Source organism: Stenella coeruleoalba (genome assembly GCF_951394435.1).
Source record: "Stenella coeruleoalba genome assembly, chromosome: 4".
Taxonomy (NCBI): domain Eukaryota; kingdom Metazoa; phylum Chordata; class Mammalia; order Artiodactyla; family Delphinidae; genus Stenella; species Stenella coeruleoalba.
Window position 1 is genome coordinate 63,236,977 of NC_137149.1, and position 144,179 is coordinate 63,381,155.

Here is a 144,179-nt window from a genome sequence, read left to right on the forward strand (position 1 = left end):
AGAGGGAGTGGGGAGTCTCTTCCAGGTGGCTCTGATAAAAAATGTATCCTGAGCTTTGCGGTTGGAGCCCTCAGTGGTAGATTTTGTGAAGTATCTCTTCCTGATTTTAACAGTTTAAAATCAGGTCATCCACTTTGAACTAGCATATCAATGCTTCATTGTTTTACATTATGTTGCTTTTTCTAACCACTTCCCCAAGAGGGAGTGTACAAAATAGATCCCTAAATAGATCTCCCAGGCACCCCAGGCTGTTGTCAAAATTTGGCTATGCTGTTTTGCTGATGACTTGACCCATCAGTCTTCTGGACCATTTGCTTCAATTGGGTTTTCATTATGGACACGTACTGAACACCTCCTTAGTAAGTCATTTTGGGACGACTGACCACATGCAGCCCTCACCGATAGGATAGATAGAGATGGCTCAGAGTACACTGACTGCAAATAATGAACATATGCATTACATTGAGATCAAAAAGCAGGTGGACATTTCCTTTACACATCAGTCTGAGACAAACTAAGGAAACCCCTTCCCTCCCTTATCCACCGTGAGCTCTGTGGGGGAGGGACCTTAACTGTTTTGCTTAAGACTGATTGAGTTAACACATATAAAGCGCTTTAGATTTGTGTTTGCCATATAGGCGCTGAATAAACTAGTCACTGACATTCTCAGCATCTATCATATATATACATTAACATACTAGAGAAATAAAGAATATAGCTCGCTAGAGAAATAAATAAGGAACCAACTTTTGCGGAATTCTTATTAACCCACCATTGGAAACCAATGATTATGGCCACAGAGTTGAGGATAATAATTGCTATGTCACAATACCCACAAACCCACTACCTGGAGCACAATAATTATCCGAGTGTTGCAAGGGGAAGGGTTGCAGGGGCTGGAGAAGAGAGGCAACTCTTGGTGAGTTCCCCCAAAGCTCTAGGACAATACAGTCCTGTTCTCCAAGGAATCAAAAAAACACAGGCCAGCTCTCTGATCGGCTTCCAGCCCTGCAGACGGACGTCTTCCTAAACTTCCACCCCCAGGAATTCCCCCTCATCCCAGTTTCAAGGGGCGGGGAACAACCGGAATCTTTGTCAGGTCCTCCGCGCCCCGCCCCCTCCCCCCAGAGCCCCACCCAGCCTGACGTTCTCCTCCCCCACAAGCTCCCCTCCCCGCAGCCTGCGGCCTTGCCTCCCCTCTACTCCCCGCCCCTCCCCCTTCTCCTCTCCCTCCCCGGGCCCAGGCCGTCGGCGGGCACCACTCCCGGGGCAAGGGAAACCGCCAACCGGGTGGCGGCGGCGTCTCCCGGGGCAGGCGGGCTGGCGAGGAGGGGCGGAGCCTGGCTGAAGGGGGCGGAGCCAGGCTGGAGGGGGCGGGGCGGGCAGCCGCTGGCGCCGCACCCGGACTGACTGGCGAGCCGACCCCCGACCCCCACCCGCCGGCTCGCTCGCCCCCCCTTCGGGGCTGCCAGACTAATTTCTCTCCCCACTGGCCTGGTGCGGCCTGACGGAGGTGGAGTGGCTGGCTCCGGGCCGGCCGGCGCCGGGGGTGAGGCTGCCGGGAAGGGGCTGGGGGCGCCCGAGGGGCCGAGCATCCCTCTCCTCGGCCCGCCGGCCCCCGTTCCCCGCTTTCCCTCCTTCTCCCGCCTGGCCGCCCCGCCCCGCCGTGACCACCGGGCGCCTCCAGAGCCCGACGCGGTAAGTGCGACTTTCTCCTCGGCGTCGGGGATGGGGCCGCAGAGGGCCGGCCGCGCGCCGAGGCCCGCTCCCCTCTCCGCGCGAGCTTCCCGCCCGGCCGCGGCTGCCCGACTCCGGACGGGCCCTCGGGGAGGCGGCCCCGGGGCGTCTCGGTCTGGAGGGGTGGGCTAGGCGGGGACTTCCCCGAGCCGCGCCCGGGGCTCGAACCCCGGCCGGGTCTCCCGCCGCGCAGCCGAGAGTCCTGAGCGGCGTCTGGGCTGCCCTCGAGTTGTACAAAGTTCTGGACGCGGCGTTTGTGGCAGGCCTGCTGCGGCGTGGGCTGCTGTCCAGAATCAGTGCTTCCTCCCCGTCCTCTTCTACCAGTAAAACAAAGTGGAAACCATATCGAATTTTTTTTTAATTGTTACCCGCAGGCGATCATAATCTAAGTTTTTAAGTATATAATTGCCTCAGACCCGGAGTGAGGAGAATCAGAAAGAGACTTTATTTCAATAAAAACCGGCGTGTCTGGTTGAAACTTTTTCATTTAGGCGTTTCAGTGCATACGCAGGGATCAAAAGCTGACGAAGAAAGTTTATTGAATCAAAGAGTAAAGCACTTCTGCCGTCTTTATTATCATTCCGTTTTTTAAAAAAATTTTTTGAGTAATAGATTCCTAAAATTCAAACGGTACAAAAGAGATACACAAAGTCTCTCGCCCCACCCACCAATATTACCAGTTTCTTGTGCATCTTTCCAGGGATCACGTATAATGCCAATGTCCTTCTTTAAAACAAATAATAAAGTGAAACTGTTGTGTGTTAAGTGCCTAGCAGTTACTGGTACCCAATAAATGGTAGTTGTCCTTACGTTTCCAAAAGAGTTTAATAAGTCTTTTTGGTATTAGACTGCTGAAAAACCAGTGGTAACTTTTCTTCTGGTTTAAGCGTTGCAAGTTTGATTATATTGTGAATGTGTATGTTCTATTGGCTTGTCATAACTCTGTGGATACTTTTACACAAAGGTGACACTGATATTTTGGGGTAATGGGACAGGTAGGGAGATATCAATATGAAATTGTAAGAAAATAGGACTTAATATATACAATAGATTCAAAAATGATTTGAAGCAACTTAGTGTCCATATAGTATTGTAGGGTAAAACAAAACGAAATGAGAAAAATTGAGGCAGAGCAGGGAAGATATGACTACAAAGTCAAGGGTAAGATAATACCAAGTGCATAAGATCCTGTACTAGAGGTGAGTGACAGTTTTGGCTCTGGGCTTCCCTGGCAGCCAGGCGGAAAAAAGAGAGAGTGGAATAAAATAAGTTTCAGTGTGTTTCTAATTCCAAGATAAAAACAAACCAGTTCTCCTGCATAAGCACGACATTTTCTAGTAATGAGGCCTGAGAGGAACATTTTCTCATGGGCCCTAATAAAAAGGAAGATTGTTGTGATACAGTTGACAACAGCTTTAAAATATCCCTACAGAAACTGATGAATTTTGGTTAACAGTGTTCTTCAGTATAGGACAATGGTAAGACTCTAAAGGTGAGTTCTCTGAAGGCTTAACTTTATCCATTCATAATGTTTAGAATTACCTAGAACAGTATTTCCCGAACTGTGTTCTTAGGCCTCAGAAATTAGTAGTTTATTTCTTAAAATAAGATTCTGAGCTCAAATAAGTTTGAGATAACTGGGTTAGACAAATTTCAATAGTTTTTTTTCTCAATTTCTTGGCTAATGTTCAAGTTTACTGTCTTAAAGGGGGATGTATTGTGTGACCTTTTCCAAAATTATTTGACTATGGAACACAAATTGAGAACCACTGAACCTGTAGAAATGGGTGGATTGCCTATCCTTCAGGTGATTCTTTTTTTTAAAATTTATTTATTTTTGGCTGCGTTGGGTCTTCGTTGCTGCGCCCGGCATTCTCCAGTTGCGGCGAGCGGGGGCTACTCGTTGTGGTGCGCGGGCTTCTCATTGTGGTGGCTTCTCGTTGCGGAACACTGGCTTTAGGTGCGTGAGCTTCAGTTGTTATGGCACATGGGCTCAGTAGTTGTGGCTCGTGAGCTCTAGAGTGCAGGCTCAGTAGTTGTGGCGCACGGGCTTAGTTGCTCCACTGCATGTGGGATCTTCCCGGACCAGGGCTCGAAGCCCTGTCACCTGCGTTGGCAGGCAGATTCTTAACCACTACGCCCCCAGGGAAGCCCCCTTCAGGTGATTCTTTGTGAATATTTCTTACAGCTGAGGTTTGATAAGAATTAGAGCGCAAAGGGTTTGAGGTTAGCCAGTTTATTAAGAGCCAAACTGAAGATAATCTAAAAGTCAGAATTTTTTTTTTTTGGCTGTGCTGCATATGGGATCTTAGTTCCCTGACCAGGGATCAAACCCTCGACCCCTGTGTTGGACGTGCAGAGTCTTGACCACTGGACCTCCAGGGAAGTCCCTAAAAGTCAGAATTTTAAAATACTATATATCAAAGGAAAAGGCTGCTTTTTCCTGGAGTTCTTTTTATAGTTCCTCGTTGTTCTGCAAATTGCCAAATGATCTCGAGAACTTTTTCCTGTTCTGTGCTTCAGGGTACTCAGGGTCTTGAATTAAACTAGGTTTAGGCAAGTAGAACTCCTTAAAGGTTGACTTTTATTATTCTTGGATGTAAATATGTCATTAACATTTACTTTTTATCCTAAACACTGTTGGTACTATTACTATCAAATCCTAGAATTCTGTAGCTGTAAGAGATCTTGGAAAGCATGGTACGTAATGGAAAGGGGTTTGGAGCCAGAAAATCTGGGATTGTGTCACTAATGTGCAGGGTTGTTTCCAGTAAGTTTATGAACCTCTCTGAATCTGTTTCCTTATTTGTAAGATTAGAATGATGACAGCACACAATTCATTCAATAGATGTTGAGAGTCTAGTAGATACTGGGCAGTAGAAAAACAGCTTTAAGGGCACAAATGAAATAATGTATCAGGAATCCTTTACTGTCCAATTTTTTTCTGTTCTTGAGTGTAGATGGCAAGAGTTTGAACAGCAAGGAATATCATCCTATTCCAATATATTTGGTCTCTGAGTTTCAGATAGCAAGTAGTGAGGGGTTGAGAGAATGAGGGATTAGTCCAAAAATTTATTTGACTCCATCCAGTTGTGTTTGGATTTTGAGAGTTTGGATAATGAGTGATACTTCTATAAGAAAGTATTCTATAAATGATGCAGTGCTGTACAAAATGTTACCATTCTGAAGACAATGAGAGGGGTTTGCAGAGTATATCAGGTAGGATAAATAATGATGTGGTAACAAAAGCCCTCACATCTTAGTGGTTTAAAACAACAAAGGTTTGTTGCTCAGTCAGGCTCAGTTAGGGTCAGCAGGAGAGCTCTGTTGCAATAATCATTTAGAGCTCCAGGTTGTCAGAGGCTCCATTTCAACCCCTGCTTCCACATTTGTTAGGGAGGGGAGAAGATGTGATAAATTGCACATTGGCTCTTAAGGCTCTGCATGAAAGTGACACAGTAACTTCTACTGCCATTTCATTGGCCAAACAAGTCATATGACTGCAACCCGACTTCAAGGAGGTGGAGAACTGCAATTCTATCTCGTGCCCAGAAGGAGGAGAACGGGAATAGTCTTAAGAACAACCTAAGCAGACTTTATAGTACCACAAGTTAATACAAAATCTGAATAAATCAGATCCAGATTGTGTTTTTCAGTATTCTATTTAGAGAATAGAAAACAGCATTCCTTTGTGTATATATATATATAATCGTAGAATTATGCTAATGAGAATTTAAAGAACGTATTTTATTAATTGGAACTGAAATGCTTTTGAAAACTCCCAATTAGACAAACTGGCCAAGTGGATTTCATTATTTTTTAATTATATGTCCATTCAATAAACATTTGTTAAATGTGGTGTGTATGAGGCAGGATGTTAGATACCATGAGGATAAAAAGATGAATGGAAAGTTTATACCCCAACAGAAAATAACTGTAATTGAGTTCTCTCTCTTTCCCTTTCTCTTTAAAACAACATTAAAAAAAAAATTAACAGAATCTTTCAATATGATAAAACCTGATTATGTATATATACATTGTTACACTTTGCCTCTAACCATCTTTTTTGGTCTTAGGGATTATTTGGTGACAAGTTATAGAAAATTAGTTAAACTAATTTAAGCAAAAAGAATGTTTTGTTAGAAAAGGGATATAGCTTTATGTCAAAGAATCCAAGGGCAAGAAGTGCAGCTGAGTCTCAGAGGCAACTGGCATCAATAACAGAAAGTTAGGAGCTGGGCTGCTTGCCCCTCTCCAGGTCTATATGATTTCTTGCCAGTGTCTCTCTCTGCATGGATACTTAATTCCTCTTTTTCTCTGTTGACTGGTTTTCTCTATTCTGCTGTTAAATGGGTGTGTTTAACCTAAGAGTTCACACACTTAAAGGAAACTAACTAGAGCCTTTAGCAATTCCAAAAGAACTACTTTTTTTCTAAGTGCCACATCTTGGTTAGTTCTTAAGTTAACCACTATCAGAATTTGAAAATAATAGAGTTGGCCCTAAAATATCAATATAACAAGTTAGGGTAATTGACAACTTTGTAATAAAGGAGGCAGTTCTAATAGCTTAGGATGAAAGAAACCTGTGATGCTGGTGAAAGTTCTACATAATTAACATCAGCTTGCAGATATCCTGGGACAGGCTGATTAGAATAATCAGGATAAGAGGGTAGAACTAGAGCTGACTTGTGGCAACAATATCCCCTCCCCGAACACTGGCAAATGCCATCTCCATTGTAATCCTTTTAGCCATCCCTTCTCCCTCTCCCAAGGTACAGACTACTGAATTGTCTAATTCTTATAAGTCACCTACTTTTGATGCTAATGCAGGGCTCCCTGGTTTCTTCCCATGGTTAATAATGCAGAAGGGAGCACTTAATAGACTGCTTTACGCTGTTCTTTTCTATCCTCCAAATTGGTCTAGACACTCTACTTGGCATTTTACCCTTTAACATGATCGCCATATTTCCCCACCAACTTAACCTATTTTTATTCTTGATAAATTTCCATTCTTTTTCTGTAAACTGTGTACTTAGCTTCTCTAGAAAAGTTCCCTTGGCATTCTTTACCTATGCAATATCTCCTTTAGTTTTGGAAAAACGTCCGTAGCTTCACCTTAGCAGATGGCTAAAGGGATGGACTGTGGAGAGGTAGTATATGTTACCTGGAAGAGGGGATCCCCAGGAACAAATAACAACAGAGGAAGGCGAGTAAAAGCTGTGTAAGAGATCAGGTGGGATTTGACAGGGATACATGTTAGGCTAAAAAAAGAAAGAGGAAGGGGTTGGGTTCAGATTGTAGAACATCTGGAACGTCATTCTAAGACATTCTTATAGTCTTGTTGCTGTGCAAATGAATGGGTCTTCTTGGGTTCAGACTTGTAAAACTACCACAGGCTTGTTTACTCAGAAGGCTATCAGACAGGAACCACAGCTTGCCAGCAAGGCAGCATCACATATTACTCATCAGTGGTTGTAATCCTCACAGCAGGCCACGTAAGCCGTTCATGTAGCCACCTGGGAGACATCTCTCCCCGTGAAAGCTTAGGTGCAAGGAGACAAAGCTCACAACAGGAAGATGCAGGAGCTGAGTTGGCTTAAAATCCTCGTGTCCCACAGGCGACAGTTCTCTCTTACAGGATTCCATAGACTTAGCTTCCAGGGTCCCCACAGGGAATGTGCCAATTACAAGAGCCACCACACTTAGGAAAGTCAAAGCTATGGCTTAAGAGGTATTTATAGTTCATTTATCATTCCTCTGAATCCAGATGCAAATTTACTAATGGGGGATCATTTTTATCATAAGCAATGTTGCCAGGTAACATAGTCGGCATACATACTTCCATCAGATTGCCAGGGGAATAGAGCCAAGAGAGTTAGTTGAAAGTTAGTAGTAGAAGGGAAAAATATTTTTTTTTTTTTTTTTTTGGCGGTACGCGGCCTCTCACTGTTGTGGCCTCTCCCGTTGCGGAGCACAGGCTCCGGACGCGCAGGCTCAGCGGCCATGGCTCACAGGCCTAGCTGCTCTGCGGCATGTGGGATCTTCCCGGACCGGGGCACGAACCTGTGTCCCCTGCATTGGCAGGCGGACTCTCAACCACTGCGCCACCAGGGAAGCCCGGGAAAAAGATTTTACCCACACTTGTCATTATGCACAGTGTCTTCCATAGTCCTTTTCATTTGGGAAGTACTCAATAATATTCATTTTGCTTATGTTAATGTAGTGTGTTTTAACTCTTCGTGACAGAAAGTGTGAAATAGAGAGCTTGAGAGAAAGGGAAGACTGGAAAGGTAGGCAAGGACTACTAGGTTGTCAAAAACACTGAATTCCATACTAAAGACCTTGGCTTTTATTTATCTTGTAGGTGATCAGGGAAAAAAAAAGTTTTAAGTAAGAGTGATGTCAAGAATTACACTTTGGAAGGTTAACTTTGGCTATAGTGTGAAGAGCAAATTAGAAGAGATTTAAATTTGAGGCTGTTTGGTTCATTTCTAGTAAATATTTGCCTTTCTTTGGGGAGATATTTCTCTTATAAGCAGAAAGAGGGAATATTCAATTCTGTGCTCTGCAGTTTAGAATTGCTGGACAGCTTCAACATGGTCCACTGGATGGAACCAGTTCATCTTTTAAAATTTATTTGCCATCCCCCCCAACCCCCAACTTGAAGACTGAGAGTTTGGGAGGACTGCTGTGGACTGCCTGAGAACATTAGATTAACACTAAGAAATAATCCTCGCCTCCACTGGTCTCCACTGATCGCCATTTTACTCACTAGCATGCCTTAGTTTGCTTTCTGCCAGAGTTAAATTATAGAACAGTCTTTTGGTGGCTTTTTCACTTCTTTTCTTTCTTTCTTTCTTCTCCCCTTTTTTTTGGTTTGGTTTGGGTTTTTTAGGCCTGGTTGTAGGGCAAGCCAGGGAGTTTCTTTAATAGCTAACTGGTTTAACATTTGTAGTGATTAACCATTTCTAATTATGAGCAGTTGAGAAACCTAGTGCTTCATGTTTTTCTCCTCTCTATTGCTTACATTGCCCTTTTTACCCTTTCCTTACCCAGCTTACACTGTTCTATCTAATATAAAATACAGTTCATAAAATCTGATTGATCCTACAGCAGAGTCAAGTTGATCTGTGATGGGCTCATTATGTTCCAAGAACTCAGGCAATTTTGCTTGATTATATTTGTGTCTAGAGAGTACTGATTGATTACTTTTTTCCATCACCATAAAGCTACAAAGAAGACAAACACTTACTGGATTTGGTTCAGGTCAGTAAAAGACAAAATTATGGTTATACAGATTATTACTTTTTATGGTACATAAGACAGCTATGTGCACATGCCAAACATAAAGTATCCAGCAGGAATTTAGCAGTGGTTTGCCATCAGATTTATGGTATGATTTTCATCCTTGTGCCGCAGCAAATACATACTTAAATTCACAAAATCTAAGGAGGTGGTGCTAAGGAAGTCTTTCGTTTTGACCTGTCATCAAGTCAAAGGGCTGTTTTCTTTTTGTTTGTTTGTTTTTTGTTTTTTTTTTGCGGTACGCGGGCCTCTCACTGTTGCGGCCTCTCCCGTTGCGGAGCACAGGCTCCGGACGCGCAGGCTCAGCGGCCATGGCTCACGGGCCTAGCCGCTCCGTGGCATGTGGGATCCCCCCAGACCGAGGCACAAACCTGTGTCCCCTGCATCAGCAGGCGGACTCTCAACCACTGTGCCACCAGGGAAGCCCCAAAGGGCTGTTTTTTAAAGTCAATATTTTGTTATAATCATGCTATGGTCTTCAAAGTATCAATTGTGATAACTTTTATAGATGAGTTGGGGATTAAAAGGCCATATAATATTAGTTTAGCCGATTTTTAAAATGTAACTTGTTCTACTACAAGCTGTTAGTACCAATGGACAATTGAGGGATGAAAAGGTACTTTTGATGTTAATGTGGGTCAGCACTTCACACTATAAGAAATAGTGACAGAAGTTGGGAGGGAGCCAAGTGGGGCAAAATCTGTGAGGCATTTGTACTTGGTGAATAAATGCCATATTGGCACTTAATTGCAATAATGATGAACTTAGTATTTTGTTATATTAGGAGTGATATGGTAAGTACTCTTTTTTTCTTGCTTATTGTCTTTTTGCTTTTAGTTTGGTCAGTCTTACTGATAAAGCATTTAAGTCTGCTCTATGGCTCTCTTCTAGATAGCTAACCTTGATAACCTAGACTTAGCTACACTCTGAGTCTGCTTCCCAATTTGGACAATGAGGGTAAATACCTACTCTACCTTCTAACAAGGTAGCTGTGGGTTGCAAATGAGAATACTTTAAAAGCAAGAAGCAGTGTGATGTACTTGACAGTGTATGGTCTTTAGAGCCAGTCTTGGATTCAAATTGAACCCTGCTACTCACCAGACAGATACATGTAGCCTCACTTCACTTCAAGGTCCTCACGTGTAAGGGGAAAGCGGAATGACCCCTGTTTGCCCAAGTGCCTGTGACAACTGAATGCCCAATTCAATGTAAAGTATTCCGTGTTACCCTGCACATTTGCACACTGAGGAAGTGGTAGCTGGTTTTACAAATTCACGTTCTTACTCAGTTCTTCCACATGCTACTTACTTAGTCCATTTATCTTAAGAGAAAACTGAAGATCGAGGAGGTAAAGTGATTTGTCCAAATTATACAGCTAGCTGGTGAGTAGCTCAATTATTGACTCAAGTTCTTTCTGCTCTACCACTTAGGCTACCACTAATAAGTGACCATGTGGGAAAATGACAGCAACTATCTGTGAACTGACTCATGGTTTTAACCTAACACACTCTTTTCCCTCTGTAAAATGTACTTACTGATCCCAGGGGCCAAGTGATCACTCATGGCTGAGTAGGCTACTCCGCGGCAGACCTGCATGACTCTGTGCCTACCTGTTGAGTTGGGTACTTACCAGAAGTTGGTTATTTTTATTCACAAACCTATTTTTAACAGTTATGCTTGTTATGGTAACTATAAAACGTTGGTAAACATGTAAATTCATGGGAGTGTAAGAAAAAGAGAATTCATTCTTTGAAAATTAAGTTGACTGCTTTGGGACGTCATCTCAATATAAATGAATTATTAACAAATTTGCTATCAAATTTGATGAAGCCTGGATAACTGTAAAAGACTAGGGGGAACATCATCAAAGCCTAAACCAGAGGCTGTTAAAAGTGTTCAAGTCCATGGTCCAGCTAACTGGTCATTAGACTATTAGTGGTTCTCAAGGAAATAAGGAGCCCACACCAGAATGTAAATTAACTACATCATTAAGCACACTGTTTGGTTCAGCTGAGAGTTTTTTTTTGTGGTAAAACTTTCTCCTTGAAGGAAGCAGTGCATTAATTTACATTCTGGCGCAAGTTTTTTATCTCGTGGTGGATAGACCATTGGACTAATGGATTCTGTATTCATATTCTTTCAGAAGTGCTTTTAAGTTCTCTCTCCATTTATAGAAGCAATAAGTGGAAATAGTAGATGATGGGTCATTGTGAGCATGGCTTATGCAAGAAAGAGGACCCAAACTCAGTAGGAGGCCCACGTCAAATATGTGGCATTAACCCTATATGAAAAGATTTATGAATGAATGTGCATTTATGTTTAAATTGAAATAAAACCTTTAAGAATATGTAAATATAATTTTTATGCTTACTAACTTTTTCATTTAGTGGACCAGCTATGGGTTTCATCCAACAAGGGGGCTTTTATTATACTTAGAATTCCAGCTTAACTGGAAATATATCTTTGACCTCTGCAGCTATCTTAGCATCCTGTGCTTGCCCCTGTATATTTTTACCATGCTGTATTGCAGTTTTAAGATTGAATGTCAGCTCATGTATTGTAAGTGCTTCAAAAGCCGTAGTCCTTTCTGTAATCTTCATAGAGTTTCCAGTCTAGGGAAGAAGGCAGACATTAAGTAAATAATTTCAGTGAGATTATTGAATTATCTGAGCAAGTAGTTTGGAATGCTATGTGACCATATAGCAAGGAGACATAATTTAAAGGTTAAAATTTAGCCCACTCATTTTTTTTCACCTTGATCTCATATAAGTATATATCACAATACTTTTAGGGTACACAAAGAAATAAAATCCTTGTATTAGATGGCTATTACCATGAAATTAGTCTTCAGTTTTCAGTGTATAGGAGAGTTCTCAACTGCTGTTTTCAATCTACCGTATAACTTACAAAGCTAAACTAAATCTCTTAGCTTGTTACAGCTGAATTTAAATTCAATACTTATTTTTAATTTTCATTTACTGTTTAATCAGAAATATTTCCCAAATATTTTTAACAGAGTGAAAGATTTAACATTGTGCTAGAAATTTAATTTTGGATTTCAGAGTGTGTTTCTAAGCTTGTTTTTATTACAAAAGAGATTTTGATGCCATGTGTTTGTAGTAAAAAGTGGAAAGAATGCAAAGATAACCAATGTTAACAGCCCAGGATTCATCTATCCACGCTTTAAGTTTCTGATTTCTTAAATAGATTGTAGATTGATTTTTAACTATAAGCTAAATATGGCTCTAGACTCCATATTCGTAGCTATTTTGTTGCTAAGTAAATAATTAAAGCTAAGTTTGTCTAAAGCTACACTCCATCCCCCTGAAACTGTATCCTTCTTACTTCCTTATTTATGTTAATATTACCATTCTTGCAGCCACCCACATTTGAAAATGCTGTCGTCTTTGACTTCTTCCTGTCCATTTGCCACAGACATTTTATCAGGCCTGTTTTTGTAGTATCTTTAACACCCACCCCCTTTTCAGATCTCATTGCTTCCTGCCACCTCAAAGAGTTTTCTGATTTTCCTACCAATGGCATCTGCCCTCACAAATCCATTCTTCACTTAGCAAGTTAATTTTTTTGAGGTATACCTCAAAATTCTTAACTCAAGAACCTCATCCTCTCTCAAATAAAGGACATACCTACCTCTTGATAATTAGTAAGGGTTTCATTCAAAACCCTCTTCTGCTATATTTTAAGATCTTTCAAGGTCTGTGCCGTTAATTTATTCATTTATTCTTTGGTTTAAATTCAGTAAAAGTTTGAATGTCGTGCACTATACAAGTTGTTACAGATATAGTGGCCCCTGACCTGATGGATTTTACTGTCTATTTTCTCATCTTTGAGTTCTTTCTGCTTATAGCAAAATTTGTTGAGTTTATATAAATACAGGATTTTTTTTTCCATTTATAATGTTTGCTTTTAATGAGTTTGGGGAAGAGGTACAGAATATCTGTTTCTGGAATTAAAGTTAAAATTAAATCTCAAATCTTTCCTAACCTGGGTAAATACTTGACTGACATTTTCTGCTGTCATACATTTTTTTGTTTTGCGGTACGCGGGCCTGTCACTGTTGTGGCCTCTCCCATTGTGGAGCACAAGCTCCGGGCACGCAGGCTCAGCAGCCGTGGCTCACGGGCCCAGCCGCTCCGTGGCACGTGGGAACTTCCGGACCGGGGCACGAACCTGTGTCCCCTGCATCAGCAGGCGGACTTTCAACCACTGCGCCACCAGGGAAGCCCTGCTGCCATACATTTTTAAATGTTAGTGGAATTATATCAGTCTTCAAATTTTTAAAATAAGCCAAGTTCTCATAAAAGACCTAATTTGACAGAGCTTTAAAAGTGTCCTGGAATTATCAAACTTTAAAGGGTTCTTTGAAATCATGTGTTGTAACTTATTCTTTTTATAGTTGAGGGGAAAATTGGGGAGGTGAAGTGCTGCTAAGTTAGTACAGTAAAATTAATTCTTGATGTGTTTTATGCAATATGTAGTACACACTTAAAACTATAGGAATAGATTCATTAAAATTGATTACTCATAAAACAAATACTGTTTTCTTAAAAACACTATGTGATGAGAGGTTTGTATAATAATGATTACACATATAAACCAGTTACTAAATGGTTGTAATTTAAATTGTTGAGTGAAGCCATAGCTTTAAAAGCCATACTGTTGAAGTGAGCTCATCTGCAGTGTATCTTAATGACATCTCAGTGTTGCTATTGTCATATTGAGTAATGTCATCTTTTAAATTCACAAACTAACATATGAGAAGTTTTGAAGCAGAAATTGCATGTGGATTCCTTAATTACTTTTAAAATAATGTATTCATAATTGACACTTACCTATTTTAAATACTGTGTGAGCTTTTGTATCTCAAATTTAAGTAAAGCAAAGTTATTAAAACAAGAAAGAGGTACAGAATATAATTTGATAATCAGTTTGAAGAAAGAAATGTCAGTCTGAAAAGATATCTGCTGTTTAGCCAGTAGATTTCAAAGTGATACAAATTTTATGCCTAAAGAATGAAATAGAAAAGAGAAATTCTTTGAGTAATATATTGTGATTTTTTTCTTAAGTTGAAAAAATACTAAAAAGGTTTTGTCACCAGAGGTAAATGTTTTCTAATATTCTTTTAACATTTGGTTCTTAAGTTTATTTTTATTTATTTATTTTTTTTGCAGTACATGGGCCTCTCATTGTTGTGGCCTCTCCTGTTGCGGAGCACAGGCTCCAGACACGCAGGCTCAGCGGCCATGGCTCACGGGCCTAGCCGCTCCGTGGCATGTGGGATCTTCCCGGACCGGGGCACGAACCCATGTCCCCTGCATCAGCAGGCAGACTCTCAACCACTGCGCCCCCAGGGAAGCCCCTTAAGTTTATTTTATAATTTCAAAAATGTACATAATAAGTATATATCTTTTATTATTGCTCTTATAGTTATTGGATTCATTCATTAGAGAAATATTTATTCAGCACCTGTCTTTCAGGTACTGTTTTAAGTGCTAGGGCTACAGCAGTGAGTCAAACAAAGCTGTACTGCAGCTAACTTTGTGGTGAGGGTAAAGATAATAATAAGGGAATAGCATCTAATATGCTAGGGGATGATAAGTGCTGTGAAAAAAATCAGGAGGGTCAAGGGGATAGAGAATGATGAGGGATCTAATTTATATAGAGTAGCCTGTGCAAACCATTTTGATAATTTAACAATGTAATGCCTTTTAGTATGTATTGCTCTTTCATAAATAATTACCCTAGGAAGGACTTCTCATCAGAAATGCATAAATTTTTGAGTGAAACAATATTATATTGTATAGTAAAAGTTGATGGGACAGAAGAAAAAGTGTTATTTAAATAAATGCTGAATTCCATGCCATGAAAACCTTAATGTTTAAGTTTACTACATATTTTTCATAAAGTATTTGGCCCAAGAATTCAGTTAAAGCTGGGAAATATTTCTGTAAACCCCTTTCTATCAGTGGGTTATAACAAGCTACTTTATGAATAGATCATTTTTTAATGTATTTTGTTAGAGTAAAGATTTTCCCCCAAAATACCCATGCTTAGACAGGCTTAAGCTTAGGTGAAAATTGTTAGAGACCTAGCTATAAAGGATTTTGAGCAAATTCTGTCTTTGAGGAGTATTTTCCAACTTTGCTTACCTAAATTCTCTCCATTTGTCATCATTTCCATTATTCAATATGACATTTAAAATTTTTGTTGCAATAGTGATCTTTTATTTTTTAAGTCTTTTATTTAAATATTCTATTTTAATGGTCATGTTATCCTCATTCTAAGTTCTAATTTGTTTTTTCTTTGATTGAACTTGCTAGGAGGTAAGAGAAGATACCAGCAAATTTTTTGTGTGTGTGGCGTGTGAGCTCTAGAGCACACGGGCTCAGTGGTCAAGGTGTGCGGGCTTAGTTGCCCCACAGTATGTGGGATCTTAGCTCCCCGACCAGGGATCAAACCCATATCCCCGGCATTAGAAGGTGGATTCTTTTTTTTTTTTTTTATACAGCGGTTTCTCATTAGTTATCCATTTTATACATATTAGTGTATATATGTCAATCCCAATCTCCCCATTCATCAGTACCAGCACATTTTTAAAGAGATAGATCTCTAATTCTGTCATTTCATTTCTTAATTCTTTAGTTTCTCCTCTAATCTTTATTATTTCATGACTCCTTTTAGAGGACTTATTTGGTTTTCAACTTGAATAGACTGACTAGTGCATGTCTTTTCTTTCCTTTTTAAATAATCAATGCATTTAGAAACTCATAAATCTTACAGTAGAGGAAATATCCCACCTACAATGATTATCCAAGCCATCCACTGTGCTTAGGTGCCATTCCTTTTTCTTTTATCAAAGTCTTCACTTTTTTTGCTCCAGTGCTTTCGCCTGCAATCATCAATCTCACCTTCCTGTTGGATCATTCTCATCATTCTAATGTTCTGTGTTTTTTAAAATCAACAAATAAACAAGCAGGCAAAACAAATCCATTGCCTTGATTCCTCAACTCTTCCAGCTGTAATCTCATTCCACAGCCTCACTATTGAGCAGAATTTTCTGAAGGCGTTGTCTGTACATGCTCTCTCTTATTTCCCATCTTCTGTTACTCTCAACCCACCGCAGTCTGGCTTTGGTCCCCAACCCTTTACTGAAACTGCTCCTATCTGATTTGGCAAAATTTTTATATTGCCAATTCCAGTGGACATTTTTCTTTTCACGTGGTACCTGACCTCTCATTTGACATTGTGACCATGGCTTTTGCGTTGAAACACCTTTATCCCTTGACTTGCCTAACACCATACACTGCTGATTTTCCTCTACTTCATTGGTTGTTCCTTCTTAGTGTCCTTTGCCTTCATCTGTTAGAGTTCCTTGGAGCTTGGATCTGAGCTCCAGGAACATTTATCCAGCTACCTGACATCTCCACCTAGATGTCTCAAAGTTGCCTCTAACTTATCAAGAAATGAACACTAATTTTAAAAATATCAAAGCTAATGAGAAAGTATGATAAAAGGACTGGATATAAGATAAATGTACTTAATACTTTTATTATAATGGCAATAACCATGTGGAAATGCTAGAAAAAATTTATTGCATTTACAACAGTGAAAAAAGAGAAAATAAAAGAACATGATAAAAATTTTAATAAGAAAGGCACAGGACGTATAGTTAAAAGATTTAAAAATCTTATTAATGAGCATAAGATCTGAACAAACTAAAAAACATGCTTGGATGTGAAGCCTTGATATCATAAAATGCCAACCATCTTAAAATTAATACACAAATTTAATGCAATTCCAATTAGAATCTCAATAGGGTTGGATTTTTTAAAAAATATTTATTTATTTGGCTGTGCCAGTCGTGTGCAGGATCTTTTAGTTGCAGCATGTGGGATCAAACCTGGGCCCCCTGCACTGGGAGCATGGAGTTTTAGCCACTGGACCACCAGGGAAGTCCCTAGGGTTGGAGATTTTTGTTGAGAGGATTGGGTAATATTATTTTAAAGTATATATAGAAGAGTACATATTCAAAATTAGTTTAAAATTTATTGTAAAAGACTATATGTGTAGATAGGAACTTGCTTTAACAAATAATAAACATATTGTAACTGTACTGTAATTAAAACACTAATATTGGCATAAAAATAGACAAATGGTGCAACAGAATTAGCATCCTGAACTGTTAAAATTCATAACAAAAATAATACCTCAATTCAGTGGGAAAAGGGTGGTTTATATCAAAATGATGTTGATAATAGAGGGCTCATATTAGAAATATAAAGAATTATAATACTTATTGTTGACTGGTGGGCCTGTGAAAATGAATGAGGATACACTCACTTTACTTTTGAAAATATAAATTTCAGGAAAGTAAACTATCTTTTCAAATTTAAGATGCACATACTTGCAACCCAGCAGTTCCACTCTTGTGAATAAATTCCAGAGACACAAAAGCCTCACAAGGATGTTTATTTCAACATTATCTTAATAGCATAAAACAAAAAAAAACTGAAATCAATTTGCATGCCCACTAGCAAGGAAGTAGTTTAATAAATTGTGTTTTACAATTATGGAATATTATGCAACTATTAAAAAGATCATTATTAGTTTATATTTCCATGTATATAATTTTGGTGGGAAAAGCAAAATGCCAAAAATATGTATACAGTATGATCTCTTTTATAAAACAATAACAAAAACTCCTATATATGTGTATATAAGTTTGGATATGAATTTTATAAACAAAGAGAAAGGTGTGAAAGGCTGTACACCAAGCTGTCAACATTGATTACCAGGAAGAAGGAGGAAGATTGACAAAATAAGTGTCTCAGTGAAAAAAGCATGCAGTATGAGTCCACCAATACAAAAGTTTGGGGTGGTGGTGAGCTTTTGTATATACATGCGTATGTATGTATGTATGCATGTAACCAAACCCATGACTATTACAGCAGTGGTTAAAGGCTGCTACTTGGCCTTTGTCAACCCAAGATCCTAGTATCCCTTTAAAATCAGAAAGCCTATTTCAGTGGCTAATCTCCCATATGCATCTCTAGTCTACTCAGAAGAGCTACTACATTAAAGAGGTATTTATTTAATGTATATCTCACTACCTTGGTGAAGAGGGTCTTTGGCCCCTCTTGGGAGTGGAGGCATGGTTCAACATTTTAACGTTCACATCTTTGGATTTCTTCTCTATATCAGGAAATGTCTTGCATATCAGTGGTCTTTTTTAATAAATTTTTTAAACTTTATTTATTTTTGGCTGCATTGGGTCTTCATTGCTGCACGTGGGCTTTCTCTAGTTGGGGCAAGCAGGGGCTACTCGTCGTTGTGGTACACGGGCTTCTCACTGCAGTGGCTTCTCTTGTTGCGGAGCACAAGCTCTAGGCATGCGGGCTTCAGTAGTTGTGGCACGCAGGCTGTAGAGCGCAGGCTCAGTAGTTGTGGCGCATGGGCTTAGTTGCTCCGCAGCATGTGGGATCTTCCTGGACCAGGGCTCGAACCTGTGTCCCCTGCATTGGCAGGAGGATTCTTACGTACTGCGGTACCAGGGAAGCCCATCTCAGTGGTCTTTAATGAAGTCCACTCTTGTGTTCAGGCTCCAACCAATCAACCAAACAGCAAAACAATTAAAATTAGCTTTTGGAGCTGGCACAGTGTAAATGGACTCTCTGGTAATTGTTCTCATGTTGACAGATTGAATTTGAAATTAGAAATTATATTTATATAAAATTATATATATCAAAATGTATTCTTTATTTGTAATGTTCGTTTAATTATCCTTTTCTCTACCAGAGTATAGCCCTCTTTAAAGAAAGATCTTTGTTATTTATTTTTCTACCTCTTGTGGTGCCTTAAACGTGTAAATGCTTCGTAAATTCTTATTTGCATGAAGACAGTGATGGCAAGATCATTATGAACTACTACAGTGGCATTTCTTCATTGTGTGGGTCTATACCATGCACTGCAAGATGTTTACCATCTCTGGCCCCTGCCCATTCAATGCCCATAGCCCTCTCTTGTCATTCCAACAACTAAAAATCCATGCCCCCTTCTTCCAGAAGCCTTTCTGGGGTGTGGGAGCAGAGAGCTGTTGCTGCCTTTGTTGAGAACCACAAGGCTAGAGTAATTGGAGAAGCCTTTCTAAGGGCAGCAGTATCTGTGCTAAACCTTGAGGGATGAGTGGGATTTCAAAACCAGAGAAATTGGGACACAAACAGCATGTAAAACAGGAAGCACAGTAGACTTTGTCTTAACTGATGAAGCAGTGTGTCCATTTGGAAAATAGTTAGAAACAAAGTTGGATAGGTAGAGTGGAGTTAGAAGGGTGTTGATAAAAGGAGTCTGACAGAGGTGAGAGGAGAGGGAATGGTGTCATTTCATTCTCTAATGCATCCTGCATACTACTGCCAAATTAATTTTCTAAAACATTGCCCCGTTCAACAGTCCACTTAACATTGCCTGCTAGCCTTTACACCTTTGATGTGTGTTCAGGGCATTTTATGTCATCTTATGCATCCAAATTTATCTCTTATTACTCCTTAATATTAATTAGGTATTTCTGGTTGGCTGATCAAACTGATATTCCCCCCTCTTTCTTTGTCAGTGTGCTCACTTCATGCTTTGTTAATATCTTTCTTCCTTTATAAAATCTTTCATCATTCTGGCTGTAAAACTTCTTACTATTCTTAGAAGCCTTCTCCCTAATGAAACTGGCCCATAGCACTCCACACCATCCTGATATCTCCTTTCTCTTTCTTAGTATTTATGGTTTGTCCTACAGTATTTGGCACAAAATTATATATGGCTTTTCATGCCTATTAGTCTTATTTCTCTGAATAATTTTTATTCTCCTAAAGAGCTGTGTGAGGTTAAGATATACCTCACAATATTTTTGTAAGCCTCCAAAGCAGCTTTTTTTGTCATTTATTTTGTCATTTTGATATAGCACTAGATATTGAGCACCCTGAAAACTCAAACTCTGTTTTTGTAGATGACAAAATGTTAATACTGCAGCATTATAATATTTCTTATACTTAAGTTATCAATTTTGTTGTTTCAGTAACTCGATTTAATTATTTTTGAGGGTAGGAACCAAGATGTATGTATCTGTTCCCCCATAATGCCTATAGAGTGTCTTGCTCACAATAATCATTCAATATTTTAAAATTTGATTGCATTTGATAGATTTTTATTTGCTTTATCAATTCTCCTTAGCTGTAACCATGTTCAGACCATTGCTTTGTTTTGCCAACAACAGAGGGCACCATCGGGGTACTTATACATCCAAGAAATAATCCTATCCCAGTCCTAGGTAGCTTTCTTGAGCCACACTTTCCTTTTCCTAAGTAGTGTCATAGAAATTTGGCTATTGTAGTAATTCAGAGTGGCTCAATCCTAATTATAGAGCAATATGGACTTCAGGTCATTTATTTGAGAAAGAATAAGTACTGTCGTATTTTGATCCTTTGTAGTTTTCAGACTTTTTCTTTCTTTTTAGTCTTCTCAATATTCTTTGCTCAGATGAAGTCTTACCCAGATCTTACTATATTAATGAAACACACTCCTTTCCTGAAGGGAGAAGATAGAAGTGGAGAGCAGTGAATGGGAACCCCACCTTTGTACTCCTCCTTCTTCCTGACCCCGCATCCAAAGAGCCAGCTTGAAAATCACTATAACTCATCTAATTTAAAAAAACTTTAAAACAACCTGTTGTTTTGTGATATCTCATTTAGGAACTTAGTATAAAAATAGAAACATTTTAGTTTTACAGTGATTTTTAAGTACAAAGGAAAATGCTGTGGCATACATTTCTTGTTTCAGCAATAAAAGAGTTAATATACTAAGCAGCAGAGACCGAGACACTGCGACTACGGGATAGTGCTTTCTGTCACTGTCATTTGTGGTTTAAGAAAAGGGGGTGGTGTTCTGCGTTTAAAAGGACTTTAATGAATGCTGTCAGTGTTTGTGAGAGCTAATGGTCAGTAAGGGAAAGGAGAGTAGGGGACAGTGGTCTAGCTGTTTCAGGATAGGTGGATGAGAGTTTGCTCTGATTGAATGGAATGTTCCACCGTGTTTCATCTTTTTTTCATTGTCCTTTGTTCTCTATAATCTGATATATTGGTATAAAAGTAAATGTAGATATATATGTGAATGTGATTTATTTTCCTTTCAATTTGTTTATTGTGTACAACAGGGCATATACTTCTCTTGTCTTGGTTGGATGCACAAATTGTGCAGTGCTTTTTGCCCGTTGCCTAGACGATCACTTGGTTTCTCTGAGGATGTCTGGTTCTCGTAAAGAGTTTGATGTGAAGCAGATTTTGAAAATCAGATGGAGGTGGTTTAGCCATCAAGGATCATCTCCGAATTCTACAGTTGACAGCCAGCAGGGAGAATTTTGGAATCGAGGACAGACTGGAGCAAACGGTGGGAGAAAGTTTTTAGATCCGTGTAGCCTACAATTGCCTTTGGCTTCAATTGGTTACCGAAGGTCCAGCCAACTGGATTTTCAGAATTCACCTTCTTGGCCAATGGCATCCACCTCTGAAGTCCCTGCGTTTGAGTTTACAGCAGAAGATTGTGGCGGTGCACACTGGCTGGATAGACCAGAAGTGGATGATGGCACTAGTGAAGAAGAAAATGAATCTGATTCCAGTTCATGCAGGTTGATTATTTTCTTACTGATAGAAATGGGGTGTGGGGGTATATTCTATATACTGTTTAAAATAATTTAGTATTATTACTTAAAATCTATGATTTTATATATATATATATATACACATACCTCTACATATATACACATATGTAATATCTTGGTATGTATATGTGATACTTTTGCTGGAATTTTTTTAAATGTTCTAATATTGATTTTAATTCTGTAAAATTATAAAGACAACAAATAGCTTTCATTTTGAAATATCTTGTGTTCCCTATATAGATCTGGCTCTGCCCTGAAAATAATATATGGTAGCAATTTTATGCATCCTTGCCTTGCATTTTGCTTCATTCGTTTATCTTCTATAGTCATAGCAAAACTATAGAAGACATTTCTATAGTATAAAAATTTTTATGACATTTTAGTTTGCAACAGATTATAGAGTCATTTTTAAATTTTTATGAAAATGAAAGGTTTTATGAGGAGAGGTATATTGTAGTTGCCAATAATTTTTGCACCATTGTAGTTATCAATAATATTTTTCTTATGGTTATTTCTCTTTGTCCTATGTTGCAGCCCTCCAGACTAATTCAGAGAATACAGTAACATGTCTCTTTCTAAGATGACAGCTCTAGTAATTCCTGTTGCCTTCACTTCTCTGAAAATTGTGCTATTTAGGGAAATGAAGGACATTCCTTCAGTAGAGTGTAAGGGAACATAGAGGAGCTAGATGTGGTCAGCTGGTGAAAAGGGGGCAAAAAGAGGAGGAAATGAGTTTGAGGAGAGAAAATTAAAAATTGGTAATTTCATAATGACTTTATCCACCTTCACCCGTGGAACCAGGCTTTACCTCTGAAATGAATTTTCTTCTTTATCAGTTTAAACTATCAATACTATAGCATATTATGTAACAAGTTAGGGCCTGAAAGTCATCTTTCTGATTCACCTTCATTCAAAAATATTTAAAGGCTTATTATTTTTCTAGATTAATTACTGGATCCTTTTTCTTTTAAAATTTCTTTACAGGTTTTGATAACACTTGTAATTTGTATGTTGGTTATTATTAATATAGGCATCATAAGAGATGGAGACAAAATGAGTTCGTATATTCAGATATCTTTTACTTGGGGATATTTACCGCCTTCTCTTCTAATCTTCAGAATATGGAATTCTGAACTGTGATGCTGGAATAATAACAAATATAGAACAGTCCTCTGTAATCATTTGTTTAATGGAGAGAAGGGAATATCTCTACATAGGTAACTAGTGTATTTAATTTTTTTAAATTTAATTAGTTTATGATTTAGCATTATTTTAAGGGAATAGGAACCACGAATAATTTTGATTGGAGATTATTTGAATTAATATGGTTTCATTGTTTTGTATTTTCTTTGGATACTTGTTGCCATAAAAAGAATAAAGTATATATTAAAAGGTTCAGGGTTTATCATTTTGGGGATAAAACCATTCCCATTTGGAGGGAAACCAAAGAGTAATCATCTTTTTATTTGAAACCAATACAATGTATCAAGAATATTCTAACAAAATTAGAAAAAAACCAAAACATTCATTCGTTTACCAGCATTAGTTATGAAAATCTTAACATGTATCTACTACCTGGAGAGAGTATGCATATGTGAGTATAAAATTTATATACATGTATAACCTTAGAAAGGTTGTACACACATAGGTCACTATAATTTACTTCCTTCAACAGAAGTAGTTTGCATAGCTAATGATTACTGAAATTAAGTTAATCTATTCTTTAGTATCCATATTAAAGTGTCATCTTGATGGGATATTCATTATGACAGAAAAAGACTTTTTTTTTTTACTGAGGTAGCTATGTGCATACTTCAAGAAAATACAATTGTTATTTTTAGTTGTAGGAGTTATAAAAATAAGAAAATTATATGTTTTAAAATTTAAAATAAATTTAGTTGTTTTCAAATGCTAATCAAGAAGATTGAGAGAGTAAATAATAAGATGGGAGTAAACAGTTCACATCTGCAGTGACCAAACTATTTCTAAAATATTATTTCAAAAATAAAATGTACTTAGAGAACATGTCTTTGATTTTTAGATATAAGAGGGGAAATCTGTCAAAGAAATTTAATATTCCTGGTGGGTTAAAATTTCTATCCCAACATCTTATTGCAAAAAAGTATTCTAGATTTTAGAAACGTCATTTGCGTGTATACTTTTACTTTTCCATTTTTTCCCTAGATTTAAATACATCTAATTGTCACATCCTCCTTCAGTCCTCCAGCTCTGAGTCTTTGATCTTCGTTATGAGGATAAATTTATTTGCCCCCAGCTTTTTGATTAAGTAAGCAGTCTCTCTAGGTGTTTGCCCTTCTACTGTAAACAAATCAAAAACTATCACTGTTAATGTCAAAAGAAGCTGCACTGACATTCATCAGATTTTGTATATAACTTGGAAATAGTTATTTTCATTATATAATATTTGCAAATAATAAAATATATAGTAAACATTTTATTTGAGTATACTATAGATTGATATCACATGGTGGGGAAATACAATATACGAAGAATTTCTCATTTAAGCGGTCGTAATACTTGCATAGACCTCAGAACTCAGATTGAAATTTTGAGTTATTAGAAAAAAGGGAAGACAACTTAATGGTTTTACATACACAGAATCATAACCCCTACAGTGGGTCCAGACAAGTTAAAGCAGAAGTTAAGAGGCAGCATATGTTGCTAATATGTTTGATCAGTTGTATTCTAAGTAGGAGAAATGTCTGCCTGAGCCTTCGGCTTATGGTAATTTCTGCTGTCACACATCTAAGTGATTTCTTATCTTTTAACTTCGATCTTGGGTCTATAGCCTAGCCACTCTCTGTCTGTGGAATCAACTCTAAGTCATTACTTTGTTTTTAAAATAAAGTAAAAAACTTTGGTTTCTATACCATGAGGAATTTTAAACCCTAAGTAACTGTTGTGACCTATGTGAGCAGTAGGTTCCAATGACTTTAACTCAGGATGAATTTTCACCAGGGCCAGCCAGGTTTACATAGTGGCTCACCATGTGACCATAGCTTAAACACGGTTTACACTTTACTGGATTTGCCAATTTTGAAATTATGTAATATTGACATATTGGAGAAATTTTCATTATTTATATTTTCATTATAATTTCATTATAAACAACCTTTGTTTATAAAGTTAGGGTTTAATATTTTATATATCAGACTACTTTTAGTCAATATGTATAAAATACTTCTATACAAATATCCAAAAATTATAATAGCTAATATTGATTGGGGGCTTGCTATCTGTGAGACACTGTTCTAAGCATTTTAGTACTATATTACCTCATTTAGTCTTCACAAATTTCTGAGTTAGATTGCTATTATTATCATTCTAATTGTAGAGATGGGGCCAATGAGGCACAGAAAGGGTAAGTAACTTGCTCAAGATTAGTAAGTAAAATGAAACCGCGTTTAAAAAACTAAAGTTTATATTTTTACAATAGTTTTAGATTTACAGGAAAATTTCAAAGATAGTATGGTGAGTTCCTTATATCCCACACCCAGTTTTCCCTATTACTAATATATTAATATGGTGTATCTGTTACTGTTAAACCAGTATGATACATTATTATTAACTAAAGCCCATACTTTATTCAGATTTCCTTAATTTCCTTTTTTCTGTTACAGAAAACGTCCTAACGTCCTTTTATCTGTTACAGTCCATGATACCAGTTACATTTAATCATATCTCCTTAGGCTCCTCTGGGCTGTTACAGTTTCTCAAACTTTCCTTGTTTTTGATGACCTTAGCAGTTTGGGGAGTAGTGGTCAGGTGTTTTGTAGAATGTCTTACTCAGTTGGGATTTGTCTGATATTTTTCTCATGCTTAGGTGGGGGTTAATGAGTTTTAAGGAGGAAGACCACAAAGGTAAAGTACCATTTTCAGCACATCATATCAAAGATACATATCATCAATCTAACTTATCACTGTTGATATTGACCTTGATCACTTGGAAATAGCTGCATTTTGAACCCAAACGATTAACATGTAGATTTCATGCACACATACCAGTAAGCAGTTCTCTGTGACTATTCATTTAATCACTGAGTTCAACTTGGATCAACATAACAGTTAATGATTCAGTCTATCCAGTTTCACTTTCTCTCCTCAACTAATTTTCTCAGCCTGGTTCTTGAAAAAGCCAACCCTGGCTGGCATACAGGTATAATCTTTCGACCCACAACCCTTTACCCACAGTCATCCGATCTGTCTTATCCATTGTTTGCTACTCTGTGTTTCAACTGCACATACCCTTGAACTCTTCTATACTTTGTCAGTTGATTTGCTATTCTTTGACTCATCTTGAAGGCATTTAGGTCCTTCTCCTCTCCCAACAAGGGGTTATCTTCATAATATACCGTTTCTCAAGTGCTATCTCCTTTTTCTTGACCCTCTTTAGGTTGTCTTTATATCTCCTTGTTTGAACCATTCTATTAATTCTGGTTTACTTTAAAATTAAAATCTTATATGTTTCCACATGAAAAAAATTTTGCTTCCAGAGATGGCAAAGAAGTTCAACTATATTGTACTTGTATCTGGGAAGGATGTATTGCATTGTCCTCCCTCACATGTGTATGCCCAAGTCATATCATGGATTCCCTTGACATAAGCCATGGAAACTCTCCCCAGAAAACCGTCTGTATGTGTGTGTGCACATACATGTGCGTATGTGCACATGTGTGTGTTAAATATTTCATATGGGGCTCATATGGGGTTCAAGGAATTCGTGAGCCCTCTAAAGCCTGTCTGTACACTGTATCAATCAGTGTTCTTAGTTTTAAGCAACTGAAATTGGCTGGTTTAAACAGAATAGGAATTTATTGGAATCATGTTAGTTCCTAGAAAGAATCAGCTTAGGAAAAATGTTGAGCATTACAGTTGCACAACTGGTATTTATAAGTCCAGATTTTTAAGGCAAAAGAATCTTTTATGACACTTATTGCTTATATTTTATTTTCATCTAGTTGGAACTGGATAGTGAAGTTTTACATTTTTAGAATTAGATATATTAGGCATGAAAACAATGATACACATGCACACACATACACATACCACATAATCACTCATGCACAGAGCCATATAATTTGGCCATTTAACTTTAGGGAATATATTAGTAGAGAATAGGCTAAGATAATATAACAAAGAGATTCAGAAATATAGTGGCTCAAATAAAATAGAAGTTTATTTCTCTGTCACCTAACAAATGGGGAAGTGACCCAGGGCAGACAGGTAGCTCTGCTACACAGGTTCCCTCAGAGACCCAGATTCCTTCTATATTGTTTCTCCATCCTGTAGGGTGTTATTATTTCTTTATGGTCAAAGCTTCCTCAGCTCCCCTCTGCATTCTAGCCTATGGGAAGGACCAAAGAAAGAAAAGGGAGGACATTAAGCAAATAACACAAGTTGCATATATCATTTCTGCTCACGTGCCATTGTTGAAAACCTAATCACATGGCCACGACTAGTAGCAAAGGAGGAGGCGCAGCTGTGGTCTCTGCCTGGGTAGCCATGTGTCCAGCTAAAACTCATTACTGTGGTAGATGTGAAGAATGGTTTGGAGGTTAAAATCAACAGGGTGCAAGAGGTGAGGACAGCTGGATAGAACTCTTCGGAATCTTTGGATCTAATTATTTAATGAGTTTTTTCCCATATTATTTACTATTTTTACCACTGAGATGTGAGCAAATAGAGATAAGCAAAAATGGAAAAACAAAAATTACAAATTACCCTGCCACCCCAAAATAATAACCATTAACAATTTGAGGAAGTATCCTTCCAGTATATTTTAGGTAAGTATGGAATAAAAATATATTTTTAGAATAAAAATCTGAATCTTATTGTACATACTATTTTGTAACCTTTTTTGCCCTAATGTAAATATAAAATTAAGACTCCTTTGGTCAAAAAAGGCAGAAGCCCCAACTCCAACTGACAAGCAAAAACTAGAACCTTTTTTTTTTTTTTTTCTGTACGTGGGCCTCTCACTGTTGTGGCCTCTCCCGTTGCGGAGCACAGGCTCCGGACGCGCAGGTTCAGCGGCCACGGCTCACGGGCCCAGCCGCTCTGCGGCATGTGGGATCTTCCCGGACCGGGGCATGAACCCGTGTCCCCTGCATCGGCAGGCGGACTCTCAACCCCTGCGCCACCAGGGAAGCCCAAAAAACTAGAACATTTTGATTCACATAAGTAAATAAAAACTCAAACAACTTTAGACATGATGAATCCAGATACTCAAATAACACCAGAAATCCTTTTTTTCCCCCTCTTTAGAATCTGTTTTCCTTTGTGATGGCATTTCCTTAGGCAGGCTTTCTTTGTGGTAGCAAAAAGCCACTAGTAGCTCCAAGTTTACTTTTTATCAGCTTAACCTCCTCAATGGAAAGAGAGGGACTCTTTTCCAAGAGTACCAACAAACATCTTGAAATGGACTCTCATTGGTTTTCTTTGGATCTTATGTCCACCCAAATCAATCATTATAACCAGAAGATATGATACTCTTGTTGGCCAGGCCTCAGCTGCTTGCTCACCTCTGCCCAGGGGGAAGACTCAACTCTGCCCAAGCCCTGTGAACTGAGGTAGGGTATGTGTGGTTTCCCAAAAGGTCGAGATGGGTCTGTTACCATAGAAAGAATCCTGGATAGGCAAAAGCAGTGTCCAGTAAAACAGCTTGCTATGTCATTAAATGTTCTCCTGTATCTTTTTGAATGGCTGCATCATTCTCCCTTGCACAGACATACCTTTTGGTTATTTAACCAATATTCGAATTTTTTTGGAATTTAGATTGTTTCCAGTATTTTCTTGTTAGAAACAACCTGTGATAACCCCGTCCCCATAGTTAGATCTCTACATACAGATGACCATTTCCTCTGGATAAAGTCCCAAGGGTGTGCACGTTTTTAGGGTTTTTGATCTGTATTCTCAAAGTTATTTCAGGAACATTACTCCTCTTTTAATTCTCAGCAGCATTGTATGAGAGGGCCCACTGGCCCTTCTCCTTCACACTGGTTATTGTTTAAGAAAATCTGATTCTTATATAAACAACATTTGACTCTTTTCACCACAGATATTCTGACTGCAGGACCAGCAGAGAACTCCTTAAATTCCAAAATGAAAAAGTATTTCTCTTGAGAAGGGAAGAGGTGAATGTATTCTTTTTCTTTGCCTCTTGCCATTTCTCTTTATGCACCTGCCTTGTCCTCTCCTTAAAAGAGAAAACCCCAACTTCTCTTCCTCCTTGCTCATCTAAACCTTAAGATGTATTTCAGATCTCACCTGCTGCTTGTTGCCTTTCCGATCACCAGCCCATACTGATCTTTCCTTTCTGTAAATTCTGATCACAGTTACGTTCCAATTGGGGATGTACAAGATGATCTGTTGGAGAAATGGTAATTATATGTATATATACTAGAATGTTTATTTACATTTTATTTTTTAAATCTATTCTTTTTCTATTTTATAATGTAAATAATAATTGTACAATGACATATGTATATCTTTTATAAACTCATAAATATCCATATATTGGGGCACATGCTTAAAAGTATACTGAAAAGGATATGCATAAAAATATTTTTAGAGACTGCTAGCCTACACTAAGCAATTTACATTCTTATTTTACATTTGTGACTTTGAATATGTGTAAAAGATGTCAAAAGATTCATGATATAGTAATCTGCACTTTGGCAAAAGCATGAATTCTGAATGCCAGAAGCTATGAGGCAGCTTATCACTTACCTGGGGAGTGAGCCAACAGACCACTTAAGAGTTTCAATGCAGCTTTGTTTTCTACGCAAAATCATATACAGTATAATTCTTGTGAAGTGATTTTTAAAACTTCTTTTTGAAAAATTACTCCATTAAGAAAGCCTAATGCAAGTTCTGGTGATGATAGTGAGGAAATCTAAATAGTTTCTAATAAAAAGATAGTATTGGCCATGGTGCATATTGTGTGCGCACAGATGTGTGAAATCTGAAGAATTGTCAGTATTAGTGTTGCTGTTTACTTTTTTCCACTTTATAAAACTTAAGTCTTCAAATTCTAAGTCCCTTCACTAAAAGAAAAAAATCATACCTTCTTTGCATCCCCAGTTTCTAACAACTGGTGCAATAATGCATCTCAGGAGTTACTCTATAAATAGTTGGTGACTTGATTTGTTTGATACTTGCCTCTTTTCTATGTTTAGGCATTTTCTGACTTACAAATTCATAGCCTACTGCAGAGGGACAATAAGCTAAAAATTAAATGTTTCCCGGTAGCCTGGAAATATCCAGCAATGTAGAGTTCATTACAGTGAACGTCTGTTACAAAAGATTTGAATGATCTCATGATGCAATTCTTTGAAATATGACTTACCATCTTAGTAACATCAAAGATATAAAACTAAGCAGAAATGTTAGATATATTTCCTCTGTCACCATGTAAAGATCTAGTAGGAATCACAGAGAAATATGTTTTAAATGCTCCATAAATGGCCTATTCCCAGATGTTTATATTGTGGGTTAGGATGTCTACTGGGTTTGTTAAAGGCCATTTTAATTAGGAATCAGGAAATTTAGTTATAAAAATTGATAATGTTGGCGATCGTTTTTTAGGAAGACAACCAAACAAACAACATTGTATAAGACAAAAGACTGAGATTACAGGCCTTCCCATTGGCCTTTGAAAAGCAAGGATCTACTAATAGGAGTTTATTTACCTTGATTGTGTACTTTTTCTGTGCTAGGGTTATGCATTCATTTAATAATCCTCCCATGAAGTATCCTCTAAAAGAAAATACTATGTATTACTTATTCCTGTATTGCTATTGGAGGTAAGACTTAGAGAAGTTAAATAACTCGTCCAGATACATAGTAACAGAGTTGAATCAGCACTATGCAATAGAACTTTATGCAATGATGGAAATGTTCTATCTCTGCACCATCCAATCTGGCAGCCACTAGCCCCATGGGGCTACTTGAGCATTTGAAACATGACTAGTTCAACTAAAGAACTTTTTAATTTTATTTTCTTAATTAAAATAGCCACATGGGGGGCTTCCCTGTTGGCGCAGTGGTTGAGAGTCTGCCTGCCGATGCAGGGGACATGGGTTCGTGCCCTGGTCCGGGAAGATCCCACATGCCGCGGAGCGGCTGGGCCCATGAGCCATGGCCGCTGAGCCTGCGCGTCCGGAGCCTGTGCTCCGCAACGGGAGAGGCCACAACAGTGAGAGGCCCGCGTACAGAAAAAAAAAAAAAAAAAGCCACATGGGGGCTAGTAGCTAACTATATTGGACAGCACAGTTCTAGAACCTTCCTAAAATGCTCTTAATCACTACCCCATACCTCTCCAATTCAAGCTTCCAAACCAAAACACATAATAGGAAAAGAAATAGTAAGAAAGTAATGACATTATAAATTACACAGAGCCAGAGTATTAAAAACCTTTGATTAGCCAGAGATAGAGATGTTATCTCTGCCCCATGGAAAACTAAGAGACTCTTGCTGTCTTAACCCTAGCTAAGGGGCAGTAACAGAGCAGTAGACTTTTGTCTAAGATCCTGAATTCTCATGTCTTTTGTTGTTGTTGTTATTGTTAAATTATCCTCATTCATATTGTACTATCATTCTCCCTTCATACCCTTGGTCCTTGCACTCACTAATGCCTTAAGGTAAAGGTAAGCAAAAATTTCCATTCCTTTGTGAGTGATTTGACCAACATTCTGAATGCCTCCTGATCCCTGGTTTTGTATCCAGCTACCTATATGTCCTTGGTTGATCACTTTGAGCCATTTGGGGCCTCAAAATTTTCTCATCTGCAAAATAAGGGGGTTGAATTAAATGACTACATAGGTTCCTTCTAGATGTAAAAATTCTGTGTATAATGGTTCTGATACCTAGGTTCTACAGTTGTCTGGATATGCAGCAAATTCTTTTTTTAAGTAAATTCTTCCATTATTAAAATTGTATGTGCAAGGTCCCAAATTTCTTAAAATAGAACAAGAGACACTAGAAAGCTGTGCAGCTCTTTAAGCCTGAGTAGCTTTGTTCCTACCTCTTTCATGTTCCTTTTGTGAATGGACAGCTTTGCTTTTCCACAGACTACAAATCAGAAGCCTGCACTTCTTTTGATCCTTCATTTGGAGCAGTGGGAGTGATTGCTATACCCAAAAATCTCTGAATTAATTGTCACATTGAAATAACATGTTTATTTAACATGTGATAGCAACTGAAGCCTTGAAAGCAAATCAAGAAGTTCGAAATGTTCAGCAGAGAGTGTAAATAGGAGTAGAAAATTTGAATTCCTAGGAGCCAGAGAGCTAATACAAATCAGCAAAGAGGGTAAGGTTGGTGGTCAAGAGGACAGCTGGTCCCTGGTAAGATATTAGATATTTATATGAAGAAAATTCTCTTAAGATATAGTGAGGCTTAATTCAACAAAGCATTTATCAGAATCATTATATCCTTAAAAGTAGATCTGATGAGAAATGATAACTAAGTTACGGCATAGTCGGTAGTTTTGTAGTTAATTGTATAACCAAGGGATGTTGATTACTTGATTCAAGTGATCTTGGAGAAGGGATCTAGGGGAGAGGGATGGGTTTAGGATTTCATTCTTAGTCCCAATCTTTTCACTTTTTCACCATTTCCATCAATGAATCATAATGAAAATATAGAACAAATACTCTTCAAATTATAATTTGGAAATTTCAAATAATTTTTTTTTTTTTCAAATAATTTTTAGATACCTGGGTTAGGCCATCAAATTCTCTTAAGCTATAATCTAAGTTATAGGTTACCTGGGCTATTGAAGACTAGTCAGAGAATCAAATGATTTATAATGATTTATTTATAATGATCTATTAATAATTATTTATAATTTATAATTATTTATAATTCATTTATAATTTTATAATATATTTTGTATTCTAAACAGTTATAAATGAACTGTGAACATAACCCATTTTTAAATAAAGGATGGCTTGGGTTTATATCTCCAAAAGAGTTTAATTCCCTTTCTGCCTTCAAAAAATGATCTCTTGGGCTTCCCTGGTGGCACAGTGGTTGAGAGTCCACCTGCCGATGCAGGGGATACGGGTTCATGCCCCGGTCCGGGAAGATCCCACATGCCGCGGAGCGGCTAGGCCCGTGAGCCATGGCCGCTGAGCCTGCGGTTCCGGAGCCTGTGCTGCGCAACGGGAGAGGCCACAACAGTGAGAGTCCTGCGTACCGCAAAAAAAAAAAAAAAAAAAAAAAAAAGATCTCTTATGCCCTTAAATATAATGTTGGAGCTATGACTATCAATATGAATATAGTTTGGCTCTTTTTCAGCAGAGACGTCGTATTGACAAGAGAAGAGACCTCAGGAACAGGCAAAGAATATATGTAGCTATTAACTAGAAGGTATCACATTCACAGTGTTTGCAAGACACACATATGATTTGAGCCATCATTTGATTTTCAAAGGCAAAAATGATGAATGATTGTTCATTAATATAGACTGATAGCGTTGCTTCTATTACATTTGAAGGATTTAAAAGGACTTAATAGGAAAGATATTTTTAATGTGTTAACGACTTTTCAAAATGTGTGTTTTCTTTCTTTTCAGGACTTCCAATAGCAGTCAGACAGTATCATCCTGCCATACTATGGAGCCATGTTCATCAGATGAATTCTTCCAAGCCCTTAATCATGCTGAACAAACATTCAAAAAGATGGAAAACTATTTGAGACACAAACAGTTATGCGATGTAATTCTAGTTGCTGGTGATCGCAGAATTCCAGCTCACAGGTCATTGTTTTCTAAATTTCTATATGTGTGAAATATTTCCTTGATCATTTAATTATGTATATTGAGGTAACTTGTTCTAATTGATTATGCAATGGACTCTTTTGGTAAAGTGGTATATTTCATGGAGTTTCTGCAAAGAAGACAGTGCATATGAAATTATTACACATTAAATGACCCCAGAAGGATCACTTTCCCTCTGTAGAAGCATAAAAACAAAACATACCAGCCTGAAATCAGTATTGTTTGGTATAGATTTCAGCTACTATGAGCAGCATTCCACCTAATTCTACCTATTAAATAACTTTCAGTAAGCTCAGTAGAAATTAGAGCTTTGAGTATTTAGAAACAAAAAGGCTGGTGGAATGGAGTGGCAAAACTGTTGAGTTTTTAAATAGCCACATCTATTCCAACTTCTGTTTGCCTGCCTCCAAGAAATATGAAAAGCAGTGGTGCTAGGGAATAAAAGCCTTTAACAGAAATGAAGTATTACTTCTTGATGTAAGAAAAGGAAATGGAAGCTGTTAAATAAATAACGATTCATTATTTTTCTCCTAATAATTACATATTTAATTGTTCAGTGTTAATCACCATTATGATCCCAAAGGTTTTTTTTTATAATACCTTTCAAAACTAATTAATACTGTGTCCCAAAAGTTTTGTTAAACCCTCAAAAGCGAAAGTAAAATTAGAAAAAATGGTCTTGGTCTTCAAGTTTTCAGTTACTCAGTTCAGCATATATTTATTGAGATGCTACTATATATTGTGACAGAAAGTCCATGTTGTGACTTTTTATTTTATTGGGTTTATTAGAAAGATATTCCAACCTGAATTTCATACAGGCATCTCAAATTCCCTGTTTACAAAACAAAACTCATTACCTTACCTGCAATGCTTGTGAAAGCCATCACCATCTCACCTGGATTACCAGTGCAAGAAACTCCTAACTAGTCTCCCTGTTTGCACTTTTCCCCCTTACATTCCATTTTCTACACAGCTCCCTGAGTGATCCTTTAAAATGGAACTTAGATCTGGTTGCTTCTGTGATCAGACTTTCCAGTGCCTCCTCATGTCACAGTGTGAAAGCCCATTTCCTCACAGTGGCTTATGTGATCCAGCCTGCCATTACCTCTTTACCATTCTGCCCTCCTTTCTCACTCTGCTTGAACCATACTGACCCCCTTGTGGTCTGTTGCATGTGGCAGGCATGCCGCTTCTGCCTTTGGATTTTTGCACTGGCTGCTACTCTGCCTGAATGCTGTTCCCAAATACCTGTGTGACTAATTCCTGCACCTCCTTCAAGTCTTTTCTGAAGTGTCACCTTCCCATGAGACCACCTATTTAAACCCACTCCCCATTTGCCCTTACCCTGCTTTTTTCCCCATGGCACTTATCACTTTTTGATGTACTATAGAATTTACTTCTGCTGGGTATTTGTCTCCCTGTAGAATATAAGACTCCATAAGAGAAGGTATTAATACATCTCAAGTATTTAGAACAGTGCCCAGTGTTTATTAGGTGTGCATTATTATTTGTTCAGTGAATAACTGAATGAATGGGCAGTTCTCAGAAGAAGAAACCTGAATGGCCAAAAAACATTTGAAAACACCTTCAACCTCACTAACAATCAGGTGAATGAAAATTAAAACAACAATGAGATACCATTTAACACCTTGCAGGTGGCCAAAATTTTGACATCGACAATATTGTGGGGAAAGGTTAACTCTTATGCAGTGCTGGTGCTAGACTAAACTGGCACAGCTCTTTGGAGAGCAGTTTGGCAAACCGTAGGATTCAGCAGTGCCCTCCTGGGGAGAGAGGTGAAGGGAATTAGAGAGGAGCATAGAGAGAGCTTCAACTATTATCTGTATCATAATTTCTACTTCTTTAACAAATGAATAAAGTAAATCTGTGTAAGTGTGCTGATATGGAAAATATCTTCAAGACATATTATCAAATGAAAAATGCACGTTTCAAATACATATATTTATAACCTATTTTGCTTAATATGTGACTATCAATAATTTGGACAGAGACATACCTAATATATAATAATGTATTATAACAAAATACAAAGTATAGTTTTGTATTGCGATAATGATATAATTTTATAACAAAATACAAGCATTATAATATACTATCATAATTTAAAAATCATGAAGTTTAAAAATAACCTGCTAGGGACTTCCCTGGTGGTCCAGTGGCTAAGACTCGTGCTCCCAATGCAGGGGGCCCAGGTTTGATCCCTGGTCAGGAAACTAGATCCCACATGCTGCAACTAAGAGTTTGCATGCCAACAACTAAAAGATCCCACATGCCGCTACGAAGATTCCACACATGGCAATGAAGACCTGGCGCAGCCAAATACATAAATAAATATTTTTTTAAATAACCTAAAACCAGTCTCAAATGTCTTCCATGTATTGACTACCTCTACAATTAAAACAAAACTTAGATTATTTTCAAAAGTGATAAAAAGAAGAACCTTTGCATTCTTCCCCCCATTTTTTTAACCATCAGTTTAATGCTGTGAGCTTGTAGCTTTTTTTTCAGGATGTTAAAAAGGGATATTTAAGTAGTGAATGAGTAAATCATTTATGTCAGCAGAAAATTTTCAGTAATGGTAATTTGTTACTCAAAGGAAGGAGCTAGAGCATAAAGCAATTGGTCAAACTTAAAATGCATTTCTCAGTACCAAACACTCTCTATGGGTAACAAAATTTTTTTAAAAAAGGAAAAGAAAAATAAGGAAAAAGAAAGCAGCAGCATTTACTAATGAACATCAGCTTTGACGTTGTCACTGATTTGTTGCTTTTCTTCTAATATGTTCATAGATTGGTGCTCTCTTCTGTCTCAGATTATTTTGCTGCCATGTTTACTAATGATGTCAGGGAAGCAAGGCAAGAAGAAATAAAAATGGAAGGTGTAGAACCGAATTCACTATGGTCCTTGATTCAGTATGCATATACAGGTAATAAATCTGAAAATATGAATTTAAAACTTCTTAAATGTAAGTTGTATTATTAGATTTCAGATTTCTGCTTTTAATAAAGCCTGCCTTAGCTAACAGTTAATTCTGCTGTTATGATCACCACCCCTGGTGGTATGTATATAGGTTAAAATCTCTATATTAGAACCTTTAAAATGGTTATCATAATTAAGCTATTGAATGATATTTTAAAATATTAATGTAATAATTTGATGAGTTATGTTTTTTAATTATTGTATTTAAAATTTTAGTTATATGTAATAGATATATTACTAATTAAATCATTCTTTAAAAATTCTGGAAACAAACTATTAATTTTTAAATTTTAGTAGAAGTCACAAAGTGCTAATAGTTTTTTTTCATGTTTAGTACTTTTTTTTCTTTTTGGAATGTCTTAAATCATCTATGTCTGGAATGCATGTAATGAGCTCTTGCTTAGAATTATTACTGTTAACACCAATTACCTTATAAACTAAAGTTAATATAATTCCATAGTTAATGGAATTTCTTTTTATCATTAAGGCCGCCTTGAATTAAAAGAAGATAATATTGAGTGCCTGTTATCTACAGCTTGCCTTCTTCAGCTTTCACAGGTTGTGGAAGCATGCTGTAAGTTTTTAATGAAACAGCTTCACCCATCCAACTGTCTTGGAATCCGTTCTTTTGCTGATGCTCAAGGTTGTACAGATTTGCATAAAGTGGCTCACAATTATACTATGGTATGTATTTTTTGAAAAGCAAGAAGGTATATGCTCTTTGCTTTATTCCTTATTGTTGCAGGCTTATCTACATGTTGCTGTCTTCCCATGGCTCTGCCATATGTCTTGAGGTTCAGGCTCACTGTGTAGTTTGTCATATTTTCATTGAGTTATGAGGAAAAAACATCAAGTAATATTTCTCCTGGATTTATGTGTCAAGCCTTAAGTTATTATAGCCATTAAGAAGCATGGCGGTATTAAGAAGCAGAGCGGTAGCCTAGGACTGTTCCATTCAAGATTTTCAGATCTGCTGCTTTTTAAAGCAGGATTTCCCCCAGACAGTTTATTTTGTAGCACATGGATGAATTTCAGAATTGTCCACATACTGTTGGAAGTTGGTGATGGTGATTGTAGTGTATTGGTGCAGTATTAGTACAGAAGATAGGAGGATGAAAGGGAGACTTTTTATTAAGGATAAATCTGACTATATGTTAGAAGTGTCTTTAGCTACATAGAAAAATGTTCTTATTAATTGTAGCAAATTATGTGCTCAAAGTAAAACACAGGGGGTTCTGATTCAGAAGCCTGGAGGATAATGGATATAGATTGATCTAGGACAGCAAGAAAATAAGGGCATGTTGAGGGCATACTGTTGGGACCAGCCTCCACCATCTTAATAGTAGAAGGATTTGGGGAACAGAGGTGTGTGGATTTTTAAGGAACGACCATCTTGCTACACGTGGGTCTTCACACCTGGGCAGTGATTGAAATTTTTGCTTTAAATGCTTCATTTAGGGCAATACGGCTTCTGAGAGAAGAAAGAATGTGAACATTCACATACACGTATATCATTATCCATGTTACTGATTTAGTCAACATTTAGGAGATATTTTTTTGTCTACCCTCTCTTCCATCCCCCTTCCTTCCATTGAATTGGTTTGTAGGTGAAGGGATTGAACAGTACTTTAGGAATCTTCTACTAGAGAAATAGAGATTTGGAAAAAATTATAAGAATAGATATTTGTAACTATGAGGAAGATTAATTCTGCTTACTTCATGGGCTTAATGTGAGGATTAAATGAGTTAATAGAAGTTTAGCACTTAAAACAGTGATTGATACATAGTATACCCAGTCAATAAATGATGTCATCATCATCATTATTTAGATTTACTCTGTTCAACAGAGTGATCTAAGTGAGTGAGCAAAAGCACTCAGGCAAAAGCAGAACCTTTATTCTCCCCGTGCTGTAATCGCTTCTTAGAAATGTTTCTTATTTATGATGTCAAAGTGTTTCAAGTGAAAAAATAGAGATTGTGTAGACAGGGCAGTACTGTACAGACCTAGCATCATATTAGCTTAACATCTTTTAAGTCCTTTGAAATATTCCCCACCGCCAAGCCTTTTTTTTTTTTTTTTTAAGGAGACTGGTACCCTCTTTAAATTTTTGTTTGTTTGTTTGTTGTTTTTTGAATTTTATTTTTTATACAGCAGGTTCTTATTACTTATCTATTTTATACATATTAGTGTATATATGTCAATCGCAATCGCCTAATTCATCCTACCACCACCCGCTTTCCCTCCCTGGTGTCCATATTTTTCTTCTCTACATCTCTGTCTCTATTTCTGCCTTACAAACCAGTTCATCTGTACCATTTTTCTAGATTCCACATATATATGTTACTATATGATATTTGTTTTTCTCTTTCTGACTTCACTCTGTATGACAGTCTCCAGGTCCATCCACATCTCCACAAATGACCCAATTTCATTCCTTTTTATGGCTGAGTAATATTCCATTGTATATATGTACTATTTCTTCTTTATCCATTTGTCTGTCGATGGGCATGTAGGTTGCTTCCATGACCTGGCTATTGTAAATAGTGCTGCAATGAACGTTAGGGTGCATATGTCTTTTTTTTTTTGGCGGTATGTGAGAGGTATGGGCCTCTCACTGTTGTGGCCTCTCCCGTTGTGGAGCACAGGCTCCGGACGCACAGGCTCAGCAGCCACAGCTCACGGGCCTAGCCGCTCCATGGCATGTGGGGTCTTCCCAGACCGGGGCGCAAACCCATGTCCCCTGCATCAGCAGGCAGACTCTCAACCACTGCGCCACCAGGGAAGCCCACATGTGTCTTTTTGAATTATGGTTTTCTCAGGATGTATGCCTGGTAGTGGGATAGCTTGGTCATATGGTAATTCTTTTTTTAGTTTTTTAAGGAACCTCCATACTGTTCTCCATAGTGTCTGTATCAATTTACATTCCCACCAAAATTTCAAGTGCAAGAGGGTTCCCTTTTCTCCACACCCTCTCCAGCATTTGTTGTTTGTAGATTTTCTGATGACTCCCATTCTAACCTGTGTGAGGTGATACCTCATTGTAGTTTTGATTTGCATTTCTCTAATAATTAGTGATGTTGAGCATCTTTTCATGTGCCTCTCAGCCATCTGTATGTCTTCTTTGGAGGAATGTCTGTTTAGGTCTTCTGCCCATTTTTGGATTGGGTTGTTTGTTTTTTTAATATTGAGATGCATGAGCTGTTTATATATTTTGGAGATTAATCCATTGTCCGTTGATTCGTTTGCAAATATTTTCTCCCATTCTGAGGGTTGTCTTTTCGTCTTGTTTATAGTTTCCTTTGCTGTGCAAAAGCTTTTAAGTTTCATTAGGTCCATTTGTTTATTTTTGTTTTTATTTCCATTTCTCTAGGAGGTGGGTCAAAAAAGATCTTGCTGTGAATTATGTCAAAGAGTGTTCTTCCTATGTTTTTCTCTAAGAATTTTATAGTTCCCAGTCTTACATTTAGGTCTTTAATCCATTTTGAGTTTATTTTTGTGTATGGTGTTAGGGAGTGTTCTAATTTCATTCTTATTTCCCAGCACCACTTATTGAAGAGACTGTCTTTTCTCCATTGTATATCCTTGCCTTCTTTGTCACAGATTAGTTGACTATAGGTGCATGGGTTTATCTCTGGGCTTTCTATCCTGTTCCATTGATCTATATTTCTGTTTTTGTGCCAGTACCATATTGTCTTGATTACTATAGCTTTGTAGTATAGTCTGAAGTCAGGGAGTCTGATTCCTCCAGCTCTTTTTTTCCCTCAAGATTGCTTTGGCTATTTGGGGTCTTTTGTGTCTCCATACAGATTTAAAAATTTTTTTGTTCTAGTTCTGTAAAAAATTCCATTGGTAATTTGATAGGGATTGCATTGAATCTGTAGATTGCTTTGGGTAGTAGAGTCATTTTCACAATATTGATTCTTCCAATCCAAGAACATGGTATATCTCTCCATCTGTCTGTGTCATCTTTGATTTCTTTCATCAGTGTCTTGTAATTTTCTGAGTGCAGGTTTTTACTTCCTTAGATAGGTTAATTCCTAGGTATTTTATTCTTTTTTTGCAATAGTGAATGAGATTGTTTCCTTAATTTCTCTTTCTGATCTTTCATTGTTAGTGTATAGGAATGCAAGAGATTTCTGTGCATTAGTTTCATATCCTGCAACTTTACCAAATTCATTGATTAGCTCTAGTAGTTTTCTGGTGGCATCTTTAGGATCATCTATGTATAGTATCATGTCATGTGCAGTGACAGTTTTACTTCGTTTCCAATTGGGATTCCTTTTATTTCTTTTTCTTCTCTGATTGCCGTGGCTAAAACTACGAAAAGTATGTTGAATAACAGTGGTGAGAGTGGGCAACCTTTTCTTGTTCCTGATCTTAGAAGAAATGTTTCAGTTTTTCACCACTGAGAATGATGTTGACTGTGGGTTTGTCATATACGGCCTTTATTATGTTGAGGTAGGTTCCCTTTGTGCCCACTTTCTGAAGAGTTTTTATCATAAATCGGTGTTGAATTTTGTCAGAAGCTTTTTCTGCATCTATTGAGATGATCATATGGTTTTTCTCCTTCAACTTGTTAATATGGTGTATCACACTGGTTGATTTGCATATATTGAAGAATGCTTGCATCCCTGGGATAAATCCCACTTGATCGTGGTGTATGATCCTTTTAATGTTTTGTTGGATACTGTTTGCTAGTATTTTGTTGAGGATTTTTCATCTATATTCATCAGTGATATTTGTAATTTTCTTTTTTTGTAGTATCTTTTCCTGGTTTGGTATCAGGGTGATGGTGGCCTCATAGAATGAGTTTGGGAGTGTTCCTTCCTCTGCAATTTTTTGGAAGAGTTTGAGAAGGATAGGTGTTAGCTCTTCTCTGAATGTTTGATAGAATTCACCTGTGAAGCCATCTGGTCCTGGACTTTTGTTTGTTGGAAGATTTTTAATCACAGTTTCAATTTCATTACTTGTGATTGGCCTGTTCACATTTTCTATTTCTTCCTCGTTCAGTCTTGGAAGTTTGTACCTTTCTAAGAATTTGTCCATTTCTTCCAGGTTTTCCATTTTATTGGCATAGAGTTGCATGTAGTAATCTCTTAGGATGCTTTGTATTTCTGTGGTGTCCATTGTAACCTCTCCTTTTTCACTTCTAATTTTGTTGATTTGAGTCCCCTCTCTCTTTTTCTTGATGAGTCTGGCTAAAGGTTTATCAATTTTGTTTATCTTAAAGAACGAGCTTTTAGTTTTATTGATCTTTGCTGTTGTTTCTTTGTTTCTATTTCATTTATTTCTGCTCTGATCTTTATGATTTCTTTCCTTCTACTAACTTTGGGTTTGTTTGTTCTTCTTTCTCTAGTTCCTTTAGGTGTAAGGTTAGATTGTTTATTTGAGATTCTTGTTTTTTTGAGGTAGGATTGTGTTGCTGTAAACTTCCGTCTTAGAACTGCTTTTGCTGCATCCCATAGGCTTGGGGTTGTCATGTTTTCTTTGTCATTTGTCTCTAGGTATTTTTTGATTTTGTCTTTCATTTCTTCAATGATCTCTTGGTTATTTAGTAACGTATTGTTTAGCTTCCATGTGTTTGTGCTTTTTACGTTTTTTTCCTGGTGATTTGTTTTTAATCTTCTAGCGTTCTGGTTGGAAAAGATGCTTGATATGATTTCCGTTTTTTTAAATTTACCGAGGCTTGTTTTGTGACCCAAGATGTGATCTGTCCTGGAGAATGTTTCGTGTGCACTTGAGAAGAAAGTATAATCTGCTGTTTTTGGATGGAATGTCCTACAAGTACCTTATCTATCTGGTCTGTTGTGTCATTTAAAGCTTTTGTTTCCTTATTAGTTTTCTGTCTGGATGATCTGTCCATTGGTGTAAGTGAGGTGTTAAAGTCCCCCAGTATTATTGTGTTACTGTCTGTTTCCTCTTTTATAGCTGTTAGCAGTTGTGTTATGTATTGAGGTGCTCCTATGTTGGGTGCATATATATTTATAATTGTTATATCTTCTTCTTGAATTGATCCCTTGATCATTATGTAGTGTCCTTCCTTGTCTCTTGTAACATTCTTTATTTTAAAGTCTATTTTATCAGATATGAGTATTGCTACTCCAGCTTTCTTTTGATTTCCATTTGCATAGAATATCTTTTTCCATCCCCTCACTTCACTTTCAGTCTGTATGTGTCTGAAGTGGGTCTCTTGTAGACAGCGTATATATGGGTCTCTTTTTATATCCAATCAGCAAGCCTGTGTCTTTTGGTTGGAGCATTTAATCCATTCACATTTAAGGTAGTTATCTATATGTATGTTCCTATGACCATTTTCTTAATTGTTTCGGGTTTGTTTTTGTAGGTCCTTTTCTTCTCTTGTGTTTCCCACTTAGAGAAGTTCCTTTAGCATTTGTTGTAGAGCTGGTTTGGTGGTGCTGAATTCTCTTAGCTTTTTTTCTTTTTTTTTTTTTTGTGGTACATGGGCCTCTCACTGTTGTGGTCTCTCCTGTTGAGGAGCACAGGCTCCGGACATGCATGCTCCATGGCCATGGCTCACGGGCCCAGCTGCTCCATGGCATGTGGGATCTTCCTGGACCAGGGCATGAACCCATGTCCCCTGCATCAGCAGGCAGACTCTTCAACCACTGCACCACCAGGGAAGCCCTCTCTTAGCTTTTGCTTGTCTGTAAAGGCTTTTGATTTCTCTGTCGAATGAGATACTTGCTGCGTAGAGTAATCTTGGTTGTAGGTTCTTCCCTTTCATCACTTAAAGTATATCATGCCACTCCCTTCTGGCTTATAGAGTTTCTGCTGAGAAATCAGCTGTTACCCTTATGGGAGTTCCCTTGTATGTTATTTGTTGTTTTTCCCTTGCTGCTTTCAATAATTGTTCTTTGTCTTTAATTTCCGTCAATTTGGTTACTATGTGTCTCGGCATGTTTCTTCTTGGGTTTATCCTGCCTGGGACTCGCTGCACTTCCTGGACTTGGGTGGCTATTTCCTTTCCCATGTTAGGGAAGTTTTCGACTATCATCTCTTCAAATATTTTCTTGGGTCCTTTCTCTCTCTCTTCTCCTTCTGGAACCCCTATAATGCAAATGTTGGTGTATTTAATGTTGTCCCAGAGGTCTCTTAGGCTGTCTTCATTTCTTTTCATTCTTTTCTCTTTATTCTGTTCTGCAGCAGTGAATTCCACCATTCTGTGTTCCAGGTCACTTATCCGTTCTTCTGCCTCAGTTATTCTGCTATTGATTCCTTCTAGTGTATTTTTCATGTCAGTTATTGTATTGTTCATCTCTGTTTGTTTGTTCTTTAATTCTTCTAGGTGTTTGTTCTTTAATTCTTCTAGGTCTTTGTTAAACATTTCTTGCATCTTTTCAATCTTTGCCTCCATTCTTTTTCCGAGGTCCTGGATCATCTTCACTATCATTATTCTGAATTCTTTTTCTGGAAGGTTGCCTATCTTCACTTCTTTTAGTTGTTTTTCTGGGGTTTTTTCTTGTTCCTTCATCTGGTACATAGTCCTCTGCCTTTTCATTTTGTCTGTTTTTCTGTGAATGTTGTTTTCATTCCACAGGCTGCAAGATTGTAGTTCTTCTTGCTTCTGCTCTCTGCCCTCTGGTGGTTGAAGTTATCTTCCCCCCCAGTCTTTATTCTTCCCTGTAGATTTCTTAGTTTAACTTTTACAGCTCAGGTTCAAATATTTTTTCGAATAAGATAAATATAAATAAAATAAAGGTGGATTTTTTTCCTTTGTAATCATTACATAATTTACGTAATATCTCTTACCTACCTAAGAAGGAGTTTTATTCACATGCAAACATTTGTATGCATTTAGGTCATTGCTGTTCTTTACAGTAGAGGCACAGTTGCTCCTTTAAGGCTTAGATATAAATTAAATTTAAATTAGCTCGATGTTTATAAAGCTATTTTCATAGCCAGTTAGTTGTGGTAGTTTTTTTCTCCCCAAGGCCATTATTTGACATTATTCAGTTTCAACAGAGACGTGAAATTGAATTCTAATAACAATAAGTAATTTAGAGGCAGGTTGTGTGATTTGAGTTGTTGCTGTGGGAACGGAATCAAAATGTATAGCAAAATTCAGTCTTCAATTTAAATAAATCCCTCAGTAATTTCATGTGCTTGAAAACTATTCTAAAGGAGGAAAGAGCATAATGCTAGCAAGTGTTTGGTAGCATGATAGCTGTTTGTATCGTAAAATGGATTTAAAATATGAAGTAAGCACAATGCCACAGAGTGAAATCAACTGTCACAATTAGCAAATAGTGCACATACTTGGGATGTTCACTCATCCTGCACGAATACAAATAGAAAAGGATGAAAAGTTCCTTCTTGTAATCCTGAAATCTGGAAACTTTTGTTCTTGTTCTGACTGCCACTGAACGTGACCTGGAAGACATCATGTAACCTCTACAAAAAAAAATCTTAAGACTGGTTATGTCATTACAAATATTGAGTGTTATTGTGGATTGATAAAATAAATACAAACATTTGATTTTACAATTTTAAGTTTTGTTTCTTGTTCTAGAAAACCTGTAAAAAACATTGAATTTTGCTAAAATACTTGCTTCAAAACCAAATTAATACTTTTGAAAAGCACTTTGTGTTTAACCTTGAGTTCAGTAGTATTTCTATAAGGTATTGAAAAACCCCATTTTCACTTAATACAAATTATACCAGAGTGGAATGGGCATTGTTCTGAAATAGATATATCAACAAATAAACTATTAATTAAATGAATATTTATATAATCTTTTTCTCATTGATAAAATGCAATTAATTCCATTTGAAAGTATGGCAGTAGTTACTTCAGTGTTGTATAACTGTTGACTGTGCTATACACTATACTTTTGAACAATTAGAAATGTATATTATTTTGATTTCTTCAGAATCTCATCTAACATTATATAATAAATATCTTTCCATTTATCTATGTGGTCTTTGTCCCTAAAATTGTTAATGCCCGAATAATAGTCAATTGAGTTACGACCCCCTAGAGCTGGACATTTAGGCTATTTCCCATTTTTTTACTATTATAAATAATAATACAAAGAAGCACCATTAGAGAAGCATCAGCTTTTTCTTCCCCTTCTTGTGAATTATTTACTAAGGATTAAACTACTTGTGGTATAACTACGAGTTGAGAGCTTCAGCATTTTTATAGCTCTTGCTGTGTGTTACCAAATCATTTTATAATGTCGGTATACAATTGAGTAGTACAATTTGCTTGAAGCCATTCCAGCCCTTAGGTTTTATTAAAATATATTTCTGAAAAATGATAATCAGTCATATTAAAACAGATTCATTTGGGCATCTTTAACAAATCGTGATGAATTGAGGCAATTGAATGTAGTTAATTATTCATGTATGGTTTTCCTCTTAAGAATTTCTTGGAAAGGAGTGAAATGTCAACCCAAGATATATCTTAGATCAGTACCTAACTTGGGTTACTGGATGCTATGTGGAAAATACAATTTTCATCTTAATATAGAAGATAATTGTTGATAGTCCTTATCTCTAGCTCTAATTTAAATATCTTGAGCTATTTTTAAATAGCTCTGATTTAAACAGCCTTAGCTTTTTTTATTAAAACTGTATGCTGAGACAGCCATAGTACGTTAAGAAGCATAAGAAAAACATTAAGGGACAATACTTGTAGCATTTGCGTTTGTATTATAACTGTGTAAGCAGCCCATGCATTAAGACTTGTAACCTTTTACAACAGAAGACTATTTCTCTTCTCTTTAGATTGTTTAGCATAATAGCCTAGTAAAAGTTATCTAAGGGCATTTTTATCTTCCATTTCAAATTATAAAGAGGCTGATTCTAGAATGTAGCCAGAACTGAGTCATCTTCAGTCTAAGGCTCTGGAGTCCCAGTGTACTGTAGGTCAACATTTTTGTTTTGGCTGTTTTTCCTATGAGACCAAAAGAACTTTGTACATAAATCATGTAAGAAGAGATTAAAGTTTTCAAATCAGACCTAAAATCCTTGGTGGTCTTATAAATAATATTAAAATACTTTTAAAGGCCAGTTTGGCTCATGGATAGCTCTAAGGACACATTCTCTTCCCAGGCAGTCTGAGAAGAGTTCCGTGGTTCAGAATGGTCTTGGGAAATTTAGCCACCCTAGAGGCCATTTCTGGGTAAGAGAAATAACTTCATTCTCACCCAGGTATTTTGCTCCCCTCTTGGCCAAAATCTTCTGCACCACAAATCTAAACTCACTTTTGATGTTAATCATACAAAGTGTCTATGTCATTTTTTCTATCTTCCTTTGAAAGACTTGCCAAAACTATTCCCTAACTTGAGCAAAGCAATGCCTAAAAGTCCCAAATTTATTTTTTAATTGTAATAAATGATACAAAGCTTTAATTCTACTTACATAGAAATAAGAATTTTAACAACATAATTACAGTTTAAATATTATTTTCTGCTGTGTTTTTTCCCTTGCAGGCAATAATACATTGTAAGGAAGGGCTGAAGTATAAACTGTGTTTTGGCATCTAATTAAAAAATGTTTAGTTTCTTTTAAACTGTGATGGACACAAGAAACAATATCAATTATATGCTCTTTTTCCCTCTAGGAACATTTCATGGAAGTAATTCGAAACCAGGAATTTGTGTTATTACCAGCCAGTGAAATTGCAAAGCTCTTGGCCAGTGATGACATGAACATTCCTAGTGAGGAGACGATATTGAATGCACTTCTTACTTGGGTCCGTCATGATTTGGAAGAGAGACGGAAAGATCTCAGTAAACTTTTGGCTTATATTAGGCTACCTCTCCTTGCGCCACAGGTAAACTATTTTTGATTATTTAAAATCGAGGTCATAATTTCAACAACAGTAATTGCTGAAACTTTGAGTAGTCAGCCTTCCACATCTGTGGGCTCCGCATCTTAATTTCAGTGAAGTGTAGATTGAAAATATTTTTTAAAAAATTCCAGAAAATTCCAAAATGCAAAACTTGAAGCTATCCTGTACCAGCAACTATTACATAACATTTACGTTGCATTTACAACTATTTACATAGCATTTGCATTGTATTTGGTATTGTAGGTAATCCAGAGATGATTTAAAGTATACAGGAGACTGTGTAGATGTTATCTGCAAATACTACATATTTGAGGTGAAATGTTGTATCCACACAAATCCTGGAACCAACCCTGTGTCCCCAGAATACTGAGGGACTACTGTATTCACTTTATGCTAATTACATTAATATGAGCTTATCTATTAATTACATTAATATGAGCTTATTTATTCTATTCAATATGGTTATTTTATATATATTCCTATGAAATGTTAAGGTGACAAGTAGCAAAAATAAAATTCTGTTTGTTTTCAACCCAGAAGGTCTGACTATCTAAATTGCATCCATTAAGTAACATTGTTGCTTTGAGGTTAGTAATTTTATTTGACTCAGCTGCAGACCTATCCTAGCAACTGCAGACCTATCCTAGCAACTGAAGAATTAATAAAGCTGCTAATGAAAGAAACACTGGACTCTAGGAACCAGAAAATTTAGATTAATTCATTTGCCACACATTTATTAAGTATCCACTAAATGCTGGATTCTGATGGTATATAAATTAAAAACATGTTAATAGTTCTGGCTCTGACATCCTAAAACTCGGTGACTTGGCAAATTCACTTACCTCGGTTTCTTCATCTGTCAAGTGGAGATAACATCGTTTCTATCTCACAGGATTTTTATGAGGATCAGAAAAGTGCTCTGTGAAATAAAATGTGTTATAAATAATATTAGTATAATTATTACCATTATTTTAGAATTGAGATATCTAGTTGGTATATTCAAAGCAATCAGTAACATATTTACATGCATAGTTTCCCCTTTTTACAGTTTCAGCTGGAATATACAAAAATTTCCTCTGCATATTTTGCTACTTATTTTGAGGCCTTAAATAGAGTCCTTGAAAGTAAAGAAAGAATGAGTTGTTACTGCTTGAGATCAGATTTTTTGTTGTTGTTGTTTAAAGTGCTATGAGTTTAATTTTATTTGTATTTATCTTGAGCATTATATATTATTTTCATCTGTTGTGAGCAAAAGTTACTGTTTGTTCTCTACCTTATAGAAACAAAAATCAGTGCTGATGCTTTATAAGAAAGACCTCTCTTCACAGACAGAATATTGTTTGAATTCATAGGAGTGAAACTACACGAACTGGTGACAATTCAGGAACAATAACATCATAAAACATTTCTCTTAAAATCAGATTTAAAGATGAGAGGACTATTTTTGCTGATATACAACAGAATTTTTTTCTTATCCTTTTCTAAATGAAAGAAAATAAAATCTGAAAAATCCTAGTGGACTTTGAAAAGAATCTGTGCAATTAAGTAAACTGACAATTTACTTCAGTCCTGTAGCTTCAAATATTTATGATACTATATTTGCATGACTCTAAGAGATCTTTAAAATTTCTTTTATCCAGGATACTGCTGATAATCATAGCCATAAGATCTTAGAGTTGAAAGGCACTTTGGAGAACATTTAGTCTAACACCTGTTGTACAAATGAAGTAACAGACCAAAAAAGTAAAACCATATACACAAAATCGCAAAGTGATTGCATGAATCCCTTCTGCGTTGTAGTTTTCTTTGGCTTTGTTACTTGGCTAACATCATATATTAGAGTTATGAGACAGAGGTAGGACTTGAACCCAAATAAAGTTCTATGCCTTTTCCACTGAACTATTCTGCCTTTTGAATGTACTTAGTGTAAATTTGCGAGGTGGGGGGAGGGACATCAGGTGGAGGAAGAAATAGATTAAAAAATAAATCGGGGCTTCTCTGGTGGCGCAGTGGTTGAGAGTCCGCCTGCTGTTGCAGGGGACACGGGTTCGTGCCCCGGTCTGGGAAGATCCCACATGCCGTGGAGCGGCTGGGCCCGTGAGCCATGGCCGCTGAGCCTGCATGTCCAGAGCCTGTGCTCCACAATGGGAGAGGCCACAACAGTGAGAGGCCCACGTACCACAAACACAAAAAAATAAAAAATAAATAAAAAATAAATCAGTAATTACAATATAATGAGATGAAGGCTGTGATCTATACATAAACACGGTATTATGAAAATAATTGGAGTGGCCCACCCAGACCGATGGTGGGGAAGCTAGGAGAACCTCTGAAGTGTCAGTCAGTTTGCAGGCTGAGTTCGCCACCCAAAAGAATGGACATAATAGCCCAAGGAAGAAGGGGTTCTAGTTATAGAGCCATGAGCAAATTCGTGTTCTGGAATTTGAAGATAGCTTGCATGGCTAGAGTACAGAAATAAAAGGGCAATGTTGAGAGATGAGTCTGGAGAGGTAAACAGACCGGATCGTGAAGGAACTCAGTCATGCTAAGGTGTTTGGATTTTATCCTAAAAGCAGTGAGGAAGCACTAAAGGGTTTTAATTAGGGAATGGCATAATTATCCTTTTAGTTTAGAAAGATCCTATAACTGCATTGCAGAGAATGGATTGGAGGAGTCAAAGTAGAAATACACTAGGAAGGCTATTGGATTCAGACCAGTGAATTAATCACTTTCTGGAAGTGGAGGTAGAGAAATTAATTACCAGAATCAAGAGCTATTTAGAAGGTAGAATTGATGCAACTTAATGACCAACTGAATGGTGTGGGGTAAAAAAGAAAAAAAAAGAAGGGTCCAGAATAATTCTGATTTGTGCAACTAGGTTGATGAAGGTGCTGTTGATTAAGACAGAATACAGGATGAAGAGCTGATTTTGAAGGTGGGGAAGAAAGTAGAAGAACCATGTTCCCAGAGCTTCTCGACACCTTGAATCCTCTTAGAGTCTAAGAAGTTTTGAAAACTACTTATTTATGTTGTTGAAGCCAAGGGGAAGAGAGTGACACTGATCAAAGAGAACATGAGGGTACTAGGGGTGGAACCCTAAGAATTACTAATATTTAGTGGTAGTCCCAAAGCTGCCTAAATACCTGTAGTACCATTAAAAAGAGATTGCAAGTTCTAGAAGGAGGAAATTTTTTTTGCAGGGGAGCTGCATTGGGTCTCCTTTGCCACGTGGGCTTTCTTTAGTTGCGGCGAGAGGGGGCTACTTTTCGTTGCAGCGCATGGGCTTCTCATTGCGGTGGCTTCTGTTGTTGCAGAGCACGGGCTCTAGGCCCGCAGGCTTCAGTAGTTGTGGCTCGTGGGCTCTAGAGTGCAGGCTCAGTAGTTGTGGTGCACGGGCTTAGTTGCTCCGTGGCATGTGGGATTTTCCCAGACCAGGGATCGAACCCGTGTCCCCTGCATTGACAGGCGGATTCTTAACCACTGCACCACCAGGGAAGGAGGAAATTTTAACATCATCAGATACTACAGAGAAGACAGATAAGGATGGAAAAACCACTGGATTAGCCCAATGGTTCTCAAAGTGTGATCCCCAACTATAGGATCAGCACCACATGGGTAATTGTTTAAAATGAAAATTATTAGGCCACCAGTCTACACCTACTGAATCTGAAACTCTGGGGGTTGTTATTAAAACACAAGCCAGCTGTATTTTAATAAGCCCTCAGGTGCATCTGATGCCCACTCAAGTTTGAGAACCACTGTCTTAGCTTGATGAGTAGCTGTGATGGAAGCCACATTGCTCTGTATAATTTAAACAAGTTAATAACACCTCTTGGAGCACTGTTTTTCTTTTCTGCAGTGGTAATACTCTGTTGCACCATCATGGCATTTAGAGATACTAGCAGGTTTTTTTTTTCTCCCTTGCTAAAAGTAAAGGGCAAGTTTGCAGACTTAGAGTTGTCAAGTGATGAAGTATTGAAGTAGACTCTGAAATCATCAAGAAAATGTTGGATTGTATTCTGAATGTTTTATTTTAAAAGATAGGAAAAGGATGAAGTTGCTAAGATCTTAAAAGTTCTCATCACACACCAAAAAATTGTAACTCTGTGGGGGTGGATGTTAACTAGACTTATTGTGGTGATCATTTTCATATATATATATATATATATATATATATATATATATATATATATATATATATCTCAAATCATTATGTTGTACACCTGAAACTAATATGTTCTCTGTCAATTATATTTCAATAAAAAACAAAAGTGAAAAATGAAAACAAAAGAAGTCTAGTGCCTATCAAATAAATGACTAATTTTTTTTAATTGACATTAGATCCAGTTACCTAATGAGTTTACTTTTGTGAAATAATTCCTTTTTCAATGAGGTTTTACCCTACTCCATTGATAAGAAACATTCCTATTTACCCTAACTAGAAAGAGTTCAACTGACATATAGTAATTTTATTGTAGTGTCTCCTTAAAATGATATAGGAAATCATATATATCATTGTAATCCTCATCCAAATGATCATTTTAGTGTGGCTTTTTTTTTTTTAAACTCTGAATAATCCAGAAGACAAGTGTGTGTGTAGTTTTATTTTACCTTCGAAAGCATTTCAGACTTTTCTGTTTGATCCCATTTTAAATAATGTTCATAGAAATACAGTTGGCCCTCGAACAGCATGGGGATTAATCTGTGTATAACGTATAACCTCCATATCTGAGGTTCCTCTATATCTGTGGATTCAACCAGTGGACTGTGTAATACCGTGGTATTTACTACTGAAAAATATCTGTGTATAAGTGGACCTGTGTGTTTTGTATCCATGTTGTTCAAGGGTCAACTGCATTAGGACATTATTTTAAAGATTTTGGCACCTAAATTCTTAATGTTCCCAATGGTTACCCTGTATTACAAGTGTCTTGGTCTCCACTATTCTGTTCTCAATTCTCATTATTGTTTTTTACTAAAATTCAGAAATATAAAACGAGTCAGTATTTATATTTAGTATTTTATTTTACAAGTTTTGTAAAAATTTTTTTTGCAAGTTTGTAAAAAAAACTTCTTTTAAAGGCTGTAGAGTTCATAAATCATTCACATTCTGTTTTTCACTCTTAGTAGTAGTTGAAGGGACAGTTTTAGTGAAATAGTCATATAGTGAACAAGTATGTGAGTGAAGATAAAAATTTACAAATGGAAAATGTTTCTTCTATTTTCTAAATGTTTCCATTTTAATAATTTGCCATTCTTTTATGGCAGAGAAGGTACATAGTATTCACCTAAAATGAAGAGTATATGAGAGTCTGTATTTTGTAGTGCTTTATCAGTACCTTCTGAATGATTTTCCAAATGATATCTGGTACCTTCTATTTGATTAATCTGATACTTAGATTAATGGATGCATATTTCCTTCCATTATTTCATCTCTCTACTTAAATATAATTAATTCCATTTGTTCAAAAATTATAGATAATGTCAGCATGCTAAGAAATATATTTTGCTTCATATTGCAGTAACTATTGAGTCTCACAAGACTTTACTTTCTATAATTTTTTCACATTTATTTTTTTTCAAAGGACTAAAGCAATTATATATAACCGAAGTAATATAAACACTAAGATTAATCTAAGTGAACCAACTCAATGCATATTCATTAATGGCTTCTCTAGCAAGTATAACTATATTTTGTGTGCACAGAATAATATAGAATAATTAATACCAGAATTTATACTCTGGCTTAGGTCCTGAGACTTAGGTCTTAATTTGGCTTTTTTGCCTTTAGCGTGCTGTTCTCAGTTTCCAAATGCCACAAACTATTTTACAGTGACTTTTGTTAGAGACTCTTCCTTCTCTTCCATTATCAAAATATGAACATACTCTCAACATTATTAGCCATTAAGGCAATGCAAAGTAAAACTGCATTTCCCACCCACTCAAGTGGCTAAAAAGAGAAGACAGTAATAATTGTTGGTGAGAATGTGGAGAAACAGGAACCCTCATAGATTGCTGGTGTGAATATAAATAGTGCAGCCACCTTAGAAAACAGTTTGACACTTTCTTAAAAAGTTAGCATAAGTTTATGACATGACCCAGCAATTCTACTCCTAGGTATATACCCAAGAGAAGTGAAAACATATATCCACATAAAGACTTGCACACAAATATGCTTAGCAGCTTTATTCCTAATAGCCCAAAACTGGAAACAATATAAGTGTCCATCAACTGGTGAATGGGTAGACAAAATGTGATGTATCCATACAATGAATTATTATTCAACAGTAAAAAGAAATGAAGTAGTGATACATGCTACACATTGATTAACCTCAAAAACATGCTAAATGAAAAAAGCAAGATACAAGAGACCGCATATTGTATGATTCTCTTTATACGAAACATCTAAGGGCAAATCTACAGAGACAGATTAGTGCTTGGAAGAGGAGATAGGAACAGAGATTAACAGTAAACAGACATGCGGGATCTAATCAGGGTAATGAAAATGTTCCAAAACTGTTTTATGATAATGGTTGCGCAACTTGGTAAATTTACTGAAAATCATTGAATTGTATACTTGAAATGGTGAATTATAAAATATATAAAGTATACCTTATATTATCAAATACAATCCTACAGTGTATCAAAAGGATAACACACTATGACCAGGAAGGTCTTTTTCTAGGAATACAAGAATGGTTGAGTATTAGGAAATCTGTCAAGGTAATTATATCAGTAACTTCAAGGAGAAAAAGCCATATAATCATATTAATAGATGTATAAAAGATACTGGAAAAAATTAGCAACCATTCTTAATTTTAAAACTCTAAAGTAAAATAGGGAGAGAAGAAAACAACCTATCTATAATAAAGATGGATTACTAAATGCTATAGTAACTATTATCTGAAATAGTGAAACACTAAAAACATATCAATTTAAACCAGAAAAATGGATACTCTATATCACCGTAATTATTTAACATTGCTTTGAAGGTTTTAGCAACTACAATAATAAAATAAAAATGAAATCATTGGCATACATATTAGAAAAAGATGTAACTATCCCTGTTTGGTGATTATTATGATTATATGCCTAATAGCTAGAGTTTGATAAGGGAATGTGGTAAAGTTGTAGGTTATGATACAAGTATACAATGACAAAAGATATGTAAAGTGGAAATTCAAAAATCTATTTCCAATAGCAATAAAAATAATTTTTAAAATATATTTAATATATTATTTAATACATTTAATATAAAATGAACATATTTAATTTAAAAAGGCATAATAATACCTATATAAAGAAAGCTATAAACAGTGGAAAGGCATCTTGAACAAAAAGACTTAGCATCATAAAAATGTAAACTCTCCCAAAATTAATAAATTGAATGCAGTTCATATTAGAATGCCAACAGGATCAAGATGGCAAAGGGGAATTAGATAAATCTGTCTTAAGTTTATATGGAAAGTAAAGACTCAAAAATAGTCAAGGGCTTCCCTGGTGGCGCAGTGGTTGAGAGTCCGCCTGCCGATGCAGGGGACACGGGTTCGTACCCCGGTCCGGGAAGATCCCACATGCCGCGGAGCAGCTGAGCCTGTGAGCCATGGCCGCTGAACCTGCGCGTCTGGAACCTGTGCTCTGCAACGGGAGAGGCCACAACAGTGAGAGGCCTGCGTACTGCAAAAAAAAAAATAGCCAAGAAAACTGTGAAAATGAATAGTGAGGGTAGATTTATATCATATAAGCAGGAAATGCCATAAAGTTGCTGTAATAAAATATAGTATTAGAAAAGGAATAGACAGATTAGAGGATTAAAGAGCAGATCTCATATATCCTGAGACTATTTATGACCAAGGTTCAATTCAGTTGGAAATGGAGGGAATTATTTAGTAAGTGGTGCCAGTACAGAACTAGCTATTCATTTGGAAGAAAAAATATTTCTCAACTCATCTTCTGTTTAAAAATTAATTTCATATGGCTCAATATCCTAAATGAAAGAAATAAGGCAATAAAGGGGCAGGGAGGGGGATGGAGAACCAAGTACAAAAAGAAAAAAAATAATTTTTTAAAAGGCAGGGAATGACCATATTTATGCATTTACATAAAATTACATAGGTAAAAAAATAGGATTCAGTGAAGTACAAGGAATTTTAATTCATTTAGAATAAATCACCATTTGGAGTTCTTTGCTGCTCAAAAAAATTGGCAAGTTTTGTTTTTGCTGTTGGTTGCTGGTTGAACATTCTTTAGAGAGGTCAGATAAATGCAGTCTAATTAGTCAACTCCTACTTATTATTCTTCAGTTAAAACTATTTCTAACTTAAAGAGTAAAATGATTTATTTCAGACAATCTGGAAAATATAGAAACATACAAAGAAAGATTATTTAAAACACCAGTTTCCCCACTACCCAGAGATAAGCACTATTAAGATTTTAAAGCATACCACTTCTCCTCAGTTTCTGTTTTTCAATGAAATGTAAATTTTGTAAATGTTGAATATTTTAGTTAAAAATAGATGTCCAGACTTGGATTTTTTTTAACTTTTCACTTTATCTTATTTTTTAATTTTTTAAATTAATTTATTTTAATTTTTTTGGCTGTATTGGGTCTTAGTTGCGGCACACAGGATCTTCATTGAGGCATGCAGGATCTTTCCTTGTGGTGCACAGGCTTCTCTCTAGTTGTGTCGCGTGGGCTCCAGGGTACGTGGGCTCTGTAGTTTGCGGCATGCAGGCTCTCTAGTTGAGGCTCACGCAAGCTCAGTAGTTGTGGCACGTGGGCTTAGTTGCCCCACGGCATATGGGATCTTAGTTCCCTGACCAGGAATTGAACCGACGTTCCCTACATTGGAAGGAAGATTCTTTACCACTGGACCACCAGGAAAGTCCCTTGGATTTTTTTTTTTAATGAGATCATTTCCATTTGTGAACTAGTTTATTCTTTCAACCCTACTATTTTCTTGGTCATTCAATACACATACTATTTTTCTAGTTCCTAGCAGACATGGAAAATAATGCACTTTTTCGAGATGATATACAATGTCAGAAACTAATTATGGAAGCAATGAAGTATCACCTACTACCAGAGAGACGGCCCATGTTACAGAGTCCTCGGACAAAACCTAGGAAGTCAACTGTTGGTACATTATTTGCAGTTGGAGGAATGGATTCAACAAAAGGTATTAAATAATCTTTTATTGGAAGGAATGGAAAAATGAATATTTTAAAAATTTTTATTGAAGTATAGTTGATTTACAGTGTTATGTTAGTTTCAGGTATACAGCAGAGCGATTCATCTATACATATACATATATCCACTCTTTTTATAGATTCTTTTCCCATATAGAGAAAAGAGTATTACTCATTACAGAGTATTGAGTAGAGTTCCCTGTGCTATACAGTAGGTCCTTACTAGTTATCTATTTTATATATAGTAGTGTGTATATATCAATCCCAATCTCCCAATTTATCCCTCTCCCCTTTTCACCCTGTTAACCATAAGATTGTTTTCTACATCTGTAACTCTATTTCTGTTTTGTAAGTAAGTTCATTTGTACCATTTTTGAAGATTCCACATATAAGTGGTGTCATACAATATTTGTCTTTCTCTGTCTGACTTACTTTACTCAGTATGACAATCTCTAGGTCCATCCATGTTGCTGCAGATGGCATTATTTCGTTCTTTTTTATGGCTGAGTAGTATTCCGTTGTATATATGTACCACATCATCTTTTTTTTTTTTTTTTTTTTTTTGCGGTACATGGGCCTCTCACTGTTGTGGCCTATCCCGTTGCGGAGCACAGGCTCTGGAAGCATAGGCTCAGCGGCCACGGCTCACGGGCCCAGCCACTCCACAGCATGTGGGATCTTCCTAGACCGGGGCACGAACCCGTGTCCCCCACATCAGCAGGTGGACTCTCAACCACTGTGCCACCAGGGAAGCCTGCGGTGGCTTCTCTTGTTGCGGAGCACGGGCTCTAGGCACACAGGCTTCAGTAGTTGCAGTACACAGGCTCAGTAGTTGTGTCTCATGGGCTCTAGAGTGCAGGCTCTGTAATTGTGGCACACGGACTTAGTTGCTCCACGGCATGTGGGATCTTCCCAGACCAGGGCTCGAACCCATGTCCCCTGCATTGGCAGGCGGATTCTTAACGACTGCGCCACCACGGAAGTCCTCAAAAATGTTTTTGAACAGCTACTGTATACAGTGGAGTCTATTATATGCCACTGAGAATGCAAAGATGGAAAGAGACTTGGTATTTATTACAAATAACTTAAAATTTTTGTAAAGTAAATAAAAAATAATAAAACTCAAATATATAAGAAAAATATTTTATATATATGCATATATTTACACACACACATATATATATAAACCTTCAAAGGTTTCTTGCCATATATGTATATGGCAAAACTATAAATTTTAGGAGATATCAATAGCGTCTGTGCTCTGGTGACCTAATTGTAGCAAATACTTTAGAATAAATGTTTGTCTTGATTGTAATTTTGTAAGAATAGCACTGATAGCATGTTGTATTAGAAGCTTAGAAGACAGAAGTAAAGTAGATACTAATGGAACTCTTCATACCTGGGGGTTGGGTGTTTGTTTGTTTTAGAGGAGTGGGTCTTTTTTTTTCTTAATTCCACTATTCTTACCTCATAAAGAGAACAGAAGAGTTCCTCGGCTCTTCTAATTCTTGAAAAAAATGTAGACACTGTCCAGCAGTTATTCCCTAAACTTTCCACTCTCACAGCTCCCAAAGCACTTGATGTACACTTATGCTCTTGTCTTTCCTGGTTGCAGTGGAGTGTGTATCCTCTCCCTCCTCCTATCAAAGCCCCTCCCCTGTGCCCTGATACTGCCCTTTCCTGCCTCTTCAGGAACCTCCCACCATTAATGAGGATCCCTTCATCTCCTGTATTTTCAGCTTCCTTCCCCACAACTCGATCCTTCCCATTGGCTCAAGTTTTTCTACTTTTAAAAGCAAAACAAAACGAAACCTCCCTCCACTGAGTAATTCTTATCTCTCTCTTCCTTTTTGTAGCCAGACTTCTTAGAGGAATCGTCTATGCTCACTGTCTCCATTTCCTCACCTCTCAATCATGTCTCAACTGCTCAAACAAGGGACCCTGCCTAAAGTCATCAGTGACCTCCATGCAGCTAAATCCAGTCATACTTTTTAGTCTTCATCTTACTTGATACTCTCAGCAGCTATACACTTTTTTACTTTGGTTTCCACGGTGCTAAACTACCCTGCTTTCCTCCCACTTCTGGCTGTTGCTACTCAGCCCCCTTTTACAGATAATCCTTTCTCATTTGACCTCTTAGTACCAGAGCCAGGTGTACTCTGGTACTAGAGAATAGTAGGAGATGAGGACAGAGATACAAGCAAGGATGAGCTCATGCAGGGGCTTATTGTAATTTATTAAATGTATTACTGTCACTGCTAATAATATACTTTTATATGTCTAATTTCATAAAACACTCAAGCACGGTGAGCTTTTTATTTGCCTAACTTCTATCTATCACTATTAAGGAGCAACAAGCATTGAAAAATATGATCTCCGTACAAATATGTGGACTCCTGTAGCCAATATGAATGGGAGGAGGCTGCAGTTCGGCGTTGCGGTGTTAGATGACAAACTGTATGTGGTTGGAGGAAGAGATGGACTGAAGACTTTGAATACTGTAGAATGCTACAACCCCAAAACAAAAACTTGGAGTGTGATGCCTCCTATGTCTACACATAGGCATGGCCTTGGTAAGCATAACTGCAGATTCATTCATAAGGCCATACCCTAGGCTTGCATGGCATTTTCACATTCTTTACCAGGCAGAAGAGCAGTGTGGCAGCTGCTGGGCCAACAGCAGTCACCAAGCATTCCTGCACATGCTCCCTGTCATCTGAGAAGCAGAAGCAGAGAAAACAAGCCTGTACATAAATGTATATTGTGCAACCAGCATAAGTGAAAACATGAATATTTAAGAATTGTGGTGTACCACGATGGAGTGACAAGCCACCTTTTGACATGTGGGTTCTATGTTGACAATTAGTGTTATCTAACCTAATTGAAATGCATACTTATTTAAAAACCTTTAGCATTATTGGTTTTCATCTATATCCCTTAGTTTTTAAGCAGAAATGAGTACGACGCAGAAAAATTTTGAGGTGACACAGAGAATGTAATGATAGAGGCTTTTTTTCTTTAATTCAATAATCCACTGAGCAGATATTGATTAGTGTGTGCTATATGCCATGCTCTGTGTTCTGTAGGTATACAAAAATGAGAAAGATGAGGCTTGCAATGTATGTGTATCGTCCAGATTTTGCTGCACAACAAGCCACTTCAAAATGTGGAGGCTTAAACCAAGAACCATTTATTTAGCTCATGGATCTGTGTATCAGCTGGGCAGTTCTTCTGGTCTGGACTGTCTTAGAAGATTTCTGCTGGGTTTTCTCACGAATCTAGGTTGGGCAGGCAGGCTGGTTGGCTGGTTGATCTAGAATGGCCTCACTCACGTGGGTACTGGTAGACAGGCTGTCAGCCTGGGCAGCAGAGGCAACTGGGCCATATGATGCTAATCATTCAGGCTAGACCAGGCTTCTGCAAATGGTGGCAGTCACAGGGTTTCAAAAGCAGGAAGAGAAGGCATGCTCCAATGCACAAACACTTTTCAAGCTTCTGCTTGCCTCATGTTTGCTAACATCCCATTGGCCAAAACAAGTCACATGGCCAAGCCCAGATTCAAAGGATAGAGAAATAGACTCCTCCTCTTGATGGGAGGACCTACAAGAATCACATTGAAAATAAGCATGTATTCTGGGAAAGGAAGAATATGTGACCTTATCGTCAATTTATCACAATTTGGAAAATGTTTAAAATAGTTGCAATAAAGAATTTGATAGGTTATCATAAAAGATGAGTTAAAAGATGAATGAGTAGCAGTGAAAGGATAGTTGAGTTTGGATAGCATAGGTTTCTACTATACTCAATTTATTAATACTGAGCACCACAGTAGAGGTTGCCCAAAAGGCCAATGAAAAATATCTAGGCATGGTAGTGCCTAGATTGGTATGGTAGTGGATACAGCAAAAAATCAAAGAGACAAGGGTTTCTACTAGTTGCATTTAGGTTTCAATGAAAGATGATCTTAAATTCCAAGTTAGGTAAGTGAGTAAAACCAGACAGTTGGGGCTAAGGTACTGAGAGAAGAGCTTAAAATTAACTATATGAAATTTAACAAAGAAAACCATAACACATTACTCTTGAGTCCATAAAATCAACTATTACGTAGGCACAGAACAGGAAGATATATCTTAAAAGCAACATGAACAGGACTTACAAATTTGTGTTGACCATAAAATCCAGGGTCAAAAGTGTGATTCAATTGCAAACTTTCCCCTACTATGGGGAAAAGAAAATCAATTCTAACTTAAGATAAATCTTATAGATACAGTATTACATAGAATGAGAATGCCCATGATCCAGCTATGTCTTGTGCAGATGTGATTGTGCATGGAATACTATCATTAGTTCTAGGTACCATACAAAAGACTTTATTGAACTGCAGCAAGTTCAGAGGAGAATGATCATATCACGCAAAGTGTCTTCTTTAAACCTTTATTTCCATTTTTGTTTCATTCAAAACAGCTTTGTTGTAACTATTTACCTTGTAATATTATTTACCTTATAATAAATAATGTTTTAAATTGAACTTATAAAAGAAATCTTTAAGTAAATTTTAAATTAATTATACTCACACACATATATATAATTGAATATGTATTATATATAATTGGAGATAGATTAGATAGATAGATAGATAGATCTCCTATAGCCAGTACTGGCAGAACACAAATGAGTGGAATGATACGTTGGTTTTGATCATACATGAGTGGTGACTATGTCATCTGGCCATGATTTCACAAAAGTAAATGTCTTCGTATCACAATATTTGTGTTTTGGCCTTCAGGTGATACACATTTATATCTCACCTGACTATGGTCATATCATACCTCTTCTCAAAACCCTCTGCTGGCTTTCCATCTCATTTAGAATAAAATCCAAAATCCTTAGAGTAGTCCCGACCGCCATGTGATTTGACTCCACCCTTCCTCTCATCTCCTACGCTGTCCCCCTTACTCACCCTCCACAGCCAACTGGGCTCCTTGCTGTATGTACCACAGACGCACTAAGCATGCCTCAGGACTTTTGTACATACTGTTCTCTTTATCTCACCTTCTTCTCCCCCAGATACATTCATGTCTGGTTTCCTAACTTCATTCACATTTTTGTTCAAATGTCACTTTATCTGAGAGGTCTCCCTTGATCCTCTCTACTCTTTTACTTTGCTCCTTTTTTTTTTTTTTTTTTTTTGCGGTACGCAGGCCTCTCACTGCTGTGGCCTCTCCCACTGCGGAGCACAGGCTCCGGACGCGCAGGCTTAGCGGCCATGGCTCACGGGCCCAGCCGCATCGCGGCATGTGGGATCCTCCCGGACTGGGGCACGAACCCGCATCCCCTGCATCGGCAGGCGGACTCTAAAACACTGCACCACCAGGGAAGCCCTAAATTTTTTTTTAAGATATATTTATTTATTTATTTTTGTCTGTTGGGTCTTTGTTGCTGCACGAGGGCTTTCTCTAGTCGTGGCAAGCGGAGGCTACTCTTCGTTGCGGTGAGCGGGCTTCCCATTACGGTGGCTTCTCCTGTTGCGGAGCACGGGCTCTAGGCGCTCGGACTTCGGTTGTTGCTGCACACGGGCTCAGTAGTTGTGGCACGCGGGCTCTAGAGCGCAGGCTCAGTAGTTGTGGCTCACGGGCTTAATTGCTCCTTGGCATGTGGGATCTTCCCAGACCAGGAATCGAACCCGTGACCCCTGCATTCGCAGGCAGATTCTTATCCACTGTGCCACCAGGTAAGTCCCACTACTTTTTTTTCTCGTTAGCACTTATCAATGCCTGAAATATACTTTGTATCTGTTTCCTAACTAAAATGTTAGGTCGAGGCTTCCCTGGTGGCGCAGTGGTTAAGAATCTGCCTGCCAATGTAGGGGATACGGGTTCAAGCCCTGGCCCAGGAAGAACCCACATGCCACGGAACAACTAGGCCTGTGTGCCACAACTGCTGAGCCTGTGCTCTGCAGCAAGAGAGGCCACCACAGTGAGAGGCCCGCGCACTGCAATGAGGAGTGGCCCCCGCTGTCCGCAACTAGAGAAAGCCTGCATGCAGCAACGAAGACCCAAAGCAGCCAAAAATAAATAAATAAATGATTAAAATAAAATAAAATATTAGGTCCATCAGGGCAGAGGCCTTATCTATTACGTTCTACTAAGTGCCTGACACTTAGTAGAAACTCAATAGCTATTTGTTGAATAAATGAAATTTGGCTTGGTTCCCTCGCGATGAAACACGCCAATAGATTGTGGTATCTAATCTACAGCAAAATCTTATGAATTTGAATTAAAGGGAGAAAAGAATAAAATTGCTGTTTTCTAATATATTATAAATCCAAATTATTGAAAAACGTTTTAAGTATGGCAATGTGTGCATCTTGTATTTTTTTAAAATACCTTTCCCCTGTTGGACCTCAAAATACTGCCTCTTAAACTTTTTTTTTTTTTTTTTTTCGCGGTACGCGGGCCTCTCGCTGCAGTGGCCTCTCCCGTTGCGGAGCACAGGCTCCGGACGCGCAGGCTCAGCGGCGTGGCTCATGGACCCAGCCGCTCCGCGGCATGTGGGATCTTCCCGGACCAGGGCACAAACCCGTGTCCCCTAAATCGGCAGTCAGACTCTCAACCACTGCGCCACCAGGGAAGGCCTGCCTCTAAAACTTTTAAGAGCTACAGTGCTATTGCTTCCCCTCACCCACCCACCTATCTACCAAGAAGAGCTATGAGGAAGCCAGATATCTTTATCATCAATTTTTGCCTAGTTAAATTTGCATGTTAAAGGTTCATTGTACTTACATTTCAGTTAAAAGATTTTTAAGTCATTGCTTCTTTCCTGTCTCTTTGTAGGTGTGGCTGTATTGGAAGGCCCTATGTATGCAGTAGGAGGGCATGATGGTTGGAGCTATCTGAATACAGTGGAAAGATGGGACCCTCAGGCTCGCCAGTGGAATTTTGTTGCCACTATGTCCACTCCCAGAAGCACAGTAGGTGTGGCAGTACTAAGCGGAAAGTAAGGAAATATTTAAGGTTCCACTTAAAACACAATAAATTAAATGTATTAAGCTATATCTTGTCCAACTTAAAGATATATAGAAATCATGAGAGAAATAACTCTGAGTGATGTAAACAACCTTTTTAAATAGTCTCTTTTTATAATAGCTCTAAATATAAATAGCTCAACATTGTTAGTCTTTTATTCTAATGTGCAGATACTATAAATTTCTAGTTATCATTTTGAGTGAATAAATTTTATATGAATATTCAATGTCGTCAAAATCTGGTGGTTCATATAGCTTTAAAAGTATATGGTCTTTTAAAAGTTGTATGGTCTCTCTCATGTTTCCCTAAATAATTCTTTCCATTTCTTCTACTGATTTTTCCTTACTTTTACTTCCTTCTTATCTTGGTAAACTGCTGAAAACTAGAATGCATTTAGAAAGAGGTGCTTTCTTGCTTCGTATCTGCTCTAAATAGAGTAAACAAATTTGGATAGAGCCACCACTCAAATACTAAATACATAGTATCTTTTTCAGGCCTTTCTTCCATAAAATGAAGCCCTTATGGTTATTAAATAAAAGTTGTTTGTTGCATACCTTTACTCACTTAAAATGTTTTATCATCATTTCCAGGAAGAGGAAAGAACCAAGGTTAAAACATAGAGACTTAAAATTATTTGTTGGATTGTTACTGATTATCAAAAAAATGAGAAAATGTTAGTAATATTTTTATATTTTATGACCTAAGGTCTTGTTTCCTCAGGACCTGTTAGTTGCATCCTTTTTTTTGTTAATTTTTAGCACGATTACAAGTAATAAGATATAGAAATAGAAACCCATTTTTTAAATATATCTGATCTCAATACACCTCCCCTCATTTGTTTTAGCTAAAGAAATGGCTTCAAATTTTATCACTACATTTCTCTCCTAGTTCTTTGGTAGAAGAGTCAGCCACCAAAGAGTATAGAAAGTGATAAAAAAAGAAATTACTAGTTCTGGCTAGAAATATTTATTTCTAATAGAAGACATAAGAATAACTGCCTTCTCTAAAACCTGATTTCCAAACCTACAGTATCCTGGACTTCTAGGCATAGAGTTATCTTACTTTCTTACCTTTTCTTGCTCTCTAATGAGAAATAAATATTTCTGTATTTAACCTACCTGAAGCACAATTTGTTGAGTATAATTCTGAGAGTACCTAATAATATCAGAAGCTAAGGACTTCTTATCTACTAAGTAGTAAGACAGTTGATTTTGAAAGTATCGTATATCTACGTTGTGATTTTAACTGGTCTATTGGGGTAGACTGGTCACTTTGTCCCTAACCTTAACTCTCTTCCTTTCATTCTTCATTTTAGAGACTCACCTAATGTTCTGCCTAAAACACAAATAGGACCATGTCACTTTCCTACTTAAAACCTTTCAGTAGCTTATCTGACCAAGCCTCCTTTTTGATCTTGCCTCTGTCCACCTCTCTAGCCTCTTCTCTCTCCTCTACTCATGCATAATACACTCCAGCAAAACTAATCCATTTGTGAAAAATACATTTTGTTTCACATTCCTATTGTCTGTTAACCGAGACCATCTTTCTTAGAATATTGTTTCCCCCACTTTCCTTCCTGGCAAACTCAGCATCCTTGAAACTTGCTTAAAAATCACCTCCAGGAAACCTCCAATCCCCACTCTCATCTCTTCATTCCCCCTGCACTGATTGTCCATTCCATCCTCAGCAATTTTACTGTATATAACTTGTATATAATTGTATTGCAGCATGTACCACTCTATTATTGTAGTTATTGACTGGTCCATCTCCTATAGCAGATCATGGTCTTGAATGACCTGATCTGACTTCTTGTTTCTTACACCTAGCACAGTATCCAGCACATAAAGCTGAAGTGTGCAACCTTAGTGAAGAATATCCTGGTACCAGTTATATGCAGGAGTGCTTTAATCACCCCAAGAAGAGGATGTGTTAATCCATCAACCACCATTTTTCTAAGCTTGCACTAAAATAAAGTAGCAATGTTTTAAAATATTTTGTTAGTTTCCATTTTGGGGTACAAATCCAGAACCTGGAAAAAATAGAAATTATGTTGTTAATATTTTAAATATGCAGTTGATTGAAAAAATTAATTATGTATCTTCTCTCTACCAGTCCTTTGTGATTTAAAACAAATCATTTCTCTGTGCCTCAATTTTTTTAATTTATAAAATGAAAAGCCCAGTTAAATACTGTTTTTGTTATTTTAAATTATTTTACAATGCTTCCTGATGCAAAATATAGTTCGTTTCTTTAGGGAAGAACTGTTTTAATGTCTTATGAGTTACCCTCTGTATCTTAAAATTTTGAAAGTGTTAAAATTTTTATTTCTGCCATGTTTGACAGAAAGAAACTTTGTCTAAACTTCCAGTTGCTCAGGCTACTTTTAAGCCATTGGCTGGCAAATACTTTTGGCAATAGAATCTTTCTTTCAAGTGAAATCTTACAAAAACCTCGATACTTAAGGCAAATGGAGGTTCAAGTTTATAATAAGCTTATTTTAAATTTATTATAAGTTTGAGTTTATAATACTTACTGTAAAAATCAATGTAGAAGCATAAGTCTGTTTTAAAGAACACAGATTATTTCTGTTTTGTTTTGGTTGTCCAGTATGAAGAAAATCCTGATTCGCAGATAAGAAGCTGAAATTGGTAATAGTTATTTTAACTACTAGAGCAATTTAATTGGAATCACAGGAAATTCTTCAGTTAAATTGCTCAAGTAGTTTGAAAGTAGTAGACACTTTTTTCTCAGCTGAATCTCAAACAATATCTACCAACCACTTGTATTCTTGATCATAATTTTAGAAGTCAGGTGAGACCTAAATCTTATTTTTAAATATGTAGTACAATACTATTGCAATTTGACATAATATTTCTCTTTTTATTGTAATAGATATTGTCATGGGGAAGAAAGATGAGTTCTGAATTTTGCATGACGTTTAATTGAGCCAGGTGATATTTTTGAAAATTAAAACTACTTTTTAATCTTTAATTTTAAATGAACCATTTTGGGGGTCCCCTAACATCCTCCACAGAGTCCTGGTCTTAGAATACAGTTTGAAAACCATTGCGTGAGATATGATTCTTCAGAAAGTGTTACAATACATTTTAGCCCTTAATATTATCTCAGTATGAATGTTGTTTGTACATTTAACATCTCCTAAAATACCGTTTTCTAAAAGAATGCAAATAGAGACAGAATTTACTTTTCCCCTTTAACACATACCATGTTTACCATGTGCCAGGCAATATTCAAAGTACTTTAAATTTGATCACCAATAGTCCTGTGAGGCAGGGCTTCTAGATTTTATGGATGATGAAGTTCAGGCAGACGGAGATTAAATAACTTGTCCACAGTCACAGCTAGTAAGTGATAAGTGGAAGAACCAGGATTCAAACCCAGAGAGTCTGGCTCCAGAGTACATGCTCTAAATCACTGTACTACACCACTTTTCACAAGAAGACCCATGAGTTCACTGTGAAGAGGGTAGGGTGCTGGAAGCCTATGATACTATATGTGTGTGTGTACATATATTTTTACTTATTGACATTTTCTAGTTGATTCCTTCTAATATTCTATGATCCATATTTAGGTAATTATTCTTCCAAGTATTAGTTAAAGATGAGGACAGCTTAATATTAAGAACAGTAGCACAAAAAATAGTTTTTAACATAAAATTTTTAACAGATTAAAGTTTCAAATAAATTTCAAATTCCATACTATTAATATATTTTAAGTTTAGAACAAGACACTGCTACAAACATGCTTTGCTGTTTAAAATATGGTTGTCTTATTATTTAAGAACCAGTTTGAGTGGCATAGGTACTTTAAATTATGAATTAAAATTATGAAATCTGTCTTTAAAATATGTATATTTATCCAAATATAAATACTTAGAGTTTTAATGGGCAGAAATTTGATATAGTTCAAATATTATTTCTCAAGAATTAAAAATAGCTAAATATTAACTAAGGCATCCATAAATTCAAAATGTGTGGGCTTTTGAACAGCAGTGAACTGAATTTATTATTTTTTTAAATGATAGAAAAAATATCTACAAAGAGCTTCCTATGTGAATAGTAAGTGTAAGAAGATTTTGTGCTTAATAAAGAATATTCAAATGTTTAAATATTTAAAATATTTTATATATATTTTAAGTTCAGAGTAAAAAGACTTTTAAATTAATGCAGTATATTGATTGATAATAAATTGGTTTACTAGGCAATGTTTAGGACGTTAACATACCAATAAATATAAATATGGTATGTTAACGTCCTAAACGTTGCCTAGTAAATCAATATATTTGAATCTGTAGTTTTATTCTCATATTTCACTATTACAAGTACATACCAGATGACTCTTGACTGTCCAACTGCTCATTAATATAACTATTGTCCTGGTTCTGCTTCTTCCTGGGTGACTATGTACAAGTCTCTTAATCTCCATGAACCCCAGTTTCTTCACCTGTGCAACAGGGATACAAATGGTTTGTCATAGCATCATTATAATGATTAAATTAATACATGTAAAGTGCCTCGCCTGTGGTAGGTGCTCAGAGGTTAGTTTCTTTCATTTATCACCAAGTCCTATCTTAGCTATTTAAGAAATGTCATGGTATATTTATACACAATATTTTATCTATTTTAAGACATACTTTAACATCCCTAAAATTGTGACGCATTTTACACTCAATGATAACTTGTCAAACAGATGGCAGCTGTGAAAATGTTGTCATTGTTTTCATGTGAGTTTGTTTTCTTTTTTATATATATATGTGCCATTTAATTGGTAGCACATCTTTCTCTTTTTTATAAATGTATTTATTTATCTTTGGCTGAATTGGGTCTTCGTTGCTGCACGCGGGCTTTCTCTAGTTGCGGCTACTGGGGGCTACTCTTTGTTGCAGTGCTCGGACTTCTCATTGCAGTGGCTTCTTTTGTTGCAGAGCATGGGCTCTAGGCACGTGGGCTTCAGTAGTTGTGGCACACGGGCTCAGTAGCTCTGGCTCGTGGGCTGTAGAGCACAGGCTCAGTAGTTGTGGCACACCAGCTTAGTTGCTCCGCGGCATGTGAGATCTTCCTGGAAGGGATCAAATCCATATCCCCTGCATTGGCAGGCAGATTCTTAACCACTGAGCCCCCAGGGAAGTCCCATCTTCTTTCTTAATGGCACATAAATTGACAGTATTTCTTTTTTTTTTTTTTTTTTTGCGGTACGCGGGCTTCTCACTGTTGTGGCCTCTCCCGTTGCGGAGCACAGGCTCCGGACGCGCAGGCTCAGCAGCCATGGCTCACGGGCCCAGCCGCTCCGCAGCATGTGGGATCTTCCCAGACCGGGGCACGAACCCGTGTCCCCTGCATCGGCAGGCGGACTCTCAACCACTGCGCCACCAGGGAAGCCCGACAGTATTTCTTATCGTTGATAGGCACCTTGAATTCAATGAAATACCATAAGAATAACCTCTGTCTTATGCATAATAATAGCACCATCTCTTATTTATCATCCCATTTGTTGTTTTTACAGACTTTATGCAGTTGGTGGTCGTGATGGCAGTTCTTGTCTCAAGTCAGTAGAATGTTTTGACCCTCATACTAATAAATGGACACTCTGTGCACAAATGTCAAAAAGGAGGGGGGGAGTAGGAGTCACTACCTGGAATGGATTGCTGTATGCCATCGGAGGCCATGACGCACCTGCATCCAACCTGACTTCCAGACTCTCAGACTGTGTGGAGAGGTAATTTCCTGTGAAGGAAAACTAGGAATAAAAAATCAAACCTAAGCCTCTGACACTTCCACACGAATTGGTAACTCTTTATTGATCATCCACAATGTGCAAGGTAGTTCCTTAGGAGCTCTGTAAACACTGGGTGGTCTGCTCAGGCCATCTCTCAGTCTGTCACCAAGAGCCTACTCAGTCTTCTCTCAATCTGACCTTAGAATTGATTATACAGTTTATTAATTGAATCATATGACAAACATTTATTGTGTACCTACTTTGTACTGGACATTGTACCTAATAAGAAAAGGGGTTTGACAAATTTCACAGAGAATTAATTACGGGCTGGAGGCCAAATAAGCAAAAAGGAGAGGGACATTCCTGACATATTTTGATATAAAATGAAGTAGTATGAAATACTAAAAGAAAATAAAGGGCTAGTAAGGCTTGAAATCTTGATCAAGTCATCCTTGTTCAAAACTCAAATACGAGCCTAGGTAAAGAGCCCGATGTCAGTGGAAGCTCTGGACAGTGGCTTAGGCTCCCATCTGCTATGGTCAGTGGAATGGGGAGAATTGAAGGGCTTTAGGAGGTAGAGTCAATAGGAGTGTGTATGAACACTCCAAAGCAGGAAGGAATATGTTTCATTCAGAAAACTGGAAGTTGGCCACTGTCATTGGAGAACAAAGAATGATGGAGAGAGTGGCAGAAAAGGAGTGGGGGGACATTGGGGCAGATCATGCAGAGTCTTGATGCCTTATTAAAAACTTTGGATTTTAAAGAGCAATGGGAAGTTAATGAATGTGTGTGTATATATTATTCAATAAATTATAAATGACTAGAAGAAGAATAAAAAGTGAAATGAAGGTTTGTTGATGACAACAAGTGCTTTCTATGAAATAATAAGCAGAGTTGGTTGGTGTTTTTTGAGAGAGCATGATAGTTACACCTGCATTTCACCTGTATTGGGGAGAAAATAATTCAGACTATGCTTGTTACATGTTATAATCCAGGAAAGGGATATAGAAGTCTTTATATACTTGGCCCCATAAATTACAGGCCCACTACAGGACCGCACCCAGTGAAAAATTGTTTATTGATACAAGTATTGGAAGCAGTATAAGTCATCTTAGCATGATGTATCTGCTCTCAGATAGACAATTTGGGGCAGTTCTAATTAACATACTTCATAAAAGGAACAAGAAGCTCCAAAAATGGACAGTTAGCAATGATTGAGGCTGTAAGTCATCTTACATAGAGCTTCATGAATTGATTTCCTCAGATTTTCAGTAGGCAACCTGAAACCTTAAAGCAGTTTTCAACATTTACATTAGCTCTTTTGACTAGTTTAAGTGTTATGCATCTGCAAAATAGCTCTATTATGTTGTAAGTTAAAAGTTTTCAGGAAAATATTGATATTTTTCTCTAAAATATGTTCAAATGTATTTTATATAGCAGATGATAAGATTAAAGGACAAAACTATTTTTATGTAAAGTATTGTGAGAACAATATCAGCTCCAGTTCTAAAATTTTCTTTCAGATATGATCCTAAAACGGATATGTGGACTGCAGTGGCATCTATGAGCATCAGCAGAGATGCCGTGGGAGTCTGTTTACTTGGTGATAAATTATATGCTGTCGGAGGGTATGATGGACAGACTTACCTTAATACAGTGGAGGCTTATGATCCCCAGACAAATGAGTGGACCCAGGTATGACATTTCATTTTTCATTATTACACTTACTCTGTTTTTGTTACAAACAATTGTTTTTTTGTTTTTTTGTTTTTTGCGGTACGTGGGCCTCTCACTGTTGTGGCCTCTCCCATTGCGGAGCACAGGCTCCGGACGCGCAGGCCCAGCAGCCATGGCTCACGGGCCCAGCCGCTCCGCGGCACGTGGGATCCTCCCGGACCGGGGCACAAACCCGCGTCCCCTGCATCGGCAGGCGGACTCCCAACCACTGTGCCACCAGGGAAGCCCAGCAATTGTTTTGGTAAAACAAATCCTCTCAATTATGTCCAATATCAAAATATATGGCATAAACATGATAAAGTCATCTTTTAACTAAATATAAGAAAACAGAGGGAATGTTTAATTTTATAGTATAGTTAAAATCCAAAATTACCTTTAAAATATAAGTTAATACTCAAAGAAATTCTTATTAGTTGGTTATTATTATTATTATTAGCTGCCACCATTTACTTGCTGAGAATTGATGAGATGTTCTAGCATAGATAGAGCTGATAGGACCACAAGAGGGCTGTAATAAAGGGAGGGAGATTGTGGAAAATTAAAAACAAAGATAGTAGTCAGGAACAAATGAACCACTTACCCATACATGAGCAATAATTTTTAAATACTCAAGCCACAGATATTTGGGAGCAGATCAAATGTCTGGTTATAACCTAGTAAAGATGGCAATCCTAAGTCACATTAACAAGTAAGAAACCTGACCTGACAAACTTAACAGAAAAAATTCCCTCTTTGTCTGTTTCTGAGAGGGCCTAGTACTTCTAAGAATGATCTTTTGAGATCTTTGTTTCCATCATCACCCAGAACAGAACCAGGAATTTTCTGCCTCTGGCATCCAATTCAGTATAGGGTACATAAAAGGCACTCAGATGTTTAATTGAGCCAAGGTTTTCCTACATACAAGGAGCAGTGGTAAGTACTGTCAAGAAAACAATACCTATGAGAATCCCTGCTGTCACAGAGCTTAACTACTTAGGTAGGTGAGATCTGCTCATGTAAAGGGAGGATCCACAGTATTGAGCAGTTGGTATGAAGTGTCCCATGGTATAGGCAGTGAGTGGCCTAGGAAATCAAAGAGAAGAGAGAAAATGGCTGTTGAGAGGGCTTCGGTAAGGAAGAAGTGGGATTTACTCTAAGCCTTAATGAATTGATCCAATTCAAAAAGATAGAAGGAAGGGGCTTCCCTGGTGGTCCAATGGTTAAGACTCCTTGTTTGCACTGCTGGGGGCGAGGGTTCTCTCCCTAGTCAGGGAACTAAGATCCCACATGCCGCGCAGCGTGGCCAAAACATAAAAGGTAGGAGGAAAAAGGAAATTGTGTGAGAAAACATGAAAGAAATGTCACTAAAGCAGAAATATGCAGGCTCTATTAAGGAAGTGTGGTGGGTTATAAGGCTCCATGCTTGAGAAGAGTAGGAGTTCTTATTGCAGAGGAAGGTTGGGGTCGGGATGGAGGTCCGCAATGGTCAATCTAAAGAGTTTGGTAATGAGAAACCAGTGGAGACTTTTAACCAAGAGAGCAATGCAGTAATAGAAAGTCCACATGTCAGCAGGTGGGGACAGGGTAAGTTGTTAGGGGCAGGGTAAGTGAAGCCTGGGTGAAAGGAAAACATTTATAAAGTTATAAACTTCAGTTATAAGGCTTGAGGTGTTAAATATACAGATGGATCCAAGAGATATTACCAGGTCCTGTTTATTTTTAATTTATACACTTACTAGGTTGTATAGAGAGGTGCAGCTTCTGAAGGAAACAGCAGAAGAATGATTAGAGAGTGTCTTAGTAGATAATGAAATAGAGCATTAAAAGAAAGGTGGGGGGGGGGGCTTTCCTGGCAGTCCAGTGGTTAAGATTCTGCGCTCCCAACGCAGGGAGCACAGGTTCAATCCCTGGTGGAGGAACTAAGATCCCACATGCTGCATAGCGCAGCCAAAAAAAATAAATAAAATGTTTAAAAAAAAAAAAAAAAAGGAGAGGGGAATTTCAACAGCGTAAGGAAGAATGAAGAAGATTTGTCATTCATGAAGTTGTCAGGACCTTTGAGAATATGATAGAATCAGAAGCCACCACGCAGTGTAAAAAGTAAAAAGAAGAGTAAAAGTAAATGTGGGAGCTAGAGGGGCATACAATTTTAAAATGATGATGATAGAAAGTTAATACTTACTTACTGAGTACATTTTATGTTCCCGACTCTGGTCTAAGTACTTTACATTAAAGAATCTTCCCAACAACACTATAAGGAAAGTACTATTATTTCCTCACTATGTTGGATGAAGGAGTCTGAGACAGAGAGGTTAAATAGCTGACCCAGCGTCACACAGCAGATGAATGGTGGAGTTAGAATTTGAGCCTAGGATCTTTTTCACGATAGAGATGAAGACGAGAGTTGAACAGGATTCCAGATGCTAGAAGGAGAAAGCAAAATTGAAGGGCACTTTTCTGAAAGAAGGACAGGAACAGAATTGAGAGCAAAGGCAGGTCCTCCTTAGACTGGAGGAAAGGTCTTATCCTCCAAAGCTGGAGGGAAAAATGAGAATATCAGTGTAGAAAGATGCAAAGTGTTTTCAAGTGAAGAGAAGGATAGAAAAAGAGACTTAGATTGTTATGACGTTGATCTTGTTTCTTAAGTAAGTGAGATCGCTTGGTGAAGGCGAGAAGGCATAATTTGAGAGCTTGAGTTAGAGCTACGGGATTTCATAGAAATTATGAGATTACCTACCATCAGCCTCCTACCGTGGCAGAAGTAATTGTGAATGATAACCAAGGAATCCAAGAAGAGATAGAAGAATCTCTTTTCCTGAGGTGTATTTTATTTAAGCCCTTAGGCCAGTTATAAGGAAACCTATTAGCCAGTATTTCAGACTTGCTGTTACAGATAATTAATACCTTATGCTGAATCACCCTGTATCAAAATTAATAATCTGTGACCACATAGCTCTTTGGTTTACATGCCATCTCCATTACTTTTCTTTAAATTTTTTTTATTGAAGTACAGTCAATGTACAATATTATAAGTTACAGGTATACAATATAGTGATTCACGATTTTAAGGGTTATGCTCCATTTATAGATATTATAAAATATTGACTATATTCCCTGTGTTGTACAATATATCTTTGTAGCTTATTTTACACATAATAGTTTGTACTTCTTAATCCCCTAGCCCTATTTTGCCCCTCCCCCTTCCCTCCCCCCACTGGTAACCAATAATTTGTTCTCTATATCTGTGAGTCTGTTTCTTTTTTGTTATATTTGCTAGTTTGTTGTATTTTTTAGATTCTACATATAAGTGATTTTAAAGCTCCTATATGTGAATTTACAACCATAGTATCTGAAAAATAAATGTTTTCCATTCAATGTTTCTACAAATGGACAAGAGGACATTTATTTGTACAGGGAATGAAATGTGATTACTAAGTCTTAAGCCATCACCCACCCCACTACCAGCCTTGACCCAAAGCAGGAGGTGACTGCATTGTATTTAATAAATTCTCTAAGCTAAACTTTCTAGCTGGTTGTCGTGACAACATCAGCTATTCACAATGTAGAGACTTAGTGTCTTGAGTGTTTTGAGAAAAGCTGCTGATTACAGACGTTTTGATTTAAATGACGTAGAGGTTACTTCTAGAATATTGTAAGTAGATATGCTTTTAAAATAGGTTATTTGTTCAAAAAGCTATAACAGTGATCAAAACAACTGATTCAGATGGAGAACAACCAAGAATTCTCTTAAAATTGAAGTCAGATGTATTCTTAAAATCCACTCATTGGTCTGGGGAGGAGGAGTCAAAATGACTAGAAAGTCACTTTGATATCATGTATTTGACAAAAATACTTTATGACATACACCCACATACATAAGTACAAAACAAACTTTCTTAGTACTTTATATTAGTCACCCCTTCCCAAATGCTAGTGTCTTAATTCTCTTAGCTCAAATGCATAGATTTTTACTGGGCTCCAAGTAGTCCTTCTTTTAAAACTATCCTTGTCCACACTTACCTCCGCTATGAATTGCCCAGTGTCTAGAGTACTTTAAAAAAAAAAAAAAAAAGACAAGAAGTGAAAGATTTAAGAATTGTTCCTAATGCATAAGTCAAGATTATACTTTTCCCGTAGTACCTCATACTTCTATCTCACTGTCATGGAGTTTATTCACCAGGTTTGTTTCCACTCCTAAGGAGTTCAATCGGTAGTATTTATTATTTATTCACTCTGGTAAAAAACAGTAGAATGGGTTTAGACCCTTCAGCCACGCTGAGAAGGTCATCAGTGAATGTGAAGTTAGTGGTTCCTCTGGAGTCGACAGACCCAGGGCATGTGGTATATTCTGTGTACTCTCTCTGAGATAGCACTTCTGTTGCATGGCCTCTCAGGATAATACTTGGTACTTTCTCCATATTAATCACAAAGCTACTCTAAGTGTTCAGCATTTCCTCACATCCATATTGTGCATCATGTTGGCCAAAATAGTGTTTCCTGTAGAACAATTCCTGTGCTATCTTTAAAAGTCACCTTTAAAGAGAAATAAATACTACATAATTATGTTATATACCCAGAACAATTTAGTCTATGAAGCTTTGGCTTCAGGAGGAAGAGTCTTGTTTAAGACCTGGGCCAGCTTAGGGTGCAGGCAGCAGCTCTTTGCCAACAAGTACGAACTATTTCAGTATTTCACCGACTGGTGTGGTATTATCAACGTTTTTACCCACAAACCCAACACGTGTCTTTTTTTTGTTTGTTTTTTAGGTTGCTCCACTGTGCCTAGGAAGAGCTGGGGCTTGCGTTGTGACTGTAAAGTTATAACTTAGTGCTTTGTTTTCTAAATGAAGATATTCGCTTCCTTTATGAATTTAGTATAATTGTTCTACTATCAATGGATACGTTTTTAGTAAATTTGCAAGGCCACATTCCAGAGCACGAAGTGCCTGGTCTCTAAGGGAAGATGTTAAAACAAGGAAGAACCAGGATTAAATACTTTTATTTCTTAGCAAATCAAAACTGCAGCTGGTGGATTGTGAACGTATGTTCCTGATATAAAATATGAGGACAAATGCACTGCTCCTGACACAACCCAGTGTTAACTGGGAATTTCATTTCTTTTAATAATCAAGCACATTTTGCTCATATTTTCCACATTTCTTTTCTTACAGTGCAAATACCCCAGATAAAACTTCTAATGTTTTGCTATGTAACTTTATCATACATGAATTATGGTAATTTTTATTCATTTGTTTACTTAACTACAACCACTGTCTTAATGATATTACTAAAGACTATGCATTTAGCTGTTTTCAGAAATAGCTGCATTATATATGCTTCGCTTGTGGATATATTTCTAAAATCGGCTTAGTCCAATGAATAAATGAAAATATTAAAGAGTTAGAACAACAAAGACCAAATAAAAACTTGATATGACCTTTGGGATCTATTTAAATGTTCATTCCATCTAGATTCACCAAGAACTCCATGTTATTGATATTCTTAAATTAGAATTGAAACATGGTGTTTTGCATTAAATTTAAGATATGCAAATTTTGTGGAGAAAATAAATGTTATATACCCTCTAATGTTCTTTCACCTAATTAGCATTTAATCGTGTGAATTTGCTTTCTTTTATATCGTTAAAAATGTTTTGATTTTGTCTTTTTATACTGACAGAACTGTTTGGATATTCTTATGTTCTCAGATCTCTATTTGCCTCCCCTGCCTTGTTTGCTATCTTTTGCCAGAGTTAGGTAATCCTTTGTGCTTCTTTGTAATCAAACAGTTTGGGGGGAAGGGGCTTATTCAATGTTTGAAAAATAAGTTTAAAGTGTTTATTACCCAAAGTTTTGTACATTTGTAAACTCTTAATTACACATGTGAATGTTAATATTCTCAGTGAATTATTTATTGTTTGCAAAAATGCACTGGGCAGTAACATTTTATGATAAATCCTTTAAGGTATAAGTCATTAACTTATATCTTAATATAAAATGAGTATAAACTAAATTCCCACCTTTTGAAAGTCCATATTGTGGTTAATGTGTTTTTACATTTTATATCAGGGTAGCCTTTATTTTAGTTGCTTCCTTTAAAAATTAAAAGAAACTTTTTTTTAGCTGATTTTGAATGCTTGTGAAATGTTTCTACACAGGAAACCAAGAAACTTAGTACGTCTATGCATAAAACAAATTCCATGGGCATTTTACTGGTGTGACCACTAAGAAAATAGCAGTGATAGTGACAAATACATTAATATTTCATATACTCATTATAGTGTGGATATGAATTCAGTTACTTTCCTGACAAGGAGGGATCAGTGGTAGAGTATATTTATGTATTTAGGGTAAGGGAGAGAAGAAGAGGAAAAGCTATAAGAAACAAAGCAAAAATTTCAAAAGCAGAAATGTGTCAGTACATCATCCCTTCTTGTGGAGGCTTAGACCTGTGATTTGGAAGGAAAGTACTTACACTTGTGATCATTTCTCATCTCCACTCATCATCCACTCTCTTGTTCCCTGTGCCCGCAATGGAGTCAGACTCACCTTAAAGTAAAGGAACTGATTCTTTTCTCTGAGGATCTTCCTTTCCTTTATGGGATTCATAGAACAGTCCCTTTGATTTTTTATTCCACTGAAGGGACCTCTCTAATGCAGTTTTGTCATCAGCAGGCTCTGCTCTTCTGGGTACTAGTGAAGAAAACTATTTCTTTTCTAGTGACAGAGCATTCACCAAAGCATTCATTCTTCTCCTAGTCTGGGATCTTATAAATCTAGAGGAAAATATGGTCCTTCCTTGTGTGCATCATCTAACATTGCTATCTTGACTTTTACTGTTAGCTTCTGCACTGAGATGTCTAGCTGCTCTTAATTTTAACCCCAATTAATGACCACCTTATGAAAAATAATAATATTTCTTATAATTATTGAATGTTTATTATGAACTAGGAACCAAGTTTTTGCATGTATTAATGCACTTAATCTTCACAGCAACCTTATGAGGTATGTTCTGTTATTATTCTCCTTTTTACAGATGAGGAACCCGGGTCAGGAAGAGTTTAACCCCAAGATTCTATATGGCAAATAAGTGGCAGAGCAGGGATTCAAACACAGGCAGAGGCTCAGGAGTCCATTCTGTCATCACTCCTGTTTCTAGGTAGAAAAAGAAGTTTCCTTTTATGTGAGAAATCATTTACTTTAACAAAAAGAAACGTGAAGAAGGCTTATGCTTTTTAGAAGTGAAATTTATCAGTCACACTCTTATCAGAAGATTTTTGTTTCTTACTATTGGGGAAATTTTGTTTAATTCTCTTATGGAATTTTATATACATTTTGCTTTAGAAGACTAAATGCAAGAAAACATACATTTCAGGTTTTATAAATATTAGATAAATTGCATGGTATTTTGGATGGCTGAACCATAAACAAATTTATTCATCAAAAATAAGCTTTATTGCCAACAAAATAGATAACCTAGATGAAATGGACAAATTTCTAGGAACACACAAATCACCAAAACTGACTCAAGAAGAAGTAAAAAGTCTAAACACATCTATAACAAAGAGATTGAATCAATAATCAAAAACCCCTCAACAAAGAAAGTACAGAACCAGAATTTAGTAGAAATCGCTGGTGAAGTCTACCAAACATTAAAAGAAGAATTAACACGAATTCTTTTTAAACTCTTACAAAAAAATAGATAAGGAGTTAACACTTCCTAATTCCTTCTATAAGACCAGCATTACCTTGATACCTAAGCCAGACAAAGACAGATTATATACCATGACAAACTAAGATTTATTGCAAGAATATGGGGATGATTCAACATATAAAAATCAGTCAATGCGGTATACCACATAATAGAATGCAGAGAACTCAGAAGAAACTAGAACAGTGATATGAAAATAAAGCTCTTTGTTATTAAAAAAAAAGAATGAAGGGAACATAAACATTATCATCTCAATTGATAAGAAAAAGCATTTGACAAAAATCAGTACCCTTTCTTGGCACTCAGCAAATTAGGAAGAGAATGGAATTTCCTCAACCTGTTAAAAGGCATTCACGAAAAACCCACAGCTAACAGCATACTAAATGGTAAAAGATTGAAAGGTTTCCCTCTAAGATCAGGAAAATGTTCACTCCCACCACTGATAGTCAACATTGTACCAGAAGTTCTAGCCAGAGCAATTAGGCAAGAAAATAAATAAAAGGAATCGCAATTAGAAAGGAAAAAGTAAGACTCTCCATTTGCAGCTGACATGATCCTGTGTATTAAAAATCTTAAAGAATACACACACAAACTATTAGAGCTAATAAACAAATTCATTAATGTTGCAGGATACAAGATCAACACACAATTGTTAGTTGATTCCTATACACAGGCCCCCCCCCAAAAAAAGTTAAGATGGAAATTAAAACTAGTCCATTTACAATACTTGAAAATAAATCTAACCAAGGAGGTACAAGGCTTATACATTGAAAACTACTAAACATTGCTGAAAGAAATTAAATAAGACCTAAATAAATGGAAGACATCTCATGTTCATGGCTTGGAAGACTTAAGATGGCAATACTCCACAAATTATAGATTCAATGTAATCTCTGTCAAAAGCCCAATGGCCTTTTTTTGCAGAAATGGAAAAGCTGATCCTAAAATTTGCGTAAAATTGCAAAGGACCCAAAAGAGCCAAAACAATCTTGAACAAAGTTGAAGGACTCACATTTCCTTATTTCAAAATTTATTGCAAAGCTACAGTAATCAAAACAATGTGGTACTGGTGTAGGGATAAACATATAGACCAAAAGCATAAAATAGAAAGTCCAGAAATAAACTGTGGTCAACATAGTATGGTCAATTGATTTTCAACAAGGGAGCCAAGGCCATTCAATGGAGAAAATAGTCTCTTCAGGGATATTCATGTTCAAAAGAATGAATTTGGTCCTTACTTTACAACATATATAAATATTAAAGACATAAATATAAGAGCTAAAACCATAAAATTCTGAGAAGAAAACAGGCATAAATCCTCATGACCTTTGATTTGGCAATGATTTCTTAAATATGACATCAAAAGCACAAGCAACAAAAGAAAAAATAGATAAATTGGACTTCATCAAAATTAAAAGCCTCTGTATCAAAGGATACTATCAAAGTGAAAAAACAACCCACACAATGGGAGAAAATATTTGCAAATCATATATCTGATAAAAGTCTAGTATCCAGAATATATGAGGAACTCCTACACTCAACAAAAAGACAAACAATCTAATTTTAAAATGGGCAAATGACTTGAATAGGCATTTCTCCAATGAAGATATATACAAATGGCCGTCAAGCACATGAATAGATTCTCAACATCATTAGTTATTAGGGAAATGCAAATCCAAACAACAATAAGATACCACTTCACATCCACTAGGATGACTGTAATTTTAAAAACAGAAAATAAGTGTTGGAGAGGATGTGGAGAAATTACATAGCAAAGAAAATGGTAAACCAAGGTGGAGCTTCCAACATCAAGAAAGTGATTGAAAGAAGATGAAAGACTGAGGAATGAGGCCTTGAACTCAGTATGTCAGGTCTCCCCACTGAGTCTCTGGGCCTGAAGACAAGCAGAGCCTCTCTTAGGTGTTGAAGCATTTAAATGAAATTGGGCTAAAAGCTCATGTTTTATTAAATTGCCTCAGACTTGGTCATTTGTTTACCGAAATATAGGGAGGTTGAGTCAACTTGATTACGTGGCAGATACTGTGTGCTGAGTACATCATGTATATGTTCATACATTTAATCTTTACAATAGCCCTATGAAGTAGATATGATTATTCCCACTTAATGATGTAGAAACTAACAGAGCCAAATTTAAAGACCAACCAGATGTGTATGACCTTAGAGCCTTTAACAAAAATCTATGCAAGATTGCCACATGAAGGTGAGTTCTGGCTGTCCTGATTACATAGGATGATGATACCTATTTGATGCCAAGGTTAGATATTGTGATAGTGTCCTCATCACATCTGTGCTACATTTGAAGCTTTTAAGGAGTAGAAACAGGCTGGGTAGTTCTGCCTATTATGTGCATGAGTGCATACACACACACACACATGCAGAAACTGATCCTTACTAAGTACGTTTCTGTGGTGAGAGGACAAAAGCAGGGCATTTTAGTAAGGATGGCATATTTAATGTCCTGGGTACAGAGAAGAATTGGTGCTGTCAATAGAGTGAAGAGCAGGGATGCTGAGTAGAACAGTAATGAGTGGAAATGAGAAGATGAGCCATTAGTAGAAAGTCATGAATCCATTATTAGAAGTTTAGTATAATTTAATAGAGACAAATGCTTAAAAATTCTAAGGATATGAGGAAGATGATTCTGTAGTTATGATGTATTAGTCAGGGACCAATCAGGAGACAGAAACCACACAATAATTTGAACAGGGGAGGTTTGATATAAAGAATTAAATGCTATAATAGAGGACTGAACTCACAAAGGATCGGCTGGTTATTAAGATTTGGAATTTGATCCTGCCCTATTTGCAAGCTAGTTAATTATCCTGTTATTGTTTCATGGATGCTGGCGGAAGACACAAAACTCCTGGATCAGAGAAAAAGGACTTTATTACTCAAGGCGTAGAAAGCAGTATGACTGTCAACTTTGGGTTAATTCCCCTTGCCTCCCAAGTCCCACATGAGCAACGTGGAATATCCCAGGTAGGAAATTCCCTGACTTGGGGAATGCACTGCTTTTGTAGTAAATGGTAGGCAACCCTGAATTTAAACTATGTCTCAAATTTTAAAATTAATGTGTAGCATCTAATATTCTTTCCATGATCTGATTCCCTTGTCCAGCCCCAATTAAACTTCAGATTCAGAAGTTCAACAGAGACATGGAGGTACATCTCACGTTCTACCTAAACGTCAATTGAGAGAGCGATAAAGGATGCTCTTTTCCTTTTCTGCATGAACTAACAATAACAACAAAATCTATTGTGGCCATCTTAGACTGTGTCATACCAGCCTATGGACGCTTCCTTGGAGAAATGAAAAAGAAAAGAAAAGAAAATGAGTGACTAAATAATAGAAGAAAAAAGAAAGAACATGGCAATGGGGAAAAAATGGTTTACAGGGGTTATTATGAAGTTGAACAGAGAAGGGGGAAATAAAGAATAGGGAAGGGGGAAATAAAGAATAGGGAACAAACTGTCAAGATTTACAAGGCTTTTGAAAGTAAAAACAACAGCCCTTGAAAAATGTATACTCTTTACGAGTAATTTCAACCTAAAGTACCATCTGATTTTGTTGCCAAGCCAATTTAAAAGTAGGTAAGAGAATCAGATGAATGACTGTAAAATTAATCTAATTCAGATAAAAACATACTAGGGACTTCCTTTGTGGTCCAGTGGTTAAGAAGCCACCTTCCAATGCAGGGGACGTGGGTTCAATCTCTGGTCAGGGGAACTAAGATCCCACATGCCTCGGGGCAACTAAGAGAGCCCATGCGCTGCAACAAAGACCCAGCTCAGCCAAAATAAATAAAGTTTTTTTTTAAAATTAGAAAAAAAAAAAGTAATTTAAATTTCATTTTAAAAAAGCATTTTCCTATCCTAATAATGCGATCTAAAGCCATTAGGTGGAATATGACAAGGATGGCACCTGCAGTGGTGTTGAGGGACGTCATGGTAGCCTCATGTGGGGTATTGGAGTCCAAGTGGGGTGAAGAGGGCATCCTACAGAGGAGAGGGATGGCCTGGGGTAGGGTGTCAGACCCCAAGCAAGGTAAGGAGGGTAACCACACAGGGGGCAGCCTGGCATTAGAAAGTCAGAGCCTGAGCAGTGAGGAAGGTGTGTGTGAGGATGATGACACATAATGAAAGTCTGGAAAGAGGACTTAGAGCCCAGCAGGGAGGCGTAGGCATCTGGGCAGAGAGGGAATGGGGGCAGGGATTAGAGAGTGTTTGCATACAAGAGTGTGATGTTGTGACTTATAATAAGAAATGTGTATCACTATTTGTCTTCCAGTTTCTGGCAGCCTCCTAAAACCCTTGGAATTTCCTGAGCTGAGGGCAATCAGGGTGTCTTGTGTGTGTTAATGAGGTAACTTTCCGAAAGCACCTAAGGATGGAGGTCTGTTGCCAGGAGAACCAACTTAGTGATTAGAGGGTTGGAATTTTCAGTCCCACCTCCTTTACCTCAGGGGAGGGGAGAGAGGCTAGAAGTTGAATTAATCACCAATGGCCAATGATTTAACCAATCGTGCTTTGTAATGAAACCTCCATAAAAACCCAAAGGGATGGAGAACTTCTGGGTTGGTGAACACGTGGAGGTTTGAGGAATGGAATGCTCAGCAAGGACTGGAAGCTCTGAACCCTTTCTCCATACCTTGCCCTATGCATCTCTTCCACCTGGCTGTTGCTGCGTTATATCCTTTTATAAACTGGTAAATAAAATGTTCCTGTGAGCAGCTCTAGCATATGGATGGAACCTAAGGAGGAGGTTGTTGAAACCTCCAATCTATAGCTGTTTGGTCAGAATCACAGGTGACGCCTGGACTTGAGATTGGTGTTAGGAGTGTGAGGGTGGGTGAGTAGGGGGTAACAGTCTAAGGACTGAGCCCTTAACCTGTAGGATCTGCCGGGATATTTCCAGGTAGTGTCAGAGTTGAGTTGAATTGCAAGACACCCAGCTGATATCAGAGAATTGCTTGGTGGTGTGGAAAAACCCTGCAGACATTGGAATTGGTCCCAGAACTATTAAAGGGGATTAATCAAATTAGTGATTATATTAAGGATAATGAAAGACCAGATTCTCACTGTTGGAGAAGAGAGTTATGAATACAGAAAAGGGAAAAAAAACTAGAATGAACACTGTAGTGTTGAATTGGAATTGGGCACATTAGTATGAACTCAGTTTTCAAGATAGATTTAAATAGATGATAGATAAATAGATAATAAATAGATAAATAGATATATTCCCTAGCTCAGTCCACAGAGAGTCTGGGAATAAACAGTGATCACATCTTGTGCCCAGATCTTGACTTCTAAACATCACTTTCTACCAAAAGGAATGATGGATCCTTGGGCAAATGGCTGGTTCCAGAGTTGAGGCAGGGAAAATACATGGTGAACCTGGAACATCTTATTGTTCCAGTAAACAAGGCTGTGCTCAAAGAATGTTGGGGACATAGCAAAAGTACACAGAAGTCAGCTTCGAGGGGCTTCCACTGGCCAAAATGGAGCCAATTTTAGCATAAAAATAAATGAGAATAATGAATTATATCCCTTTGAATAACACAGGAATCCATACAGGTATAAATAAACACACAAACTGAAAGTTTGATGAGGAACAAGATATTTACATGGTTCTAAGATATCTTCCCCCCAAAATATTCATTTATTACAAAGGGCAAAGGATAACTTTACAGGTAAGAAGCCTGGCAGATACCACTTTAGTCAAGTGATCAAACTGAAAATCATCAGTAATGGGACAAATCAAAATCTTATGCCACATGATAGAATGGGATGAGAAGAACACAGCATTACTTCTGTGATACTCCTGCTGAAAATGCATAACATGAATCTAATCATGAGAAAATATTAGACGAAGTAAAATTGAGGGTCATTCTACAAAACAACTAGCCTGGAATTTTCAAACATGTTGAGGCATGAAAGTTAAGATTGAGTAGCTATACCAGATTGAAGACTAAAGAAAAATGGCAATTAAATGCAATGCATGATCCTGGATTGAATTCTTTCACTGTAAGCAACATTATAGAGGCAACTGTCAAAAGTTGAATGGTTCTGTGAATTAGATGATAGTAATGTATCAATGTTAACTTCTTGATTTTTATGGTTGTATTGTGATTTTGTAGATAACTGTCTTTGTAGGAAATACAATGTATTCTGGGGTGATGGGCCATCATGCTGGCAACCTACTCTCAAAACAATTCGGGGCAGGAGTCGGGGCAGGGGGGCGTTACTTTTCTGTAACTCTGATTGTTTCAAAATTTGGGAAAGTGGTTTTTAAAAAGTAGGCCCATTTTAGGCTTAACACATGTTCACTGTGTTCTAGGCCTCTTCCTTCCAGTCTTCCACAAAGCAAATTTCTTGCCTTCCTCAGATGTATAGGAAACATTAGTGGAGTAGAAAATCATCTACAAGTAGTTGATTATTGAAAACTGCACATCTGATCTCAGATTTGCCAATGATAGCTTCTCCGCATATAACTCCATCAATATGAGATCGATTTTATGAAAATGATCCATATTGCAAATGAAGCAGACAAAATTCAGTTTTCCATTTCTTCCTTCCAAGAAATTCTTAGAAGCAAATTGATACCCTTCCCTGTGGAAGAGATTAGATAAAGTGAGTGAAGGCATGGAAAAAAATGCTGAAACCTTTGAAATGAGTAGCATATATTGTACACATTAACTAGGAAGATGAAAAGGTGTTTTATATTCAGGGATAGCCTTAGGGTTTGAAAGACCTGATGTAACCAGAGTGTTTTAGGGCCTTAGCTCTGTGTTATATTAGTGGTCCTCCTATAGATAGAAGTATCAGCTAGAAGAAATCTAAGGGCAGATCTCGGGTCCCTGACCACTTCTGCCCTGTAAGTCTGATCCTGTGTGTTTATCATAGAATGTTGTAGTGTAACAGTTACATTACTTATCCATTATTTTCACTCTTTCAGAATAGTAACTTTTCACTCTCAAATAGTAACTTTTCCCTTGGTTCCAAATATATCCCATCCGCTTGGCATTTTTAAATACCATAGGATATCTTTTTCTTTTTTTTTAAGAAAAATTCACATTTCTGGTGTGTTTTCAAGAAAAATCTTGAAGTCTACAGCTACTTAAGACAATATTCACATTTCTCAACCCTACTACTCTGATTTTTCCTATTCTTTTTATTTTCCTTAATTTCTTTCCTTCCCTTTGGCATGCTTCTCCTCTGCCCTTTTAGAGAAAGCATTATCTTCAATGATTTACCCTTGGAGGACAGGTCCATCCAGAAGTTTTAAAATCACTAACACTAAGGGACTTCCCTGGTGGTGCAGTGGTTAAGAATCCACCTGCCAATGCAGGGGACACGGGTTCCATCCCTGGTCCAGGAGGATCCCACATGCCACGGAGCAGCTAAGCCCGTGTGCCACAACTACTAAGCCTGTGCTCTACAGCCCGTGAGACAAAACTACTGAGCCCGCGCACCTAGAGCCCGTGCTCCATAACAAGAGAAGCCACCGCAGTGAGAAGCCCACGCACAACAACAAAGAGTAGCCCCCGCTCTCCACAACTGGAGAAAGCCTGCGTGCAGCAACAAAGACCCAATGCAGCCAAAAAATAAATAAATAAAAATTTAAAAAAATAAAGACATAATATTTTTAAAAAATCACTAATAATTGAGACAAGGGATACCCTTTGGTCACTGCATGCTCCTCACTGAGGACCTAAACACCCAATTTAAAAAAAATTCAAATCCCCAGATACAGTATATTCTTAGGTATATTCAGAATATAGGTAAGTGAGAGCTTCTACCTAAGGCTCTTTATGAAACAAACAAAAAGCCTGGATCGTGTGATTAGGTAGATTCAATAGTTGTTTTATGACAAGGTTTAATCTGATTTTCAGAAAAGCTAGTTTTGTTTATCAAGAAAATCACATTAAATGTAAAGATTCAATGTGCATAGGCTTTTTTTTTAATTAAGTCAAAATTCATGTAACATAATATCCATTTTAAAGTGGACGATTCAGTAGTATTTAGTACATTCATATGGTTGTGTAACCACCACCTCTATCTAGTTCCAAAACATTTTCATAAGCCCAAAAGAAAACCCTGTAGCCACTAAGAAATAACCTCCCATCCCTCCTTTCCCCAGCTCCTGGCAACCACCAATCTGCATCCCAGCTCTGTGGATTTACCTATTCTGGGTATTTCATGTAGAATAATACAATACGTGACTTTATGTCAGGCTTCTTTCACTTGGCATATTTTCAAGATTCCTCCATTTTGTAGCATGAAATGTAGCAACACTTCATTCCTTTTTATTTTGGAACAATATTCCATTGTATGTGTATACCAAAATTTGGTTATCCTTTCATGAACATTTGGGTTGTTTCTACCTTTTGGCTAATGTGAATAGTGCTGCTATGAACATATGTGTACAAGTATTTGTTTGAATCCCTGTGTTTAATTCTTTGGGGTATATACCTAGGAGTGGGATTGCTGATTCATATAAGTAATTCTATGTTTAACTTTTTAAGGAACCATCAAACTGGTTTCCAGAGCAACTGAGCCATTTTACATTAGTGAGCATAGGCTTTTACCAGAATTAGCTCTCCACTTTCAGAAACAAAACAGGCGTTCCATCTGCTGTTTTACATTTGGCATACTGGTCCAAATGTAAATAAACGAATGGTTCTCACCTCTGTACACCACAGAATTAGAGAGAGACAGAGACAGAGCAGGAAAGAAATAAAAGATAGGCTTCATCTCTAGAAATTCTGTTTCAATAAATCTGGGTTGAGCCTGCGCCACCCCAGGTGACCCCCAAGTCATTCTAATGGCAGTCAGGATTAAGAACTACAATATGAACTCCGGAGAGTAATACAAAACATTTCCCCTAGAGAATAGGAATCATTAAATTGTCATGGACCCAGAACTAATTTTTTGTTTGTTTGGTTTGGTTTCGTTTTTTTTTTATAGCTCTGCATTGGAGTATAATTGCTTCACAATACTGGTTTAGTTTCTGTTGCACAACAAAGTGAATCAGCCATATGCTTACACGTCCCATATCCCCTCTCTCTGAGCCTCCCTTCCATCCTCCCTATCCCACCCCTCTAGGTCATCGCAAAGCACTGAGCCGATCTCCCTGTGCTATGCTGCTGCTTCCCGCAAGCAAACGATTTTACATTCTGTAGTGTATGATGTAGTGTTGATGCTACTCTCACTTCGCCCCAGCTTCGCCCCCCTACCCCATGTCCTCAAGTCCATTTTCTATGTCTGCCTCTTTAATCCTGCCCTGCAACTAGGTTCATCAGTACCATTTTTTTTTTTTTTAGATTCCACATATATGCGTTAGCATACAGTATTTGTCTTTCTCTTTCTGACTTACTTCACTCTGGATGACAGACTCTAGGTCCACCCACCTCACTACAAATAACTCAATTTTCTTTTTTTTTTTAAATATCTTTATTGGAGTATAATTGCTTTACAATGGTGTGTTAGTTTCTGCTTTATAACAAAGTGAATCAGTTATACATATACATATGTTCCCTTATCTCTTCCCTCTTGCGTCTCCCTCCCTCCCACCCTCCCTATCCCACCCCTCTACGTGGTCACAAAGCACCGAGCTGATCTCCCTGTGCTATGCGGCTGCTTCCCACTAGCTATCTATTTTACGTTTGGTAGTGTATATATGTCCATGCCACTCTCTCACTTTGTCACAGCTTACCCTTCCCCCTCCCCATATCCTCAAGTCCATTCTCTAGTAGGTCTGTGTCTTTATTCCTGTCTTACCCCTAGGTTCTTCATGACATTTTTTTTTCTTAAATTCCATATATATGTGTTAGCATACGGTATTTGTCTTTCTCTTTCTGACTTACTTCACTCTGGATGACAGACTCTAGGTCTATCCACCTCATTACAAATAGCTCAATTTCGTTTCTTTTTATGGCTGAGTAATATTCCATTGTATAAATGTGCCACATCTTCTTTATCCATTCATCTGTCGATGGACATTTAGGTTGGTTCCATGTCCTGGCTATTGTAAATAGTGCTGCAATGAACATTGTGGTACATGTCTCTTTTTGAATTATGGTTTTCTCAGGGTATATGCCCAGTAGTAGGATAGCCAGGTCATATGGTAGTTCTATTTTTAGTTTTTTAAGGAACCTCCATACTGTTTTCCATAGTGGTTGTATCAATTTACATTCCTACCAACAGTGCAGGAGGGGAATTCCCTTTGCACCACACTCTTTACAGCATTTATTGTTTCTAGATTTTTTGATAATGTCCATTCTGACCAGCATGAGGTGATACCTCATTGTAGTTTTGATTTGCATTTCTCTAATAATTAGTGATGTTGAGCATCTTTTCATATGCCTCTTGGCCATCTGTATGTCTTCCTTGGTGAAATGTCTATTTGGGTCTTCTGCCCATTTTTTAACTGGATTGTTTGTTTTTTTGATATTGAGCTCCATGAGCTGTATGTATATTTTGGAGATTAATCCTTTGTCTATTGTTTAATTTGCAAATATTTTCTCCCATTCTGAGGGTTGTTTTTTTTTGTCTTGTTTATGGTTTCCTTTGCTGTGCAAAAGCTTTTAAGTTTAATGAAGTCCCATTTGTTTATTTTTGTTTTTATTTCTGTTACTCTAGGAGGTGGGTCATAAAAGATCTTGCTGTGGTTTATGTCAAAGAGTGTTTTTCCTATGTTTTCCTCCAGGAGTTTTATAGTGTCTGATCTTACCTTTAAGTCTTTAATCCATTTGGAGTTTATTTTTTGTGTATGGGGTTAGGTAGTGTTCTAATTTCATTCTTTTACATGTATCTGTCCAGTTTTCCCAGCACCACTTATTGAAGAGGCTGCCTTTTCTCCATTGTATGTTCTTGCCTCCTTTGTCATAAATTAGGTGCCCATATGTGCATGGGTTTATCTCTGGGCATTCTATCCTGTACCATTGATCTATATTTCTGTTTTTGTGCCAGTATTTTACTGTCTTGATTACTGTAGCTTTGTGGAATAGTTTGAAGTCGGGGAGCCTGATTCATCCAGTTCCGTTTTTCTTTCTCAAGGTTGCTTTGGTTATTCGGGGTCTTTTGTGTTTCCATACGAATTGTAAAATTTTTTGTTCTAATTCTGTGAAGAATGTCATTGGTAGTTTGATAGGGATTGCACTGAATCTGTAGATTGCTTTGGGTAGTATAGTCATTTTCACAATATTGATTCTTCCAATCCAATAACATGGTATATTTCTCCATCTGTGTCATCTTTGATTTCTTTCATCAGTGTTTTATAGTTTTCTGAGTACAAGTCTTTCGCCTCCTTAGGCAGGTTTATTCCTAGGTATTTTATTCTTTTTGTTGCAATGGTAAATGGGAGTATTTCCTTAATTTCTCTTTCTGTTTTTCATTGTTGGTGTATAGGAATGCCAGAGCTTTCTGTGCATTAATTTTGTATCCTGCAACCTTACCAAATTCACTGATTAGTTCTAGTAGTTTTCTGGTGGCATCGTTAGGATTTTCTATTTATACTATCATGTCATTGGCAAACAGTGACAGTTTTACTTCTTCTTGTCCAATTTGTATTCCTTTTATTTCTTTTTCTTCTTTGATTGCCATGACTAGGACTTCCAAAACTATGTTGAATAAGCGTGGCGAGAGTGGACATCCTTGTCTTGTTCCTGATCTTAGTGGACATGCTTTCAGTTTTTCACCATTGAGTATGATGCTTGCTGTGGGTTCGTCATATATGGCCTTTATTATGTTGAGGTAGTTTCCCTCTATGCCCATTTTTTGGAGAGTTTTTATCATAAATGGGTGTTGAATTTTGTCAAAAGCTTTTTCTGCATCTATTGAGATGATCACATGGTTTTTATTCCTTAATTTGTTAATATGGTATATCACATTGATTGATTTGCGTATATTGAAGAATCCTTTGCATCCCTGGGATAAATCCCACTTGATCATAGTGTATGATCCTTTTAATGTGCTGTTGGATTCTGTTTGCTAGTATTTTGTTCAAGATTTTTGCATCTATGTTCATCAGTGATATTGGTCTATGATTTTCTTTTTTTTTGTGATATCTTTTTCTGGTTTTGGTATCAGGGTGATGGTGGCTTCATAGAATGAATTTGGGAGTGTTTCTCCCTCTGCAATTTTTTGGAAGAGTTCGAGAAGAATGGGTGTTAGCTATTCTCTAAATGTTTGATAGAATTCGCCTGTGAAGCCATCTGGTCCTGGACTCTTGTTTGTTGGAAGATTTTTAATTACACTTTCAATTTCATTATTTGTGATAGGTCTGTTTATATTTTCCTGTTTATATTTTTTTGATGCTCTGTCCATTGGTGAAAGTGGGGTGTTAAAGTCCCCTACTATTATTGTGTTACTGTCGATTTCCCCTTTCATTGTTGTTAGCATTTGCCTTATGTATTGAGGTGCTCTTATGTTGGGTGCATAAATATTTACAATTGTTATATCTTCTTCTTGGGTCCTTTGATCATTATGTAGTGTCCCTCCTTATCTCTTATAACAGTCTTTATTTTAAAATCTATTTTATCTGATATGAGTATTGCTACTCCAGCTTTCTTTTGATTTCCATTTGCATGGAATATATTTTTCCATCCCTTCACTTTCAGTCTGTATGTGTCCCTAGGTCTGAAGCGGGTCTCTTGTAGACAGCATATATATGGGTCTTGTTTTTGTATCCATTCAGCCAGTCTGTGTCTTTTGGTTGGGGCATTTAATCCATTTACATTCAAGGTTATTATCAATATGTATGTTCCTATTACCATTTTCTTAATTGTTTTGGGTTTGTTTTTGTGGGTCTTCTTCTTCTCTTGTGTTTCCCGCTTAGAGAAGTTTCTTTAGCATTTGTTGTAAAGCTGGTTTGGTGGTGCTGAATTCTCTTAGCTTTTTGCTTGTCTGAAAAGCTTTTGACTTCTCCATTGAATCTGAATGAGATCCTTGCTGGGTAGAGTAATCTTGATTGAAGGTTTTTCTCTTCCACCACTTTAAGTATAACCTGCCACTCCCTTCTGGCCTGCAGTTTCTGCTGAAAAATCAGCTGATAACCTTATGGGGATTCCTTTGTATGTTATATATTGTTTTTCCCTTGCTGTTTTTAATATTTTTTCCTTGAATTTATTTTTAGTTAGTTTGATTAATATGTGTCTTGGTGTGTTTTTCCTAGGTTTTATCCTATATGGGACACTCTGTGCTTCCTGGACTTGGGTGACTATTTCCTTTCCCATGTTAGGGAAGTTTTCAACTATAATCTCTTCAAATATTTTCTCAGACCCTTTCTTTTTCTCTGCTTCTGGGACCCCTATAATTTGAATGTTGGTGCATTTAGGGTTGTCCCAGAGGTCTCTGAGATTGTCTTCTTTTCATTCTTTTTTCTTTATTCTGCTTCTCAGCAAATATTTCCACTATTTTGTCTTCCAGCTCACTTATTCATTCTTCTGCCTCAATTATTCTGTTATTGATTCCTTCTAGTGTATTTTTCATTTCAATTATTGTGTTATTCATCTCTGTTTGTTCTTTAGTTCTTCTAGATCTTTGTTAACATTTCTTATATTTTCTCAGTCCATGCCTCCATTCTATTTCCGAGGTTCTGGATCAACTTTACTATCATACTCTGAATTCTTTTTCAGGTAGATTGCCTATTTCCTCTTCATTTATTTGGTCTTGTAGGTTTTTACCTTGCTCCTTCATCTGTGATGTATTTTTTTGCTGTCTCTCTTTTTTTTTTTATGCGTGGAATTGTGTTCCTGTTTTACTGGTTGTTTGGCCTGAGGCTTCCAGCACTGGACTTTGTAGTCTATTGGGTAGAGCTGGGTCTTCGTACTGAGATCAGGACCTCTGTGAGACCTCACTCTGATGAATATTCCCTGGGATCTGAGGTTCTCTGTTAGTCCAGTGGTTCGGACTTGGAGCTCCCACCGCAGGAGCTTTGGCCCAACCCCAGGCTTGTGAACCAAGATCCTGCAAGCTGCCTGGAGTGGCAAAAAAAAAAAAGAACAATAACAAAGTAAAAAATAAAATTACACTAGGAAACTAACAGATATGTTAGGAAGAATATAAAGATTAAAATAGAGATGAATCAACAACCAGAAGGTACATGAGTACCACAATAGTAAAAAAGAGGAGGAGGGAAAAGAAAAAAAAAGGGAGGGGGGAAGACCTTGGCTGTGGAGGGTGGGTCCTAAGCAAGGGTGGAGGTTTGGGTGGAGGGCAGGGCCAATGCTTAGGACCCACAGGGCTGGAAAAGGCCCTGGGGGATGTGGGGGGTGGGGCTTAGGCTCAAGGAACAGAAGGGGCCCAGGTGTGCCCTTCCCCTGGTCTCAGAGGGCAGGGGCCCTCACCTGGGAGCCCAGCAGGCTTCCCAGGACGAGTGGACAAGGCCAGCGCCCTCTGCTCCTCTCCCGCTCCTCCTGGAGGGCTCCTCCCACCTGCCTCTCCTCATCTTCCTAGCCTCCCTCCTGTTGCCCCCAGGACCCACACGGCCTGTATGGGGCTTTGGAGGGGGCAGTACTGGCTTGGTAGCTCAGCAGGCTCCCTGGCCTGGTGGGCCAGGCGATCACCCTCTACTCCTCTCCCGCTCTTCCCGGAGAGTCCCTCCCACCTGCCTCTCCTGATCTCCCTGGTCTCAGGGGCACCTATCCCCCCTGGGCTCCACTTCTCCTACCCCCTCAGTCTCCCTACACCACACTGGTTCACTCTGGGGTTCCTCCCGTCTCCATGGGCAGCAGAGTCCCCCACCAGTGGCCGGCAGGTGCCCTAGTTGTGGGGAGATGCTAACTCCATGTCTTCCTACACAGCCATCTTGACTCCACCTCCCAGAACTAATTTTAATTTCTTAATTTCCTTGGCTATTTGATTCATAGCCATGTATCTGCATCTAGAATCATGCTTGGCACAGAACTAGACAAAAATAATTGGCTTAATTTTGAATATTCAATTTTATATATATATATATATTTTTTTTTAATAAATTTATTTATTTATTTTTGGCTGCTGTTGGGTCTTTGTTGCTGTGCACGGATTTTCTGTAGTTGCAGCAAGCAGGGGCTACCCTGTTGTGGTGTGTGGGCTTCTCATTGCAGTGGCTTCTCTTGTTGCAGAGCACAGGCTCTAGGCATGTGAGCTTCAGTACTTGTGGCTCGCAGGCTCCAGAGCGCAGGCTCAGTAGTTGTGGCGCACGGGCTTTGTTGCTCCGTGGCATGTGGGATCTTCCTGCACCAGGGCTCAAACCCGTGTCCCCTGTGTTGGCAGGTGGATTCTTAACCACTGTGCCACCAGGGAAGCCCCAGATATTATTTTTGAATACACTATCTTTCTCTAGTATTGTTAGGCTTATTAGACTTCCTTTCTATATAATTTTTGTTTAATTAATTAATTTATTTATTTATTTTTGGCTGTGTTGGGTCTTCGTTTCTGTGCGAGGGCTTTCTCTAGTTGCGGCGAGCGGGGGACACTCTTCATCGTGGTGCATGGGCCTCTCACTGTTGCGGCCTCTCTTGTTGCAGAGCACAAGCTTCAGATGCGCAGGCTCAGTAGTTGTGGCTCACGGGCCTAGTTGCTTCACGGCATGTGGGATCTTCCCAGACCACGGCTCGAACCCCTGTCCCCTGCATTGGCAGGCAGATTCTCAACCACTGTGCCACCAGGGAAGCCCTCTATATAATATTGGTAGGAAATTATTTCCTCAAATGGCTATCATTTTAAAGTTTGGAAGTGTAAATGATAAACTGGAGGCAAATTATAAGATGATCAAACAATATTGGCATTTCCTGGAAGTGTAGTATGCAATAAAAACTTTCTGAATTTATATCTATTTATCTTTAAAATCTGAATTCCACCTAAATTTCCTAGTTTCTTTATCTGTACTTAGTGTTAAATGTCATTATTTTCCATCCCCAATCCCATGCTATCCCCCTTTCTCTTCACCTTGGAAGCTCTCCTCTTTCTCTCTTTGGAAAAACGTTTTTCTGATATTATAACATGTTATTCATTTTTCTCAATATCCGTTTGAGAAGCTTCATACCATTTTTACCAGCTTTTATAGCAGATTCTGACAAATACTTTCTCATAATGCCATACTTTTCCAGATAAATTAGAGGTTCCTGAAGATTACTATAATAACATATTTATTTATACTTAAATAAGGAATCAATTTTAAGTTGTATAGTTTATTTTAAAAAATAGCTCTGTGCACTCTAGAATTACCCCTTCCCATAGATTGTATAACAGATTGGCTAACTCTTCAGTGAATCTCTCCCCACAAATGGACACCAGATCCTTTCCCAGATGTACAGGTTTAATCATGTTCCTGGTTCTTAAATTTTAGAATGGGAAGCTGTATTTCTCTTCTTTCCCAAATAGTTTACATAAAATTTTGTATTCAGGTAAGGATACACATATTTCCAAGGTATACAAAAACTTCCAGAAGAATACCACAACTAAAAATATTTTTATCAATTTTCAATTTCCATTATAGATAATAAAAGTGAAGCTTAGGGGGAGTTCCCTGGCAGTCCAGTGGTTAGGACTTGGCACTTTCACTGCCATGACCCAGGTTTAACCCCTGGTTGGGGAACTAGGATTCTGCAAGCCAAGGTGCAGCCAGAAAAAAAAAAAAAAGAAAGAAAAGTGAAGCTGATAATTATTGCTACAATGGCAATCATATTACAGTATATAAATGTGTCAAATTAACATGTTGTACACCTTAAATCTATACCACGCTATATGTCAAATATATGTTTCAATTAAAAAAAAGTGAAGCTGAGAAAGTTAAGTACATAATCTGTTACTAACTGGTTGTTACTGGGTTCAAATCAGTTTGTCTGCATCTTCCACCTTGTACCTCATTATCTCTAAGTATCCTTTCTCTTTTATCCACCTGTTGAAATCTTGCCTATTCTGTTAGCCTAATGAGAAAAACAGAGTAATAAAAAACAAAAAACTAGGCAATAATTAGGATCCCTGTTTTATCTAAAATAATACCAAATGCTCCTTGCAGCTTAAAAATAATAAATTGAAAAGTGACTTTCAGAGGCATATACTTGGAAAAGATTTGTTGCTTTGTAAATTTAATCAACATAAAAAGGAATACAGACTGGTTTTAGTATAACACGTAGGACAAAAAAGTGGAGAGGCTTTAGGAAACAAATATGGAGAGAACAGTGGCCTCAAAGTGTAATCCACAGATGGGCATAATCAGCATCACCTGAAAATGTGTTAGAAATGCAAATCCTCCACATCAACCCCAGAAGGACTAAATCAGAGACTCCTGGTGGAACCAAGCAATCTGTGTTTCAACAGGCCCTCTAGGTGAGTCTGACACCCACTAAACCTACCAGATACACAGTAAAGTTAGAGAACCAATTTTTGTAAATGATTTAGCCTTAGAAGCAGTGGAAGGAGTGGAAAAAGTTGATTTTCTTGGTATGGGGAAACTAAAATTATTAGGATTGTACGCTTTTCTACTGCTCAGTACTAAGCACCCTAATAAATGTGTTATATTATTTGACCTAAATAAATGTGTTAAATACACACATAAATACCATAATTATAAATACATAGTAAAATTGGTATACATAGGGGCAAAAAATAGAGGGAAATATGCCCCCCCAAATTAATATGTTGATGTGGGATTTTTGTTTTCTTTTTAACTCATTCTCTCATATCAGGTAAACATAATACATAGAAATTTGTATGCTTTTCCCCTGTTAATTGGTCTTATGTCAGTTTAATTCTCAGGCCCTAAAGGTAAAAGTAAAATTTCGTCTCACATTCCCGAAATCTAAAAAAGTCCCATTCACTCTGTTTTAAATACTACAAGGACAATTTCTGAATTTCTACTTCTCTAACCTTTTTCTCCTTCACTCAGTCACCTATTAAAAACATCTCCCGGGGCTTCCCTGATGGCGCAGTGGTTGCGAGTCCGCCTGCCAATGCAGGGGACACGGGTTCGTGCCCCGGTCCGGGAGGATCCCACATGCCGCGGAGCGGCTGGGCCCGTGAGCCATGGCCGCTGAGCCTGCGCGTCCGGAGCCTGTGCTCTGCAACGGGAGAGGCCACAACAGTGAGAGGCCCGCGTACCGCAAAAAAAAAAAAAAAAATCTCCGTTTAAACGTGCAGGTCTTGCACCCAAATTTAAACATCTGAAGATACAAATATATCCCCAGCAGAAATCAGTCTTCAATTTTAACATCCCTTGAATAGCTTCAGAGTGATCTCTTTGCGTGGATTGCTTAAGAGTATTGCCCCATGAACCAACTCCCCCCTCCTTTTATCCACACTCAGTTCCTTTCTTTTCTTGAAATTCTCAGCGCCCTCCTCTGGCTACTATTGACTTCTTAGCAGCCGGGGCCGAAATTTACGCAGGCGCTTTCCAACGTCTCATAGAGTCAGCCTCCCCTGGGTCGCATCCAATCAGGGCCCAGCCAGAAAGCAAGGGCGCTGCAAACCCTCGCGAGGTTCAACTTCTCTGGGCCTTGCTTCGCGGGCTTCACGTGATCTCAGTCCGCACCTCCCGCTCTTCTTCGCGGAGGTCGCCGCTAGGCACTGTTTTCAGCTGGCGCTCGCTGATTGGCCATTGCTCGCGCGGTCTCCTGGGAGACGGGAACGCGGTAGCCTTCTTGAAGGAGACTGCGTGCGCCTGCGCACTTGCCAGATCGCGCGGCTGCTCGAGCTTTGAGATGAAGGTAAATAACTTACGAACCCCGGGGGAGCGGGAAGAAGCCCGCCAAGAGTCGCTTTGAGGATAGGAGCTTGTGATCTCCTTTCGTCCTCCCGAGTGCGTGAGAAGTGGGGATGGGAGCGCAGGGGCGAAGTTGAAGGAACAAGGGAATAGGAAGGAAAATTGAAGAGGAGAAGGCGGGGAGGGAGGCCTCTCATTTCTGGGACCGCGGCTGGGGTTCGTGCTTTGCGGGAAGAGGGAACCCCGCCACGGCTGGAAACGAGCAGACTGGATCTGAAGAGAACCCAAACTTCGCACGGTAGAAAGAACGAGTTGTGTGAAAGCGCTTGGAGGGTCGCGGTGAAGTTGACTCGTTCGGGTGTCAGGAGCTGCCTCATTTATTGCAGCTAAACACCTGGCAAGCCGCGCGACTGCTCAGCGCCTTAAAACGAGTGAAAAGCCTGCGAAAAAATAATCCCAAATTGTATTGCCTGTGACTGGTGCAATTTACAGATCACCTGGTGGCGATGTACATTATTCACGGGGAAATCTGCACACGCAGCTCTCAAGCTCTAGAGCGTCATCCTCTGCACGCACGGTTTCTAGGCTTGGGCTTCTCGTGAACCCCATTGCCGGGTCACTGGCTACAGATCATTCACCCTTCGCTTTACCGAGCAATATCCCCTTACACACCCCGGCCCTGATCCGGCAAAGAAATGGAAAGCTTAATTTTTATAAGTTCTGGTGGCTATTAATGTGGAGATTGCAGTTGACAGACTGGTAATCTTAACTCATTTCTAAAGCTCTTCACGACTTATGAAGTACCAGAAGTAAGGAGATATTATTATTCCTGGTTTACAGTTGAGAATTCTGTGTTTGAGGCAATTTAATCGACCTGCTTTAAGCCCTACAGCTAATAAATAAAAAGCCAAATATAAACGTTGGTATTCTGGTTGTGAAGCTAGCACCTTTTCTGGTCCATTGTATGTGTATGGAGTGTCTGTAAACCTCCTTTGAAGAAAAATAGTTTATAAGGTCACAGCCAGAGGAGGTCTACCATGAAGCTGGTAAAATTCAAGTTTAGGGACCCCTCACTTCCATGCAGGGGTTCCAGGGCAATGTGGTCATAAAATTGCAAAAGTAAGATGCTTTTATACTCTTTTTTTCTTTAAGGGTGTCTTCATGCTTCACAAAACTTGGATGCACCTGTGATTTTAGCGCACCTGTTTTCAGTACAGGTGGATTTAATCTTTAACATAGTAAATGCCTGTGATTGCTGTTCAATTTTGACCATTTGAAGAGTTTTGTGTTGCTATTCAGACTGTCAAGCCACCTGCAGTAGTCTCTAAACTTCACATGCCTAGATATAGGCATCATTGTTTAACCTGTAATTTAACCTAATGTTAAAATCTACATTTATTCATCCCAAACTCTTAAGTTCCTAGATGTTCTAGATCAGCACTGTTTTGATATAAATATAATGTGAGCCAATGTAATTTAACAATCTTAGTAGCCAAATTAAAATGTTTTTAAAGAAACAGGTAAGATTACTTTTCATAATATATTTTATTCTACCCAGTATATCCAAAATATTATCATTTCAACATGTAATCAGTATGAAAATTATCAGTGAAGATAGTTTGCATTCTCTCCTTTATAGTCTTTGAAACCCCATGTGTAGTTTATATTTACAGCACATCTAAATTTGGACTGCCCACATTTCAAGTCCTCAATAAAATTCCAAGTCCACATGTGGTTTGTGGCTTCCATACTGGATACACAGTTCTTTATTGTCTAAGTGAAAAGAATGATTTTTCAGTTGAAAAAGTGTCCACCCAATAGCCAAATTAAACACTTAATGATAAAGTAAATGTAACTGATGGGGAAAGGAAAATAATAATTTTGAAGAAAATATAGACATTTTGTATTTCTATCAGAGTTAATATTTTTAATAGCAATTTTGTTAAATTTAATCTCCCCAAATCTATGCTATTAATAATTAGCTAAGTTCAAGTTTAAATTATTTAAATTTTTAATAGCTATAAAACACTAAAGCCATACATTTTTATAAAATTAATATTCAAAGACATTCAAAAGCAAAAACGTTATATAGTAAATGCTCCCATATGTATTGAGGTCCATACTTTACCGATCAGATTGTGATTATTTGGTTGGTTGGTTGATTGGTCATTTTGTTTGTTACATTGTTGACTTCTTTTGGGTAAGCTCTAGCATAAGCCTTCACCATCCTGAATCCTACTGTTTTCATTACCATGTTTTGACATCTTTTCTGACCAATGCTTAATTGTATGTTTTGAAAATACAGAAATTGTATTGTGTTTTTTAGCGTGTTTTCTCACTGCTAGAAAAGACTTGGCTTGGCACACCAATAAAGTTTACCTGGCAGAAAACATCAGGAAACTACCTTGCAGTAACAGGGTAAGAAATCAGTGAATGTTGGTAAATCGTCCTGACTCCAAATGGTTGTATGCCCACCTAACTACACTATCTGTTCAGTAGAAATTCTTGGGTGATGACTGAATGGTGGGAAAAGTAATATATTTCCATTAACATCACAATTCATAGAACCTTTTCCCTGGTAATAACTTTTTACATATAAATTATGAAACTATCGTGAGAAAATAAAATCAGTTGGGTGTATAAAAAAACTCTAGAGAAATAAGAAACACTTAAATCGTATCTTTGTGTTCTGATTGCTTTTAGAGCTGATCATATTGTGAAAATCTTTGATCGCCATGGTCAAAAAAGAAGTGAAATCAACTTATCTGGGTAAGTACAGTGGTAGATCAAAAACTTTTTCAAGCTTTGTGGCCTAAAAAATAAAAAAACACTGTCTTAAAACTATAATCAAATAGAATTTTATAACATATCTAATGTGTATCTCCTCTTTTGCCTTCTCCATTTGCAAAGAGATTTGGTTTTTTATACCATAAACAGTTAATGAAATATGTATATGTATAGCATATGAATTAGAATTTAACGTTTATAAACACTCATACATTCACAGATAAGCTGTAAGACAGAATTATAAATGAGTCCATGTGAAATAATTCTTATTTAATTATAAACAAGCTTTAGTGTGTGTATATGCAGATAAGATAAGCCCATATGGCTGTAGTATTTCCTCTCTAATAGTTACTTTCTGCATACTTCTTAAAGGACAAAGGCCTTATTTTATCTATTTTAAGGAAGTCATTCTAGATTACAGTAAGCATAACATAAGCATTTTTAATGATTCAGTGTTATCATTCCCTGTAGTAGTTATTTTACTGATAGTCTTAGTGGTTATTATGATGTGTAGAGTCCCTCACCTAAATGGTCTTATGCTGCCAGCCTTTTTAAATACACATCTGCTTTCTGCTTTTATCACCACCATCTTTGCAAATCAGGTTGCTTTACTTCTCTCCCATCCACCTAATGCCACCATTTTGGCATTTCCCATTGCTCTCTTTTTTTTATTATTATTAATTTTTATTGGAGTATAGTTGCTTTACAATGTTGTTAGTTTCTGCTGTACAGCAAAGTGAATCGGCTATACGTATACATATAGCCCCTCTTTTTTGGATTTCCTTCCCATTTAGGTCACCACAGAGCATTGAGTAGAGTTCCCTGTACTATACAGTAGGGTCTCATTAGTTATCTATTTTATACATAGTAGTGTATATATATATGCCAATCCTAACCTCCCAATTCATCCCACCCCTGCTGCCCTTGGTATCCATATGTTTGTTCTCTACATCTTGTGTTTCTATTTCTGCTTTGCAAATAAGTTCACTGTATCATTTTTCTAGATTCCACATATAAGCGATATTAAATGATATTTGTTTCTCTCAGACTTACTCTGTATGACAGTCTTTAGGTCCACCCTCTTCTCTTCAAATGGCACAATTTCATTCCTTTTTATAGCTGAGTAATATTCCATTGTATATATGTAGCACATCTTTATCCATTCCTCTGTTGATGGACATTTAGGTGCTTCCATGTCCTGGCTATTGTAACTAGTGCTGCAGTGAACATTGGGGTGCATGTATCTTTTGAATTATGGTTTTCTCCTGGTATATGCCCAGGAGTGGGATTGCTGGGTCATATGGTAGTTCTATTTTTAGTTTTTTAGGGAACCTCCATACTGTTCTCCATAGTGACTGTATCAGTTTACATTTCCACCAACAGTGTAGGAGGGTTCCCTTTTCTCCACACCCTCTCCAGCATTTGTTGTTTTTAGATTTTCTGATGATGCCCATTCTAACCGGTGTGAGGTGATACCTCATTGTAGTTTTGATTTGCATTTCTCTAATAATTAGTGATGTTGAGCGTCTTTTCATGTGTTTGTTGGCCATCTGTATCCCACTGCTCTCTTAATTGTTGCTTCTGGTTTCTCTATTCTAGGAAACAGGGCAAGCTAGTTATAATTATGTCTAAAAGTAAGAAGCACTTAGTAAAAGAACTTCTTTGAGTAAATTGTATGAGCTTTATTGCATAATCTCTGTGACATCTATTTTGGTTACACAATGGCCTTATTTTTTTACTTATGAATTCTTTTTTGTTGTTGTTGTCGCTTTTGCGGTACGCGGGCCTCTCACTGTTGTGGCCTCTCCCGTTGCGGAGCACAGGCTCCGGATGCGCAGGCTCAGCAGCCATGGCTCACGGGCCCAGCCGCTCCGCGGCATGTGGGATCTTCCCGGACCAGGGCACGAATCCGTGTCCCCTGCATCGGCAGGCGGACTCTCAACCACTGTGCCACCAGGGAAGCCCACTTATGAATTCTCTTGCTGTATTCATCATAGTTGAATTAGACTGACAAAAGATCTCCACATAAATAAAATGCCATTATATATTGTCTTTACTTGGCAGATGATTTTATCAACAACTTGAAAGCCTTCCTCTTCCACACTCTCAAAATCCTGAAAATATTATAGAAAATTGAGATCCCAAAACATATTTTATTTATTTTTAATTTTTTTAATTTTTGGCCACACAGTGTGGCATGTGGGATCTTAGTTCCCTGACCAGGGATCGAATCCATGCCCCCTACATTGGGAGCATGGAGTCTTAACCACTGGACCACCAGGGAAGTCCCCCAGAACATATTTTAACAGTTCGAAGAATAAAATAACTTAAGTAATGCCCAGCTGTCTTAAATGTAAAGCTGAGTATGGCTTAGCCAATACCCAAGAACAGAGGGTCTCCAAATGAAATATAGCATCAGAGAAGGAAGGAAAGGTTAATCTTCAAGGAAGTTCTTAAATTATAATAGACATTTGGAGTAATTTTAAACAGTAAGAAACATGTTAAATAGAGCATTTCCTATTTATAACTATTTTGTTATCTTAATTGAATCACTCATTCTATTAAGATATGAAATAAAAATAAACTTTCTTACTATTTCAGAATTCAAGTCTTTCTTGTTGTTTGCAGTCCTACGTCTACCCAGCCTTGATCTGTTCAATACACAGTTTATCTAGATATAACATCACTTCTTATCAGTACCTACTTTTTCCCTCTGTAAATCTGAAATAACCTTTCGAAAGTTGATCATACAAATTTTCTCTTGATTCCAGGTGTGATTCCTTTCCAGAGGTGCTTGATGAGTTTGTTTTACCAAAGGGCCAGGCTCTTTATAGGTGTTGAGAAAATCTGCTAACTTATTAGGTATAATTATATTTAATATAGTATATGAAAATGATATTTAAAATGTTTCTATTCCCTCAACAACGATATAATTGGTGTTAGTTTTATCTAGGCACTGAATGGTGAGTTATATTTCTCACTTTAGAAAGTTTATGACGTATTCAAAAATAGATTGAATGGTCTTGTTATAGACAAAAATCACAAATAGTTGAGTGTTTAAATTTCTTTCCCTACTTAAAAAAAATGCATAGTGATGTTTTGCTCTCTTTTTAAAAAGTAACTGTGTTGCTATGGATTGGGATAAGGATGGAGATATCCTAGCAGTGATTGCTGAGAAATCCAGTTGCATTTATCTGTGGGATGCCAACACAAACAAAACCAGCCAGTTAGACAGTGGCATGAGGTAAGGATAGTTTTTTTTATATTTTAAATCTTCACTTAGAAATATCATTATTTGCAGATTTGATGCTACAAATACTACTTTCATTATAAAGATGCATTGATGAGTTATTTTCTTATAAAGGAAAAAGTTCATTTCTTTTTTAATTGTTATATATAATCCTATTAATTTTGTTCAGTTAATTAGAATAAAGTTGTTATGATTATAAAATATGACTTCTTAAAAAGTTGCTTTCAATGGAACAGACTAAAATGTCCAAAGAAGAGAGAAAACGTATATGGGAAAATCTGGAGATGGGATTGGCTGCAGGCATGGCTGGATCTCGGGGTTCTAATGATGCAGTCAAGACTGTCTCCATCTCTCGGCTCTTCCTTTCTCTGTATTGACTTCTTCTAAGTCAGACTCTCTCTTTTAAATTTTATTGAAGTGTAGTTGATTTATAATGTGTTAATTTCTGCTGTACAGCAAACTGATTAAGTTAAACATATATATATTCTTCTTCATATTCTTTTCCAATATGGTTTATCACAAGATATTGAATATAGTTTCCTGTGCTATACAATAGGACCTTGTTGTTTATCCATCCTATATATGTAAGTCAGACTCTTGATGGCTACTGGCAGGTATCAGCTTATACCATTCTTCACAGCAAGTTATGCCAGAGGAAAGAACATACCCCTATCACATTACTAGTGTCCACTCATTTCTTCAGAAGGTCTCTGAATAGGGTAGGCAGGGCCATGGGGTTGATAATCCTACCCAGTGAAGAGTGGAGTGAGGGTGGGGAAGTTCACAAGTGGGAAAAATCCTGGGCAGACAGAATAAATTGCAGGTCTCTGCAATTTATTGGAATGGAAACCATTCCAATGGAAACCATTTTGCCATATGGAAAAGAAAAACGTATCGGTATTTACAACTAAAACTGCAATTTTGACCTTGGATAAGTTGCTTAACCTCTCTTTAATCCTCAATTTCTTCATATATGTAAAGAGTGTATAGTAATAATAATCTGCTTCATGGCATCATGTGGCCTGCAGGTGGGCAGGAAGAGATCACACACATACCATAAGGTTAGATTATACTTTTCCAGCTTACATGCCAAGGAATAACAGAGCAGGACCAAACATCACCTTAGCGCAGGTTCTCTTGACCCTCCAAAGTGACGCACGAGACATGCATCCACAGGCAATAGTGTCTGACCAACATCAAGTCTTGCTAGGTCTGAGAACCTTCATTTCTTGCTCTGTCCTTTAACACTTCGGTACATCACTTTTCAGAAGGATTTTACACACCCTGTGTGCTTTCATTCAAGAGGATGTTTATAAACATCAAGTACTGCTTCTTGAACCAAATTGAGCATCAGTGAGGCCACATCCTGACCCAGAGAAAAATGCATAATTAATCCCAGGTGTTTCGAATTGGCAGCTCTGCCTCCCACTGTCTTATCTTCCCCCACTTCCATTTTCTCACATCATCTCAGGATTGTTGTGATAGTTAATTGTATGCAGTGGCCAGGCACCAAAATAAGAACTGAGGGAACAGTAGATGTTATTGTAATTATCAATAAGGTAAAATTAAGGGTGTTTTACTGTTGCTATTAATATTTAATGTCTAAAGGCCTTTGGCTATAGAAAGGTATACCTACTACTATTTGTTTTTTTGTTAATGATCAATCTAATACATCACGATAGTTAACAATTCTGAATATCAAGTTTGCAAAATTTTCTTAAATATTTTGCAAACTTAAGTTTCCTTTAAGCAATTAAAATTTCATTTACAAATTTAATCTGATTAGATTCTTCTGCGCACTTCAAACACAAATAATTCACAAAGCATCAAATATAATTATTACAAAACTTGCTGCAATGCCACTTAACTATCTTGAATTATTATGTTAGCACAATGGGTTGAATTTATTTCATCATTTTTACTAAATGTATTTTTTATACCTTTTTAAGATTATAGTGGTACTTACCCTGATCCTACCTAGGCTGACAGCAGTAATCATTTAGTTTTTTACCTGGGATACAGCAATCTTTTCAGAGAAACTCTGAATACAATGTCTGGTTCATAAACCAATTGATTCTTGGTTGGATCATGGGACATGGTTGCTTCTCCCAAGGCCATTCACACCTGAGTACTAGTCACCCTACTCAGCTTCTTTTCTAATTGACCTTCAACTGTCATATCAGCCAGAATTTTACAAACCTATGCCTTTCACATAGGTTGCCTTTTTTTGTAGCCAGGTGCATTTTCCTAAAATAATATATTCATTACATTTTTCTTGGCCAGAAATATGTGTTATTATTATATGTTGGCCTCATCGGTTAGCATAATTGGAAACATGTATGCCTTGGGATCTTACTGTACTTTGTAGGACCTTTTAGACGTCTTATCTCCTAAGAGAGGAAGATAAAGCCCATTCAGTTAACTCTTCTTTTGATGACATTTGATTACTTGATCTTCTTGGAATACACTATTTAACCCTCTTTCTAGTTGGTTGTTCTGTGACTGTCAGTACTGATCAACTATTGACTGGACTAATATTGTTACACTACTCTTACTATATGTGACCGCAGTTGCTAATCCGACCTTGTTCTTGTCATATAGTTCCTCTTTTCTCTGGTACTATTTAGCTCACTCCAATTTTTTAAATTCATGTTTTCTGAGCAGCAGACTCCAAAATGGGATTAAATGTGTAAGGTGTTTATCACAGGAAATATCTATGAGGGAACAGAGAGGGAGAAGAAGTTAGAAGAGCCGTCAGACCCTTGTAAAGGAGAGAGGGAAGAAAGAAAGGGGGGGTAGAAACATCTGGAACCGCAGCACAGTTCTAAAAAGTTCAGCTAGGCCCAGTCTGAGCCAAGGTTACCATCAAAGGAGTCCTGTGCCTCCCAGGAATGGGCCTCAGCAGGACCCTTGCCATGCGCAATCATTGTCTGGGAGCAGCCCATGGGACGGTGTGGTCCCAGCATGTTGAGGTGATGGATTCCAATGCCTAGCAGCTGGGGGCCTTGGTCGGTTATACTTTCTATAGTTGGAGATCTGAGAGGCATATTCTCAGGGCTGCTGTACCTACTTAAACTGAGAGACAAATGCATATTTATCTTTTATAAAGTATGTACTTAATATCTTTTATAAAATATACTGTATACTTAATATATTCAATAATTGTAAATATATACTCAATTGAAGAAAGCTAGCAGCCCAGTATATTAATACTTCTTGTTAAAATTAATTTTTAGCTAAACATTTTATTACATTCACTTATTATTACAACTAACTTTTCCTATGCTTTAAGTGAATTTTTGTCTTCCAAGTATCATTAGGTTTTATGGCCTTTCACAAACTTAACTTGTTTCAATTAAATATGTAATTTTTAATGCTCAAATTCCTCTAATTTAGCCAGAGGAGTCCCCTTTAAGCTGACTCTTTTGTCCTTTTATTACTGCCCTCAACATTCTTGAGAGCTGTGTTGCTTTCTGAAAACAGTAGCTTGATCTATCAGTGACTGTCAAAGTTTAGCTGCATCAGAATCACCTGGAGAGCTTATGAGAACACAGACAGCTGCGCACCACCCCCAGTTTCTCATGCAGTAGGACAGGGGTGGGATCTGGGAACTAGCATTTCTGAAGTTCCCAGGTGATGATGCTGGTCCTGGGATTGTATTTTCATAACCACTTTTCTAGATCCATTGTGATTTCTTTCCTCAATATATAAATGAGCTACTCTCCAAGGAGTCTTGATTCCCTTTAGTAGAGGATTGTATAAAAGTTCAACCTGGGCTTCCCTGGTGGCGCAGTGGTTGAGAATCCGCCTGCCGATGCAGGGGACACGGGTTCGTGCCCCAGTTCGGGAAGATCCCACATGCCGCGGAGCGGCTGGGCCCATGAGTCATGGCCGCTGAGCCTGCGCATCCGGAGCCTGTGCTCCGCAACGGGAGAGGCCACAACAGTGAGAGGCCCGCATACCGCAAAAAAAAAAAAAAAAAAAAAAAAAGTTCAACCTATGGATCCTAGAATGCACAGTAAGAACTGGTGGTAGGCAAACGTGCCTTCTACCTCCTTCTGAGCTACTCTTAGCAGAGCTGGAAAATGTATGTCCTTTTTCATGAATCATGAATTCCCAATGATTTTTCCAATTTAGTATATCGTATAGTTGGACCCTACTTTTTTTTAAAGCATAAGATGTTATCATCCATGAAGATTTTTACCACAATTAGAGTTACAACTATCATTAGTAGACAAATTAATAAGTAACTCATAATGAGTCATCTGATGAAATTTGAGATTCCATCATGACTGAATTGAAGCCTATATTCATCATACATTTGTATTTTAAGTCTCACTCACCTAAGACCATTTTATAGTGTCTCAGAATGTCTTTAGCACTTCTTCATAGTCCTAAAGCATTAAGTTGTAATTTTGTACTTCAGCTTCTACGTAGATGTTAAAACTATTCATGAAGTACTTTTTAAAAGGACTACTTAGGGGGTTATAATTGTGAATTGTTTAGTAATTTGTATCTTAATGTTACAGGGATCAATTGTCTTTCCTTCTTTGGTCAAAATTTGGAAGTTTCCTGGCTGTTGGAACTGTTAAAGGAAATTTGCTCATTTATAATCGTCAGACATCTCGAAAGATTCCTGTCCTTGGTAGGTTGTAGCTGGAAACACTGCTAAATATTTGAGATGCTTTACATAAATGGAAATTTTACCACCTCAGATTTCCCTGATATTGCAAGAGAAATTTTGTAGTTTAAAATGAAGACTTCCCTGGTTAAGCCATACATCTATCTAATCTAGAAGATCCATCTTCACTACCTACTAAGAATTTTCCAGGCTATGTAACAGGTTGCCCTAGGGTGAGCCTGTGCCTTTGGACACCAGTACATTAATAGCATGGCTTCTATCTGTCCCTTTCTCACCCAGATTGTGCCTCTGGCATGGAGTAGCTCAGATGCATATCAACACATTAGTAGATGGGCTAAAACATTTGGTGGCTTCTTGGACAGAGTATCCAGATTCCTAATTCTGACCCCTCACTCTCTCCAAACACCAATTTAATCTAGGAGTTGACTTCGAGTTATATTTCCCTCAGGGTATATGACTGGATGATATGCGTGTTTAATCCTTTGACCTTCTTGGTTCAGTCTCTGATTCCCCCAGCCTCTGGTCACCTAGCATCTGCCCTGGGACTCCCCAGGAGGAAACAGTATGGATTCTTTTCAATTATTGTAACATCATGCTGGTGAATGGTGAAACAGTGGGCTTAATTACATACAGGTGGCCAGTATAACATACCACTAATGAAAGAATCAAATCCTGGAGATAATAGTGCCCACAGAATACTTGAGAAAGTGCCTTTCAATTAAGGACACTTGTTCATTTCAAATTATTTTCACATATATGTATATCTTTCATAGGAATATTTTTAGTGCTGTAGCTAAACAGTTATGTCATTGATCCATCTGAAAAATTAAACTAAAAACTTTTGAGTTATAAAGCTCTGCTTTCACCATATAAATTAATTTGTTTGACTTAAATAGGCATTTTCTATATCCCACTTCATTTACAGGTATATTCTACCAGTTAACTTATAAGCCCTAGAAATTTTGACACTTGAGGTATAAGAAAATAATTTGTCAAAGCATGATTATTTTGTGTCAGTAACTGTCATATATACATGATTTTATGTGATCTTTGTATTTAATATGAATATTGATTCTAATCTCAGCTAATTTAATTCACTGTGTAAAATGGAAAAGATTCAGGCTAATTATATATTTTAGGTCCTTTAGCTGCCTCTTTCAGAGTTAGTTGTGATTTGTGGCTTTGCTTTTTTTCCTTTGAAATAATTTACTTTCCTAAAACTAAGGCATTTCACTTCCAATAGCAGCTGCACGAATGCATGGTTTTTACAGTAGCTAATGTCTGTTACCTTGTTTCGTCATGCTCTGATTTATTTCCTTGAACTAGACTAGATATAGGCAGTTCTCACTTTGCATGCGTCTAACATGCATGAATTTCAGTGTTCACAGTATACCTAATATTGCCAGTCTCCCAGTAACATGATTTACATTTCAGTGGCCATAGTATGGTAGCTGTAAGTTAATACTAATTAAATGAGTCAATACGTGTAAAGTGCCCAGAACAATGTTAAGTAAGCACACAAAACATGTTAACTGTTATCAGTGAGGTTAAGGTTAACCTGAATTCTGAGCACTAGAAGAAAAGGAGAGATTTTCTTCTCCCTTTCTTGAGTATAGAAAGAAGTTTGTCTTTGGCATCTTTCCACCTCTCTTTATGTACTCCTTTTTTCCCTTCTAACACCCATTACTTCCGACACTCAGTTCCAGTGTACCACTTAAGCCACTTAATCTATGATCAGCAAAATCTCCTATATCCCAGTCTCTTCTCTGAATGTTCCCTTCACTTTTGTGCTCTGGTCTTCTGATTTGAAATACTACCTCTATAGTCCCACATTTATCTCTTCCAAACTCTAGACTCATACATCCAGCTGCTTACTCAACATCTCCAATGAGATTTCTAGTAAACACTTCAAATTTAATACCACCAAAACCAATAGTTTTCCCTCTCATTGATGGCATTTCATCCTTTTAGATATTTAAGCCTAACCTTACCATCATCCTTGACCCTTATCTTTCTCCTACGTTCCATACCTAATTTGCCAGAAAATCTAGTAGGATCTATCTCCAAATATCTCCAGAATCAAGACTGTTCTCATCACCTCTACTGCTGCCACCATGGTGTGGGGCTCAGACATCTTTGACCTGAATTTCTGGAATATCTTAACTGGTCTCCCTGCTTCAGATCTTGCCCTGCTATAGAATATCCTCAGCCCAGAGGCCACGGTGAGCCTTCTGCTCGGAACTCTCCAGTGGCTCTCCATGTCACCCAGGGTCAAAGTCTTCACTATGGCCAGCCAAGCCCTCTGTGACCTGGCCCTTGGCGACTCTCTGACTTCATCTCTTACCCATCTTCCGGGACTTCACAGCTATACTCTCCTCCTACCTGAGCCTCTAACACACTCTGGCACACTCTGGCCTCAGGGTCTACTCACTTAACGACTATTTATTTAGAGCCTGCCTTCTGCATACATACTGTATTAAGTTCTGTATGGGGTACATGAATAAAATAAACATGATCTCTGTCTCAATAACAGCTAAAATAGCTAACATTTATATGGCATTTCCTATATGCCTGGCACTCTTCTAAGTGCTTTAACTCGTTTGATCCTCAACCCCTATGAAAGAGCTCCTACTATTATCCCCAATTTTTGGATGATGTGACTAAGGAATAGAAAGGTTAAGTCACTTACCCATGGTTTTGCAGTAAGTGGTGGAGCCACTTATTCAAAATAGGCAGTTTGCCTCCAGAATCTGTATACTTAATTAACCTTGGGGCTCTTGAGTATTTATCTATCCCAGGACCTTCAACAAATGCCCTCAGTGTCAAGCATGCAATTTCCACTCCAAAATGTGGTTTTTGCACTGTCTGGATTGCTCAATAAAAAAACGTCCTGATACTTAGTGGCTCTAATATCCCTCACTAGCTAAATGAGTCAATTCTTTTTTTTTTTTTTTTTTTTTGCGGTACGTGGGCCTCTCACTGTTGTGGCTTCTCCCATTGCAGAGCACAGGCTCCGGACGCACAGGCTCAGCGGCCATGGCTCATGGGCCCAGCCGCTCTGCAGCATGTGGGATCTGCCCAGACCAGGGCATGAACCCGTGTCCCCTGCGTCAGCAGGCGGACTCTCAACCACTGTGCCACCTAAATGAGTCAATTCTTAACACAAGTCTCACTAAGGTGCATTCATATTTGTACCTCAGTGTTAATCATGAATCATTGTATGTCCTTTAGTTATATATGAAGGGTCAAAACTGTGATGTTGAATCTGCTTATGCTAAGGGTCTCCCACACTGTGAAGCTGAATATAGTAGAGATAGCTTCAGTGCTTTGAGATTTAAGCACATTTTGTGCTTAAGACATTAATGTGATAGGTTTGGTTATATGGTAAACAAACTTGTCAAGGGGTGGAATGTCTTTTTTATGTTAGGACCTATGCTCATATGCACATTAAAAAATTGGAAAACATGATTGCCCTCATATGCCTTTATCTTGATTTACAACTTGGTAATAAACTGTTTTAAATAAGGTTGCTTAGACACTAACTGCTTTGATGAGATTTTAAATTTCTTGTCTGTTTAATTTCCATAGTATATTACCTAAACTTTCAGATTAACATCATGGATATCTAAAATTTTTTTTGAGAAATCAATATGTACATCTCTTTTTCAGGAAAGCATACTAAGAGAATCACATGTGGATGTTGGAATGCAGAAAACATGCTTGCTTTAGGTGGTGAAGATAAAATGATTACAGTTAGTAATCAAGAAGGTGACACAATAAGACAGGTAATACAGTAACATCTCTTTGGTCTGCTATATTCAAATTTTCTTCCAAAACAAAGTTTGTCTATCAAACAGATCTATAAAATTTTAAAATCTCTATGTGAGATATGTATACAATAACTTCACATTCTAAACATCAATTTTTTTTTAATGTATTAGGACATTTTTCTTTAATATGAATACTTTATCCAAATATCCTCCTTTGTACATTTCCCATTGGCTAGTTATTAGCATGGATTATCGGCTCTGTGGTTATAGTCAAACAGTATATTTGTGAAATAACTCTTATTTTATATATGTATTTTACGGTGTAAATGTTAACAACTGAACTCAGAGTCAGGTAATATAACCAACTGCCTGATTCTAAAGCCCACTCCTTTAGCTGATATGTTAAATTGCTTCCAAACTAATTCTAATTAAATTTAATTTTAGGATTAGATTTTACTGATGTTCAAATTTCCCAAGATTGATTAGATCTTCAGAGGCTCCTCTCAAGGGAATTTGTATTACCCATAGCTATAGAAGCTCACCAGTGGCAAAATTTCACTTTGGATGACTTGGCTTATGATTTATTACTTCTAGAGCAATATTGACGTGCTTTGAATACCTGCTAGTTACATGGCACTGTGCTATGTACTATAGAAGAAATATGAAATATGACTACAGAAGAAATAAGAAATATGGCCCTATATTAACTATCTATTGCTACATAATAAATTACTCCCAAAACTTAGCAGTTTAAAACAAAAAACATTGCTTTGCAGTTTTTGTGGATGAGGAATCCAGCTGCAGCTAAGCTGGGTGCTTCTGCCTCAGGGGTCTCTCATGAGGCTGCAATCATTTTATCAGTCTGAACTGCAGTCTTATCTGAAGGCCTGACTGGGGACCACAACAAAGCAGCTGGCAAGAGAGTGAGAATAGTCATTCAAGACTTAAGCTGCAATCGTTAATAAATAACCTGATCTCAAAATTATTTTTGCTGTATTCTGTTCTCTAGAGGTGAGTCACTAGGCCCAGCCTACACTGAGGGGCCGGGATGGGGATTACACAAAGGCATGAACACCAGGAGGTGAGAATCGGTCCAGACCATCTTAGAGGCTGCCCACCATAGGCCCCCTACTCTCAAGAAGAGAAAACTAATCATGATAAAACATATATCATCTTATATGATTATCAAATTGTGTGATATAGCTTACAAGTCCTATAACATTTGTGAGATAGAGGAGATAAATGAAAGTTGGATTGTGAATCTGTAAGAGAAAAGATGATCTAAATCAGTCAGAGTATAGGCTAAACTAATGTAACAAGACCCAAAATTACAAGGACTCTAAGAATATGGTAGTTTGGGTGGTTTTTCCTCTTTTTTTTCTCATAAAACAGAGAGGGGTAAGCATGTCATCTATGTATCTCTGCTTCTCAAGGTTGTATAAATTCCCCCTTCCTTCCTTCCCCTCCCTTCCTTCCATCTTATTGTTCTGCCATTTTCTAGGGTGTTTTGCCCTCATGTACATGGTTAAAGCAAACATACCAGCACCTCATTTCAGCCCCAGGCAAGGAAAAAAGAGAAGTGGAGTGCAAGAAATTTGTGAACGACCTAATCTGGAAGATGCAATCATAATTTCCATTCATATCATATGACCAGAACCTAGTTATATGGTCACACCTTGCTGCTGCCAGGGAAGCTGCAAATTTAGTCTACCTAGGTGATCATATGCCCTGCTAAAACTTGTTTTAATGGGTATTGTAAGACATTTAGCAGTTGCTGTCATTCACTCCAAGCAGAACAGAACAAAGATAAGAGGAAAAACTTATTACAGCTTGTTCATGGCTTATTCCAGACTGGACTGACTGAAGATTTGGACTTTGAGAATTTATAGAAGATAAGTCTGAAGAAGAAAGTTGGTTCTTGTATCTGGAAAGCTTTGAAAGTGAGATAGAAGTAACTCAATCATGTTGAGCAGACCATAGCATGATTACAGTGGTTCTTAAGGAAGGTTAATATGACATTACAATAGAGATGTTAATATATATATATATATATATATATATATATATATAGCATTACTGTAAAAAATAGTTTCTAGAAACCTTGTAATTTTGGTCCATCTATGTTGGAGTCCTTTAGAATTAGAATGCTACAGGTCCCCCCTCTTGTATCCATATTACACATCATCAGTAGATATTGGCATTTTTTTTCTTCACTGAATCAAGACCTTAGAATACTTTTCCACACATAACATCCAAGGAAGCCACTACCACTGAGCCATTATAAACATACAAGACAACTATTTCCCATTTTTAATCCCCAAGAAGTATGCTTCCAGAATTTGGCATACTACTTAAGTTATGATGCAGTAAACAAAACATAGGTTATAAGTATTGTTTTGTCTGGTATTTTCTCTGCGTTGCTTTGACTTGGCTATTCTGCAGAGCACTCCATTGTAACTTGTGTGGATTTATCTTTATTTATCCTGCTGAGGACTTGTCTTGCTTCCTGAATCTGAAGATTGCTGTCTTTCATCAATCCTGGAAAGTTCTTAGTCATTATCTCTTTGAAATTCACCTCTCGCCCTTTCTATTCTGTCTTTCCAGAGCAACTGTTAGACATATGTTGGATCTTCTTACATCTCTTGATCTCTCTTTCATAGTTTCTTTTTGTCACTCTTTGCAATCTTCAGGATAATTTCCTCAAATCAGTTAACTTATTCTTTCTTCAAATTTGTCTAATCTTCTGTCCATCCCATTGAGTCTTTATTTTAATGGCTCTACTTTTTATTTGTAGAAGGTACTTTGTAGTTCTTTTTAAAATCTGCCTGGACTTTTAAAGAAAGTGTTGTCTTTTCTTATATTTATGAGTCCTTTTATGTTTTTAGCCATTTAAATGTATTTATGATATCTTTCTGATAATTCTGTTCTTTTTAGATCTGGTGACTCTTCCTCTTGATCCATTGTTTGTTTCTGAGTTTTCTCATTTTGAATTGTGAGCTCATCTCCAGCAGGGCTTGACTGTGGAAGTTTTTTGCAGCCTTTGAAGAGGATTTAGATTCGTTTTGGCCAAACACTGCAGGGAGTTTCTAGACCACTCAAAGTATAACTTTGGACCTTAGACCACAATGAGCATAGGAGGGAAAGTCTTTGATTTTAAAAGAATTTTTTCTGACCCAAAGCCCAGCTTGAGCCAAATGGGCTTCCTTATCGTCTCCCTTTACCAGCTGCTGCTCTGGATATCTGCAGCATCAGTTTCTGCACACACTTTGGTTTTCAATTTGATCTTTGCTTATGGTCCCTGGAAATCTCCTAACCTTCTTTCAAGCTTATCTTAGCCATTTAAAAAGATATGTGTTCAGTTTCATCCAGAATTTCTAGAAGTTTGTAGCAGTAGGATTTTCAGGCTGTTAGTCCAACCTGTAACAGAAATGAAAGCAAGTTACCTGTTTTAGTAATAGAATGAATTTGAGTTTGGGGTTTATTCATAGTGATAGTATTTTCACCCTTGCAGACACCAGTGAGAGCAGAGCCTAGCAACATGCAGTTTTCCATGATGAAGACTGATGACCGAACCTCCACTGCTGAAAGCACGGTAAGAGTTCTAAATCAAATCCAGGCCCAAATTATTTTGGTAATTTTTTAGGATATTCTGTCTCCTTTTCTAGTATGGTTCAGAATCTATAGTGATAAATAAATTATAGTCCTTCACTTATTAAACCAATGCAGGCCCCAGTTTCTCAGGCCTAAATGTTTTTTCTGCTGCCACCTAATATCACAGCAAGTGAGGACAGTTTCCTGTTACACTTGCTGCTCTTCTTGTTCTTATGGTAGCAACAACAGTGGGGGCACCTTGAAAAGCAAGAGTATTGATTTCTCTCTTTTTTTTAATTTTCACTCTATCAGATGTGGGGACCAGAGCTCTGGAAATTACAGTTTTATTTTTTTAATACCTTAGATTGTTTTCCCTGCCACATTTTAACATTCTGAAATCCAGATGATTTTCACAGTCAACAAGAATATGTTTAATGAAGTAACATTCCTTTATTTCTCAAGAAGCTATTATTAAAATGATAATAACTCCTAACTGGTAGCGTCTTAGAATCAAGGAAATATATCAAAGTGTTTCTCTTTACATATATATATCCATTACCCTTAATGAGCCCAAATAAGTAATGCACTCTTTTCTCTCCCCAACACAGTTAGACCCTCAACTGAGAATTATAGTTAAGTACCAACTTGTAACAGCGGGATAGTAGTCTAGCCACACTGACCAGTGCCCTGCTGGTGATGGGAAGAGTGATGATATAAAAAGCCGAGCTAGATTATCCACACAGGTGTGGACCTGTAATCCCAGATAGCCCCAAATCAAAATCAGACAGCCTTAGGATAGAAGACTCTCTATACTCTGGATATGAATTCAGTTTCAATGGAACTATGTCAGACCTACCTTCCTTTACTGCACAGGACTCATATTAGAGGTACAGAGAATTGTAAAAGGTTATTCCATCGAGCTATTTTAGTGTACTTCCAAGGGTGTATTGCATATGTGTGAAGCCAAGGATCCTTTCCAGACTGTATATTAGTAAAATGTTACAAATGTTTTGAGTTAGTCACATTGTTACCTTACTAATTATAACATTTAACATGCTAAATTTGGCTCATTGTTTTTCTAAATTAGGTTTATGCTCTTTGGATTTGCTTATTAGTCTTTTCATGAAGTGCTGAGTAATTCATTTCATAATCTCTTTTCTTTTCTGGCAGATAAGTGTAGTGGTTGGCAAGAAAACTTTGTTTCTTTTTAATCTGAATGAACCAGACAGCCCAATTGATCTGGAGTTTCAGCAGCGCTATGGCAACATTGTCTGCTATAGTTGGTATGTACAAAAGCTCATTACAGAAGGATACCCCTGTGTTTTCCCTTACTAATTATATTTAATTTTTGTCTGTAGCATTTTCACTTCTCTATGTAATATTTTCTGGATTATAGTCTATGATTTATTATGTGGAACTACCTAGCATATTATCTGACAAATAGGCCCTTGATAAATTATATTCTCTAATTCCTTAGTTTTAAGGTATTTGCTTATTTACTGTATTGCAAATGATAATCTTCCTTTTTACTGTATTATTGCCTTCGTTGCTATAGGTATGGTGATGGCTACATCTTGATTGGTTTTTCACGTGGAATTTTTGTGGTCATTTCCACTCATATTCGAGAGATCGGTCAAGAGATATTTCAGGCTCGTGACCATAAAGATAGTCTAACCAGTATTGCAGTATCACAGACCCTTAACAAAGCTGCTACATGTGGTGATAACTGGTAAGTTATATTCACATATTCCCAGGAAAGCTTATATAAGGAATATTCAAGAGATTCAACAAGACATTGTTAACTAATGTGAATCTGTCAACCATAGTTGCACTGTTAAAATACGTTTGCAATTGAAAATTCCTAACATGCCTTTACCTCTGCCTTTAACACTCGGGGTAATACCTAAAATACTAAATGCGTACTAAATACAGAACCTAAAATGGAGTATGCTTGAAAATAATCTTAAAAATAAAATAGGCACTTCTGGGTAACATGGAGTAAGCACACTCCACCCTGTCACTCTCACTGAATACAGCCATAAAACCTGAACAGAATCCATGGAACAGCTATTTAAGGACTCTGAAAAGTAAACAGTAGCAGGCAGATTGGAGAAGAAGGCCGGCGTCTGAAATATCACTGAGCCAGCCGTGAGTCTCCCATTTGTCTTCCGGTCTCTCTCAGCCAGGACTCAAGGCAGCCTGAAGCCTGGACCCTGGATGTAAGCACTGGGCAGAGAGAGAGAACTCTGAGAGAAGCCCTTTAGTTCTGGCTCAAGTTGCAGGAAAGAGAACTCCTAACACTCAGAGAAAGTTGGGGAAATCCCCCAATTTTCTTTTTTTTTTCTTTCTTCTCTCATGCCCCAGCCACCAAGCAGTCTCACCATGGGAGTGACAGAAAGGACCCACAGGCACCTAAAACTCTGATGGAGGGTAACCTTCCTCTCCAATTGGAGGAGCTGTGGTCCCGAGAAGGTGGGGCATACCCTTGTTATTTATTTTTCTCTCTGTCCTCTCACTACTTGGCTGCAGGCACAGTTGTAGGAGGTACAAGGCAGAGGAGAGCAACTAGAGCCCCAGATTTCCTGCTGGAAGACCAAAAAGGGGAGCCCTAGGGAACCAGAATATACCAGGGAGGTCCTGGAGAAGGAGAAACTCTGGAAAGCAACCTGTGAAGATATTTATGAACTCCCAGGTTCATCCCTGAGCTGTGTGTGTGTATCACATCCTAAACACATACCAAAGACTTTGACAACTGAAATAAGGGATAGATCATAGCCCATGACCTATACTGGCCAAAGAGTAGGGCATACAGGGACATATCCGAGTACCACTACAAAGGCTTTGGAAGTGGAACTGACATTGAAATCATAACCCACAGAAGGCTGGTTAAAATGTGTGGCCTGAACCCAACTGGGCTGATTGCCTGCTTAAAAAAAGAAAAAAAAAATTAACCTTCTCTGTGGGATTTAAACAAGACAGAGTCTCCTAACATAATATTCAGAATGTCCAGAGTATAACCCCAAATTACTTGACATATGAAGAATCAGGAAAATTTCAACTCACTTGAGAAATGGCAATCAAAAGACACCAATGCCAAGATGATGCACATAGCAGCTATTATAAAAATGCTCCAAGAAGTAAGGGCTAGCATTCTCAAAACACATGGGAACAGTCTCAGGAAAGAAATAGAGCCTATAAAGAACCAAATGGAAATTCTAGGACTGAAAAAATAATATTAATGCAGTGTATGTAATACCAGCATGGAAATCACAGAGTAAAAGAGTTGGTGAAGTTGAAGGTAGAGCAATAGAAATATCCATTCAGACCCAGAGGAAAAAAAGATTGGAAAAGAGAAAAATGAGCAGAGCCTCAGGGACCTGTGAAACTACCAAAAGTCTAACACTTTTGTCTTAAGAATCTCAGAAATAATGGCCAGAAACTCTCACATTTGGCAAAAGACATAAACCTATATATTATATAAGCTCAGCAAACCCCAAAAGGGTAAATCCAAAGAAATCTAGGCCCAGACACATCATAATCAAACTGCTAAAAGCTAAAGGCAAAGAAAAGATTTTGAAAACAGCCAGAGAACATTTTGAATGACAGCAGATTTCTCACCATAAACCATAGAGGCCAGAAGGAAACTCACAACATTCTTAAAGTGCTGAAAGAAAAGAATTGTTAACGAAACCTCTCTCTATATCCAGTAAAAATATCCATCAGTAATGAAGATGAAATAAAGACATCCTCAGATGAAGGAGAATGAAGAGAATTTACTGCCCGTGGACCTCCTCTAAAAGAATTGCTGAAGGAAGTTCTTCAGATAGAAGAAAACAGATGACAAGGAAATTTGGAACATCAAGAATAAAAGAAAAGCAACAGTAATGGTAAATAGCTGGGTAGGTCTCCAGGCAGGGGAGGCTGTTGGTCACAAGGACTGTTGGTGAAGTCACATAAGGAACTTATATTTGCTTGTGACTGTGGGCTGCTATGTAGGGCATGCATGTGCAGGAAGGACTAGTGTTAGTTTAAGGTCCCTGCAAGCCACGTGGCCAAAGTAGATGCCAAGGCAGCTACATCATGGTGTAGCTTAGCTAAACTCTCAACAGACTTGGACTGTGTTGTAAACCAACCAGACCTAGCAGCCATCTACAGAACACTCCACCCAACCACAACAGAATACACATTTTTTCCAAGCACCCATGGAACATTCACCAAGGTAGACCATATCCTGGACCATGAAACAAACCTCAGCAAATTGAAATTGAAATCATACAAAATGTGTTCTCTAACCATCATGTAATCATGCTTGAAATCAGTAGCAGAAAGACAACAAGAAATTCTCTAAACGCTTGGAAAGTAGACAGCCTACTTCCAAATAACTCTTGGGTCAAAGAGTAAATCTCAAAGCAAATTAAAAAATACATAGAACTTAGTGAAAATGGAAATGCAACATATCAAAATATATGAGAGTCAGCTAAAGCATTTCTGAGAAGAAAATTTATAGTATAAATTCATAAACAGGAAAGAAAAGATTTCAAATCAATTAGCTAAGTTCCTACCTCAAGAAACTAGAAAAAGAAGAGCAAAATAGGCCCAGAGAAGAAGGAAGAAAGTAAGAAAGAGCAGAAATTGAAAATTAAAAAGTAGGAAAAAAATTAATTAAAAAGCTAGAATTTTTGAAAAAAATTGATAAATCTCTAGCAAGGATGACAAAAATAGAAGACACAAATCACCAATATCAGGACTGAAATAGAGGTATCACTACAGACCTGAAAACCATTAAAAGGAGAAAGGAATACTACAAACAACTTTATACTCAGAAATTTGACAACTTAGAAGATAGGGAACACAACCCAATCAAAAAATGGGCGGAAGATCTAAATAAACATTTCTCTAAAGAAGACATGCAGATGGCCAAAAAGCACATGAAAAGATGCTCAACATCATTAATTATTAGAGAAATGCAAATCAAAACTATAATGGGGTATCACCTCATACCAGTCAGAATGGCCATCATCAAAAAAATCTACAAGCAATAAATGTTGGAGAGGGTGTGGAGAAAAGGGAACCCTCCTACACTGTTGGTCGAAAAGATACGTGCACCCCAATGCATTGCAGCATTATTTACAATGGCCAAGACATGGAAACAACCTAAATGTCCATCGACAGAGGAGTGGATAAAGAAGATGTGGTACATATATACAATAGAATATTACTCAGCCATAAAAAAAGAACAAAATAATGCCATTTGCAGCAATATGGATGGACCTAGAGATTGTCATATTCAGTGAATAAGTCAGACAGACAAATATCATATGATATTGCTTATATGTGGAAACTAAAAAAATGGTGCAAATAAACTTATTTACAAAACAGAAATAGTCACAAATGTAGAAAACAAACCTATGGTTACCGGGGGGGAAGGGAGGGAAGGGATAAATTGGGAGACTGGGATTGACATAAACATACTACTATATATAAAATAGATAACTAATAAGGACCTACTGTATAGCACAGGGAACTCGACTCAATATTCTGTAATGACCTATATGGGAAAAGAACCTAAAAAAGAGTGGATATATGTACACACACACACAGACACACACACAGACAGACACACACACACACACACACACACACACACACACACACACACACAGTACAAGTAAGACCAGGGACATCTGAATAAGATTCATGGGTTTTATCAATGTCAACATGCTGATTATGATATACTATAGTTTTTCAAGGTGTTACCATTGGGGAAAAAGGTAAAAGTTACACAGAATCTCTCTGTTACTTCTTACAACCACATGTGGACCTATAATTATATCAAAATTAAAAGTTTAATTAAATGAAAACATTTAATGTTTTAAATGAAAGGAAAAATATATAAGTGGGAAACAGTGGGAGGGAGGAAGGAAGGAGAGGGGAAGGGAGACAGGAAGAAAGAAATGTTGCAACCGTTGGGTCCCGACATCCTGCTACACAGCTTTCATTCGCATTAGCATACTTACTCTTCCCAATAACCCCATGAAGTAACATTATGCCTGCATTTTTCAGAGCTTTCCACCTAGGCCTTGTGATTCCAAATTGAATGCTCTTTCTATTATACGTCACTTCTTTTTGTAGGAAAGAACTCTTGGAGTGGGCGGGGCGGGGGGGAGGACACATTGCAAAGAGAAACCTGTTTCAGCTTGCAGCAATCAATACTGCTCAGGGGAGTGTTTTCCTACTCAAACTTTTCTTCAGGATAACTTAAACCTCCTTGTTCCCTGAAGCTGTAGATTAGAGAACTAGGGCACAACCCTACCCCACAACTCAACAAACAAACAAAAATTTAAAGGATAAAATATAATTAAATGTAGAAAATTTAATATTTTCTTACCTTAACCCAGTGGATCCTCCTTCTTTTGAAGAGCACAGACCTGTTCTATAGCTTATAATTGTTTGTGAAGAAAAACAATTTAACTTAGCGGTCATATTTAAAGGACATTTTTTTTTTCCAGCATTAAAATCCATGACTTGGCAGAATTAAAAGACATGTATGCTATAATCAACCTGGATGATGAAAATAAAGGTACTGATTTTTCTGTAGCAGAATGACATTTTATCATTTCGATTACAGAGAGTAATGTGTCACTGTATGGTTTGCATTAATTATAGAAGGAATAAAATTAACACCTTTCACTAGAGTTCCCTAAGATAGCCTCCTTATTTCAGTAATTACGTTGAGTCATACTCCTTGCCTAGAAGCATATAAGTCCACTTTGATTCAAAGATTTCTAGTGCATTTTATCCCAAATCCAGTTGCAAAACCTAAATTCTTACATACCTTCCCTTTGAGCCAGTGTTGAATGAATCAGGGCTCATGTCCATAAGCCAATCCATGATGAATGTCCTAGTCTAAATAAAGACTAAACTATTTTTAAAATTTGAAGATTTTTATGCTTCTGGCAGCTTAAGTGAGGAGAGTTGCTTGTTCGCCTGCAACAGTATCTCTGTTTTTGAATAATCCTTTATTATGTCCATTATTTCAGGGTTGGGCACCTTGTCCTGGACAGATGATGGTCAGTTGCTGGCACTGTCTACCCAGAGGGGATCGCTCCATGTTTTCCTGACCAAGCTCCCTGTCCTCGGGGATGCCTGCAGCACCAGGATTGCATATCTCACCTCCCTCCTTGAAGTCACCATAGCCAACCCTGTTGAAGGAGTATGAAAATGCTGTTACTTTTATTTATTAATAAAATCAAAACAGTTTCAACGGTTAACTACTGTTATTTTTCTCTATTATAGGAGCTACCAGTCACAGTTTCTGTGGATGTGGAACCCAACTTTGTAGCAGTAGGGCTTTATCATCTGGCTGTGGGAATGAATAATCGAGCTTGGTTTTATGTCCTTGGAGAGAACGGCAAGTCTAAATCCAGTTGTTTTCTTATCTAGCATATAATTTGTTTTTATTTGGGAAGCACTGATAGTTTCTTTTAAGACCAAGTCTTTCACTCCTTTTCTTCAGACATCCCTTTCTTAGCTTAAATGGTTTTGCAAATCTTCTAAAAAATTTGCATAATATTTGGAAAGGTTTTATTCTTTACCTTTGTTGTGAAGACACCATGGTATAGCGGGGCAGAGTGTGATCTTTAGAATTGGGCCCTGGGTTCAAATTCCCTTCTGCCCCTTTTAGCTGGGTGCCTGTAGACAAATTCTTTACCCCTCTGAGCCTTGGTTTACTTATCTGGAAAATGAGGATTCTTCTACTTATGAGGAAAATTAAATGACATAAAATGTGTGATCTGCTTTTGCACACGGTCTTTCTTAGGCACTTCTTGGTCTGGTGGGTACTTAGTAAATGTTGATTCCCTCCCCCACTTTATTCTTTGAAAAATGACCATTAGCATCTGAAGGGAGCCTTGCTTTTTCTTCCCCTCCTTCCTCCTCTCCACCCCTTTCCCCACTGGAGGTCAGATATCCCTCAGGAACAGAGCCAACCTGAGAATTATCCTTAGATGTTCTATTAAGCTTATTGTCACTAAGGTTTAATTTTTGGTTGTTTTGCATGTGATTTTATTTTACATTACTTTGTTTCGTGTGAACCACTATGAAATTCCTGAAGGCAAATTTATATGGCAACTAAGATTTTCTTTAGAATGGCTAAAATAAAAATTTTAGGTTCGGAATATTCTTGCAAAGGCACACGTTTAAAACTTATTTGCAAATCATTAATTAGATCATTTTATTTATATTTTAATGTGTTTGGTTTTGTTTTAATTGCTGCAGCTGTTAAAAAATTGAAAGATGTGGAGTATCTGGGGACAGTAGCCAGCGTTTGCCTTCATTCTGACTATGCAGCTGCACTTTTTGAAGGCAAAGTCCAGTTACATTTGGTAAGTATAATTTTGATGTCCTGAGGCCTGCTCAGGTAAGTGATGAACAGCCTAATGTTTTATTATCAAGAACTTTGGTCAAGAAGCGACCATATGCTTTGTGACCACCTAGAGGGGTGGGATAGGGAGGATTGGAGGGAGCACAAGAGGGAGGGGATATGGGGATAAATGTATATGTACAGCTGATTCACTTTGTTATACAGCAGAAACTAACACACCACTGTAAAGCAATGATACTCCAATAAAGATGTTAAAAAAAACAAACAAAAAACAGCATTAGGGTAAAAACTAGGAAATCTGAATAACGTATGGAGTTATGTTATAAATGATGTATCGATATTCGTTATTATTTGTAATAAACGTACCATACTCATGTAACGTGTCAATGATAGGGGAAACCAGGTGTGGGGTATATGAGAACTCTACCATCTTCACACCTTTTCTGAAAATCTAAAAGCATTCTAAAATAAAGATTTATTTTTAAAAAATAAAAAAAATAAAGAAGAACCATATGACAGACTAGCTAGAAACCCAGATGTGGATAAAGGATTAACAGAACTCCTTACCCTTCTGCACGAGCTGTTCAGTTGACTCCCAAGCTCTGTGCCCATGAAACCTGACAGAGTTTCAGCTGTGCCACTCACAACATTGCTTATGGTAAAAATGACTGTGTAGACTGCATCTAGGAGGAACTATAAGTAAATTGTAAAAACTGATGGGAATGCCATACGTCTGGCTTCCTGGAATGCACTGACCCATGTATTTGGGCATGTCACTTGTGGGGATCTTGAAACTGTGCCTGTTGAGTTGCTCAAGAGATATTGGCCCCTGAAATATGGGACTTCTCAACCAGGGCATCTCCCACATCTGTTTCTTGGCTCTTTGCTTCTGGGAAGCCAAAGAGACTAGCTACTAGACAATTGCAGAGCCTGCTGCGTAGACTATTCCCATTAAAAGGGATGTTTAATGCGCCCTGCTGGCAAGCTGGGTTCCTTCCTGATATCTTTCTGAGTAAACTGGTCTGTGATAGTTTGGTGAGTCTGAATGTTTAGCTGAACTTAAGAAAAAGACTCTCCCCTACCCCTTAGATGTTGCAAACCAGGTTTATTCAGATAAATCTATGATCCACTATTATTCTTTACGTTTTAGATAGAAAGTGAAATGTTGGATACTCAAGAAGAACGTGAGACTCGACTTTTCCCAGCAGTGGATGATAAATGCCGTATTTTATGTCATGCCTTAACTGGTGATTTCCTCATCTATGGTACAGATGTACGTATTGTCTTCCTTAATATAGGACATGGGGGAATTTCTCATTTTTACCTTGTAATTTGTTTATTATATATGTGTTTATATACATCTATTATATAGATATCATATGTGCAGTTACAAACATTATATACTTATGTAGCGCACATAGGTGGTGTGATTTGCCAGTGTCAAGTGCTTTTGTAACTATAGCAATTTTGATGGCACAACGGCTTTGGAGTCTGGACAATCTGGGCTCAGATACTAGCTCTCTTACTTGCTGCTTCCTGCTTGACACCTCCCAGCCTCATTTTCCTTATCTAGATGGTTTAAGGATTTAATTTGATGACAAATGTAAAACACGTCATTCAACTTTAGCTCTCCAGTGCCTACATTTAGTGGGCATTTAATTAAAATTACTTGAATATTGAGAAGCCCACTTCAATTTTTTGTCTTTTGAACCACCAATACCCTGTACTCCTAAATATTACATTAGCCACATATACATAAAACATAGTTTAGTAATAGCATCTTATATTTGTAAAAAGTTTTCAGAGTTTTTCAAAGCATATCATACCTCTTACCTTGCTTAGCCTCTAGAAGAATTCAGTGAAGTTGGTCTAAAAAAAAAAAAGCATTGTTTTCCACATTAGAAAACAATTATTCATTGTTTCAAAGGTTCCATTTTCTCATACTGTTTTTTAAACCGAGCATATTTTAAAACATGCTTATTGCCAGAAGAGAGACTTTTTAAATTTAAGTTTGACCTAAAATAATGAGTCTTTGAGCTATATACACAAGTAGGGTAGGTTTCATGTATCAGGTAAAGTGGTAAATGATATGGTAAATAAGTAGTAAATATAGTCATAAATATATAAGCAGAAAAGTTTTAGAGATAAGGATACTGAAGATTGAGAAGTTAGTAAGTTTGTAGTAGAGGTGGACTTAACAAGCAATATTTTCTGATGGAAAATCTACTCTTCCCACTGTGCCACACAGCATTGTGAAGTAAGAACTCAAAGTGTAGTAATCTGCCAATAACGTAGCATTTATCTCTAGCTCAGTTTCTTTTTTTTATTGAGGTATAATTGACATATAACATTATATTAGTTTCAGGTGTGCAGCATAATGATTCGGTATTTGTACATATTGCAAAATGGTAACCCTCTAGTTAACATCCATCACCACACACAGTTACAAAATCTTTTTTTCCTATAAAATATCTCATTCTTGAGTGATTCTGAAAATATCGGGGTTTTTTAGCAGCTTTATTGAAGTATAATTGTTATATAATAAACCACACTATTGAAAGTCTATAATTTGATAAGTTTTGACATATGTATATCCTGTGAAAACACCAACTTAATCAAAATAGTGAACATATTCATCACCCCCAAAAGTTTTCTAATGACCCTTTATGATTCCGTCTTCCCATCCCTCCCCACTCAGTGCTTTCTGTCACTATAAATGAGTTTGTCTTTTCTAGAGTTGTATATAAATGGAATCATATAGTAGGCACTCCTTTTGTCTGGCTCAGTATAGTTATTTTGAGATTCATCCATGTTGGTGTGTGTGTCAATAGTTCATTCCTTTTTCTTGCTGGGTAGTATTCCACAGTATGCATATATCATAATTTGCTTATCCATGAACCTATGGATGGACATTGGTGTTACTTCCAGTTTGGAATATTTACAAATAAAGCTGCTATAAACAAATTTGTGTTCAAGTCTTTGTATAGACATATGCTTTCTTTTCTCTTGGATAAATGCCTAGAAGTAGAATGATATGTCATATAGCAAGTGTATGTTTAACCTTTTAAGAAACTGACAGACTCTTTTCTGAATTAATTGGTTGTACCATTTTACATTCCCATCAACAGTGTATGAGTGCTCCAATTCCTCTACATCCTCACACTTGATATGATCGGTCTTTTACATTTTAGCCACTCTAATAAGTGTGTAGCGATACCTCATTATGATTTTAATTTGCATTTCACTAACGGACTAATGATGTAGAACATCTTTTCATATGCTTATTTGCTAGCTGTATATCTTTGGTGAAGTGTCCAAGTTCTTTGACCATTTCTTTTTTTTTTAAATTTATTTATTTATTTTTGGCTGCATTGGGTCTTTGTTGCTGCGCGGGGGCTTTCTGTAGTTGCATTGTGGTGCATGGGCTTCTTGTTGCAGAGCACAGGCTCTAGGCACGCAGGCTTCAGTAGTTGTTGCACATGGGCTCAGTAGTTGTAGCACACAGGCTTAGTTGCTCCGTGGCATGTGGGATCTTCTCAGACCAGGGCTTGAACCTGTGTGCCCTGCATTGGCAGGCGAATTCTTAACCACTGCGCCACCAGGGGAGCCCTTGACCATTTCTTAATTGGATTGTTTGTTTTCTTATTGAGCTTTGACGGTTCTTCACACATTTTGGATTCAAGTCCTTTATCGGATATGTGCTTCGCAAGTATTTTCCACCCAGTGCATGAGTTGTCTTTTCAGTCTCTTAACAGTGTCTTTCAAAGAGGAGAATTAAAAAATTTTTGACCAGGTCCAGTTTATCAATTAATTTTTTTATAGGTTTTGCTTTGGGTGTCATATCGAAGAAATTTTTGCCTAACCCAAGGTCACAAAGTTTTTCTCTTATGTTTTCTTCTAGAAGCTTTCAACTTTTATGTTTTACATTGAGGTCTGTGATCCATTTTGAGTTAATTTTTGTTTATGCTGTGAGATATGGATCAAAGTATTGTAGGTTTTTTTCCCTGCATATAGCTATTTGGTTGTTCCAGCAACATTTGTTGAAAACACTATTATTCTGTTGAGTCGATTTTGTACTTTTGTCAAAAATCAATTGTCCATAAATGCACAGATCTTTTTCTGGACTCTCTGTTCATTCTCTTGATCTGTTTATTTGTCTTTACATCAGTATCACACTGTTTTGATTACTGTAGCTTTATAATAAGTCTTGAAATCAGGTGGTGTTAGCCCTCTAACTTTTGTGTTTCCTTTTCAAAGTTGTTTTGGCTATTCTCAGCTTTTTGTATTCCCAGTTAAATTTTACAATAAGTTTGTCCAGCTTTACAAAAAGCCTGCTGGTATTTTTATTGGGATCATTGTTGAACTTACAGATCAACTGCCATCGTAACAATATTGAGTCTTCCCACCAAGGAACAAGATATATATCTTCATTTATTTAGATTTTCTTTAATTTCTCTTAGCAGTGTTTTGGAGTTTTCTGTGTACAGGTCTTTCACATCTTGTTTCAGATTTATACCTAAGTATTTCGTATTTTGGGTACTCCTATACATGGTATTGCTTTTTTATTTCGATTTCTGATTATTCATTTCTAGCATATAGACATGCAACTGACTTTTGTATATTCATCTTGTATCCTGAAACCTAACTAAACTCACTAGTTCTAGTAGCGTTTTTTTGGTAGATTCCATTGGATTTTCCATATAGATGATCATGTTATCTGCTAATAAATATAGTTTTACTTCTTCCTTTTCAGTCTGCCTTCTATTCCAATATATTGTTGGATAGAAGCAATGAGAGTAGATGTCTTCGTCTTGTTCTTGACCATTAAGTATGATGTTAGCTGTAGGTCTTTTACAGATTCCTGTTATCAGGTTGAAGAAGTTTTCTTCTATTCCTAGTTTACTAAGAATTTCTGTGGATGTTGGATTTTATCAAATGCTTTTTCTCCATCTATCGAAATGATCACATGGGTTTTCTTTTTTAGTTTGTTTATAATTTGTGGATTATATTAATTAATTTTCTAGTGTTAAGCCAACCTAGCATTCCTGGGATAACCCCCGCTTGATCATGATGTATTCTTCTTTTTATACATTGTTGAATTCATTTACTAAAGTTTTATTTCAAATCTTTATATCTACGTACATGAGGTACATTGGTCTGCTGTTTTCTTTTCCTATGATGCCTTTGTCTGATTTTAGTTTCAGGGTAATGATCATAGAATGAGTTAGTCATCTTCAATTTTCTGGAAGGGTTGATTAGAATTAGTGTTTTGTTTTGTTTTTTGTTTGTTTTTTGCTTAAATGTTTGAAAGAATGTGCCAGTGAAGCCTACTGGGTGATCAAGCAATTCCTAGCAGCAGTTGAGTAGTACCTGCTAGGTTTGCCTGCTGCACTTCCATAGATTCAGCTGGTAAGGAGGAAGCAGTCCCAAATAGATGTATACAGCAAAGGCAAGATCATGTTATTAGAGCTCCCCACATCCTTAGTGCCACAGGATAATACCAAACCGAAGGGGTCAGATGCTCTTCTATGTCCTCTGTGGTGGAGGACTCAACTCTGCTACAACTAAGCAGTTTATACTCTGCAGCTATACACTAAGGAAGATGCATTGGACAATCCAAGATGAATTGGACATCATTGGAACCAGGGAAGCAGCTGAGAAATTCCTCATGGAAGTCTCCCACAAGACAGAGAGGTGGATGAGAAATGACTCAGTGACAGATTTTCACAAGAGTGCCCATCTCACCATGTTCCTTGTAAGATAACAGAGGATTCTGCCAAGACATGGGTCAGACTACAGTTGAGCCTTGACTCTGTGGCATTGCAAAGTAGCCAGGTGCCATGGTGGAGCTGTTTTCCTACGAAGCCTTCTAGGCCTGGAGTTTTTTTATGGGAAGGTTTTAAACTATAAATTTAATTCCTATAATCAATATCAAAATATTTGGGTTATCTGTTTTTTCCATGAGTGAGCTTTGGTAGTTTGTGTTTTTCAAGGAATTTGTCCATTTATCTAAATTGTCAAATGTATAGGCATAAAATTATTCATAATATTCCCTATTATCCTTTTAAATATTTGTAGAATCTGTAGTAATATCACCTGTTTCTTTCCTAATTTGGGTAATTTGTGTCATTTTTCCTGATTGGTGTGCCTGGAGGTTTATCAGTTTTGTTTTATCAATCTTTTAGGAGAATACAACTTTTTTGTTTCATTGATTTTTCTCTGTTGTTTTCTGTTTTCTGTTTCATTGATTTCTGCTCTGATCTTTATTTCTTTTCTCCTGCTTATTTTGGCTTTAATTTGTTCTTTTTCTAGTTTCTTAAGATGGAAGCTGAGTTCATTGAGTTGAGACAATTCTTTTCTAATATACTCCCTTAGTGCTAGACATTTTCCCCTAAGTACTATCTTAGCAACATCCCGCAAATTCTGATATGTTGTGTTTTATTTTTATTCAGTTCAAAATGTTTTACAATTTCTCTTTTAATTTCTTCTCTGATTCATGGGTTATTTAGAAGTCCAGTGTTTAGTTTTCTAACAATCGAAATTCTACAGAGATCTTTCTGTTATTGGTTTCTGATTTAGTTCTGTTATGGTCAGTGAACATACTTTGTATGACTTGAATCCTTTTAAATTTGTGGGACTTAATTTATGGTACAGAGTGTGATCTATCTTGGTAAATGTTCTTGTGTATTTGGAAAGGATATGCTGTTCTAGAATGTCAGATCAAGGTGGTTGATGATGTTCAAGACTTCTGCAACTTTATATATACTTGTTCTGTCAATTATTGAGAAAATGGTATTGAAAACTCAGATTACAATTGTGGATTTGTCTATTTCTCTTTGCAGTTCTGTCAATTTTTTTTTATGTGTATTGAAGCTCTGTTATTAGGTACATAACCATTTAGGATGGTTATGTTCTCTTCATAAATTAGCCCCTTTATCATTTTGAAATGACCCTTTTTATCCCTGGCAATAGTCTTTGCTCTGGAATTGATTTTGCTTGATATTAATATAGCCATTCTAGTTTTTTAGAATGTTACCCTGGTATATATTTTTCCATTCTTTTATTTTTAACCATTTGTGTCTTTATATGTAAAATATTTTTCTTGTAGGCACCATATTAATTCTCACAATTTGACAAACTCTGCCTTTTAATTACAGTGTTTATTTTTTTATAAATTTATTTATTTATTTATTTTTGGCTGTGTTGGGTCTTTGTTGCTGCACGTGGGCTTTCTCTAGCTGCAGCGAGTGGGGGCTATTCTTCGTTGCAGTGCGCGGGCTCCTCATTGCGGTGGCTTCTCTTGTTGCAGAGCATGGGCTCTAGGCGTGCGGGCTTCAGTATTTGTTGCACATGGGCTCAGTAGTTGTGGCTCGCGGGCCCTAGAACTCAGGCTCAGTAGTTGTGGCACATGGGCTTAGTTGCACCACGGCATGTGGGATCTTACTGGACCAGGGCTTGAACCCATGTCCCCTGCATTTGCAGGTGGATCCTTAACCACTGCGCCACCAGGGAAGTCCAATTATGTTGTTTAGACTTTTGAATTTAATGAGATTATCTCTGTGTTTATGTTCGATCTACCATCTCACTATTTGTTTTCTATTTGTCCCATCTCTTCTTTGTTGCCTTTTTCCTCTTCTTTTGCCTTCTTTTGGATTGTGTATTTTTTACTATTCAATTTTATCTCATTCATTGACCTTATTAGCTACAACTCTTATTTCAGTGGTTGTTTTAGGTTTTGTAGTATACATCCTTAATTTATCACAGGCTACCTTCAAGTGACATTATACCTTGTAAGGTATAGAGAATAGTATAAGTTCATTTATTAGAATAGTATGTGTCCCCTCCTACCTCTGCTGTTGCTGTCATACATTTTACTTTTGCAGGTGTCATAAACCCCATAATACACTGATATTAGTTTTGTTTAAACAATCAATTAAGAGATTTACATAATTAAAAATATCTTATATATTTCTCCATATAGTTACCATTTTTGGTGCCCTTCATTCTATTATGTGGATCCATAGTTCCAGCTGGTATCATTTTCCTTCCACTAAAGGACTTCCTTTATCACTGTTTGTAGTGCTGGTCTGCTGGTGATGAATTCTTTTGCTTTCGTGTCTGAAAACATCTTTATTTCACCTGCATTTTTGAAAACTATTTTTGCTAGATATAGAATTGTAGGTTGACAGTTTTTTCTTTCAGTACTTTAAAGATGTTGCTCCTCTGTCTTCTGGCCTGCATTATTTCTAATGAGAAATCGGTCATCTTTATCTTTGTTCCTCTGTGTGTAAGCTGTCTTTTTCCTCTGGCTTCTTTTAATACTTTATCACTGGTTTTGAGCAAGTTGATTGTGATCTGTCTTGATGTAAGTTTCTTCATATTTCTTGTGCTTGAGGTTGTTGAATCCAAGGGTTTATAGTTTTAATAAAATTTGGAATATTTTCAACCATTATTTCTTCAAATATTTTTTTCTCCCTCTGTTTGCATTCCAATTTCAGAAACTCCAATTATACATATATTAAACCACTTTAAATTATCCCGCAGTTGATGCTCTTTAAATTTTTTTATTCTTTTTTTCTCAGTTTCATTTTGGATAATTTCTACTGCTGTATTTCAAGGTCACTAGCCTTTTTTTCTGTCATGTTTAATCTGCCAGTAGTTTCATCCATCGTATTTTTCATTTCAGACATGGTAGCTCACCTGCAGAAGATATATTAGAGTCTGTTTTTGTATCTTCCATGTCTCCGGTTACCTTTTTAAACATATGCCATGCAGTGATATTAACTGTTGTAGTTACATTGTCTGCTAATTCTAGTATCTGGGTCAGTTTTGATTGATCAGTTATTCTCCTTAATATGGGTTATGTTTTCCTACTTCTTTGCACTCATGGTACTTTTACCTTTTGAGGTACTGCATGTTTTTGTATTCCTAAAAATACTCTTCAGCTCTGTTCTGGGATGCAGTTAATTTGCTTGGAAACAGTTTGACCCTTTTGAGTCTGATTTTGTGATTTGTTAAGTAGATGTGAAACACTGCTTAGTCTAAAGCTGATAACTTCCCACTTTTGAGGCGAGATCTTCCTGAATACTCTACCCAATATCCCATGAATTATGTTTTCCAGTCTGGCTATTGGGAGCAGTCACTCTTCCCAGTCCTGTGTGAGTGCCAGTCACTGTTCACGCTCATCCTTTTGGATGGTTCTTTTTCCTGGCTTCAGCAGTTTTCTCATATTTATGCAGTGATTAGTTCTCTGCTGAAGACTCAAGGTAGACCCTCTGAAGATCTCCAAGGTTCTCTCTCAGTGCAGCTTTCTCCTCTCTGGTACTATACCCTACAAAGTCTAGCCGCCTCCTTCCCTGCCCCCACTGGATTCTCAGCTCTATCTCCTCACCTCAGGGAATCACGCTCCACCTGCATTTTCCCTCCCTTTGCCATGGCTTGAAAACTCTCTCAAGGCGAAAGCTGGAGCATTCACAGGACTTACCTTGTTTATTTCCCATCACTCAGAGATCACTGTCCTTTGTTGCCTTATTCCAATATCTTAAAAACTGTATTTTGTCTGTTATTTTTGGTCATTTTGGGTGGGAAAGTTAAATCACGTCTGTTATTCCATCTTGGCCTGAATAGAAATCTAAGATATTATTATGTGTTTTTATTTCAATTAAAATTTTTATTTTGAGATCATCATAGATTCACATGAAGTTGTAAGAAACAATACAGAGAGATCTTAATAAACCCTTTTCCTAGTTTCCCCCAATGGTAATATTACATTGCATATCACAACCAGGGTATTGACATTAATAGTCAAGATACAGAACAATTCTGTCACTACAAGGATCCTTCATGTTGCTGTTTTATCTCCACATCCACTTTCCTCCTGCCCCCACCTCATCCTTAATCCCTGGTAACAAATAATATGGCTTTTCTGGTGTATTCCAATGATCTGTGTGTCTATCCCTCCACCAATACTACAGAATCTTGATGGCTGTAGCTATAAAAAAAAGTCTTGAAATTTAATATACTAATTTTCCCACTATATTTTTTCAAAACTGTTTTAGCTATTGTAGTTCCTTTGCCGGTCCATATAAATTTTAGAATAATCTTGTCTGCGTCTACAAAAAAATCTTGTTGAGATTTTTGTTGGAATTATATTAAACTTATATATAAGTTCAGGAGAAGTAACATGTTTACTATGACACCAATCCATGAATACAGTACACCTCTCCATTTATTCAAATGTTCTTTAATTCTTTCATTAGTGTTTTTTAGTTTTCAGCGCACAAATCCTATGCATGCTTTGTTGAATTTACACCTAAGTATTTAATTTTTTTGAGTGATTGTAAATGATATATTTTTAGATTTTGATGTCTACATGTTCTTTGCTAACATATAGAACTACAATTGATTGTATCTGGTGGGTTTTGGTTTATTTTTTATTCTAAACTTAATTTTCTAATTTATCTATTAATTAACAGCAAAATATTTAAAGTAACATGACTTGAAAGTCACTCTTAAACAATAAGGGTATTTCTTGCAAGTGGAAAATCTGAAAAATCAATTAAGCTTTAATATCACTAAGAATGTTAGAATTAATAGACTGTTTAATCACATGTGCATTTTCATTTTACTTATTTTCTTGGGTCTGTACTTGGCTCATATAGTAAATATTATTCTTAAATTCTTCCTTGATCAAAAATACGACATTTTTTTTCTTTAAGTTAGGAAATATGTTTAACATAAATGCTGAAAGTCTGTATCTTCTTGACAACCCTTTATTTCTATGACTGTATTTTTTTAGACTGGTGTCATTCAGTATTTCTACATTGAAGATTGGCAATTTGTTAATGATTATCGACATCCTGTCAGTGTGAAAAAGATTTTTCCTGACCCAAATGGGACCAGATTAGTTTTCATTGATGAAAAAAGTGATGGATATGTCTACTGTCCAGTAAGTCAAGAAAAGTTTTCAAATGCTTGTCTTTAAAAAATGCAACATATGAAGAAAAAAAGTGTTTTTAAAATATATTCCATATATAAGATCATTTTCTCTTAAACCTTGCCATGGATTGTAGTACTTTGTTATCATGTTTGTGATATCATGTTTGTGATCCGTTTTCATGACTATTTACATCAAGAAAAGTTTTTCCATTATTTTGCCATTTTTCAGTGTTAAAAATCTTCAGAGAGACTTTTTAGTGGAAAGAATAGTTGTTATATTCTGCACCATTTTTAACCTTATTTACTGCACAGTATTACAGTGTATCTTCAGGTACATGAGTTTTCTCTCTAGAAATGCAGTAGCTTCAGAGGGCAGGGACTGTTCTCTGTCCTTTTTGTCCACCTCAGTTGATTTCCCTCTTCCCTTAAAGATCCTGAACATAAAGGAAAGGTATTTTTGTATTAGGTGATTGAAAACAGATGAACCCATTTTTAGACTTAGTTACTCTTACTTTTAAACATCCTTAACTTTTTTGAGAATAGATTTAGATAAAGGAGATGTTGTGTTTTTACATTATCTACTATACTTGAATTTTTCATTTATTTTTGATATCCAGTTAATGATTTGTATGTTGCTGGTCACAGTTCACACAGCCTACAGCTGCTCTTGGACCCACCCTTAATAACTGTTCCCTAGGCATCTGTGCTTCACCACAGTGAAGACATGATTCAATGAAGACAGCTCTCCCCTCACAATACACTCTCCTAGATATAAAGACTTTCTTCCTTCCATTTCTGTCTCTCTCTTCCTCTCCTCCCTTCCTTTCTTTATCTTCCCTTCATTTTTTTTTCTTTCTCTTTTCTTTCTTTGACAAATGTAACAGGTTTCCATGGGTGTCTGAATTATTTATGCCAAATTCCTAATATTCTAGTTCTTATTCAACCCATTTCTCGATCACAAAACAAATGAGGAAAAATGACCTAAATAAAAAGATGACCTTGCGTTCCCTCTACTTAATAAGGAAATTCAATCTGTAGAGATTTCCTTTCTGGAACAGGGTATACGGAATTAAGCTGCCTTGCTTCCTATGTGGGTTCACCCCAGGTGGAGTCTGCTGTTTAGACAGGGTGCACAAGAGGGTAGCAGGGTGCAGCGGGGCATCTGACAGGACTGAGAGTGAGAAGTGGGGTCTGACGGCTCGGAGAAGGGCCAGGGGTAAGACCTGTCCCGAACAAGTTGATGCTTTTTTCTTTCTCCTTTTACAGTTCTCCTTTCCTTGATAATTTCTGTCAAAGAGGCTAATGTGACCTCCTTCCTGGGGTTGGGATGAGGTTTCAATGAGCTGATTTTTCCAAACATATTATCAGGCATAGGGTAGCTATTTAGCAGGGGTTAGTTAAAGCTCTGCCCTCTTTACCTCTTTATCACAACTTAAAACCCTCACATTCCAGAATTTTGTCACCTGTTGCTGCTCATCCCCAATCCCTTTTCCAAGTCTAACCTGAAACTCAGCTAAGTTAAAAACAAAAACCCTGGTGAAACAAATCCGCACAAAAGAATGACTCCACGAGGGCATAGCCCCTCCCTAACCCAACATGGGGTTGGGTGTGAACTTCTTTCCAAGTTAGGGTCTCACTGGTAGGTTAGAGTTTTAGGTTGTTGGATAAGATATCTGAGGGGCGTGTGGTACCCACAGGAGCAGTCCCTCTTTTAAATAATACCCAGTCTTGCCTAGGAGTAAGGCCAGCCTGGCAGGGAAGGGAAAGGAGAGCTTGTGGTGCAGAGCCTCCCCACACCTCAGACACAAGAGGAAGCTATGCTAAGGCCCTTGGACTCTTGACCAGAGTGCTGTGCTGTTTTTGTTTGTTTTTTTTTTAACACTCACCCTGTCATAGTGTGCTACTATTGCAGCTTACTTTTTCATCCAACTTCAAAGTGAGAAAAACATTGCTTCTGTGATGTACATATATGAAAGTATATAATAATTCAAACCACAACTATTCCTCTTTAAAATTCCCATATATACTCGCAATTTCTCTTCATGTGTACATTTATTCAACCTCTTTTCCCTCACTGTGTGGATGGCAAGGAAGTGACTCCTGTCATACATTAGAGTTGGGAGAGATGGCTTTTTTCTTACATGTGCCCTAATGAAAACCTTGCGCCCCATCACTCCCTATATACCCATAAAGGCTGACTTGTGATATACTGTAGGAAGTTCATAAACAGAGGCAGTAGAGTATAGTAGTTTAGTGCATGGGCAGACAGACAAACCTGGATTTGAGATTAGTAATAATGACAACTAATATTTCCATGCTGAGTATGCTGTACATATATCAGGGATTTCTTGTAATCCTTAAAGCAGCCCCAGAGATCAATACTCCTATCTTACCATTTTACAGGTGGAGAAATTAAGGCATAGAAAAGGTAAGTCACTTGTCCAAGGTCACACAGTCAGCACATGGTATCAGTGGTGTGAGACTAGGCCAGCTTCCTCCAGGGCTCTCACTTTGATTGGATTCCCAGTTTCCGCATCTATAAAATGAAAATGGTTCCAGTACCTACTTTGTAGATTGTATAAAAATTAAATGGGATAATGCACATAAAGCTTTCAGTACAGCATCTGCCACATAGTAAGCATTTAACAAATGGTTACCCCCTTTAAAACATTTCTACCATCTAGCACTGGTGTGCTCATCCTTACAAACTGACAGTCAGTATGACATAGTGGCTAGAAGCATAGACTGTGGAGCCAGACTGCCTGGTTCAAATCCTGACCCTTCAGCATATTAGCTGTGTGACTTTGGGCAGATTTCTGTGTGCCTGTTTCTTCATCTGCAAAATGGGCATAATAGAATCTGTCTTATAGAGTAAGAGATTAGAATTCAATATATTAAATTATAAACTATTAAATTATATATATACTTACATATCTTAAAGTAATTCTATATATTAAATTCAGTAAGTATAATTTACAAAAAGTAATTTATAAGGTAAATTAAGTAAATATAAGTACAATAAGTATAATTAAATATAAGTACACTTCTTGGTAAGCAACACTATCCAATAGAAATGTAATTTGAACTACATACATAATTTTAAATTTTCTACTAGTCACATTTTTTAAAACAGGTGAAATTAATTTTAATAAGATTTTTAATTTAACCCAATATTATCATTTCAGTATGTAATCAACATAAAAATTATTAATGAGATGTTTACACTCTTTTTTTCATACTAACTCCTTTAGATCTGGTGGGTAGTTTACACTTACCCACATCCCAATTTGGACTAGACACATTTCAGTGCTTAAGAGCCACATGTGGATATTAAATAGTGGCCGTACTGTATTGTATGGCTGTATAATATTAGTTATTATTATCTATAGGAATTTTATATTTCATTCTTATTTTGAGAGGAAGATAGATTAGAGAGGAGGCAGGTGTTTCTTAGCTTCACATTGAGGATATATATAAGCCTATCTGCCTGAGGAATATGTGGAATCGGAATATGTGGACTGATTTTTTTTTTAATAGCTTATATTACTGTAACTATAGTTTATGTTTGTTGGAATTGCGCTGTAGAGAAGTTTTTGAAATAAAACATACCGAGTGTAATTTATTTAAATCTCAAATCATATACAAATTAATGTTTCTTCTCTAGTTGGAGCATTTCTGTACCCAGTACTATTGAAAATTTTCTAAGCACAAATGTGTTCATAGTTTAAATTTCCATCATCTTGAACAACTTCAACTTTTTTTCTTAACCTGAAGTTTTGTGTCCAGACTTGTAGTTTTTCCTGCAAATTCACCAAATTTTAGATAAAATCCTTGATTTTCCATATAACTACAGGTTTTTTTCAAGCCAGACCTCTAGGAACGGGAAAAGAAACTTTTCTTCCTTTATCTTGGGATGTTGCTGAGTTGAATGTGGGTTGGTAAGCTTTGCCAGCTAAGGCTGTAGGCAGGCTCCTTCCTACCAAGGCAAATGATAGTGGTTTAAGTGCAGACCTGGGGCAAATCTGTAAATCCTTATTTTGTAGGTTAATGATGCTACCTATGAGATTCCAGATTTTTCACCAACCATTAAAGGTGTTCTTTGGGAAAACTGGCCAATGGATAAAGGTGTGTTTATTGCCTACGATGATGATAAGGTGTACACTTATGTCTTTCACAAGGACACTATACAAGGTACTTAATCACTTTTTTTGTACATTTACTGAGAAATACATTTCCATTGCAGTGAAATTAAAACATGCCTTTCTGATGTGTGTGCTGAGTATTAGCTTTCAGCATTAAGATGTCTGTTTTATAATATAGGATCCAAGGTCGTTTTGGCTGGTGGCACCAAAGTTCCCTTCTGTCATAAACCTTTGCTGTTATATAACGGAGAGTTGACCTGCCAGACACAGAGTGGAAAAATAAACAACATCTACCTTAGCACCCACAGCTTGCTCCACAGTTTAAAAGATGTGGAGCTTAATGATCTGAGGCAGATGCTGACGCAGACTTTAATGCTAAAGAGGTATGGTTTTAAATACTTCTCGTGGGCCTCTCATTTGCTTTTGTGATTTTAAAGGTCAACTTCTATTAAAATAGTTAGAGGTAATAGTATTTACCTCATTTACTTCACAGGATTATTGTGAGGCTCAGATAAGATGATGGATATGAGAATGTATATAAATTCTAAGGGAAGTACTTTTGTACAACACTATCAGTGCTTTATTCCAAGAAAAGCCCTTCAGAACAAAAAGGTTTCCCATCACCCAAATAGCACAGTTATTGTGAAATTCTAATAAACGTAATTATTTCAACACTCTTAATTTCATCATAACAAAGTTTGATTTTACCTTACTTAAGATTTCCTTTTCCTGCTTTTTCCTCTCACCTCTTAGGGCCACTGTGAATTTCTTTGTGGTTCTGATTCTTCTCACCATCTCTTAAATGTTGCTCTTCCTCAGGGTCCCTTGAGCTCCTTTCTTCTCTTCTCACTCTAATTATTCTTCCAAAGTGAATCTCCTCAAAGATGGTTTCAGTACCATCTATACGAGGCTGACTCCAAAATGTGCATCCTTGACTTAAAACTCTGTTTACCACTGCCTCCCAGTCATAGGTAGTTGGGAGTCCATGAGTTCCTCAAGTTGCCTCATCATCTTCCCCAGCCTCCCCCGCTGCCCTAATCACATTGTACACATGCCCTACCACCCACCCACACCCACACACACACACACCCTCACACACACACCCTCTCACACACACACACCTTCACACACACATGCTCACACACACACCCCTCACACACACACACCCTCACACACACCTTCACACACACACCCTCACACACACACGCTCACACACACACCCTCACACACACCCTCTCACATACACCCTCACATGCTCACACACACACCCTCACACACACACACACACACCCTCACACACACACCCTCACACACACACACCCCTCACACACCCCCTCACATGCACACCCTCACACACCCTCACACACACACAGCTTCACACACACGTTCACACTCACACCCTCACGCACACACATACCCTCACACACACACACACCCTCACACACACACACAGACACACACCCCACACACACATACACCAGGTCCTTTTGTCCTCTGCTATTCCCCCACCTTAACTCAGGCCCTCACGTGGAGTAGTGTATAGCGGAACCACTCCTGACTGCTCTCTCTTATGGTAGCCTCATTACAATCTAATCTATTCTCTACACACTTTGGAAGATGTGAATCTGATCCTGTCATTTCCCTGGTAAAGATCTTCCAGTGACTTCCTGTTTTCTTTAGGAAGAAACCCCTGCTTCTCGGGGACCTCAGCATGACATGCTAGGTTCATGATGATTTAATACTAGCCTCATCTGTCCCCACTCCTCCACTCCTCTCTGTGCACTGACTGCTTGGATTCAGTATTTTTCATGATTTCTTGCCTTGGCACGAGCCGCTTTTTCATCCTGGGCTGCCCCTCCCTGTCTCTGTAGATAGTAACTCTTCATTCTTCACCATACAATGGAGCGCTCTCCTCCTCCAGGAAGCCTTCCCAGAAGCCCCGACCACTGACAGTCTAGGTCAGGGCCTTTCCGATGTGTTGCCTCAGAGCCAGGATCCAGTGTGCAGAGTGGTTTAGCACATGTTATCTCTTACCACTGTGTGACCTGGGCTGGATTTTTAAGGCCTCTAAGCCTCACTTTCCTCAGCTCTAAAGGAGAAATAATAATAATACATAGTGGATAGGGTCGTTAGGGTGATCCAGCGAGAGAATTTACACAAAGCACTTAGCACAAAGATTCACATATTGTAGGCACTCCGGTACCTTTGTCATACTGTGTCATAGTCATCTGTTTTCTTACCTGACTCTTCCACCTTCCCCAAGTATGACTGCCTAAAGGACAGTGATCTGCATTTGAGCCTTACGTCTTGGTTCCTGGCACATAATGGTGCTCAGTGAATGTGTGTTGGATGGAAAAATGCATCAGTGAATAGAGGGGGAGGCGTAACATATTCATCAACGTAGGGGTTCCACAAAAAGTCTCACTGGCATTTATGGTTAAGTTTTATACCAGAGGTCAGCAAGCTTTTTCTGTTATGGTCCAGATGGTAAGTATTTCAGGCGTTAAGGGCCATAGGGTCTGTCACACCTACTCAGGCCAGCTGTTGCAGTGCAAGCACAGCCAAGACAGTCCGTAAAGAGCGGGCGGGTGAGTGTCTGTGTTCCACTCACACTTTATTCTCCAAAACAGGCAGCTGTGGGCCATAGTTTGCTGACCTCTGTTTTAAAGTTCCCAGTTTATAGGGATAGAGTACTAATTTTATTAGAATTATGTGAGAACAAAAATAATTTTCATCTGTGTGTGAAGTAAACCAAAAATAAATAAACAGAATTAGTTGTTGATGAGGGAAGGTGGTTATACAGAATAGATTCAGATTAATTCAAGAAATTCAAGAAAAAACATCTGCATAAAACTGGAAGAAAAGTTTATGTAGCTTTTCATAACTTGAAAATGACTAAAGATTAAGAAATGTTTCTGCAAAATTTATCTAGGGCATAACATTAAATTATATACTATCTGAAAATTGCCTAATACGGGGCAAATAGAGCTCCCTGATTAAGCTTATGTACTCAACTGCTAGGTTTTCTGATGCTTGGGAAATGTGCAAGATTCTGAATGATCATGCTGCCTGGAATGAGTTGGCCAGAGCTTGTCTACACCACATGGAAGTGGAGTTTGCAATCCGTGTTTATCGAACAATTGGAAACGTTGGCATGGTGATGTCCTTGGAACAAATAAAGGTAAACAGCATCTTATGGGAATTATCAGATTAGCATTTAAATGGTGTTTAGTCAAACATTTAAAATTTCTGCAGTTAATCTTACCTAACTCATAAACATTAATTGATGGACCACTACCACTTCCTCCTAAGTACAGTCCTTAAATAAAAAACCCCTGTATTGGGCTTCCCTGGTGGCGCAGTGGTTGAGAGTCCGCCTGCCGATGCAGGGGACACAGGTTCGTGCCCCGGTCTGGGAAGATCCCATATGCCATGGAGCGGCTGGGCCTGTGAGCCATGGCCGCTGAGCCTGCGTGTCCAGAGCCTGTGCTCTGCAAGGGGAGAGGCCACAGCAGTGAGAGGCCCGCATACCGCAAAAAAAAAAACCCAAAACAAAACAAAAAAAACCCTTGTATTTCTTCTCATTAAAACTGCTTTTATTTGTAGGGAATAGAGGACTACAATCTTTTGGCAGGACATCTTGCCATGTTTACTAATGATTTCAACCTGGCTCAGGACCTGTACCTGGCATCCAGCTGTCCCATTGCTGCCCTGGAGGTACGGCTCTCACCTTTTGTAGAGTTAAAATCTCCCAGCAACAGATACCACATGCCTTCCCCCTCCGGGAATTCAGACTTCAGCTTTAAGAATTCCTGAGTATTCATTAACTTTAGAAATATTTTCATTCTGCATTCTGTGGAGCCATAAAAGGCATGGTATTGTAATATTACCAAATAATTTTAAAGTCAGACTGTGTCCAGAGAGGACAGATTCCGTAACTTACAAAAACGCACACAAATAAAAACAGCCACCATTTCTTTCTTTCTTTCTTTCTTCTTTATTTTATAGACAAATATGTTTATTTTAAGAGTATTTGTTTTTTTGTTTCTTTTAACATCTTTATTGGAGTATAATTGCTTTACAATGGTGTGTTAGTTTCTGCTTTATAACAAAGTGAATCAGCTATACATATACATATATCCCCATATCACCTCCCTCTTGCGTCTCCCTCCCACCCTCCCTATCCCACCCCTCTAGGTGGTCACAAAGCACCGAGCTGATCTCCCTGTGCTATGCGGCTGCTTCCCACTAGCTATCTATTTTACATTTGGTAGTGTATATATGTGCATGTCACTCTCTCACTTCATGCCAGCTTACCATTCCCTCTCCCCGTGTCCTCAAGTCCATTCTCTAGTCTGCGTCTTTATTCCTGTCCTGCCCCTAGGTTCTTCAGAACCTTTTTTTTTTTTTTAGATTCCATATATATGTGTTAGCATACGATATTCGTTTTTCTCTTTCTGACTTACTTCACTCTGTATGACAGACTCTGGGTCCATCCACCTCATTACAAATAACTCAATTTCGTTTATTTTTACTGCTGAATAATATTCCATTGTATATATGTGCTGCATCTTCTTTATCCATTCATCTGTCGATGGACACTTAGGTTGCTTCCATGTCCTGGCTATTGTAAATAGAGCTGCAATGAACATTGTGGTGCATGACTTTTTTTGAATTATGGTTTTCTCAGGGCGTATGCCCAGTAATGAGATTGCTGGGTCATATGGTAGTTCTATTTTAAGTTTTTTAAGGAACCTCCATACTGTTCTCCATAGTGGCTGTATCAATTTACATTCCCACAACAGTGCAAGAGGGTTCCCTTTTCTCCACACCCTCTCCAACATTTATTGTTTGTAGATTTTTTGATGATGGCCATTCTGACTGGTGTGAGGTGATACCTCATTGTGGTTTTGATTTGCATTTCTCTAATGATTAGTGATGTTGAGCATCCTTTCATGTGTTTGTTGGCAATCTCTATATCTTCTTTGGAGAAATGTCTATTTAGGTCTTCTGCCCATTTTTGGATTGGGTTGTTTCTGTTTTTGATATTGAGCTGCATGAGCTGCTTGTAAATTTTGGAGATTAGTCTTTGTCAGTTGCTTCATTTGCAAATATTTTCTCCCATTCTGAGGGTTGTCTTTTCGTGTTGTTTATGTTTTCCTTTGCTTGCAAAAGCTTTTAAGTTTCATTAGGCCCCATTTGTTTA

The 144,179-nt window shown here is 37.4% G+C and overlaps 2 protein-coding genes across 8 annotated transcripts in view; both read left to right on the forward strand.

The window, feature by feature from the left end:
• The first annotated feature begins 1,361 nt into the window (after window positions 1-1,361).
• KLHL5 (kelch like family member 5) lies at window positions 1,362-75,982 on the forward strand. Of its 5 annotated transcripts, XM_079920819.1 has the most exons (12): window positions 1,496-1,698; window positions 21,260-21,730; window positions 33,363-33,545; window positions 36,377-36,513; window positions 37,054-37,250; window positions 47,156-47,368; window positions 56,379-56,565; window positions 58,924-59,148; window positions 63,409-63,571; window positions 69,124-69,336; window positions 70,860-71,031; window positions 75,820-75,982. In XM_079920819.1, exons 2-12 carry the CDS (start codon window positions 21,348-21,350, stop codon window positions 75,874-75,876), a joined length of 2,130 nt encoding a protein of 709 aa, XP_079776945.1. In that variant the 5' UTR covers window positions 1,496-1,698; window positions 21,260-21,347; the 3' UTR covers window positions 75,877-75,982. The 5 variants fall into 5 exon arrangements, with proteins under 5 accessions (XP_079776947.1, XP_079776945.1, XP_079776948.1 ...); XM_079920821.1 differs by lacking the exon at window positions 21,260-21,730 and having other exon boundaries at window positions 1,362-1,698; XM_079920822.1 differs by lacking the exons at window positions 1,496-1,698; window positions 21,260-21,730 and adding an exon at window positions 22,901-22,980.
• Window positions 75,983-97,397: 21,415 nt separating this feature from the next.
• WDR19 (WD repeat domain 19) overlaps window positions 97,398-144,179 on the forward strand; it is an 84,332-nt gene continuing 37,550 nt past the window's right edge. For 2 of the 3 annotated variants that reach the window (XM_079919098.1, XM_079919097.1), the window contains exons 1-19: window positions 97,398-97,474; window positions 99,797-99,888; window positions 100,174-100,239; window positions 103,376-103,501; window positions 108,037-108,152; window positions 111,819-111,934; window positions 115,431-115,511; window positions 116,681-116,793; window positions 117,066-117,239; window positions 122,020-122,090; window positions 122,551-122,723; window positions 122,807-122,921; window positions 123,788-123,894; window positions 125,044-125,166; window positions 134,692-134,841; window positions 138,875-139,022; window positions 139,152-139,356; window positions 141,995-142,154; window positions 142,580-142,690. In XM_079919098.1, the coding sequence (XP_079775224.1) occupies window positions 97,469-97,474; window positions 99,797-99,888; window positions 100,174-100,239; window positions 103,376-103,501; window positions 108,037-108,152; window positions 111,819-111,934; window positions 115,431-115,511; window positions 116,681-116,793; window positions 117,066-117,239; window positions 122,020-122,090; window positions 122,551-122,723; window positions 122,807-122,921; window positions 123,788-123,894; window positions 125,044-125,166; window positions 134,692-134,841; window positions 138,875-139,022; window positions 139,152-139,356; window positions 141,995-142,154; window positions 142,580-142,690 (2,253 nt within the window). In that variant the 5' untranslated portion in view covers window positions 97,398-97,468. Of the gene's footprint in view, window positions 97,475-97,577; window positions 98,280-99,796; window positions 99,889-100,173; window positions 100,240-103,375; window positions 103,502-108,036; window positions 108,153-111,818; window positions 111,935-115,430; window positions 115,512-116,680; window positions 116,794-117,065; window positions 117,240-122,019; window positions 122,091-122,550; window positions 122,724-122,806; window positions 122,922-123,787; window positions 123,895-125,043; window positions 125,167-134,691; window positions 134,842-138,874; window positions 139,023-139,151; window positions 139,357-141,994; window positions 142,155-142,579; window positions 142,691-144,179 lie in introns of those variants that run through there. The other variant, XM_079919099.1, reaches the window with a different exon arrangement.

What these genes read in the sequence shown, in the direction of transcription:
- KLHL5 (XM_079920819.1), top strand. Translation starts at nt 21,348, where the DNA reads ATGTCTGGTTCTCGTAAAGAGTTTGATGTGAAGCAGATTTTGAAAATC. An exon ending in CGCAGAATTCCAGCTCACAG is followed by an intron (nt 33,546 to 36,376) that starts GTCATTGTTTTC and finishes ATATGTTCATAG; the next exon opens with ATTGGTGCTCTCTTCTGTCT. An exon ending in GTGGCAGTACTAAGCGGAAA is followed by an intron (nt 63,572 to 69,123) that starts GTAAGGAAATAT and finishes TTGTTTTTACAG; the next exon opens with ACTTTATGCAGTTGGTGGTC.